Below are 131213 nucleotides of genomic sequence, written 5' to 3'. Positions count from 1 at the left end.
AATTTTCCTGACTTGTTTCCCCACAAAACATTCCTGGGAAGAGGGCTGAAACACCACCCTCCTCCTCCTCCGCTGTTAGATTTACCCCAGCTACGAGCTGAAAACGCTGCAACACTGGTGTGGGGAGACGTCAGCAGGCTGGGCTGAAGCTCATCAGCTTGGGAGACGGACAGCACACTGCCTCTGAGGTCAGGGATGCCATCCTGGATGAGATGGCAATTTGTTTATCCCCGCTGCCCCTGGGGCCAGGTTTTTTAGCTTGTTGGAGGGCTCTGGAGCTTGCCAGCCTCCAACACGTTCCATGCCTGGCCCACATGTTCAATGTAGTGGTGCAATGATTTTTAAAAACATACCCCAAATTAGCTGAGCTAAGGGTGAAAGTGCGGCACTTGGACACCCACTTTCCCAAGTCTACAGTACCTGGAGCTAGCCGCAATACACTCCAGCAAGGCCTACATCTGCCTGAAGCACCTACTGTTGTGCGAGGTCACCACACGCTCTAACCCTAGATACCGTATGTTCAGCAGGGTGTGTGAGCAGCAGAGACCTTTGATGGAGTACCAGCTACAAAACCCAAGGGTTCCTCAGAGTCAGCTCCCTCACTTTCTGCACCATGAGTTTCCATGGGTGGCAGACTTATGGCTAGAGGCACAGGCATGGATAGGGGTGATGTGTAGGGGCAAAAGCAGTGTGGATGTGGAGGCAAGCTAAGCAGCAAAAACTGGGGGTACAAGCAGCCGGTGACATCATCACTGACAAGCACAGCTGTCTGTCAGCTGACAGGCTGACTTTCACCAAAATGAACAGACAATGGATAGACTCATCATATACATGTCAGTTACATGACAAATTTAGTGCAATTTGCAAGTCCAAGATGGTTTGGAGATCTGCGGAGAGGAATCTCACCACCTCTTGCGGGTGCCATCATTTGGAAGGCAAGCCCTGGGCTGGGGTGAGAGCAAGCGCAGGATAATCGTCGTTTGGCCTGGCGGCCACTGCCTCTTCCACTGTTGACAGGGCTGGCGCTGCAGTCCAGACCAGGAGCCAGGACACCTCCACATCTGCCTCTGACACTTTGGGGAGTTCACCCTTATCCTCACCTTTTCCTGCCATTTCTCCTTTTGCCCGCGCCATCATGCGCCTCTTCCCAGCAACTCCCCATCTCCCAAGCCTTTCATTTCATGCTAAAGTACAGCGCAACCCACCCACATGCCCAAGGCTTCAACGGCCTCATCTCAAGAAATCTGGCCCAGGAGATGTTGGAATCCCGGCTGGGGGACACTCTGCCCTTTTTGGGCAGAGTGTCTACTGCGCCACCGCACTGTGCCGTCCACACCAGCACTTTCCCCCAAACATGAGGCGGTCCCTAAATTCAGCGCTTAGCCCTAAAGTTCCATGTGACCAGTTACGAATGGACAAGTGCATGCGGACAGGGACGCTACCTTTCAATTTGGGCACAGTGGTTGAATGTAGTTGAGGCGTGGACCGGGTCGCAAAATGTGGTGGCCTGACTTGTCTCCCCACACAACATTCCTGGGAGGAGGGCTGAAACACCACCCTCCTCCGCTGTTAAATTGACCCCAGCTACGAGCTGGAAACGCTGCAACACTGGTGTGGGGAGACGTCAGCGGGCCGTGCTGAAGCTCATCAGCTTGGGGGCCAGACAGCACACTGCCTACAAAGTGAGTCATGCCATCCTCGATGAGACGGCAATGTGGTTTTTGCCACTGCACCTGGGCCCAGGCATGTTGTCATGTGTGATAATGGCCGTAACCTGGGATTGGCTCTGTAGCTTGGCAGCCTGCAACATATTCCATGCCTGGGCCACGTTTTTAACTCATTGCTGCTAATCTTTTGAAAAAGGTACCCCAATGTTCCTGAGCTACTGGTGAAAGTGTGGCGCTTGTGCGGATAGTTTTTAAAGTGTATAGTTGCCGCTGCTAGCCTCTATGCACTCCTACAACGCCTGTACCTGCTGGAACAACGGCTGTTGTGCGACGTCTCCACACTGCTGGCACTAAACATATCATGTGTTGAGCAGAGTGTGTGAGCAGCACAGACCTTTGATGTAGTTCCAACTCCAAAACCCTCGGGTTCGTCAAAGTCAACTCCCTCAGTTGCTCAACCATGAGTGGCCATGGGTGGCAGACTTATGTGAAATCCCATCCCATCCATTGCACTGGACACGAAACATTAGCATGCGCTCAGCACAACTTCGGATATGGCAGATGCGTTAAGCAGGGTGCAGGGTACAACACAGACCAGGCCCGAGCACCAGGAACAGGTGTTAGAAATACTGCAGCATCTGCCATTTCCTTCCAATTTTGGGGTTTTGGACCCGCCACCGACTTGTCTGGACCTAAGTGGGGATCATGAGACACAGTTGCCATCAAGGCAAGCTGTGGTCATGTGCGGTTTGCAGTAAGGGGGCAGTGCGCAATTGGAAGAGGAGTTGGTGGATGACGAGGCCACCGACCCCACATGGACAGGGGTGATGTCTAGGGGCTAAAGCAGTGTAGATGTAGAGGGAAGCTAAATCAACAAAAAACCTGGGTAGAAGCAAAGGCATAAACTGGGGTGATGTTTAGGGGTGAAAGCAGAGTAGATGTGGAGGGAAGCTAAGCAGCAAAAACAGTGGGTAGAAGCAAAGGCATGCAAAACTCTACCCTGTTGGAAGACTTATTCCTAGGTCTGGAACACGTTAATGGCCCCCCTGGACAAATTACTGCCACTCAGGGGCCTAGTGTCACCAGGAGGGACAAGTATAGGCGCATGTTGTGGGAATACCTGGCCGACACCAGCTCTGTCCTCTCCGATCCCTCTGTGCTCTACAGCCTAAACTTATTTTCTCATCTTTTTTTGTGAACTGCACATCTCTTGCCTGCTTCCTTTGGGATCTTAGAAATGGTGGTCCACTTCCACAGATGGTAACTTCAATAGACAGTGTAACGGGAGTAGCTGAGGGATCGCTGTCTTAACCACTTTTTGGCACAAAATTAACTTCCAAAGCCAAATATGGTGCAAGTATATGATGCAAGGACACCTACACACCTATCTCTGACACATTGGGGAGTTCACCCTCATGCGCCCTTTTGGCCTGCACCATCATGCGCCTCTTCCCAGCCACTCCACATTTCCCAAGCTTTTCATTGCAGGCAGAAGTACAATACAACCCACCCCCATGCCCAAGCCTGTAACAGCCTCATCGATAAACTGCTGGCCCTGGAGATGTTGGTGTTTGTTTATGCTTCTGGAGACCCAGGCCTTCCGTCAGCAGATGGCAGCTGGGGCACCTCCCTATGCTGGGCCTAGCCGTTACTACTTCTCTTGGTGTGCTGTCTCTGCCTTGCGCCTGCATGTGTCCCATAACATCAGTCGGGCCCAGAGCTCTGCGCTTTGCTGCAAGGTCCACTTGACCACCGACACATGGACAAGCGCCTGTGGTCAGGGATGCTGCAGTGCTTATCTTTAATGACAGGCAGGGTGAATGTGGTGGAGTCTGTTCCCCGGGTGCAAACTGGGGTGGCCTATCTCCTCTCCCAGGCCATGGCAGGAGTAGACTGAAACCCTACGAAGCTGCAACCTCCACCCCAGCTACTAGCGGAAAACACTGTAACACTGGCATGGGGAGATGTCAGTAGGCCGTGCTGAAACTGATCAGCTTGGGGGACAGACAGCACAGTGCCTCCGAGGTCAGGGATGCCATCCTGGCTGAGATGGCATTTTTTTTTCCCTGCTACACCTGGGGCCTGGCATTTTTGCGCCTGTGATAATGGCTGGAACCTGGTAGCAGATCTGGAGCTTGCCAGACTCAAACACGGTCCACGCATGGCCCACGTTTTCCAACTTGTTGGTGCCATGTTTCTTTGAAACCTACACCATTGTGCCTGATATACAGGTCAAAGTGGGGCCATTTTCGTAAGTGAGAACTAGCCTCTGCTAGGCAGAAAACATTCAGAGCACACTCCTCTCATCTTCGCACCGTTGGCTGGCGGAGGAAGACGAGGGGGTTGGAGTGGCATCTGATGTCCCTATCCCACACGAGGCTAGAGGGTGCACTTCAGTGCATCCCATTGCTTCACCACAAATGGTGTGAAGGGGAGTGGAAAATGGAGGAAATGGAGAGTGACCCTTACAGTTGGGGCCAGCAAAGGCATGCCAAGTAACACACTGGCACACATGGCTGACTTCATCTTGGGTTGCTTTTCAACACATATTTCACATCATGAAGAACAAATAATACTGGATTTTTTCAAGCCTTGAACCCCGGTCTAGGTCTAATGTCTGTTCCTTTCTTATATTAGGGGAGAGGGAAAAAAAATTACTTCAGTGATACGTTTAGCGTACATAGACTGACTATTAATGTGTATCCCACTTAGTGTTGTTAGGGTTACACACCGTCACAACCTGGCTAAAGCTTCTATAGCTGTTAATAAAGTCAACATAACTTTACGGTATCCAAAAAGACAGCTGGTACCGACAGAGAGCAAGACAAATGTCACCCAAAGCTGTGAGCTCTGAACACCCACAGTGACTTTGGCGTCATCATCATTATAAGGGAGTGGGTGGTAATAAATAACTTGGCAGTGCCTAAAACCCAAAAAGCTTATACAACTATATTTACATTAAGATACACAAATGAAACTTTTCAGTAGCATGTCATGAGACAAGCTGATAAGCTCTTCCTTTGTGCAGTGCTATTTGAAAGTTAAACGCTGCCTTTATTTTAATTCTGGAGAAGGTGCAGACATTAGATTTAGAACATGTTGTCTTCATTGTCCAAATCCTCTATATAGGTAACGCGTTTTTCGGGCCGAGCTGTCTGGGAACGAGCTGGTGCAGCACTGACAACCTGGGTGAATATGGCAAGAGCCTGAGATGTAGGGTGAATGAATCCCCAAATTATTTGTGGAATTCCCAGTGAGACAATGGCACTGTATACCAGTATTAAAAATTGTGGGTGCACATAACCCCCATATATTCTTTGAATTCCCAGTCAGACAATGGCACTGTATAGCAGTATTAAAAATTGTGGGTGCACGTAACCCCCATATATTCTTTGAATTCCCAGTCAGACAATGGCACTGTATACCAGTATTAAAAATTGTGGGTGCACGTAACCCCCATATATTCTTTGAATTCCCAGTCAGACAATGGCACTGTATACCAGTAGTAAAAATTGTGGGTGCACATAACCCCCATATATTCTTTGAATTCCCAGTCAGACAATGGCACTGTATACCAGTATTAAAAATTGTGGGTGCACATAACCCCCATATATTCTTTGAATTCCCAGTCAGACAATGGCACTGTATACCAGTATTAAAAATTGTGGGTGCACGTAACCCCCATATATTCTTTGAATTCCCAGTCAGACAATGGCACTGTATACCAGTAGTAAAAATTGTGGGTGCACATAACCCCCATATATTCTTTGAATTCCCAGTCAGACAATGGCACTGTATAGCAGTATTAAAAATTGTGGGTGCACGTAACCCCCATATATTCTTTGAATTCCCAGTCAGACAATGGCACTGTATAGCAGTATTAAAAATTGTGGGTGCACGTAACCCCCATATATTCTTTGAATTCCCAGTCAGACAATGGCACTATATACCAGTATTAAAAATTGTGGGTGCACATAACCCCCATATATTCTTTGAATTCCCAGTCAGACAATGGCATTGTATACCAGTATTAAAAATTGTGGGTGCACGTAACCCCCATATATTCTTTGAATTCCCAGTCAGACAATGGCACTGTATACCAGTATTAAAAATTGTGGGTGCACATAACCCCCATATATTCTTTGAATTCCCAGTCAGACAATGGCACTGTATAGCAGTATTAAAAATTGTGGGTGCACGTAACCCCCATATATTCTTTGAATTCCCAGTCAGACAATGGCACTGTATACTAGTAGTAAAAATTGTGGGTGCACATAACCCCCATATATTCTTTGAATTCCCAGTCAGACAATGGCACTGTATACCAGTATTAAAAATTGTGGGTGCACATAACCCCCATATATTCTTTGAATTCCCAGTCAGACAATGGCACTGTATACCAGTATTAAAAATTGTGGGTGCACATAACCCCCATATATTCTTTGAATTCCCAGTCAGACAATGGCACTGTATAGCAGTATTAAAAATTGTGGGTGCACGTAACCCCCATATATTCTTTGAATTCCCAGTGAGACAAAGGAACTGTATAGCAGTATTAAAAATTGTGGGTGCACGTAACCCCCATATATTCTTTGAATTCCCAGTCAGACAATGGCACTGTATAGCAGTATTAAAAATTGTGGGTGCACGTAACCCCCATATATTCTTTGAATTCCCAGTCAGACAATGGCACTATATACCAGTATTAAAAATTGTGGGTGCACATAACCCCCATATATTCTTTGAATTCCCAGTCAGACAATGGCACTGTATACCAGTATTAAAAATTGTGGGTGCACGTAACCCCCATATATTCTTTGAATTCCCAGTCAGACAATGGCACTGTATACCAGTAGTAAAAATTGTGGGTGCACATAACCCCCATATATTCTTTGAATTCCCAGTCAGACAATGGCACTGTATACCAGTATTAAAAATTGTGGGTGCACATAACCCCCATATATTCTTTGAATTCCCAGTCAGACAATGGCACTGTATACCAGTATTAAAAATTGTGGGTGCACGTAACCCCCATATATTCTTTGAATTCCCAGTCAGACAATGGCACTGTATACCAGTAGTAAAAATTGTGGGTGCACATAACCCCCATATATTCTTTGAATTCCCAGTCAGACAATGGCACTGTATACCAGTATTAAAAATTGTGGGTGCACATAACCCCCATATATTCTTTGAATTCCCAGTCAGACAATGGCACTGTATACCAGTATTAAAAATTGTGGGTGCACGTAACCCCCATATATTCTTTGAATTCCCAGTCAGACAATGGCACTGTATACCAGTAGTAAAAATTGTGGGTGCACATAACCCCCATATATTCTTTGAATTCCCAGTCAGACAATGGCACTATATACCAGTAGTAAAAATTGTGGGTGCACATAACCCCCATATATTCTTTGAATTCCCAGTCAGACAATGGCACTGTATACCAGTATTAAAAATTGTGGGTGCACGTAACCCCCATATATTCTTTGAATTCCCAGTCAGACAATGGCACTGTATACCAGTAGTAAAAATTGTGGGTGCACATAACCCCCATATATTCTTTGAATTCCCAGTCAGACAATGGCACTGTATACCAGTATTAAAAATTGTGGGTGCACATAACCCCCATATATTCTTTGAATTCCCAGTCAGACAATGGCACTGTATACCAGTATTAAAAATTGTGGGTGCACATAACCCCCATATATTCTTTGAATTCCCAGTGAGACAAAGGAACTGTATAGCAGTATTAAAAATTGTGGGTGCACGTAACCCCCATATATTCTTTGAATTCCCAGTCAGACAATGGCACTGTATACCAGTATTAAAAATTGTGGGTGCACATAACCCCCATATATTCTTTGAATTCCCAGTGAGACAAAGGAACTGTATAGCAGTATTAAAAATTGTGGGTGCACGTAACCCCCATATATTCTTTGAATTCCCAGTCAGACAATGGCACTGTATACCAGTATTAAAAATTGTGGGTGCACGTAACCCCCATATATTCTTTGAATTCCCAGTCAGACAATGGCACTATATACCAGTATTAAAAATTGTGGGTGCACATAACCCCCATATATTCTTTGAATTCCCAGTCAGACAATGGCACTGTATAGCAGTATTAAAAATTGTGGGTGCACATAACCCCCATATATTCTTTGAATTCCCAGTGAGACAATGGCACTGTATACCAGTAGCAAAAATTGTGGGTGTATATAGCCCCAATTCTATTGCTAGGGGACTTGCAGGGTATTTCTGAGGTGAAGGTGGGGGGGCACACCGTTGGAACGGGGATTTGGGGTGTATATATGGGGTATACGGGAATACACTGTCAGTGTGTTCCATTCAGGATCCTGGGAAAGCTGGGTTGCGGCGATTGAGCCCGTCAGTGCCACGTTACACTGACAAGCTTCTCCCTGGAATTGAAGTTATATGTAAGCCCAATATATTCTTTGAATTCCCAGTGAGACAATGGCACTATATGGCAGTAGCAAAAATAGTGGGTGTATATAGCCCCAATTCTATTGCTAGGGGACTTGCAGGGTATTTCTGGGGTGAAGGTGGGGGGGCACACCGTTGGAACGGGTATCGGGGGTATATATCGGGTATACGGGAATACACTGACAGTGTATTCCATTCAGGATCCTGGGAAAGCTGGGTTGCGGCGATTGAGCCCGTCAGTGCCACGTTACACTGACAAGCTTCTCCCTGGAATTTAGCTCTTATAAGAGCTGTTGGTTGTCTTCTCCTTCCTATCCTAGCCTGTCCCTGCCTACCCAGAATCTAAGCCCTAGCTAGCTGGACGGAAACCTCCGTCCTCGGTGAATTGCAAGCTCAGAATGACGCGAAGCTGGGCGGCGCTGTTCTTTTAAATTAGAGGTCACATGTTTTCGGCAGCCAATGGGTTTTGCCTACTTTTTTCAACGTCACCGGTGTCGTAGTTCCTGTCCCACCTACCCTGCGCTGTTATTGGAGTAAAAAAGGCGCCAGGGAAGGTGGGAGGGGAATCGAGTAATGGCGCACTTTACCACGCGGTGTTCGATTCGATTCGAACATGCCGAACAGCCTAATATCCGATCGAACATGAGTTCGATAGAACACTGTTCGCTCATCTCTATTCCTAAACTAATGGGGCTATTGTAGTTTAGACCCCTTTAAACCACCGTATGTCTTATCTAGTGTTTGGCTCACCCTCTCTCTTTATATGCACAATTAAAAGTTATGTTTTAGCTCTTACACATAGTTTTTCTTTGATTTGTATTTGGAAGTAAGGGCATACCGTTATTATCTCTGAGTCTTTCTTAGGTTTCCACCAGTACTAACTCCAATCGTATCTTACCATGTAAAGGGAGAGCCCATTCTCCACAAAAATATCAGATGATTACACCCTACTGAGACCGAAAAGAAACCTACCCAACCCCAATAATTGAAATAGGAATTAGCACATAAAAATTAACTTTTATTATTACATTTAAAATCGGCACAAAAAAAAAATAAAACACACTATTCCTGCAGATAGGGAAGGACCATAGAGAAGTTATCCATTAACCCTATACTAAGTTGAATGTGGTAACGTGGATTTGGATTCCTAAGCCCCTAGATACTTCAGCTAAAAACCCTAGACTAGGTCTCTTATTAAAGAGAATACAAATCTCACAAATACACTTGGGGGATAAGTATTGACCACACCCTCAGGGGTTAAGAAACATGCAAGAGTCTGTCTCCTCTGGTCAGTAACTACTGAATAGTCCCCTATGGTAATGTATATAGGTAAGTAAACAACAGCAGTATATGTTAGCTGCTCAAAAAGTATCTCCCCTAATTCAAAATCTGCTCCTTCACTTTCGCAGGAATAAAGCGAATAACATTACTAGTTAGTAGCTTAAGACACCCCAATAGTTAATTTGCTGGGGCTCTCTACAAAAAGCCTTAGCTCACAGGTTAGGCATAGATATTGGAGTAGCTACAAAGACCCTAATAGTAAATTTGTTGGGGCGCACTACACATAGCCTTATCTCTCATCACAATATATTGAGGTTATCTTACAGAAATATGTTGTAAAACTAAAGTCCTACTTGAAAGACTCAGCCAACCTTATAACAGACATTCTACTCATCAAACGGGAATCCACCTATAGAGGGTTCATCAAAAAGGACTTAGCACTACTGTGAGTTCTTTACCTGACTATCTTGATAAGCCACTGAAGCAATGCCAGTTCATTCAGTATATCCTGGAGCATAACATGTTCTCCATTGGTTCCAACATACAGTATATTTGCAAACATGAACGACCACCATGGGTTTGTGTTCCTTCCCAGTTTCAGGATGTGTTTGTGTTTCTCGCCCAGTTTCAGGATATATGGGTCATTCTAAATCTGATTTTCTATATACTACAGAGACATGGGCCACACACACAGTGTTTTTGGGTGTTTTTTTTTTTTTTTTTTACAAGCGTTTCATTGACGATCTTGTTTATTGGAGTGGCACACCTGATTCCTTTCTTACCTTCACCGAAAGTCTCAATAGCCATGTCCAAGAATAGGGCATTTACCCTCTCAGGGACTTCTAATGAAAAACGAATCAAGTATTTTGATCTAATTCTAGAACACAATGGACCTACTACACACAAAAACACATTTTAAAAAAGTAGACTAACAGCATACTAGATTACAGTCTCCATTTCCATAAGTGGAAAAATAATGTCCCCTATGGTCAGTTCTGGAGGCTTAGAAAGAACTGTACTAAAAAGGAGGACATTATGACTGAAAGTGAAATCACGTCACAACGGTTTTATGAGAAACATCATCCCAGGTGCTTAGTACATTTAGTCCAAATGCTTGCCAGGGACCTTTCTCAACAGGACTGCCTCCAACCATCTGCTAAGGGTAGGACGATTCTTTCTGTTATAATTTCATTACTATGTACAACACCGGACATAACTGGATCATGTCCGTCCTGGCCAAACATTGGCAAATTCTGATGGATTATCCATTTCTAAAGAAAAGGTTACTAAAAACACCTGCAATCAACTACAGAGAGGCCAGGACCCGTAAAAATGATCTTGCCCCAAGTAGATTTAGAGTCCCAAAATCTCACTCCACACCCCTAATCTGGAATTCCACCTACCAGGAGGGAGAGGTAATATACCAAGATGCAAATGTTGTACAACCATCACCCATGGCAAACTTTTTACCAGCAGATCCATGGGTGAGACTTTTCTGATCCAAACAAGAATAACTTGTACATCCAGTTATGTGATACATGTCATTGAGTGTAATTGTGGTCTCCAATATGTTGAACACATCAGTACAAATCTAATAGAGAGATTAAACAAGCATAGGTCCAACATTGCCAAAGGTTTCTCCAAACACACTGTATCCAGACATGCAGCAGCTTTCCGTAACTGTAATCTAAAGGATTATTATATAACCCCTATAGACACAATCCTGGATAACAGCCGAAATAGATTAGAATTAGACCTTCTCAAAAAAAGAGAATGTTTCAGGATTTATAAATTGGATACTATGATGCCAGTAGACTTAAACAAAACATTGTAAAAAAGATTGTGTCATATACCTTTAAATACCCCCGTGTTTTGTATATATGTTAGCTGTCATTTTAATACACTTGAAAAAGGGTATTTCCCTGTCGTCCTCAACAGCGGCACAATGTGGGGTATTTCTGCCCCTGTGTGCTGGTAGGACAGGCGGATATTTAATTAGCCAATCAAATGCGTGGCAGGCCCTATAAGAGGGCACAAGAACCTCCCCTCTCCGTGTTTTTTTCTGTCCTGTGTGGACAGAGGACAGGTGGGAGGACTTGTGTCCTCTTAGAGAAGCTCAGCAGGATCACTCACCTCCTGAGCGGTTGTTTTCTTCTTGTCACCTTCTGTGCCCTGCGGGGAGAAGGTGCTTGTTAGCCATGTGTGGCTACCCCCCTCTATCCCCCCTGCCCCCCCTCTCCTCCACTTCCCCTGCTCCTTGTGACTTACCTGACATTTTGGTGAGAGTCCGGGGACTCCGCATGCCGCCTCTGGTGGCCGCGCGGACTGCCGGCGGGTGGAACCACACTGTTGTGTATCCTGTTCCCCGCCGGCCGCTGTAAGCGCGCACTTCCGGTTTCGCCGGAAGTATCATAGCGCCATGGCAACGGCCTGGCGCTGGCGGCCGCTCACTCAGGGAAGATTCAGGCCTTATTAAAGGCCGGGAAAGACGGGGAGATGTGGGGGTAAGTGCCCTTGTTAAGGGCCTCTTGGGGGGGAATGTATATCTTTGCAGACCCCTGATTACAGGGTTAGTTGTCTGGGCAGGTTGCCTCACCTGCTTTGATTGTGGCTCCGCCCACTTCCAGCCGGCCAGAATTAAGAGGCTGGCTGGCCTGGTGTCAGAGACCTTCCTGCAGTATCTGCTGAAGGCGTGCGATTGTGGTGTTCATTGATCTTGAACTCTTTTCCAGTTTGCAAACTTTATTGGGATCCGTCACCTCGCTGTCCGGTCTACAGGACCTGGTAAGATTTACCCTTTTTTTAAAAGCTGGTATGATGTCATGGTGACAGTGTTGCATGGTCTATTATCTCTCTCTGTAGGATATGTCATCCTCTACTACCCCTCCTGGGGATGGTAGGAGGAAAACCTCTTCCAAGAGGAAACATCTTTCCTGCTTCGATTGCGACACACCGCTCCCTGAAGGTAGGAAGCGGCTTGAAAGGTTGTGCCCTGCGGGGTACTACTGGTCCTATAACTTGCCTATTTTCAGGCTATGAGTGGGCCCGTTGTCGCGGGTGCAGAGGTCCTCCACCTGTGGAGCCCTCTCCCAGAGATATGATGGCATGGGTCAAGGAGATGGTGAGTTTGGGCATCGCTTGGGTAAATAGTTTTTCCCTTGCTTGTACTCTCCTTTTTGTTTTGCAGGATGATTCCCTCAAAGGGATCCATTGCACCTTGTCTCAGCTCACCAGGAGACCATGCTCTGAGCTCCGTTCCTCGTCTCTCCCCCCCCCCCTTGTAACACCTGCGGGTGGCAGAGGATGATTCCTCCGAGGACGACTCAGTTATTCCAGCAGAACTGCGTTCCATTATGAACAAACGGGCAGGCTGCTGAAGTCCATCCGGTCTACAGTGGGCCGAGATGTTGACGGGGAAGCCTCCACGTCTGCCTCTGGGGGACATATTGCCTTCCATGCGGACGCCACGCTGACCGACCTTATGGCGCAGCAGTGGAAACAGCCAGAGAAAGGACATTCGCTTTCCAGGATCTTCAAGAGTTTGTTTCCTGTTAACACTACCCAGTGGGATTCCTGGGGGCCTCCCCCGAAGGTGGATTTGGCCGTAGCAAAGCTGTCCCGCAGAACCCTGGTGCCCTTGGAAGATGGTTCAAATCTTCAGGACCCTCTGGATCGTAGGGCAGACTCCGTTCTGAAGAAGGTCTACTCAGCTTCCTCCGCGCAAGCCTCTGTGGCCATAGCCTCCTCTATGGTTGGTGACTTTTTGCGCAACCGCTTAGCCGCCTTGGAGCGGGATATAGACTTGGGCGTAGACAGAGATGAGATTCTGGCCTCTATGAAAAGAGTTCATAGGGCTGCAGATTATTTGGCGGAATCCTCCTGCCATCAATTAAAAATCTCCGCCAAATCTATGGCGTTGTCTACTGCGGCCCGTAGACCCCTTTGGCTAAAGCCTTGGCGGGCAGATTTTGCGTCTAAAGCAGCACTCTGTGCTCTCCCCTTTGAGCTGGGAAGGGTGTCTGGCCAAAGCTTAGACGCCATTATGGAGGGATTAGCTGAAGGTAGGGGAAGGTCCCTACCTCAAGCATCCAGGGGCAGACTTGCTCCCTCTAGAGGCAGAGGTTCTTCCTCTAATTATAGACGCCCTTCCCAACAACGGCGTTTTAGATATCGCCCTAGGGGAGCTGGTCGTGGCGCTTCCAAGGAGGACACCAAGAGGAAGCCTGAGTTTTGACGTGGGGCAGCTCCCTGTGGCCCCCCTTCCTGTGGGAGGACGTCTTTCCTCCTTTTCCAGAGCATGGTTCACCCATATCCAAGACCCATGGGTGTTGAAGATCATACAACACGGGTATCACATCGACTTTCATCTTCCACCTCCAGATCGGTTCGTTTCCACCCAAACTCTTCCACCTTCTCAGCAGGCCAGTCTAGAAGCCTTGGTTGCCGAATATGTTACCAAGGGCGCCCTGGAGAAGGTACCAGCCTCAGACCTCGGTCTGGGAGTCTACTCCCCCGTCTTTCTGGTCCCCAAGTTCACCGGGGGCTGGAGGATGATAATAGATCTGAGGTACCTCAATCGGTTTATCAGGAAGAGGTCATTTCGAATGGAAACCGTGGATTCCGTGGCTGTGTTTCTTCAGCCAGGAGAGGTGATGGTTACCCTCGATTTGAAGGACGCCTATCTACATGTCCCCATTGCTCATTTCCACAGGAAGTTCCTCAGGATTGCCGTCGCTATGGCCGGCCACAGGGAGCACTATCAATTCACAGCTCTGCCATTCGGCATCACATCCGCCCCACTGGTATTCACCAAGGTGATTTCTCCGGTCGCCGCGGCCCTCAGACTTCAGGGTCTTTTCATCGTCCCTTATCTAGACGACTGGCTACTGAAAGCTCAGTCTCCTGCTGCCCTCCTCCAGCAGCTCAACCTTGCCATCAACTTCCTACAGGAGTTAGGATTATCAATTGGGAGAAGTCCGAAATCGTTCCATCCACCTGAAGAAAATTCCTCGGATTTATAGTGGATTCAGAAGCGATGCAGATCTTCCTCTCCAGTCCAAGGAAGGAAAGAATCCAAGCCAGTGCACGATTCCTATTGCGCACTCGGCAGGTAACCATCCGGACCGCCATGAGAGTCCTGGGCCTGATGTCATCCTCGGCCAGGGCGGTGCCTTGGGCTTTATGGCATTTGCGTCCCCTGCAGATGGAAGTGTTGAGAACCTGGAACAGGTCTCCACGGGGATTGCACAAGAAGATCTGAATTTCTCCCGCTACCCGTCTTTCTCTCAGATGGTGGATACACCTGAAAGACGGAAGGTCCACGGTCCTGACAGTGTGGACCCTGTTGACAACAGATGCATCCCAGTGGGGATGGGGAGCCCATTGTCAAGACAAAACTGTACAAGGACGATGGAGATGTCCGGAGCTGGGGTTATCCAATCTCAAGGAACTCAGAGCAGTGTACCTGGCCCTAGTACACTTTGCCCCAGAATTGAAAGGCAAGTCTGTCAAAAACCGGTCAGACAATATGACGGTGGTAGTCTATATAAACAAACAAGGGGGCACCAGGTCACCAACCTTGCTGAGGGAGACGAATCTCATATTTGCCTAGGCGGAGAAGAATCTGGTCCAGTTATCCGCTGTTCACATAAAGGGCTCCCTGAACATAGTAGCGGATCAGCTGAGTCAGGGTATTACCGTATCAGGAGAATGGTCTCTCAATCCAGACGTATTTCAACAGATCGTCCAGAGATGGGGTCTCCCGGAGGTCGATCTTATGGCTACCCGACTCAACGCCAAGGTGGGGACCTTCTGCTCTCTGTACTAAGAGGACAATCCCTTGGCGGTGGATGCCCTGTCCATCCCATGGAGGTTCAGGCTGTTTTACATATTCCCTCCAATTCCAATCATACCGAAGGTATTGACAAAAATAAGACAGGACCAAGCCTCGGGAATAGCCATAATCCCGTTCTGGCCAAAAAGGGCTTGGTTTGCTCAGCTCATACAAATGAGTCAGGGCATATATTGGAGGCTTCCCCCACTCCCAGACCTGGTAACCCAAGGAGAGCTGAGATGCCAGGATCTGAGGAGACTCAACCTGACAGCCTGGAGGTTGACCAGTCCCTATTGAGAAATAGAGGACTGTCACAAGCCGTCTTGAAGACCCTATCCAGCGCCAGAGCAGATTCGACTAACAGGAACTACCGTCGAATAGGTAACATCTTTAATGCCTGGTGTCTGCAGCATCAAGTGGACTCCACCGATCCCCCTACGGAGGCGATCCTGGACTTCCTTCAAGACGGACTAGACAGAGGTCTTGCTGTGGCCACACTCAAGGTACACGTAGCGGCCCTGTCCGCCTATCTGGGGAGGCGTTTGTCTCAGGATCCTTTAGTGAGCACCTTTATTAAAGGGGCAACTAGGCTGAGACCGGTGGTAAACACCCCTGTCCACCAATGGGACCTTATTCCGGTCCTGAACGCCCTATGTGGCCAGCCATTTGAACCTCTGGAAGAGGTCTCCCTCAAGTCGCTAACCGGCAAAATGGCGCTGCTATTGGCAGTCACACCTGCCAAACGCGTTAGTGAACTACAAGCTTTGTCCGCTGAGGAGCCATATACCACCTTTTTCTCTGACCATGTACAGCTTAGGTTCCTCCCTGGGTTTCGTCCCAAGGTGCCATCTGCTGTAAACAGGAACCAACTGATTTCCCTTCCAGTATTTTTTCCGTTCCCTTCTTCTGCTGAAGAAGAAAGATGGCACAAGCTGGATGTGGTTAGATGCCTGCAGATCTACTTGCAGCACACTCGCCCCTTTAGGTGGACTGAAAACCTGTTGGTCAGCTACACGGGGAAAAACAAGGGCGCCAAAGCCGCCAAAGCTACAATATCCCGGTGGGTTACCGAGACTATTAGAGTCGCCTATACCGCCCAAGGGCTGTCGGCTCCATCTTTCCTTCATGCCCATTCAACCAGGGCAGTGTCCACTTCACGGGCAGAAAGAAGTGCTTTGTCTGTGGACCAAATATATGCAGCTGCCTCTTGGGCATCTGAATCCACCTTCATTCGGCATTACCGCCTGAAGGACCAAGTGGCAGATTCCACTGCCTTTGCCCAGACCAGTTTAAGTTCGGTCATGGGTTTGTCCCACCCATCTTGGGGACCTGCTTGCTATATCCCCACATTGTGCCGCTGTTGAGGACGACAGGGAACGAGTGATTATGAAGATAATCTTGTTTTCCTTAGTCCTAACAGCGGCACAAGATTTCCCACCCTGGGAATCATATCTTATGTATAAAACTGTATATAAATGTAATGGAGGTACTTTTGTATTTACACGCAGAGGGGAGGTTCTTGTGCCCTCTTATAGGGCCTGCCACGCATTTGATTGGCTAATTAAATATCCGCCTGTCCTACCAGCACACAGGGGCAGAAATACCCCACATTGTGCCGCTGTTAGGACTAAGGGAAACAAGATTATCTTCATAATCACTCGTTTGTTGCCCAAAACATGTAGTGTGCTTGATCTCAATAAAAGTACTTGAATGGACCAGCGCTGGTACCTCCATGTTTTTTGGGGGCTGTATCATCCGACAACTATTAGATCTTTGCGCCATTGGATTCATACTACATGAAGGAGGTGCCCAGATGCTCAGAGTCCAACTTCCAGTTGGAAAATATCTGATATGCCCTATAAGCAGATGTGAGCTCTTCACAACTGCACAAGGTGAGAACCGTCACATCTTATCTTCCACATTTGATTGCCCTAACAATACTACACTATTGGCACTTGGCACTGTTTTTTTTTTCCTCTTTTTGGCATTCCACCCCAAAGTATAATACTCCACAGTGGCCCCACACAGTATAATATGCTTCAATGCGCTCCCTCACAGTATAATGCTCCACAGTGGCACCCACACAGTATGATATGCTCCCAAAAGCCCACACAATTGGAACCACACAATATAAAATGCTAAAGTGCAATAACATTGAAACAGCTGTCCTTGCCTGAGAGACTACCTGGTAAAATCCCAACATCATTGCAAACAAAGGCCTCTGAAACAAACAAAGGGCGTTTTTAAAACACTATGTCTTTTTTCTGAACTTTTTTCACGTTTTTGTTTGTCCTATGTAATTTTAAAATGGCGGATTAAAAGTTAATTTTTACCAAGCCTAAGGAGTGCGGACCTGCTATTACGTGGTGGATGGTTTTCATATGAAAGGCCTCTGAGGTTGTCAGCATGATGTTAAAGGGAGCGCCCTCTATTGGATTGCTTGACTGAGGCTCTGTCTTCCTAATTACATCATGGAAGATAGACTTGCACATTCTCAGTGAGCACCCTCTATTGGTGTGCATGCCTGAGGCACTGACTTCCTAATTACAGCATGGAAGTCAGATTTGCATATTCTTCCCATGTTCCTTTGCACAGCGAAGCGCTCATGGCTTAATAAGACTCCACACACCTAAATGGTGGTTCTCTCCCTATGGAGTGATGATATCTATAGAAGTGTAAGCTATGCTGTATAGCTTGTTTGCAATGAGGTGATTACTGCAATACCACACAGATTTGGCTAGTGTTGGTTTATTAGGCTTCATGGACAGAGTGAAAGATTTCAGGATATAACGGGATTTTTTGTACTCACCATAAAATCCCTCCTTTCTTATTGTATTCACTGGGGGACACAGCACCATGGGTATAGACCTAGCCACTAGGAGGATGAAAATCTGTCAGCTCCACCTCTGGGCTATACCTTCCTCAGTTTGTAGTCATTTTGTACCACAGCAGTAGGAGAAAGACACCCAAGAGAAAAAAAAAGACCAGAAGAACTAACAAAACACCAACACGTGCACCAAAAAGGAGCAAAACAGCTTGTGCAGGAACAACAGGAAGAAAGCAAGGGTGGGATCTGTGTCCCCCAGTGACTACAATGAGAAAAGGATTTTACGGTGGGTATAAAAAATCCTGTGTTCTCGCTTATTTCACTGGGAGACACAGCACCATGGGCAGTGGCTTAACTAGGAATGGGGCCCCCCCCCACCCGACCAACACCGAAGACCTCGACCGACCCCCTCCTACGCATTCCTGCGCACTCTATTATGCCCCATAGTGGCCCCTGCACACAGTATTTTGTCCCTTACTGGCCCCTGCACACAGTATTATGTTCCTTAGGGAGGGTTCACACAGTGTAACGTGCCGCGTGATGTGGCACGTCTACGCCGTGGGACCCATTGATTTGAATGGGAGCGGGGATCGTATGCGCCGCACTAGTTTGCGGCCGTGATTTTGCGGCTGCAACATCACGGCCGCAAACTAGCGCGGCGCATTGAAATCAATGGGAGCGTGTACGGCTCGCAAAGGGTCCCGCGGCGTAGACGTGCCACATCACGCGGAACGTTACACCGTGTGAACTCTCCCTTAGTGGCCCCTGCACACACTTATGTCCCTCAGTGGCCCCTACACACAGTATTATCCCCCATAGTGGCCCCTGCACACAATATTATGTCCCTTAGTGGCCCCTGCACACACTTATGTCCCTCAGTGGCCCCTACACACAGTATTATCCCCCATAGTGGCCCCTGCACACAGTATTATGTCCCTTAGTGGCCCCTGCACACACTTAAGTCCCTCAGTGGCCACTACACACAGTATTATCCCCCATAGTGGCCCTTGCATACAGTATTATGCCCCACTGTGGACACCCATAAACAATTATTATACTCTGGGGTCTTTTCAGACCCCAGAGTATAATAATCGGAGACCCAGGGAGGAGAAAAACATTAAAAAAAACACTGTTACTCACCTATCTCCCGATTCTGCTGCAGTCCTCCGCTATCAGCCTCCGCTGTAGTCCATCTTCAACTACGTCAGACTTCACATGACCCGGGACGCAGGCCGGGGTCATGAGACGTCAGACGACTAGGCCTGAAGCCTGCCCGGATCGTGGAGAGGTAAGTAACAGTGTTTTTTTTATGGTTCTTACCTCTCCGGGGCCTCTGATCATTATACTCGGGGGTCTGAAAAGACCCCCGAGTATATTGATTGTGCTTGTGGGGCCCGTGGTGTCACTTACCGATCCCGGCCCCTGCCAGGATCGGTAAGTAAATAGGGCCCGTTACTGACTGGAGTAACTCCAGCTGGTAATGACCTATTAAAACCCACCCCCCCCCCCAAAAAAAAAAAACACAGCGGGTAGCGGCTGTCGCTGGGCCCCTAATGTCCCAGGCCCTGTGGCAGCTGCCTCTGCTGCTATAGCGGTAGTTACGCCACTGACCATAGGATCTCCTAAAACAGTCCCAGAGGGTGCAAATTACACGGCTATGCAAACAACCTAGCGAACAGCTGCCTGCAGAACCTCACAGCCCAACGTGCGTCGGCAGAGGTCACAGAATGGACCTGGAAAAACTGAGAGAAAGTGTGAATCAAGCCCAGGTAGCAGCCTGCAGACCCGGACAGCAGAAAACGGATGCAGAACATCTCAGGAGGCTTCAACATCTCTCAGAGACAACCAACACACAGAAGAGAGGAGCCCAAACCCTAAGCAGATAGGCCTCCTAGATCACAGACCGGAGCATCAGTAGATGTAAGCCTAGGAAGCAAGTAAGTCCTAGTGAGGGCTCTCAGAGATGATGAATAAAGTGTCTGAACGACGCAGAGTCAGGGAGAGCCATATAGACCCAAATAGCATCTAAGCAGGGAAGAGAAAACTAACATTGATGCTCAAGGTCGGGGCAGAAAGATCGCAAGCTATGCCCTGTAGATGAAAAAAGAGGAAACCACCTTAGGCAGAAGGACAGAGGCAGACAACCTTGTCCCTGTGGAGAACCAGAAAGGGAGGCTGCCAGCAGGACAGCCAGCATGGAGAGCCTGCAGATGGAAGTACTGGCCAACAGGAAAGCGACCTTTCAGGACAGAAGGCAAAGCGTGGAATCCCCTAAAGGTTAGAAGGGGGGCCCAAACACTTAGAGGGGAAAGAAGATCCCATTACAGATCTCCACGTAGGAAAGTCTTCACTGGCCGGAAGGCCAGAGTCTTCAGAAGAGGAACCGAGAGAGCAGAGACCTGTCTTTCAAGAGAAAGACCAAGACCGTGATCCAGGCAAGGCTGGAGAAAAAAAAAAAAAAACAAAAAAAAAACAGGAACCAGAGAAAAGAAAAAGAAAGTGGATGAAAAACAGTACTCTCACAGGAGCGGGCCTAAGACTTCCAGAAGGTAGAACCTGGCTGACTGTGGTTTACAGGTCTAATACATGGTCTGGACAACAGGTTCCGAAAACCCATGGCATTTCAGAACCTTGGCTTCACCAGCCATGCCATTAAATGCAACTGAGGCAAGGCAGTGGAAAACTGGTCCTTGACACATAAGGTTAACCTTCAGAGGAAGAGGCCAAGGAGCGCCTGCCAGCAGGAACATGATATCCACGTACCAGGCCCAGCAGGGCCAATCCGGAGGCACCAGGATGGCTGGGAACCCCTCGAACTTGAGCTCTTGAAACCCGAAGAAGAAGAGATGAATACAAGAGGGGTGGTGGCGATTGGCCCAGGGGTTTGGCCGGGAACCCTGCAACCCTGAAACCTCAGGAGAGAGAGGAAGAGGTCGATATGCCCCACCAGGAGCACAGCTGGAGGATGACTGACTAATGAAGTGACAACTCGCTCGGGAAGTTTTCCTCAGCTAGGTTGTGAGAGGCTCTGCCCACGGAAGAGAGTGGGAGGCTTCAAAAAATGCCATACAGTGCCAAGGACACCCTGGAAGGTTCAAGTAAGTGACCACGGTGGAGTTGCCAGTCTGGACTCTGACCAGATGCCCTAGGAAGAGAGAGATCCAATGAGACAGGGTTAGGAGGATGGCCAGTAAGTCCAGCTTTGGACCACAGGCCCTGAACTGTCAAGACATCGAAGACTGCTTCCCAGCCAGATGACTGGCGTCATTGACAACCTATGAAAGGAGTGAGGAAAGAAATTCCCCAGAGAGATTCCTGGAGAGGCAAGCCAACAATGAAGCTCCAGGCGAACCTGGGAAGACAGAAGAAACAGGCAAACGAGCTGACACAGACTAGACCCAGTGGCCCAGAAACATCATTGCAAGGGCTCAGGAGGAACTGAGCCAAAGGGAGACTCTCAAAGAACAAAACCATCGTGCCCAGGACTCACAGGCATGACACACTGGGACGGGGACTAGAATCTCGGACATGACCAGGAGCATGTCGAGCATCGTTCCCCAAAATTCAAGGCGCTGAGAAGGCATGAGGCAGAACCTTTACCTGCTGAAGAGCCAGTAAAATCAGTGAAGAGGACCAAGGTGATCTGCAAGCTGGTCAGAATGTCAATTCTGGAGGAGGCTTAAATCCAGAGGATATACAGGTACATAATCACAACAACTCCTCTTTCATGTAGGAAGTGACATCATGGAGAAAACTCAAGGAGGAGAGCATTGTGGAAAGTGATGAGTAACAGGAAGTTGCCAGAATCAAAGGATGCCGCCATCACTGATTGCAGGGCTACATGTGGAACCTGCAGATTCGGATAAACCTGTTGAGCCTCTTCAGGTCCCAGAAAGGAAGGAGCCATCCCTCCTGAAATGGGAAAAATAAAACCTTAGGGTGCATTCACACTACTAATACGCTGACTGATTCTGAACGTTAAAACACGTTCAGAATCAGCGCATATAAAGCAGATCCCATTCATTTCAATGGGAGCCGGCATACGAGCGCTCCCCATTGAAATGAATGGGCTGCTTTTTTCTCTACGAGCGCTCCCATTGAAGTGAATGGGAAGCGCTCACGTGTACGGCTCGCCGTGTGAAGGGGCCCGGCGCTCGGCTCAGTCCGAGCCGTACACGCGAGCGCTTCCCATTGGGAATGGGAGCGCTTGTAGACAAAAAAGGAGCCCATTCATTTCAATGGGGAGCACTCGTATGCCGGCTCCCATTGAAATGAATGGGATGTGCTTTATACGCGCTGATTCTGAACGTGTTTTAACGTTCAGAATCAGTCACCGTATCCGTAGTGTGAATGCACCCTTACTGTAGCAGAGTGGGGGTGGCCTGGAGAAAAAAACCTTCAGTTTCAAAAGGAGGAAAACCTGATGGCGTTGCCGGTATACACCACCTCTTGGACCCAGGAGAGGGAGGTGCTGGCAAGCCAGGACTCCAGGAAGTTGAACATCCGTACCCTCACATCAGAGGGATAAGATCTCAAGAAGAGAAGGGTTTGGAAGAGGAAAAAAATAGGCTTGGAACAAGATTGCCAAGAGACCTGGACTAGAATAGAGGCCTAATTGAAGCATGAGTCACAGGAAGACTGATCTCTGCAATGAGAAGGAGGAGCTGGTGCTAAGATGCTTCTGGTGGAGGAAAGAGCCACTTCCTCCTATAGGCACAGAGATGAACTAGGCAGAGCCTAAACAAAAAGCCAGCCTTGTTATTCCCAAGGGAAGGGATGGGCCACAACTACCTTCTAGAGGATACAGTATTCCTTGAACGGATCCAAAGGAACAGTGCAATGCAACAGCATAGGCGGCCACCTAGGCAGAACATCAAGGTGCTAAAAGAAAGCATCGCCCAAAAACTGGAGGCATAGAGGATTTGAAAGACAAGTAGCTGAATGTCTTTGTCAATGTCCCAGAAGGGGGCAGCACAGGAGATACCCCTATGGAGCAGCTTAGCCCAGGAAAAGTAGGTCTTGATGCCAGAAGGTACAAATGAAGGCCGCAGGGAGGAGCCAGCCGCTATGAAGGCTGCCTTAGTGGCTCCAGCGGAGGGAGAGTCCTCCCTAGGGAAAATAGGTGCACTCGCCAGACCGACCTCGCCAACTATTGCTGGAAAGCGTCACAACTGCTAATATGTTGTGCATCTCATCGGTCACCCTCAGAGGATTACAGAGAGAGGCAGAGTCCTATACCAAAGGCAGCATAGTAGCTTGGGAGGGCCCGAACTATTGCGGGGTCCACTGCAGAGGGGCATTGACCAAAGGATACATGTTTTGTCCAAATGAAGCCATTATTCCATCAAGACATGGTTGGAGGAAGCCAGAGGATGGCGGCGACCGTGGTGGAAGGAGATGTCTTCTGGAGAAGTAGGATACGGGTCCTCTGAAATCTGTAGAATCTCTCTGACCGCTTTGCAGAGCTCCTGCGTATAAATAAGTTCCTAGCTGATACTCCGAGTCGGAGTCAGAGGCATTCCCAGTAGAAACAGACCATACAGGAAGAGGCAGGGTTCCGCCTGTCTGAGTGGAATTGTGAGCTGTGGCCCTATCCGGGGAGTGTTCAGAAGAAGGGGATGAGAACTGTGGCCTGTAGGATAATTTCCTGGTCCTTATTCAAGGACAGCTCCTGGGAAAGGAACCATGAGGGTGCCCAGGGAGGGGCCTAGAAGTCGCTGACAGAGCAGCCATCAGGGAAGATAGCTGTTCCAAAGTTTCCACCTCAGACTGGTTAAGCCTGGCAAGCATGGGTGCCATGGCCCGGGTAAAGGAGGCCACCCAATCTGGGAGGGTAAAACTGCCAGAGAGGGGCCAGGAGGAAACGCTGCATGTATACATTCTGAGCAGTGGCTTGGAAATCTTCCCTGTATTGCTCCAAGTATATGTGCTGCAAAGCGAGCATTGGAAAGTAGAGAGGACCAATGGATTCAGGCTGGCTGCATAAAAACATTTGATACAGCGGGCGCACGTGTAAACGTGGCGAGACCAAAGGTGGGGCCAAGGAGTGAGATGGCTCTATATGGCAGCACATGGAGGAGGGGCCGAAAGGAAAAAAGGGTTAATAGGTTTTAAGTTAAAAAAGGGGTTAACCTACCAGACCACTGGAGGCATGTCCTATCGCATAAAAGGCCCTCCCCCGGATTTCCCACGTTGAGGAACTAAGCAGAAGAAGGAGACCACCTCCTAGCTAATAGGAAGACCTGGGTGGAGTTTGGAGGCCTGGAAAGCCTGGGGAAGGGGCGTGCTTAGTTGCGGCCTAGTACCCGGCAGAAGCCAGGGACTAAAGTAGAATCACGGCCAGTGGCGGGCACGGATGCCGGCCAAAGACTCTGGAAGGCCTGGTCAAGGCCTAAAAAAGGTACCAGGGTTCAGGAGAGGGGCCTTAATGAAACTATAAATGCACCCCCCCGAACTGGAACTGCTCGGTGAGCAGCAAGAAAAGCCCCAGGCAGATTAAAAAGGGGCTCATTCACCAAAGTGCAGCCCCATGTGAGGAAGCCCACCATGGACGTAGAAGGAGGGAGGCTGAGGGAAAGGGAGCCCAATAGGAGGCCCAGAAGAGAAGGGGGTTAAATATTGAGGAATTATCATACTCACCTATCTTCTAATAGTCACCTGTCTGGTGTCTTCAGGTGCCGCAGGGCCACCCACCCCCTCAGTAGGACTTTGAATGTGGGAGTGGGATCACCGGTAATTCGGCAGCAGGTGCAACAAGTGGGGAGCGGGGACTGGGTGTCCGGTGAGGCACTCTTTTGCAGACTAGTGTGGCGTACACGTTGAAGACCCGCCTGCACCTGAAAGAAAAATAGAAATTATGTAAGACAAAAAGAACTGAGTCAAGTCGTGTCTGCCTCCTACGGACAGTAGATTTAAACTGACTACTACTGTCTATGAAAAGGGTATAGTCCAGAGGAAGAGCCGACAGCTTTTCATTCATTAACACAAAAACTCAAATTTAAAAAAAAAAAAAAAAAAAAAAGAAGAGGTAATTTTCTGGCGATACATTCCCTTTAAGAACCCTTCTGGGAGTGATGGAAACAATAGACACAAGGCTCTGTGGCATGTGTGATGTCTTCTTATTAACCTCATGCACTGATTAGACCATGTATGCTGTGCTATGAATTCTGGGTATGGGATACAAATAAAACCTCAATGGTGAAAAAGAGGAATTTTCTCTTAGTGCCAGATATTGGAAGGGAGCTCTCTATAGATTACTACCTGGTTGTCATAGAAACCTAAATCCATAATCTGGGAATAATACACCAAGCTAATATGACTCCTCCAGAAGGAAGACATTCAGTTATTTTTCGAGGTTTGTGCTTCTCATCAGCGCAGAGTAGGGTACTGAGTGGCTGTATGAGAGGTTTCTTTGAAAATCAGGTATTAATCTATAGGGAAAATTCAAATCACCCCCCTTTCCCTAGAACAGATATAAAAGTGAAAAAATAAAGTGAAACACACATGCACACACATTAGATATCCCTATGTCTGAAAATGCTCAGCGTACAAACTTATACATTTTTCTCCCATATGGTGAACATCATAGCAGGGGAAAAAAATAATCACATCAATAATACCAAAAAATTTTTTTGTAGTTTCAAAAAATTTGAATAAAAGGCGATCAAAGCAATAGACATTCCCTAAAATGGTATAACTGAAAAGTACATCTGGCCCTGCATAACAAAGGCCCACTATGACAAAAAAAAAATAAAAAATTACAGGTGTAAAGATAGATTTATTCCAAGAAAAAAAAATATATTTTTGCTTTTGCAGTTTTAGATTATTTTTTTAGCATTGCCAAAATGATCTGAAAATTAGCTCCACAGAGTACAAGAGGAGTTATCCCAGCCACATCATCCTTATTTGAATGCCTCCTTCCTCTGAATTCAATACCCCTTTGTTGTTATCTTCTTAGTTGCATCAATAGTAGTTTCTGACATAGGCACAATCCAAATTTTGCACATGCGCTGTATGCCTGGCTCGACAAAGTGGCTGAACACACAGCGCATAAGCGAGATTTGGATTGCGCCTACGTCAGAGGCTGCTAAGATGATAACAAGGAGGTAGAGGTTTACAACTAGGGGGATTGAATTCAAAAGGCATTCAAATTAACACGATGTGGCTGTGCTTGGAGAACAGGGATGATGCCCTCGTGCTCCGTGGAGCTCAATTACATATCGGAAAATAAAGGACTTATAACAAAACCGCTTGGAGGATCATCAAACAAAAGGTATGTCTAAAATAAACTTTATAAAGGATATTTGAATTTAAGCTTATCTCAATCTTCGTTTTGGTAAGGATAGACTCCCTTTAAGGGGATAAAATGTAAATCAATTACTTAAGTTTGGTGTCCCTGGAATTGTTTCAACCCTTAGAATACAGGTGATTAGAGATGAGCGAGTAATGTTCGGATCAGCCGATCCGAACAGCACGCTCGCATAGAGATGAATGGACGTAGCCGGCATGCGGGGGGTTAAGCGGCCGGCCGCCGTCAAAGCGGAAGTACCAGGTGCATCCGAACATTACTCGCTCATCTCTACAGGTGATATGTCATTTTGGCTGCACAGTGAATGGCGTAAAAACAAAGCCAGTTAGTCACATAAATGCAGTTTTTCTCTAATTCCACCCCATTCTTAATTTTTTTCCAGCTTCCCAGTACAAAATATTAAATGGTACCACTACAAAAGTACAACTTGGAAATACTAAGCCCTTATATGGCTCTGTAAACGGAAAAATAAAGTTATGTGGTTTGGAAGGGGTTAAATAAAAAAAATGCATGTGGCGGGAATCGGTTAAACACTTCCTGTTTATTTCAGTATGCTTATTGGCAGGATTTGATCCCAGTTTACAAGACTTGGCTCTTCCCTTGATCGACTGAAATTTGCATTTCTAAAGGTTCCAGGATAAAAACTTACACTCCTTAGTACAACCAGTGGACTCTATTTCCCAATATCAGGATGGTTAAAATCCCCCACATTGTTATTTACTGCCTTTTCTATTCTTGCAGCATTTCATCCTCATCCTGTTCACTGATGTTTAATGGATTATAAGAAATTCTCATTAGTAATTTACTGTTATTTACAAGAATATTAACCTACAAAGTCTCCACAATGTCAGAGCCCTCCCCAGTGTAATAATATTGCACTAGGGTTTGGATTTTATACAAAGACAAATGCCTCCCTCATCTGTTCTTTCCTTTCTAAACATGGTGTAGCCTTTCACCTTTGTCACCCAGTCATAGATTTTATCCAGCCAGGTTTTGGTCAATAGAATCTCCAGTCCATCCATATTACTTACATCTGCCAGTAAACATTTAATATAACCAAGAAGTTTGTTTTCGGTTCACTATTCACCTCCATTGGTAACCCCAGCCCCCTTATATCACAATCAAATCCAGCCACAACTACTAGATCTATTCTCATGTTTGTAGAATCCCTCTCCTTACTCAGATTTTAGTTAGAACCTCCTTCAGCCATCTATTTTTTCTCTCTGCAATGCTGCACCTTTTCCGTTTAGGTACAGCCTATTCCTAGCATGCGGCCAGTAGACAAAAGAGAAGTCACGACAGTTCTCTATAAACCCAAACCTTTCCTTCCTGCACAATTTTCAAAGCCACTTGTTCAACTCCCTAAACTCCCATTGTGTTTCTAGTGATACCTGTGGCACTGGTAGTATTCCAGGGTAACGACTTGAGTTTCTTTCCTAGAATGCCTTTTTTATATTTCCATCCATAACAAGATAATCCTTTAATAGTCCCACAGTGGGGAAATTTCAGTATGTTACAGCAGCATAGTAATACATATACAGGATAAACAGTAATATATTACGGAAGTAGACACACATATGCTGAGAAGAGGAGATATACTAGGAGTGCGGAGTGATCTTCGCTTGGTCTGATGTAGATTATGTAGCCTGATCGCAGTTGGTTGCAAGAACTTGCAGTAGCGCTCCATCTCACACCTGGGGTGAAGCAGACGGTCACTTACAGTGCTGCCAAGTCCCATCAAGGTCTCATACATGGGGTGGGATTTGTTCTCCCGCATGGAGGTCACCACGGACAGTATCCTTCTGTTATTTACCACCTCTACTGGGTCCAGGGGGCTCCCCAGGACAGAGCTGGCCCTTCTGATCAGCCTGTCAAGTCTATTTCTGTCTCTGGTTGATATACTGCTCCCCCAGCGGACCACACCGAAAAAGATGGCTGAAACAACCACAGAGTTGAAAAGAAGTGGCCCCTGGACTCCAAAGGCCCTCAGCTTCCTGAGCAGGTAGAGTCTTCCGTGACCCTTTCTGCGCAGCGCCTCCACGTGTTCAGCCCAGTCTAGTTTATTATTGAGGCACACACTTAGGTACTTATAGGTCCTGACTATCTCAATGCATTTCCCTTGGATCTCCACCGGGGTCGGAGCACTTCTCTATTTACTAAACTCCACCACCATCTCCCTGGTCTTCCCAGCATTAATCCTGAGGTGGTTCTGCTGGCACTATTCAACAAAATTCCGGTTTAAGTCTCTGTATTCCCTATCGCCACCATCAGTGATAAGGCCGACTATAGCAGAGTCATCAGAGTTCTTCTGTAAGTAACAGCTAGATGAGTTGTGCCTAAAGTAAGCAGTGTACATTGTGAAGAGAAATGGGGCAAGAACTGTACCTTGTGGTGCCCCCATACTACAGATCACAGTGTCATACAGTCCTGCTTTCTCACATATTGAGGTCAGGTTCCCCAGTGGCCTATAAACTCCCTCTTAGCACTATCCACAGAAGCTAAGTCTCCACGATCAAGAACAGGCCACATAGTCAATTATATATTAAGTCAGTAGGCAAACAAAGCAAAAATAAGAAGCCTTTTCAGAGGATTTTATTGTGGTGGGATATTGTGATATACCACCACCAAATAGGGGCCAGGGGTGAGAAGTGCAATTCATGTCTTACCTTTTGAACTACTGCATACTGTTGAAAGTGCAATTCTCCTTTTTTGTGCGCTATTTTTTATATTACGACAGTAAACATACAAAATAATTTCATTTTAGAATTTTATTATATTGCTAAATTGGATATTGCTAGGAGGAATGGCATTTCTGTGAAGATCTCCAGTTTTAGGAATTCACATTAGTTTAGTTCTGCTGAAGGAGAAAAACCAGTCAGAATCTGAAATGTAGAAATTCATTTATGAAAGGAATATATACTTTAACAGTAATCTGCAGTATGATTTATTTCATTTCAAAAGAAGGGAAAGCTTAAAGGACAACAGTCATCAGAATAAACAGCTATTCATATCATCGTAGGTTCCTTCACCACACTCTGCTCCTATGCACTGCCTCCAAATTTAGTGGACAACTTGCTTATCAGATTCATCACTTTTGGGTTGCTCTGATATTTTGATATGTTGGCTGGATTCTGGGCTACATCTTGGAATGCAGCCATCACCTCTGGATCCTGTGGGGAGGGGGAGAAAATAGAATCACAGTTATTTTCTGTTACTATTATTGAATCAACTTCATAATATAAAGTTATGTATCAGCAGAAAATGAATAAGGTTTTAAAAGAGAAACATTGTTATTACTGTCCATGAAGAGTTAAATACTTCTCTGGCCGCCAGTGTCAAGAATCTCCCCAAACAGATTAGAGGTTTGACTGGTTCTTCCAAAATCAGTGGGCTCGACTGATCTAACCCTCATACGCATGGACAGTTTATGTCGTATGTAAAGCAGGGGCAAAACACTTAGCATAGAGAGCTCCATCTCAGGCTCCTTACTATTCCTTGATCTTTGGGGATTTGGCTTGTTACGGATGTGTAGTTTGTGTTTGTGTTTTTTTCATAAACAAGGGGGGGGGGGGAGCATTTTTTATTTTTATTTTCTAAAACAATTTTAGCACCTATGGGGTTAAAGGCATGTATGTTTACTGATTGATAACAGGGGGCGATATCTTAGACAAAAGTCCATGGTCTTCCTTCCCCTGAGGTTATCTGAAGTGATCGGGACAGTGAAATAAAATCATTCTCCTCTCCCTGGACACTGATTGATGTGACGGCTGCGACTATGTGCAGCTCCACTTTAACCAGCGAGATCTCAAAATCTAAGTGGGTTACATACATGGAATCATTTTAAAGCCAAGATTCATGTGGTCGTGGCTGTAGCCCTTGTGGCTCCGGAGTTAGAGCTGTTTGCAGAGGGAGCAGTGAATTTAGTTTTAGTGGACATATCCTGCTGGGGGGTAAACAGTAATGTACTTTGCTCAAACCCTGTCAAAGTCATCTTCATTTTCTGATATCTGAACTTAGCCTTACAAAAATCCAGAACATTGTGTTAAATACAGCACCTACCTGCATTGCAGTCAGGACTTCTGGATCAGAGAGGATTTCACTCACTCCTGGCATTCCAGCCATGCCACCGGGGAATCCTCCAGCCATACCTGGCATACCCGGCATACCACCTGGGAATCCCCCTATGAAGCAACAACAGTGAAATATAAGTGGATTGTAAGTGATTGAACAAATGACAGAAGTGAGGTTTGACAAAAAAAAGGTTTTTAGGATATGCAGAAGAGAAAAGCAAAAAACAGCTATGAAGTATGGTGGCTGCCAAGACCCTCAGCAAGGCGCAAACTGAACCCACAATGCAGGGAAGTAGAATATAGTCACATTCAAGTCAGTGTTGATGAAGACGTGAAAAGCTGAAGATCTGAAGCCAAGGAAGTCCCATTTAATAACCTATAAATTCAGTGTCGAACTGGCCTGCTCTCTCTGCTCTCACCAGAACATGGATGAGGTTTTGAAAAAAAAATAAAATAGTACATTAAACTTTACCTGCAGAAACATGTTTTTCCCATAGAATTGTATATGGTGCAGAAGTAAAAAATTTAAAACACAGTGACAAAAACGCAGTGACAAACATGAACATATTTTTGCGTTTCTTTCCTCGGCCAAACTCTTCTTTCCACTGCGGTGCCAGCAGACTCTCCATCAGTCACTGATTCCGGCATTTCAGCAATGATGTAACCGACTATCTCCTGTGATTGATGAGACCAGTGATTGGCTGCCATGGCCACATAAAGGGTCACTGATGGGGTGCCAAGCTAAAGATCTATGAAGGGGGAAGGGGGCCCCCTTCTGGAATAGCAGAGACAGGAATAGAGAAGTTAGAGCTTAATCACATGACAGAGTTTCTCAGTCATGTGACGTCCGTGATCCATGAAAATATGGAACACAGTCTAGGTTTTTAAGAATTGATCGCTTGGATCAGTGATTTGATAATTGATGTGAATGGGTCAATGAAAAAACTAGACCATACACAGATCTGTGAAAAACCAGTCCAAGAATCAGATCGGTCACATAAATCTAATATATTTTGGCATTCATGGCCAAACTTTTTTTTTCATTATTTAGCTATCTCAGAAATGAGGGCTTGTATTTTGTTGGATAACAGCGTGTCATTCTCACCATTTCAGGGTACATATAACTTCTAGACTAACAATTTATTGGGGGTGGAGTCATGGTGGAGAAACGAAGCAGTTTCAACCTTGTTTTCTGTATTACAAATTTTGATCTAAAAACTGTCAAGTACCCATATCATGCAAACTGGATACTGTTGCCAGAACGATTACAGTGATCCAAATATAGAACTTTTTCTGTTTTACTTGTACAAGAGAAAGTTAAAAGATTTGCTTTTCTTTTTGCCATATTCTGAAAATCATGTGTATAATTTGCCAACAGTTTCATTGGTATAAATATGAGGTATATAAAACTTTTATTCCGGTTGACACCAAGTAGATGTACTTTTTTGTATCTTCTCAAGACATTAATAGCAAAAAATGTTTTAGTTTTTTATTTTTAAATATTTTACCTCTTTTCATTACTCTTTTATTTCACATTTGATTCAAATCAACAAGGGTAATTCACCCCTGGGGACTTGTTCACTAGTAAAATACATGGCTGTACATACACTATGTATTGTAGTGAATAGTTTGCCTAGCCATGTCCACAGCAATAATAACGTTATATGGTCCGATAAAGATGGCAGCTAGGGGGAACCACTGTCAGACCCAGAAGTATAATCTATTATGCTCGCTTATTGACTCTCACGCAGTGTAATGGTGACGATATAACCTGCAAAAGTTGGTGGGGGTTCATTTAATCACCAGAAACATCCTGGCTATAGAACCAGTGCACCATAAATTAACAATTTCTTGCGTTTGTTTTCTGAGCACTAACCATACAATCACAACAGTGAGACATAAATAAATCTATATAGACTCAATGATTTTAAACACTGTTTATATGGCAACATACACTATAGAACTATAAATAGAACTTGACCAGTCACATTAAGCCCTATAGTCACAACTGAAAAGGACTGCGAGCTTATACTTTGCACAGTATCTCTCTTTATATACACACACGCATTTATACATCTCCCGAAATACCAAATGTATTTTATGCACCTCTTCTTCTCACTTCCTGTATTTCTCCCCCTCCCTTTCAGCTTGCTGAACTACACTATAAAGTATCACAATACTTATGCAGATCAGATAATATGAACATGCTTCGAGAGATGGACTCAGTGTTATTTGTGTGTTTACAAAGATGGCTAACAGACTTTATCAGCAAACTGCAATTAGCTGAACTGATTGTCCTGCACAGTGATGTCATGGTTATGGTAATGCTGTGCGAACAGATGTGTGAATAATGGAAAGAATAAGTTCACACAGCAGGGAAACAAAGCAGCATTTCTAAAGCAATACATTTAGGAAAAGACTTCACTTTACATATGCTACCAGTATAGATAGGATCCTTGAAATGGGACAATCCCTTTAAAGACAAACTTAACAAACCTGGGAAACCGCCAAACTGTGCTCCAGCTTGACGCCTGGCTTCTTCTTCCTATTTTCAAATAAAGGAGGAGAAATGTATTTTTAGATTTTTAAACATGATAAGACAGGGTTTTTACTTCGTAAGTGCCCTTTTAACAGTTCAGCTGAGGTTGCTCTTGTGTTCTGATCCAGTCTACAGTTTCAGAGATTTCCTTCACAGCAATCATATGGACTTAAGAAACCTAAGTCAGAAGATGATTGAGACTAAGGCCCCACACAGCGAATTGCTTCCAAAAAATGCTGTGCAAAAGACCGGAGCGGAAACACATCGCAGTCTTTTCTGCAATGTTTTTCACAGAAACTCTACAGAGATTTTCTTTGGACTTTCTAATTCTATTATACCTATACAAAAAATACCAGCATTTCTTTAGGTATAGATTTTTTCTACAATGTGTGGCCAAAATGTTGCACTTTCACAACATGAGGCCCCTGGCCTAAGGACAGAGATGTAATGGACAAATTCACAGTTACATACACTAAGTGTGGTGGATAGAAATCAATCCCCATCCACACCTTACGCAAAGTGAAAAGTTGTGCACTGCAGGTTTTGATCAGTTTATTGCTAAGAGTTTGGTCACAGTTTATAGCCTTTGCAATTCTAAGGCGCTGTACCTGCGGCATGACTTTTGGGTCTCAGCTGCGACCTGGGACTAGCTGCCGGAGTCAGAAAATAGACAGCTTAACCCCTCAGATTCCAATCAGTGATCACAGCTTTTGGGTGCTTAAGAGGAAAGATGGAGCTGGAAACATGAAAAAAGTCACCCAAACTACCCTGTGTTGATAGGGTATGTTCACAGAGGGTTTTTTTGCAGGCTGATTTTGAGGCAGAATCCTCCTCAAAGCCAACTAAAAGAACGCCTCCCATTCATTTAAATGGGAGTCAGTAGCAGTTTTTTTTCCCTCTAACTGATTTATGCAGCTAGAGGGAAAAAAAAGTGACATAACCAATCATCGGGCGGATTCCACCTTCAAGAACTCATTGAAATTAATGGGAGGCGGAAAACCTCATCAAAAACCGCCAGCACTTTTTTGTAAAGGCAAGTTTCCAGGTCTATACAGTCTGCTGGAGCAAAAAAATGGGGCAAAAACTGCAAGAAAAAAAAACGGATCGCATCAAAAAATTGTTTCCTAATTCCTGAACCAGTTTTTTTCATCCTGCAAAAACATCTGTGTGAACATACTCATAAAGGGTTAAAATACACTATAGCAGTACACATTGAAACCATCATATCATCACTTACCCTCTGTGCCCGTTCATGTTCTTCTTTGGCTTTTCTCACTCGCTCCTTACGTTCATTAATTTCTTTTTCCTGTCGTTTACGTTCATATTTTCGTTTGTGTTCTATGATTTTCTGAGCCTAAGTGAACATTTTTTCCATTACTTTTGCATAAACACATTAGCATTTCACACAATATATGGTTTAATATGGACATTGAAATAAGAGATTTATCTGCAGACCATTGATAGATCTAAAAGGGCAATTTCACTTGCCAAAATCCACCTCAAAAACCGCCTCCCAACTCTCCCATTCATTTCAATGACAGTCAGAGAGAAGCACAATGACCTATCTTTAAGTGGATTCCACAACCATAGAAGGAAGGGGAAAAAATAAAAAACATTTTATATATATTGTAAACCGATGGCTGGTCAGGTAATGGAGGGGGTGTACATCTCACCCAGACTATTCAGGTGGGTGAGGTGAGAATGTTTGTTCTCAGCAGACAACTTTCATTTGCTGAGCATTTTGGTAAATCCTCAGTACTGGGCTGGATTTATAGGAATGATAGGTAGGTTGGTAGTGGGATCTGTCATTCCACCCCCCTCCAGTCCACACTTTGGGGATGATCCGGCAACGACTCAGCTGCAGAGAGTCACCTCGTCAAGGAGACTTAAGAAGTTGCTCCAGCAGCAACACTTTGGCAGAGTTTGGCTGGAGAGCAAACAGAGAGGACATATTTATGGAGCTGTGTCTTGAATGACTCAACTAGCTTTTGGATTTCTGTTATTCTAGGTGATGTAACCTATTCTATGTTTAGTTAGAGCCTAGCCGGGCAGGTATTTATTTTTGTATTGTTTCCTTTTGTTGCTGCACTATATTTTTGAGTGAAAATAAACTCTATCTTTGTTTTGGATTAAAAGAAACTGGACTTGTGTGTCTATGCCACCCCACCTAGCAACTCCAGAACCTGACAATATATATATAAAATCTGTTGCTGCCTCCCAGTGAAAAGAATGGGAGAGTTTGGAGGCCTCACAATCTGCAAAAACTGGGTGTCACAATCTGCAAAAACTGGGTGATATACCCTTAAGGTGCCCATACACAATCCAGACATGTAAGGGTATGTTCACACGACGGAAAACTTTTCCACCATGTGAATTCTCCATGCAGCTAGCCGCAACAGGATGCCGATGCAGAGCATTGGCATCCCACTCCTGATTAGGTCCAAATGAATGGGCCTAATTGTGAGTGCGTCTCGCGCCGCAGCTGTCTCAGCCGTGGAATCTGCAGGGAGAAAGGACATTAGCTTCTTGGCATATGAAGGCATAGTAAATCTGGATCTTTGTGTGTTAAAGGGGTTCCCCCATCTAAGCCGGTCAGCAAGGCTGCATGCAGTGTCTGCTTCTCACTTCCTGTATTTTTCTCCCGCCCCTCCCTCCTGCTAAATGGGACACATAACACTTCTGCAGATCAGATAATCTGCAGATTCTTGTATAGAACAAACAAAGTGTTATCTGTGTGTTTACATTGAGAGACTGGATTAATCAGATAACTGCAATTATCTGAACGGATTGCTGGCAAGAGCAGTGAGTGAGTGACGTCACTTGTCCTATAAGTCTGTGGTTATAGCAACGCTGTGTAAACAATGGGGGGAATAAATTCACATACCAGGCAAACAAAGCAGAATTTCTAAAGCAATATATTTAGGAAAAGACTTCAATTTACATAAGCTACTAGTATAGATAGGATCCTTGAGATGAGACAACCCCTTTAAAGAGGACCTTTCACCACTTTTGGGCACATGCAGTGTTATACACTGCCAGAAAGCCGACAGTGCAATGAATTCAGCGCACTGTCGGCTTTCCCAATCTGTACCCGGTGTAAAGAGCTTACAGTGCCGGTACCGTAGTGCTCTATGGTCAGAAGGGCGTTTCTGACAGTCAGTCAGAGACGTCCTTCTGCCTCGCGGCGCCTATCGCGCTGTGCTGTGGAGCGGGGAGGAACGCTCACACAGCTCGTCCATAGACGAGTATTATCAGGAGCGGGAGGGGGCGTTCCTCCCTGCTCCACAGCACAGCGCGATAGGCGCCGCGAGGCAGAAGGACGTCTCTGACTGAGTGTCAGAAACGCCCTTCTGACCATAGAGCACTACGGTACCGGCACCGTAAGCTCTTTACACCGGGCACAGATTGGGAAAGCCGACAGTGTGCTGAATTCAGCGCACTGTTGGCTTTCTGCATGTGCCCAAAAGTGGTGAAAGGTCCTCTTTAAATTGTTACTGTTATTTCACCTAACTTGTTCTCATGTGTTGGCCAATGTGAACACCATCAAGTTTACAGGTTACCTTTAAATAAGATGACCTTTTTGTACTGAAAAATTTCTATATCATTTTCCCTCTGACTTTCTATCCACTGCCTGTTGTGATGTGAAGTCTGTCACTAGAAGCAGAGACACCAACAAGGAATACAAGAACTGGGGAAGGGGAGGGGGGAGCGATGGCTTTGGTTTAATAGTCACAAGCACTACTAATCTTCTATGTGAATCCTCCCTCTTCAGACTGCACAGTATTGCCTCTGATATCGACACTTTCCTGTCCTTTATCCACAGCCAGCTATAGCATGCCAGCTCCATCCGCAGTCATTACTACTGTTCAGTGTATCCTAGACATTTCTATTGTGTAGTATAGCATGACATTTAGGGATAAGGTAAACTAAGCACAGCTAGGCTATATTGTCTCACAATCCTCACTGATGACAAGGGACAGGAAGTCTAGCACCTCCACTGACAGCAAATGCCTCACACTGAATAAAGAGGACAGCTAGAAGTAGAACAACAAGATTAGGACACTGTGTGTGTGTGTGGGGGGGAGAGAGGTAAGCGCAAATAGATGACTAGGAATGCAATAAGTAGTTTATATTGCTTTAGGGCACCATTCAGACCATCCTAAATGAAAAAAAAAAAAAAAAACAGATTCACTTCTGTCGAAGTAAACAGAATGCGTCTGCTTTTTTGCATCCAAAAAGACGAATAGAGCCTTAAACTTGTTGATCTCATAAAGCATTTTACTTACACGTGGTTGCACTTCCTTAAGCATAGCACTTGCGTCTTCATCATAATCCAATTTGCAAGCCATTGCCAAGTCATGTGCAGATTCTTCCCAGTGACCCAGAAGCCTACAGAATGATGCAAAGTTGCACTAAATCCATTTTATTCAGTGATACAATTTAGTAATATCACTGCAGTTCTTACTGACCAACCAATTACAGCAAAAAGAGAAGGTTTTGTTCAGCAGCCCCTAATGTAATGGCTTTAGTTTACATTCTAGAATTACAAAACTCAGCAACCTATGGTTTCTCTAGAACATAGTACCCCCTTTTCAATGTCACATGATATGTACTAAATGCAAGAAACTATTACCTGTGTGCTTTTCCTCTCCACTTGTATGGCTGAGCTGAATCTGGGTTGATGGCAATAGCTTTATCACAGTCACGGATTGCGGCATTTGGCTTTTGTAGTTTTACATAAACACTGTAAGAAAAAAACAAAACAAAACATATGATACCTATCTATATACATCTATGTACACAAACCACACTAAATACATTATATATATATATATATATATATATATATATATATATATATATATATATATATATATTTTTTTACTTATTTATTACACACACAGCAGATATCCTCCACTTATCAGACAGGATTACATTTCAAAGGAGGAGGCTGACAAGATATATAAATATCTGCAGCTACTAAACCATCTGCTTGCACTGTGGGTCAGGGAGCTCTTTTAGGCTAAGGCCCCACTAGGCATCCCGCAGCAAGACAAACGCTGTGGGAAAAAACGCAGTGGCAAGGCAACGCGGTTCTTCCAGCAGCACTTTAGACAGAAAGTTCACAGAGGTTTCCTATTACAATTATACCTATGGGAAAACTGATGGTGTTTCTGTAGATAAAATTGACATGCTGCAATTTCCAAAACTGCGCTATTTTCGAAATCGCAGTGTGTCCACAACACAGTTTTTACCACAAGGTGGGCATGGAATTCATTAGAATCCCATCCACTTTGCCCTGACTGTAAAAAGCAGCGATTTTTCCCATGGCGGAACTTGGGGCCCTGGCCTTGCACAACTATTTTTCAGGCTGCTGCTGACTCAGCTTCCTGTTTGCACACACACATAGGAAATAATAAAAGAAACGAGCGCTGCTGGGAACTTCCTGTGCTGGCTGGAGGCTCATTAGCATATGAATAAAAACGGTCTTATTCAGAAACCACTGAGGCAATTTACATACTAAAGGTAGGTGTAGAATCGCATTTCTAAAGCCTATGCAAGTATGTGATTAGTTAAATATGACTTTTCTCAATGATAGTCCCTTTAAATATAACTGCCGTGCACCTGCATGACTGCTCTTCCACTGATATGGGTGCAAGGCAACCTGTTTTTGTGATCTAAGGAGGTCCGAGTGACTGTATGCCAACTGCAAGCTTTCTCCTATTCTGTGAATAGAGTGTGTAACTATGTATAAATTGGCACTTGCACTATACAGTGTACACTGGATGCACATTGATGCAACAAGGCTGAGCTTGCTCCAACAGCCAACACTTTCACCCTATAAGATGAACCTGACTATATGACATATCTGGATAAAACTTCTTCAGTGGTGGGTTAATGTCTCTATCATTGATATACTAAGGTAGTGGCTTCTTTGGAGTTTTAGGGTAGCAGAAGAGGAGTTGACAATTGATTGCACAGTTTTTAGTGCAAATGCATTTTTGTGGTCTATAAGGGTTAATATAGTATTTACTGGTGTGTAAAGAGTTATTGTTTGAAATGACAGAACTAGCTATAAACAGCCCTCTCAAACCGATCAGGGAAAGTCTGGTGCTTTTTCGTGATAAAATACACACAAACAACCCCCCCCCTCCTCCCACACATGCACACCATGCACACAAAATGCAAAGAATATAAGCATACATAAAATAAACACATCTTTCTTCTCTCACCTTGCTCTTTTTGCATACAAAATAGCAATCCGTGGACTAAGCTTAATAGCGTCTGTGAATAAATCAATGGCCTGCTGAAGTTCACCTGGAGACCAAAATCAAATAAAAAATGAAAAGTCAAATTTTATTTCCAAAACAAACCTAGATCAAGTGAGCCATTGTGTTCTGAGGAGGGCCCCAAAGATGTCTAAGGGAGCGTTCACACTACCGTCGGTGTCCGACATGTAGTGTCCGCTCCTAGTGTCCGCTCAAAATCTGTCACGGACACTAGGAGCGGACACTAGATGTGTCCGTGACACCTGTCATTCACTTGGGTGAATGACAGTCATGCAGGGTTCCTCTGTCCGCTTGAGAAGTCGGACATCTTCTCTTGCGGACAGGGAAGGACGGGCACGGAGTGCAAAAGAACGCACCCGATGCCCATTCAAGTGAATGACAGGTGTCACGGACACATCTAGTGTCCGCTCCTAGTGTCCGTGACAGATTTTGAGCGGACACTAGGAGCGGACACTACATGTCGGACACCGACGGTAGTGTGAACGCTCCCTAACTTCATATTACCGCACTACCATGGGTTAAATAAGTACACAAGAATTAGGTGACCAGACGTTAACTAAACTTTCGGACAACTTCTGATTTCCTAGCACTATTTGTGTCATTAATACATTTTGTAATTCACTTTGCCTTAAGGCAATCCGGTCCGACGAAGGCTCCATAGTGAGCCGAAAAACGTTTCACACCGTATGTGGATTGCTTATTTCAAAATATCACCTTCAAGAAATAACGAATTTCACAAGAATACAGGAGTGCCTGAAATGCTTTCCTATCTGGGCTCAGTGGGATACCTACTGTATATTGGTAAATTTATGTTCGTTAACCCCCCCCCTTGTTTCTTCCTCTTGTGCCTGCCTTTAGTCTGGAAGCCTTATTGCTGTTCTCTTGTTATCTATTGATTGCTATATGCACTTGGAAGGAAAATGAGAAGATGTTTTATACAATAAATCCTAATTTTTGTTAATGCTGAAAGGTCTTCAATAAATACTACAGTTAAAAAAAAATTGTTCAGTAATGGTTTGCTGAACACGGCAAAGTTCAAAGTGCACCTGGCCTCCATATTCCCTAAATTGACCATCTATATTACATGCTGAAAAAACCCATATGCAATCTACAGAGGCCCCACTTTCCAAAACACAGGGTTGTGAAGTGTACGTAACCTTTCATCAAACCTTTCATATAGCAACAGTACAGTGTCTGCTGTCTTCTAGATATAGTGATGCACCTTTAGTACAGTTTGCGTCACAAAAAAATATAAAAATTTACCATCTCCCAGTGCTTTAATCGCCTCCACCTTCTTTTCATTTGCCTCATTCATCATTTCTTCTGTAACCTTAAGACAAAAAAATTAAAAAAACAACTAAATATATAAACATACACCAGCCGTGATCGACTTTTACACTTCCTATACTTGCTAAAAATACAATTAATAATATTGTCACCTCCAAGTCGTCGTTTCCCATTTCCTGAGGGGCTTCATTATCTGGAGGAATTACTCCTTCATTATCAATTTCTAGAACAGAAATCATTATAAAATCAATGAAAAATTAATTATCATTACCAACACCATCATTTTCACATCATATAGAACTGTTTAAAAATTTTGTATATAGTTTATTTACGTAGTCATTGGGCCCATAATGGCATTTGCGTATGGTCTGTGATTTTCACAGACCCATGGAATTTAATGGAGCTCAGTGGACCGCAAAATGCACCAAAATAGAGAAATTTTTGGCTTTTTCCCCCCATTAGCCCCATAAAAAAAACAACTAAAAAAACTAAAAAAAAAAACACAACCCACAAAGAACAAAGACCTCGATGTGCCCATTAAAAGAAATGGATTCATGTGCAGTTTGTGATCATGGACCTTATATGACCACAAAAATCATGACATATGAACAAAACCTCAAAGTGATAATACTCAAAGTATTATTAGTTCTACACTTGTATTTCCATGAAATGACAGAATTGACGAATTTATTTAAATATCAATGTTCCTATTGAAAGAATAAAACTCATGCTGAAAATCATGAACTGATAGCAAAAGTATTTTGTAAAACATCTATTAATTTTTCACAAACTTTTGTTGTTTAAAAAAACTACACACACACACACACACACACACACACACACACACACACACACACACACACACACACAGCGGCTTTAAACCTTTCACAGCCAGAAGTTTCTGGACATTTTGCATTTCTCACAGCCAGAATAATTTTCATACTTTTGATATGTACAAATGAAAAATTTAAATACATGAAGCATGTTAACACCGCACATATCCATGTATTTTCTGAAAAGCGTGTGCTACCAACACGTCCTAACAGCTAAATATGAAAGGCCAAGATGGAGGGCAATTTGTGGAAAGGACCGTTCTGCTACTGTCAGAAGATGCATCCCTTTTCAGAGACTTTCAAGTGGGTAAAATGTGGGTAAAAAAAGTGGGTTTGTCTAGCAGTCAGTGATCTCTCACCAAAAGGTACAGTGAAGGAAAGAATTATTTGATCCCTTGCTGATTTTGTACGTTTTCCCACTGACAAAGACATGAACAGTCTATAATTTTAAGGGTAGGATAATTTTAACAGTGAGAGATAGAATATCAAAAATAAAATCCAGAAAATCACATTGTATACATTTTATAAATGTATTTGCATTTTGCATGGAGAAATAAGTATTTGATCCTTCTGGCAAACGAGACTTAATACTTGGTGTCAAAACCCTTGGTGGCGTGCACAGCAGTCAGACGGTTTTGTAGTTGATGATGAGGTTTGCGCACATCAGGGGGAATTTTGGTCCCCTCCTCTTTGCAGATCATCTCTAAATCATTAAAGGGATTCTACCACTAAAGCAACATTTTTTTCTAATTACCACGTCGGAATAGCCTTAAGAAAGGCTATTCGTCTCTTACCTTTAGACGTGGTCTCCGTGGCGATGTTCTTTAGAAATACCGGTTTTAACCGGTATGCAAATGAGTTCTCCGCAGCAATGAGGGCGGGCCCCAGCGCTCAAATGGCGATGGGGGCGTCCGCACTGCTGCCCAAGAGCTCATTCCAGCGCCACCTCCATCTTCAGCTGCAACCCCGCCTCTTCTGTCTTCCGTCTTGGTCCAACTTCCGACGCCTGCGCAGTACGCTCCTGTACTGAACTACAAGAGCAAGAGCGGCCTCCCAAAAATGGTTAAATCCGGTATTTCTAAGGAACGGCGCCACGGATACCACATCTAAAGGTAAGAGAAGAATAGCCCTTCTTAAGGCTATTCCAACGTGGTAATTAGAAAAAAATGTTGTTTTAGTGGTAGAATCCCTTTAAGACTTTGAGTTTGCAGCTTGGCAATTTGCTCAAAAAGTTTTCTACGGGATTAAGGTCTGGAGACTGTCCAGGCCACTCCATGACCTTAATGTGCTTCTTTTTGAGCCTCTCCTTTGTTGCCTTGGCTGTATGTTTTGGGTCATTGCCCTGCTGGAAGACCCAACCATGACCCATTTTCATGTCCCAGTGGAAGGAAGGAGGACTTTACGGTACGTGGCTCCATCCATTCTCACACCCAAAACATAATGTTTCCACTCCATGCTTGACAGTGGGGACGGTGTTCTTTGGGTCATAGGAAACATTTCCCTTCCTCCAAACACGGCGAGTTGAGTTAATACCAAAGAGCTCAATTTTTGTCTCATCTGACCATAGCATCTTCTGCCAATCACTATCAGAATCATCCAGTTGTTCATTGGCAAATCCAGATGGGCCTGCACAAGTGCGTTCTTGAGCAGGGAGATCTTACGTGCACTGCAGGATTTTAATCCATTATGGTGTGATGTGTTACCAATGGTTTTCTTGGTGACTGTGGTCCCAGCTGCCTTGAGATCATTTACAAGTTCCCATGTATAGTTTTAGGCTAATCTCTCACCTTCCTCATAATCAAGGATACCCCACAAGGTGAGATTTTGCATGGAGCCCCAGATCGATGTCGATTGACAGTCATTTTGTATTTCTTCCATTTTCTTACTATTGCACCAACAGTTGTCTCCTTCTCACCCAGCGTCTTACTTATTATTTTGTAGCCCATTCCAGCCTTGTGCAGGTCTATGATATTGTCCCTGACATCCTTATAAAGCTCTTTGGTCTTGCCCATGTGGTAGAGGTTAGAGTCTGACTGATTCCTTGAGTCTGTGGACTCTGTGGTCTTTTATACAGGTGACAATTTAAGACAGTTGCTTAAGAGCATCTAATTGGTCTACAGGATCTAGAACTCTTAATGGTTGGCAGGGGATCAAATACTTATTTCTCTATGCAAAATGCAAATACATTTTTACAATGTGATTTTCTGATTTTATTTTTGATATTCTATATCTCACTGTTAAAATTATCCTACCCTTAAAATTATAGACTGTTCATGTCTTTGTCAGTGGGCAAACTAACAAAATCAGCAAGGGATCAAATAATTATTTCCTTCACTGTATGTGCACCTAAGTATGTACAGACATAGAGTTGATCTGAACTTCTGCAATTCATCATCTCCTGCAGTGCCATACCTTATCATAGAATACAACAAAATTCAATAAAAACTCATTGGAAATTTTTTTTTTTTTCTAAAAGACTTATTACATTCAGTTGTTTTCTGTGATAAGATATCGCACTTTAGCAGGTTAAAGAGGACCTTTCACCATATCTGGGCACAGGCAGTGTTATATACTGCCAGAAAGCTCACAGTGCGCTGAATTCAGCGCACTGTCGGCTTTCCCGATCCGTGCCCGGTGTAAAGCGCTATCGGTCCCGATACCGTAGCGCTTTACAGTCAGAAGGGCGTTTCTGACCATTAGCCAGAGACGTCCTTCTGCCTCGCGGCGCCAATCGCGCTGTGCTGTGGAGCCGGGAGGAACGCCCCCTCCCTCTCCTGATAATGCTAGTCTACGGACAAGCTGTGTGAGCAGAGGGAGGGGGGAGTTCCTCCCGGCTCCACAGCACAGCGCGATTGGCGCCGCGAGGCAGAAGGACGTTCCTGGCTAATGGTCAGAAACGGCCTTCTGACCATAGAAGAGCTACGGTACCGGGCCGAAAGCTCTTCACACCGGGCACAGATCGGGAAAGCCGACAGTGCGCTAAATTCAGCGCACTGTCAGCTTTCTGGCAGTATACAGTCCTATGAAAAAGTTTGGGCACCCCTATTAATCTTAATCATTTTTAGTTCTAAATATTTTGGTATTTGCAACAGCCATTTCAGTTTGATATATCTAATAACTGATGGACACAGTAATATTTCAGGATTGAAATGAGGTTTATTGTACTAACAGAAAATGTGCAATATGCATTAAACCAAAATTTGACCGGTGCAAAAGTATGGGCACCTCAACAGAAAAGTGACATTAATATTTAGTAGATCCTCCGTTTGCAAAGATAACAGCCTCTAGTCGCTTCCTGTAGCTTTTAATCAGTTCCTGGATCCTGGATAAAGGTATTTTGGACAAACAATTCAAGTTCAGTTAAGTTAGATGGTCGCCGAGCATGGACAGCCCGCTTCAAATCATCCCACAGATGTTCAATGATATTCAGGTCTGGGGACTGGGATGGCCATTCCAGAACATTGTAATTGTTCCTCTGCATGAATGCCTGAGGATTTGGAGCGGTGTTTTGGATCATTGTCTTGCTGAAATATCCATCCCCGGCGTAACTTCAACTTCGTCACTGATTCTTGAACATTATTCTCAAGAATCTGCTGATACTGAGTGGAATCCATGCGACTCTCAACTTTAACAAGATTCCCGATGCCGGCATTGGCCACACAGCCCCAAAGCATGATGGAACCTCCACCAAATTTTCCAGTGGGTAGCATGTGTTTTTCTTGGAATGCTGTTTCTTTTTGGACGCCATGCATAACGCCTTTTTTTTATAACCAAACAACTCAATTTTTGTTTCCAAAATGAAGCTGCCTTGTCCAAATGTGCTTTTTCATACCTCAGGCAACTCTATTTGTGGCGTACGTGCAGAAACGGCTTCTTTCTCATCACTCTCCCATACAGCTTCTATTTGTGCAAAGTGCGCTGTATAGCTGACCGATGCACAGTGACACCATCTGCAGCAAGATGATGCTGCAGCTCTTTGGAGGTGGTCTGTGGATTGTCCTTGACTGTTCTCACCATTCTTCTTCTCTGCCTTTCTGATATTTTTCTTGGCCTGCCACTTCTGGGCTTAACAAGAACTGTCCCTGTGGTCTTCCATTTCCTTACTATGTTCCTCACAGTGGAAACTGACAGGTTAAATCTCTGAGACAACTTTTTGTATCCTTCCCCTGAACAACTATGTTGAACAATCTTTGTTTTCAGATCATTTGAGAGTTGTTTTGAGTAGCCCATGATGCCACTCTTCAGATGAGATTCAAATAGGAGATCAACTTGCAATTGGCCACCTTAAATACCTTTTCTTATGATTGGATACATCTGGCTATGAAGTTCAAAGCTCACTGAGGTTACAAAACCAATTTTGTGCTTCAGTAAGTCAGTAAAAAGTAGTTAGGGGAATTCAAATCAATAAAATGATAAGGGTGCCCATACTTTTGCACCGGTCAAATTTTGGTTTAATGCATATTGCACATTTTCTGTTAGTACAATAAACCTCATTTCAATCCTGAAATATTACTGTGTCCATCAGTTATTAGATATATCAAACTGAAATGGCTGTTGCAAACACCAAAATATTTAGAACAAAAAATGATTAAGATTAATAGGGGTGCCCAAACTTTTTCATAGGACTGTATAGAACTGCATGTGCCCGGATATGGTGAAAGGTCCTCTTTAAGTGCAGAAGTTCGGTTAACTCTGGTACATCCATCTATCTATCTATTGTGAGAAGGTGACAAGCAGAGTGCCGGTATATCTCCCCCAGATTTCTGACGTGTGTAGTCTAGTGCGAATCTTGAATAACCTTCAGCCCAGGTGTGGGTCATAGGCTGGTTACTAGGCCATAAAAGGCTGCGGAGTCTGCACTTCAGGGCAGATCTTGGGAGGAGAGGAAATGGCTGGGTCTATCCCTGACACTGAGAGCCTTGTGTTACGGTACAGTATTGCTTTGGTTGATTTGTGTGGCTGGTAGTAAGCCACACATACAGTTAGTATTTTCTATTTAGTTAGCACTCAGACGAGCAGGTTTTGTTTTGCATTTTTGCCTGAAGTTAAGGCTGTATTTTACTTTGCTTATCCTGTGGCTGATGTAAAGGTTTAGTTATTTATTTATTTATTTTTTTTAGTCTGGAGCACTGCATGGTTTCAAAATACTACAGGGTTGGCTCAGTTTTGGAAGGAAAAAAAAAAAAAAAAAAGCATTCACCTTCACGGCAGAATACAATTTTTGCCATGTTTTCAGACGGACACAAATTTTGGTTCTCACGAAGTTTGCAACATCAGTGTTTTTAGATCTTTTCGTCAGATGTTTCTATGATATTCTGAAGTATAGTTAAAGGGGCTCTATCATTGGGAAAAGTCATTTTTAACTAATCACATACTTACATGGCCTTTAGAAAGGCTATTCCACACCTACCTTTAATATGTAGATTGCCTCAGTGGTTTCTGAATAAGTCAGTTTTTATTCATATGCTAATTAGACTAGATCTAGACTGCACCCTCTTTGCTATTGTTTCCTATGCATGTATACAGCACAGGACGCTGCTCCTGATGACTCAGCTTCCTGTTTGCACACACACACAGGAGATAATAGCATAGACGAGTGCTGCTGGGAACTACCTGTGCTGGCTGGAAGCTAATTAGCATATGATAAAAAACAAACTTATTCAGAAACCACTGAGGCAATTTACATACTAAAGGTAGGTGTGGGATAGCATTTTTAAAGGCTATGCAGGTATGTGATTAGTTAAAAATGACTTTTCCCAATAATAGAGCCCCTTTAAATATTTTATAAGTTTTTGAACTATTAAACAATTTATGCAAATACTTTGGGACAGATATACTAGAAGAGTCTAGGGTTAGTGTTTGATACATCTGTCTTATTGTTAGACCTCCTCCTTCCTAATCCAATTGCTGCTGTGCCAGACTAATATGTTTACTTCCTCACAGGCCACACATACTCACACAGTATGAAACCAGAAGTTTTACATACACTATATAAAGACACATATGCATGTTTTTCTCACTATGACATGAAATCTGAATAAATCTTTTCCATTTTAGGAAAATTAGGATTATCAAAATAATTTACATTTGCCATATGCTAGACTAATCAGTGAGAGAGAGAATTTTTTAAAGTAATTATTACTTTTTACAAAGTCAAAAGTTTACATACACCAAGATTACTATGCCTTTAATCAATTTGGATATCAATAAGATAATGTCATATCTTTGGAGTTAAAGGGATTCTATTATTCAAAACCCTTTTTTAACTAATACCATTTAGGAACAGCCTTAAGAAAGGTTATTCCTCCCCTACCTTTAGAATTCCTCTTTGCTCTGCTATGCCATAGACATCCCATTTTTTTCTCGGTATGCTAAAGAGTCTCCAGACAGCACAGGGGGTGTTACCCCACGCTCAAACAGCACTGGGAACGTCCCCTGTGCTGCTTGAAAACTCTCCAGCGCCGCCTTCATTTCTACAGCCGCATCCTATGTGTTGTCTTCTTCCGATGATCCTGTCTTCAGGATGCAAGTCTGGCACATGCACAGTCGACATTGCTATTGGTCTTTGGGCAGAGCCGAATGCAAAAGTCTCTTCGGCCATTTTACTGTGGCCACTTACAGGAACAGTAAAATGGCAGAACAAACTATATTAAGTTTGACTTCTGTGGTGGGTAAGAGATTTAAGGGCTTTCTAAGAGATGCTATCCTGGAGTATCTCAATGTAAATAATCTTATAACACCCAATCAGCATGGGCTTATGAGGAATCGGTCCTGTCAGACTAATCTGATTAGCTTCTATGAGGAGGTCAGTTCAAGACTGGACATGGGTAATGCAGTGGACGTGGTGTATTCTGGACGGTTCAAAGGCTTTTGATTCAGGACAACATACAAGGTTGGTATGCAAAAAGAGAATGTTGGGACTGGGGGAAAACATATGCATTTGGGTTTGCAACTGGCTCACTGATAGGAAACAGAGGGCACTTGTTAGTGGTAAATATTCAGACTGAAAGGCCATTCTGCCAGGAAGAAGCCATTACTCCCAAAAAAAAAAAAAAAAAAAAAGCCAGATACATGTTTGCAAATGCACACAGGGACAACGAACTTAGTTTTTAGAGACATGTCCTGTAACCTAACAAAACTAAAATTGAGCTGTTTGGCTATAACAACCATCGTTACGTTTGGAGGAGGAAGCTTGGGTGCAAATGGGTCTTCCAAATGGACAATGACCCGAAGCATACTGTCAAACTGGTTACAAAGTGGCTTAAGTGTAACAAAGTCAGTGTTTCAGAGTGGCCATCACAAAGCCCTGATCTCAATCCCACTGAAAATGTATAAGCAAAACTGAAAAAGCAGGTTCGAGCAAGGTGGCCTACAAACATGGCTCAGTTACACCAGTTCTGTCAGGAGGACGGGCCCAAATTTTGTGAGAAGCATGCGGAAAGATATCCAAAACATTTGTCCCAAGTCAATCAGTTTATAAACTTTTGACCTTGCAGAAAGTAATAAAAATGCCTTTAACCCCCCCCCCCCTGCATAAATAAATAACGCTCTCATTATACAGTACTTGCATTTGGCGAATATAAATAATTTTGGTAATCCTAACTGACCTAAAATGGGAAAGATTTATTCAGATTTCATTCATGTCAGATAGTGAGAAAAACATGCATATGGGTCTTCTTATATAGTGTATATAAACTTCTGGTTTGAACTAGTATCTAGCGGTAAAAAATATATTTAAAAGTTCAACAAAACCACAAAATCTTAACATTAAAAAGTTTTATTATGGATATTTCATTACAATTAGTATTTTGTCTTGTCACCCTTACATTCTATCACCAACTGCAGTTATTTAGGCATGGATTCAGCAAGTCTGGCGAGGTATAAGGAGTCTATGGTTACCCAGAATGTCTTCAGATAATTGATGTTGCTGGATCGGTCTCTTCTACCTTGTTTTTCATTACATTCCAGGCATTTTCTATGGGGGTTAAGGTCATGGGAATTACCTGGCCACTCTAAAATGTTAATGTTATTGGAAACTTTGTACTGGCCTCGGCTTTGTGGGCAGGGGCTCCATTATGCATAAAGTAATCACACTGATGAGTGACCCAAAAATTAAGTACGTTCTACCAAAAAATGTATATAATTGCTTGGTTTCATACTTACATTCTTAGGCCTCGTTCATACGGCGGAAAGTGAAGATCTTCACTTTCCGCTGCCTTTTTATCGGTATTCTGACACAGCATCCCACTACTAATTAGGTCCGGATGAATGGGCCTAATCAGGAGGGAGTCTAGAGCAACAGCTGACTCCGCCATGGAATCCTCATGAATATGGGTGATGTCACTTTTTTTTTCCCTGCTAGCTGAAGAAAAAAAAAATAAATAAATAAATAAATCGCTAGCGGGAAAAACAAACAAACAAACAAAAAAAAACATTCAGAGTGACTCCCATTGAAATGAACAGGAATTGGTTTTTGCAAAAAGAAAAAACAAAACAAAAAACAACTCAGTTTGAATTTACCCTTAGTGTGAGGAAGTATAATCTTGCGCTGCCCATTTTTCCACTGAATGCACCCTTCACCATCACACTGTCAGGGTGTTAATCAGTCTTAACGGAATATTCCAGGTCATACCGTAATTCCGTACTCGTGCAATGCACAATCTTTGAGCTTCCCCTGACCAACCTGAAAGTGCTCTCATCAATAAACACCTTCTTCCACTTTTCAGATGTCGAATTGTGATATTTCTTACATTGCTGCAGTGAGACGAGGCTTCTTTGCAACATGGTAGATCCAGGTCCTTCTGTAGGCAGTGAAGAAATGTCCTAGTTGCGACGTTCTGGCAGAGCATATAGTACTATAATAGTATTTACTATAGCATATAGTACTGTATAGTATTTTACACATCTACTGTGTACACTGCTACAGTAGCACAGCGTGCAACTGTAGATGGAACTGAGTGACATGTCAGGTCACATGATCCTCCACTCTCTGAAATCGATACATGCAGGTCACAGACAAAAGGGGTGCAGAGATAAAAGCACAGAAGCTAGGGGGGGGGGGGGGACTTTACCCCCCTCCCCTCCAAAAAGATATCTCTCTCTCTCCTTATTTGGCTTCCAAATAGTATAAACCCCACTTTTCTTGGCCCTACACACGATACATGATTCCTTTTATGGTTCCCACAGTATATGAGCCCCCCCCCCCCCTTTTTTTTTTTACCCCCAAACACCATATGATTCCCCCTTTTTATGGCCACGCACAGTATGTGACCCCATTTTTCTCTCCACCCCCCCCCACTATATATTAGGCCACAACCTATTGTATTATTACAATAGATAGTGGCCGATAGTTTCTACTCACCTGTCCATGCTTCTGTCCAGGAGGTCCTCCACTGCCACCTCCAGAGCAGACTGTAGCTGCATCAGAACCAGACTGTGCATGGAGGAGAGCTAGGGATAGGGGAGTATTTTTTTTTCACCTCCCCCAAACTAATAATACTAAAAAAAAATTATATTATATTATATATATATATATATATATATATATATATATATATATATATATATATATATATATTTTTTATATCCTGGACAACCCAGGATAATGCTTCAGAATACTATGTTATTAAAGGGGTTGTCCAGGATAAACTAAAAATTAACCCCTAAACTAAAACCCCTCCCCCCACCTAACTTGTACCGTATTTTCCGGACTATAAGGCGCACATAAAAACCTACGATTTCCTCAGAAATCGTAAGTGCGGCTTATAGTCCGGTGAGCCTTATATATGGATGGAAGCGGCGGCAAAGTCTGCGTGCCGCTTCCATACATACATAAAAGGCACCGTAAGGGTGCATTCACACTACGGAACGCCGGCGTGTATCACAGTCCATTCATTTCTATGGGGAGCGCTCGCATGCCGGCTCCCATAGAAATGAATGGGAAGTGTCCGGCAGCCCTGCTGTCACGCCGGCCTGAAACAGAACGTGAGACTTACCGAGCGGTGCAGGGCGGGCGGGCGGGCATTCAGGCCTCCTCTTCCTCCGATGTCCTGACCACTTCCTCCGGCGCTCGCGAACTAATGGCCTGGGCGCATGCGCAATATCATAATGCTTCTACTACTGCGCATGCGCCCAGGCCATTATCAGCGAGCGGCGGAGGAGGAGGGCGGAACATCGGAGGAAGAGGAGGCCTGAATGCCCGCCCACCCTGCACCGCTCGGTAAGTTTCACATTCTGTTTCAGGCTTTTATTTTAAAACAGGGGGGGTAGTTTAATCTAACTTTTACGGTTGGGCTCTATCAGCATGATTTTGCTGATAGAGCCCCTCCTTGCCTGCCGAGCGCTTCCAATAGAAGCGGCTGGCACGCGGGGGGTTAAGCGGCCGCTGGCAAAGTCTGCCTGCCGCCGCTTTCAATAACATATAATGCGCACCGGACTGCGGCTTATAGTCCGGTGCGCCTTATATATGAACCGAGACGGACTATAAGGCGCTCATGGGCAATGCGGCTTATAGTCCAGTGCGCCTTATAGTCCGTAAAATACGGTAATTTATTTCTATTAAAATGAATAAAAATCTACCACTACTAGTGGGTGAGAGGGGCTGGTAATGGGCGAGATCGCTAGGGGCTGAGTGAGAGGGAGTTAGTGTAGCATCTACACAGGAAGCTGCACAGCACGAAGTAAACAGCACAAACAAACGCAGAGAATGCTAACAGCAACCAGAGATACACAGAAATCACTCCAAACACTGTTAAAGGTATATAGGTGTACTTGTTAACCCATTACTAGCACTAACACTCATTTAAAAAAAAAAAAAAAAAAATCCCATTCCCTGCCGAGGACGGCAGCTCTACGTCCTCCCAGGGTGGCACTTCAGTAGCGGAGGACGTAGCTAATACGTCCTCCATACTAATGCGGATATCTCTGGACTGCCTGAACATATCTTGATGCTTCATGATAGAATGTATAGTTTTGGAGCGATTCACTGTTGAAAACGCTATTTGGCATGGAGATCCACCTGCAGATCTCAATTCCCGACTGCATTTCAACAGTGAATCGCTCCAAAACTAAGTTCAAGATATGTTAATGCAGTCCAGAGATAAAGAGCTTTAAATTGTCCCCCCCTCCTGTCTCTAAAAAACATTAGTGAACTGTACCAGAAGGGGAGGGGGAATTAGCAGCCCTGCAGCCTGCACAGTGATAATGAATGATCATCATGATCTGTGCTAACCTGTATGTGACACCAGGAGGGGGGTGGCAGGGACTCTTCTGTCCCCATTAACCTTTCTCCTGCCAATCAAAGCACACACTATACTTTCACCCTCTGATTGTCACATACAGGTATAATTTGACTGAGACTGTCTTCCTAATTACATCATGGAAGATAGACTTGCACATTCTCAGTGAGCGCCCTCTATTGGTGTACATACTTGAGGCACTGGCATCCTAATTACATCATGGAAGTCAGATTTGCATATTCTTCCCATACAGGTATAATGTAATTTCCCCGAGCTTTACTACTGGGGTATTCTTATGTTATACCCTCTAAACATAACCAGAAAGTTTATTGGTGCTGTGACCCAAATGTTTACCATTGTCCAGGTTGAAGCGCAAAAAAAAAAAAAAAAAAAAAAAAAGTCGTACCAAACACTTACACAACATATACACAAAGTTGTGAATAACTCAATCCCTGTCCTATCTACAACTGAGCTTTCTAGAGTAAAATACACCTCTAGCGATACCCGTTACACGCTAAAATAATAGTAATAATGATTATCACTAAAGATGAATGTATAGCTTGCTAAAATTTTTATAGGCGGATGGAAAATAATATTTTTATGTAAAGTTCTATTTAATTTGCATGCACATAATGGGATGGCGCATTTCTGCGATTTTGGCGTTTCTTTAACGCCCGCCTCTGTAAATATATACATGTGTGGTATGTATGAGCTCTTCACATCTTGCAGTTTTTTGGAAAGTACATTTTGTTTGCAGAAAGGGATTGCTTTAGTCGCACTTTAGTGGCAAATTTGAATTTTCGTGTAATTTTTGCTTGCAATCTCTGTTTGCTGCAAAGTTGCATGAAGGTAGTTGTATATATGAATTATTAATTTGTGTTTTTATATACGGTATGCTGTGTACTCTGAAAAAAGTTAGATTTTGGGATCACAGTCACAGTTTGCTAGGTGCAGTATAGATTTTAAACAGTGAATAAAGGCAAAATCCTGCTTGTCTTCTGTATTAGTGTTTTTGGAAGTCTGAGCTCTTGTTGTAGTTGATGTTTGCGGTACATATAGCATATATACACATTGCCTACACCTTAAGCTATTATTGTAAATGTGTTTTGTATATGAATCTAAGACTTCAACATGAGTTTTAGGTGCAAATATGTGTTTTAGTGCATTTTTTCAAAAAATTTATTGTGTTTGTCACAAAGTTGCACGAAGGTGGGTGTGGCTATCGATGACCCATTAAGACATTTGTAAACTTCAGGTTGTCTACTTTCAAAAAATATATAGGGTTTAGGGATTCACTTACTTTTCATGGTGTGTAATCCCTACATTTTATAGGATTATACTTTTTTAACATTTCCAGCTTCAAAGCATATTTTTGTTCCTTCTGGTTCTGGTGATTTTCTGAAGATGCATGCGGATGTAGGCCATAGTGATATGAATGAACTCTGCACACGTTGAAGACTTATTTTTAGGAGGTTTTGTGCATATAATTTTTTGTTTGGTTTCCGCTTTTAGCAACTAACATACATTTATTTGTATTTTTTCATAAAACATTCATTTTAAATCAAAATTGCATGAAGGTGCCTTTTTGTATACAGTACCAAGTGGCATTCTGACAATGCTGCAGGTGTTTACTTTAAGAAAATATATAGGTATGGGGGGGGGGGTTGGATGCTTTTGTAATGTTGCAATTTAGGTTTGATTTGTCGGTCTCAAAACTGTGAAAATTGCTCTGGCTACTGGAGGTGCAAAATTTCCCAGAGATCCTTGGCAGTGAAAAGGTTAAAGTTTTTAAGAAAGTTTCCATGGGAAATAAATAAGATATAGCTTACAGAATGCAATAATGAAAAATGATTAATTAACGAAATCGTGCTGAACATACACACCCCCACACGGAAAAAAAAACAAACTTAAAGCTTACCCAAGTCACTTTCCTCGCTCTCAGCTTCTTGAGGTGGGGCATGGTCTTCTTTCTCATCTTTTTGATCTTCCTGAAAAACGTAAATATATACAAGTCAGTGAAGTAAATGCAAAGGGTAGAAGAAACCCTCAGCTGCTGCGATCTTGTTCCCGGAACGCCCGGACACTGTGATCGTTACTGATCACAACATCCAGGAAGTTAATCCGATTCCAACGGCTGGACACAGACCCCGGCTGTTACTGCACTGAGCGTAACATAATAGTATGTCGCATACAAGAAAGGGTTAATCAAAGGCCCCAATATAAAACGGATAGAGAGACCATGTCTTTCAAAGCCTTGTTCTTTTACATTAGCTAGTTGTTAATAGCTTCTTTCTTTACAGATCTGATTTTGTCTGGTGTCTTCAGAAGGTCTACGCGAATGCATAAATACTGAAGTGTGACCATACTCTAAGGTTAATTTCACGTGGCAGAAGTGTTTTGGTCTGTATTTTGCATCAGTATTTGAAAACCAGACTCAGAAATTAAATCTACAAAGAAAAAGGATAATGGAAAAAAATGCATCTAATTTTTGGACCCATTCCTTGTTTTGACTTAAAGAGGGCCTTTCACCATTTTTCACACAGGCAGTTCTATATACTGCCGGAAAGCTGACAGTGCGCTGAGTTCAGCACACTGTCGGCTTTCCCGATCTGAGCCCGGTGTGAAGAGCTTACGGTCCCGGTACCGTAGCTCTTCTATGGTCAGAAGGGCGTTTCTGACAGTCAGTCAGAGACGTCCTTCACAGCACAGCCAATCGCGCTGTGTTGTGAGAGCCGGGAGGAACTCCCCCCTCCCCCTCCCTGATAATGCTCGTCTATGGACGAGCACTGTGAGCAGAGGGAGGGGGCGTTCCTCCCCGCTCCACAGCACAGCGCGATTGGCGCCGCGAGGCAGAAGGACGTTCCTGGCTAACAGTCAGAAACGCCCTTCTGACCATAGAAGAGCTACGGTACCGACACCGTAAGCTCTTCACACCGGGCACAGATCGGGAAAGCCGACAGTGTGCTGAACTCAGCGCACTGTCAGCTTTCCGGCAGTATATAGAACTGCCTGTGTGAAAAATGGTGAAAGGTCCTCTTTAACCACTTCAGTACCGGGCCAATTTGTGGTCCAGGACCAGACACATTTTAGGTTTATTATGTATGTGCGGTTTTGAGGTCTGTAAAATTTTTCTCGTATGTCTTAGTCAACTAATTTTTGCGTCTTTTTTCGGGGACACATAGGGCTTTATTTTTATGTTATTTATATTTTCAAATGTGTTTTAATTTTTTTTATATCCAGGAAAATATAAACAAAATAGGAGGGAAATTGTGTCTGGTTTTCAATTTATAATTTTTTTTTAATTTAATAACACAAAGTGTCACTGAAAAACTTTATAAAATAGTTTTTCCTTTCCGTTACGGTAATTTTTATTTTGCATGGTGTCGTCGGGGGCGGGGCTATAACCTTTAATAACGGCGTTTTATTAGCGTATTATTTATTATTTTATTTACATTTTTTTAAAAACTTTATTATATTTTTATTTTATTTTTTTTCCAGATTGTGTCCCCATAAAGTCATAAGAGACCTTTGGGGACATCTGATCACTTTTTTTTTTTTGTACTTGAGGCTGATTTCTCCTATAACTGGGGCTGCTACATTTAACCTCAGTTACAGGAGGAATACAGACTCCTGCACACTGTTGTTAGGATCACATATTCCATCTTGTATTCTGTCAGCCATTTTGTAACCTTTTTCTTATATAAGCTTCATAAGGATGTCTGTTTAGAGTCTAAGAGATCCCTTTAGGGGATACGGCGTGTGGAATGTTGATGGTTGGGTTATAACTCCTTATCTGTTTGTGCTAAGACTATTCATCTTTGAGGGTGGGTGTAGAAACCGGTTCAAATAACCTGTTGGTCGTTAGCCCCAAGGCCGGAGCGGACCAGCATGTGATCATTATCTCTCTTGCTGTGATATACATCTAGAACTAGTGTAAGATGTTGGCTTACACATAAATATCTTAGATTCTTCTTCATGTCATGAGAAAGGTCATCCCAGGTTGGAGTGTAATAATGAGATGCAGACCTTATCCAATAGTCATGTGCCACAGCTTATGTCATTAGAATAGTCCAACCTGCTTTTGTCTGTATAAATATTGACTCTGTAATAATAAATCAGAACTCTTTTGATACACTACCATCTTGTGTCTTAATCAGTTCTCCAGGCCTAAAAAGAAGATGGCTGTAGTCCATCTAGGCCTGTTAATTATTTAATTTGGAGCCCTGCAACATATTGAGGACCATTTGACGCCCCCAACACTGTATACACAGTATGCAGAGCTGATCTGAGTCCTGTAGGACCCAGCAGCTCTGGCAGGACACTGAGCCCGGCGGATCACGTGTCTGCCGGGTCAGAGGGCAGCTGATTTATGGCTGCGTCCATAGCCGTGTATACAGCGCTCATTGAGCGCACAACAATCGAGAAGGCAGGGGAGGTAATAAATCTGCCCTGTCTTCTCTCTAGGAGCTCCGGCTGAAGTTACAGCCGGCTCCTAGTGAAAGCAGCTACACGATCTCCGTGCAGTTGCTGTGTTCTGGTGGACGTACAGGTACGTCCTGGCAGAACTAGACAACCACTTACCGGACGTATATAGTCTATGGGCGGTCCGGAAGTGGTTAAAGTGGATCCATCATGTCCTCATGCAAATGCGGTATTATATACTGCTAGAAAGCTGACAAGGCTGTTCCAGTATGTGCACCGGGGCTGGAAATTTTGGTACCGATCTCTTTCCACTGTCAGAAGGGGGTTCCAGACAGTCTAGAGTCATCACTGGGCTGTGAGGAATGCCGCCACCCCACCCCCCCAGGACTCTAACATAAGACTTGTACCATCAAAGCTCTGTAACAGACCACCGGAAAATGGCGGCCTGGGCAGTGCAGACTGTGCTCAAACCGCCATTTTCCAGTGGTTTGTTATAGTGCTGTGTCCAATGCCTGCGAAAGGCAGAAGATACGGAGAAGAGGTAGAAGTAGAAAAAAACACAATGAGCTAAGGGGCGGTGGAAAGTTATGACGTGGAGGTTGCTCAAAGCACAGTAGGAACGCCCCTGATACTCTGTAATTAGCATAACAGAAGAAATGTTTTGGGGTTTTTTTTATCCGAAACGACGGGGAGAAGAAAAGAATGGAAGGTATGAGTAGAATAGACTTTTTAAAGGCTATTCCAATGGACCATTAAAAAGGTGTTTTTCTAACGATTAGACTCCCTTTAACTGTAAAATGCAGGCAAACACCCTTCTCCCTGGTTTCTGTCTACACATATATATATATATATATATATATATATATATATATATAAAAAAAAAAATAAATGGAAACTTTCTTCCATCATATTTCTTCACCTCCCCCCCCCCCAAAACAGAAACAGATATAGATGGGGGCAACAGACATAAGAAACTGTAGTGTGAACGTTCCCCATCCATTGCAAGGAGTCTAGGCCATGATGCAGCAAAACAACCCCAAACTGTGATATTACCTCCACCATACACTGCACTAGTAGTCAATTCCAAACAGGACTTTACATGACTTGGCACTAGACAAATAAAAGCATTTTACCAGTGATCTTTACCTGAGTTGGTTTTGTAGGAGATTCTTTGGGTTGTGGAGATGGGATAGATGCCCCCATGCTGCAGAAATACAAACAAACAGGTTTAAAAGCCTTTAATTTATAAATGAGAGCAAAGTATCATTTAAGGGCTTGTCCAGGTTCAGACAAGCATTGAGAAACCAATGTTATTGTTCGTATAATGAAAATTTATCTAGAAAGTTTTGTAGCTCTTTCTCCTTGCTACCATTCATTTTGTTTACTTCCAGTGGACAGAAATTTGTCTTTCAATATTGGTTTGAAACTGGACAACCCCCAATTATGGCACACATGGGACTCCAAGCAGGTCCTGCATATGAAGTTACGTAAGGCGTGATGTGATGATGAGAGCCCAGTTATGTATTTCCAGGCATATGTTTTTCTGTGGTGTATTATCATATGTTCATATTAACCCTTTTGGCTTCAGGAATGTGGTATTTCTGGTTCATAATCAAACCCCAGAAAGACAATTACACAGGCCTTTGTAAATGCTAAACTCGTTATCACAGCAGGGAGACCTCCTGGAGTTGTGTATTGGGAAAGACCTCTCCGTACACAAACACCAAACATTGTGGCTGTAGCCAAAACTACAAAGGAAATTTGGTTTTCTGACAATACTTCCGAGGAGAACCTCCCACAGTTGCACAGTTAAATTCCTCCAAAGCACAAGGCAGAGCCAAACGCTCCATGTTACTGTTGAGCGCAGAGAAAAGCTGCAGAAATGGGAATCATTACCCAAAGGATTCTGTGGGGAGATTCATGGTGTCTACCCAATGGGGGGCCCGCCACAAACCCCACCATACCGCTTGCCTGACCTAATTCATCTGGCAAGGAATTATGATTGTTCATAGTTATTTGGTTTCAAGATGGAGGGCGAAACTTCTCACTAATCATCACTCAGAGGAGACAAGGGTAGTATTTGGTCTCACCTGGGAGGGAGGGGGGAGGCCAAGTGGCTTGGTAAGGCGAGATCCTTCACACCGCAACATGTAACTAACAGATGTTTAGTAGTGGAAATATGCGAATTTCTGGACTGGTGAGTGGGGTTTCCTTTTATGCATAGTAGTAAAGGCTGATAATAAGGATTTTTTCTGTGTTATTACCTCTAACTGCTTGATCCTGAGGAGCTGGAACTGCTTATCATCAAACACATTTGGATGTGAATATTAGGACAAGGACGCTTTTGTGAGGAACAGAGTCTCTGGGACTACCCTTGTAAGAGCAGGAGTTATTATGGGGTGTGAGGGGACATTGTAAGGATGACAATAGGGCCTGTGATATCTACTGATAAATGAAGTGATGCTTTAACTAAGACACCACAAACACACACACACACGGTATGGTACATTATGTTCCTTAACCCCTGACAAGTTGTGTAAACTGTAAAATCCAATTACTGTATTAACATGATATAAAACATGGTGGCCATAGTGATTCATAGATGAGTCTTGGTTGCTTATTCCACTCACTATGTATTAATATATGTGGGTATGGGGGCACTCGTCCACATTAGGGAGAGTGTTCGCCTACATAGGCAGTACGGAGACTTACAAGTCATTCCTGCTCCGCTAGGGATTATGGGTAAAAAATATGCAAATCTAGTCTCCTGGATGGAATTAGGAGAACAGACCTCATTTGCCCGGACCTGAAGGACCTTTACGAGGAGATGGTGGTGGAGGGTACTATGCCGCCGTCGCTGAGGGAAGGTCTGGTCACGATCCTGTACAAGCGGAAGGGGGACAGGTGCGAGCTGAAGAATTGGCGACCCATCTCTCTCCTCAACGTGGACTACAAGATCCTGGCAAAGGTGTTGGCGACGAGACTGAAGGCTGTCATCGACAGGATCATCCACCCCGACCAAACCTGCGGCATTCCGGGCCGTAGGATTGCGGATAGCCTGGCCATGGTGAGAGACACATTGCACTACATCGGAGACCGCCGTGCACACGCGGCCCTGGTCAGTCTTGATCAGGAGAAGGCCTTCGATCGTGTCTCTCACGCCTTCATGGCTAAGGCTCTCCGCAGACTCGGTCTGGGTGCGGGGTTCTGTAAGTATGTCAGCCTAATGTACTTTGACATCCACAGCTCGGTGTTGGTGAACGGCTGGAAGACTGACCCCTTTCCTATCCTTTCGGGGGTCAGACAAGGCTGTCCTCTTTCACCCCTTCTTTTTGTTTGTGTTATAGAACTCTTCGCGGAGTCTATCCGGCAGAATGCAGGGATTAGAGGGATCACCGCACCGGGACCTGGAAACCACGTGGTCAAGTGCTCGCTGTACATGGACGACGTCACCGTCTTCTGTTCCGACAGATCATCGGTCTCAGCGCTCGTCCAGACCTGCGAGAAGTTCGGCCGGGCTTCGGGAGCAAAAGTCAACTGCGCGAAGTCAGAGGTCATGCTCTTCGGAGACTGGCGTCTGGCTTCCTCCTCTCCCCTTCCTTTCACAGTGCAACCGGACTTCATCAAGATCCTGGGAGTCTGGTTCGGAAAGGAGGGAGCGGCTCTGAAGTCCTGGAACGAGCGTTTGGCAAAGTGCAACCAGAGGATTGGATTGTGGAGCCTCAGACAGCTTTCGCTGGAAGGGAAAACGCGCAGGCCTGGCCACCTCTCAACACCGTGGTCAAAGCCATCTACAGGATCGTCTTCCACTTCATCTGGGGCTCCAAGATGGACAGGGTGAAACGGGCCGTCATGTACAAGGATCCGTCCAAAGGAGGTAAGGGTGTCCCCGACATCCCCACTCTGTTGAGACTAACCTTTGTTTGTGATTGTGTCCGCAGAACCCTGATGACTGGAAAGGAGTCGGCAGGCCGAGCCATGTCCCGTTTGTTCCTGTTACCCCTGTGGCGTCGCCTAGGATGGGACAAGTGGAACAGCTCCGTCCCTTACAACTGGACCGTCCCTTGGCACTACCAAGACGTCACCTGGTTCGTGAGGGAGCACCAGCTGGAGGGGCTCAAGCCTGACCTTTGGAAACCCAAGACCGTCCATAAGCTCATCCGAGCTAAGGACACCATGGAGGAGATCCCAGGGCTGCCGGCTGGAACCGCGGAGGTCGTTTGGAAGAACATCTCTTCGGCCCAGCTGACCAACGGACACAAGGATATGTCGTGGATGGCCGTGCAGGGAGGTTTGGCGGTGAGGTCGTTCATGCATTCCCGCAACCTGAGCAAGACCTGCCCCAGATGTCCCTTCAAGGAGACGACCACCCACCATCTTTTCTGGGCCTGCCCGTTTGCTCAGGGCCTGTTGGATGCCCTGGAGGACGACTTGCAGGACTCGGCCCCCCGGAACCAGCTTTCTTACCATTCTGTTTTTTATGGACTCTTCCCGGGGACCCATCGAGAGACAGACTGCGAGAAGGCCTGGAGGATCCTCAACTGCTACAAAGACGCTATCTGGTTCGCCAGAAACCGGCTTGTTCTCAGGAGGGAACAAGTCACCTTTCAGGACTGCTGCAGGCTCATCCACAGCTTGCTGCGGGACTACACCATCCTGGACAGCCTGAGAGGCGAAGACGAAGAAGAAGACTGAGAAGCCTTTTTCTTCGATAGTTTCCTCCATTTTGGGACTTTGTGTTTTCTGACCTAGTATTTGGTATGGTTGCATTGTCAGAGCTCTGAGCCAGTCTTCCCTCTCTCTCCCCCCCTCCCTTCCCTCCCCCAAGCTGTCTAGGGTGCTCAGGCAGTGCTATTGTTTTCAGTTAGAATAGATATTGTGTTGCTCCCTCGTGTTTGTGTGTTCTTCAATAAAGCTTTGGGCACTGTGTTTACTCCCCTCCCCCCCATGTCAGATAGCTAGTTGTTGAATGCATGCATGCTGTGGGGCTAGGAAGTACTGGTATGAGGTAGGACAAGTTGGAGCACTCAGGAGATTTCTTCTGGGTCTCTGCCTCGCCCTGCCCCATGAGGTATGGGAAAAGTATTGTTATTTATTTATTTATTATGCAAGTATTGTAAGTGGTGTATGATATGCGCTGCGATGCAGTACTTTGTAAATACTTTTGCTTGATGACTGATTGTGAATAAACGCATTTTCAATCAAAAAAATAGGCCGAAACAGCGCTGTCCATAGTTGGGAATCTGTTCCTTTTGGGACAGAAATACTGATTTAGCAATTAAATCCACATTATGATTAAAAGACTTTATAACTGAGTCGTTCATGATGTTAAGGATGCTGCCCTCTATAGGGTGGTGTACAGAGTGCACTCTGTTCTCCTAATTCCATCCAGGAGACTAGATTTGCATATTTATTAATATATGTGGTAAGACTTTGCAGACAATTTTACTTATAGTATTAAAAGTTAAGTTCTACTTTTTTTTTCCCCTGGGCACCGATGCTAATCCTCATTCTCTTAAAGCCTCCTGAATTATGTCAGAGACCTGTGATGGGATCGCAGAGATCACACATTGTTGTGACTGGAGTCTATATGTCACAATGCCTTATGACTGCTGAAGACCAATCACAGGCCTGTGTACGATCCTTACAAAACTGCAGGTAAAAGCTTGCGAATACTATATAAACGGAGCCAAACTAAAATGTAATTTTGTGCACATTTGGATTGGAGGGTGGTTTTAGTTATTTTTCTATCAATTGCCCAGCCCTACTCTACACAGTACCGGGATTAGGCTTATAAAGAATTTACTGCTTACAGACTGCCTTTAACACTCTACGACAAACGATTGCAATGAAAATAGAGGCACAAGCGTGAACATAGCGTAAAGTCTTGTGTACACTCACCGGCCACTTTATTAGGTACACCATGCTAGTAACGGGTTGGACCTCCTTTTGCCTTCAGAACTGCCTCAATTCTTCGTGGCATAGATTCAACAAGGTGCTGGAGGCATTCCTCAGAGATTTTGGTCCATATTGACATCACACAGTTGCCGCAGATTTGTCGGCTGCACATCCATGATGCGAATCTCCCGTTCCACCACATCCCAAAGATGCTCTATTGGATTGAGATCTGGTGACTGTGGAGGCCATTGGAGTACAGTGAACTCATTGTCATGTTCAAGAAACCAGTCTGAGATGATTCCAGCTTTATGACATGGCGCATTATCCTGCTGAAAGTAGCCATCAGATGTTGGGTACATTGTGGTCATAAAGGGATGGACATGGTCAGCAACAATACTCAGGTAGGCTTTGGCGTTGCAACGATGCTCAATTGGTACCAAGGGGCCCAAAGAGTGCCAAGAAAATATTCCCCACACCATGACACCACCACCACCAGCCTGAACCGTTGATACAAGGCAGGATGGATCCATGCTTTCATGTTGTTGACGCCAAATTCTGACCCTACCATCCGAATGTCGCAGCAGAAATCGAGACTCATCAGACCAGGCAACGTTTTTCCAATCTTCAATTGTCCAATTTCGATGAGCTTGTGCAAATTGTAGCCTCAGTTTCCTGTTCTTAGCTGAAAGGAGTGGCACCCGGTGTGGTCTTCTGCTGCTGTAGCCCATCTGTAGCCTCAAAGTTGGACGTACTATGCGTTCAGAGATGCTCTTCTGGCTACCTTGGTTGTAACGGGTGGCTATTTGAGTCACTGTTGCCTTTCTTTCTATCAGCTCGAACCAGTCTGGCCATTCTCCTCTGACCTCTGGCATCAACAACGCATTTCCGCCCACAGAACTGCCGCTCACTGGATGTTTTTTCTTTTTCGGACCATTCTCTGTAAACCCTAGAGATGGTTGTGCGTGAAAATCCCAGTAGATCAGCAGTTTCTGAAATACTCAGACCAGCCCTTCTGGCACCAACAACCATGCCACGTTCAAAGGCACTCAAATCACCTTTCTTCCCCATACTGATGCTCGGTTTGAACTGCAGGAGATTGTCTTGACCATGTCTACATGCACTGAGTTGCCGCCATGTGATTGGCTGATTAGAAATTAAGTGTTAACGAGCAGTTGGACAGGTGTACCTAATAAAGTGGCTGGTGAGTGTATATGGCCAGCTTTAGGCTTGATCTAAACAGAGTTTTGTAGCACTACTATCACCTAAGCACAAAGTTTTCCCAAAATAGGGCAAAAGAAAATTGCAAAAAGCGCTGTTGTCAAAAAAAAAAAAAAAGTTATAGCTTTTAAAATGAGACATCGGAAAAATCAAAAAGGACCTTAAAGAGGACCAGCTACACTGATTTTGGCACAATTGGAATTTTTTCTGTAGCCCCCCTCCATTCCTGAGCAATCAATGTTGTTAGATTTGGTGCCCAACATGCTATATATATATATTATATATATATATATTTTTTTTTTTTAGAAAAGCGAGATCAAGGCAGGCCATGATAGGTACACCTCAGCCCAATAATTGTCCATGTATAAACTCACCTGCAAGAGCAAAGGATGAAATTCACATTATTTATTTCGGAGCATGACACCCTATACAATGTATAATTTGAAGTCCCCTCCAAAAGTTTTCCAGGGCCTGGCAAAGTCCAATATGGAAGATCTATCCACACAGTAGGTCATTGGTATCAGATTGCGGGGTCTGGGTGTGAGACCTCAACCAACGATCAGTTGTTTGGGCTGCCATAAGCTATAGACCATGAAAATGGCTGGAACCAGCTCTGCACCCATTCAAGGGGTCTGGATGTCAGACCACAGCCCATCTGATACTGTTGACCCTGTGGTTAGGCCACCAGGATGTAACTTTGCTACATCCTGGACAATCCCTTTCAGTTGTTTTGATACTTTTTCTTTACCAAACTTTGAACTATAATAAATAGGTCAGCACATGCACCTACATTGCAGCTTCACCCCAATAACACGTGACTGGTGCGCTCACCTCTGCAGCCATTCTGTGAAGAAGCTCAGCTCCGCGCTATGCAGGACGGTCGGATTACTCTGACACAAACGCACAAACTCCCGCAGCTCCTTTACCTTCAGAGGATCCATTGTTCACACTCACACTCAGTGCGGCTCCAGCATAAATAGGAAAGCTTGCTGGAAAGAACTAGAAGCAGGAAGACGCTGAGGGCGTGGCTAATCCACCGCCGCCCCACCCCTAAAGTCGCACATATACAGGCAATACGAGCGTAGGAAGTGCGCCATGACACTACACTACACGGGTCTACTAGGGCACGCCCACATGTATAAAGAGATCTCTGACTATGTTCACACCTACCCCGCTATCACAGTATGAAAGTATAGTATGCGCTATAGCCGCATTATGGCCGTACTTCGCCACCTTCCTGACTGGAGCCTTTCCTCAGGTCTAGCTCCCTGCCGGCAGCCGCCCATTTCCAGGCTCTCCTCCATGTCCCCGGCTGAACCTAATGTCATAGACAATCCAGTAGGAGCCCCGCAGACTCCTTTCATTCTTCCCCTCATACAGGCAGCGTTTAGCCTCCTGTGCTGACGTCATCACTGCGCTGCTCAGCTCTCCTAGGCCCCCACATAGTAGTGCCGGAGGTGGAGAAGACTCGTGCTGTTATCCTGAGTGTACAAAGGTGTCTGTAGGACTTGCGGCTATGTGGTGGCCGGCTGCTCATAAGTCTGTGTTAGGCCGCCTATCAGGTCAGGCAGCTTTCCTCCATCACTTGTGAATGTAATATGTGTTTTCTCGCTGCTCAGACATCCTCCAGACACATGGCGGAATTAGCAAAGTTGGTGCAGCAACAGCAGCACTTCTGTTACTATAGCAACCAGTGAGTTTTCTTTTAAGACTGCCATTTAGAAGCTGTAGGTTACACCAGCCCTTTACACCAGCCTTCATACATTGTGACCTTTCTCACAAGTTGTAACCTTTAGGCATGTGCAGATTTAAAGGTGGTTTCTAGGCTTATAAGGCCTGGTCCACATCTGCGTGCGGTATTTCATTCGGAGAGTCCACTTGGGGACCCCTACAAAGGAATTCCGAACACATGAAAATGGAAATAGCTACGAAACCATGTGGACCCCAAAGACTATAATGGGGTCCATGTGTTTTCCATGCAGTATCCGCCTGAATCATGCAGAGAGAAAAATTCAGCACACTGTTGGCTTTTCCCTTATGTGCCCCGGGGGAAGAGATATTGGTGCTACGTGAATTATATGGGTGAGAATGCACCTTGCTACGTTGACTCCGCCCATTCTCCCTCCCAGTATAATGCCCCTACAGTTACCCTAACATTATATGCTACCACATTATAATGCACCCCTTCAACTGCCTCACAGTATGAAGTCCTCTTTGTACCCCTGTTTAAACTGGGAACAACTGGATGGGGACATTAAACTGGGGCATCTGGAAGGAGAAATTAAATTGGGTCACCTAGAGCGGGACATTAAACTGTTAGGGTAGCTGGCTCAGGGGACATTAAACTGGGGGTAACTGGAGACAGACATGTCCCCCTCCAGCTACCCCCACGATTTCATGTCCTTATCCCCCAGTTTAACATCACCCTCCATCTGTTGCCAGTTAAATGTCCCCCCACTCATCCATCCCCAGTTTAACCCTTAAGTACTATCATGGTGTCTATCATACACCACTATCATCCACATATCATTATGATAGACACCATGATAGTACGTAAAGGGGATGGCCACTTTCAGACCGATATTGACAAATGTACAATAAAAAGATATACAATTTTCCAATATACTTTCTGTATCAATTCCTCACGGTTTTCTAGATCTCTGCTTGCTGTCATTCATTCTGTTACTTCTAGAGCAGGGGTAGGGAACGTACGGCTCTCCAGCTGTTGCAAAACTACAACTCCCAGGATGCATACTCGCTCTGCTGTTCTTGGAACTCCCATAGAAGTGAATGGAGCATGATGGGAGTTGTAGTTTCACAGCAGCTGGAGAGCCGAAGGATCCCTACCCCAGTTCTAGAGGATAAAACGCTGACCATGGTCATGTGATTTACGGTCCATGGTCATGTGATGAGCACACAGGTGCTGCTCATTATAGTCACAGCACATTAATCGGACAACTGCCTGGTAATCAGCTGTGCACCTGTGTCCTCATCACATAATGGGAAACCCGACAGTATGCTGAATTCAGCGCACTGTAGGCTTACTACAGTAGCAGTATATAAAACCGCATGTGCCTGAGGGCATGAATGGTCCTCTTTAAGACAATGTAATGAGTAAAAAAAAGTCCCTTTGACTGATTTGGACAGCCTGTTGACTGTATACGTCCAGGTGCTCCTCTCATAACCACATGAGGACCGCCGTACGTAAATTTACGGCCTCATGTGCTGGTACCTAAAGACCGGACTATTGCCGAAATACGTCTGGCCTTTAGGTACCTTTCTGGCGGGGGGAGGGGTGCGGAGGGGGCAGGGGTTAGGTGTTACTAACACCTAACCCCTTCCTCCATAACGTCCAGTCGGAACTGAGTCCGACTGGACGTGTTAACCCTTTCGATCGCGCCGTCAAACATCACGGCGCGATCGAAAGGGATCCGCCGACAGGTTAACCCGATCGGCACCCCCCGCGGCGAGATCGGGGGGTGCCGATGTCAGTAGAAGGTAGTCTGGGGTCTGGCCAGTGACCCCAGACTACCGGAGCCCCCACATACCTGGTGATCCTGCCAGGCGATGGAGGAAGTGAGCAATGTGTCTCACTTCCTCTGCAGCTTGCAGGACACGAGCAGGCTTGTGTCCTGCTCGTGTCCTGTCTGCTATTGTGTAGAATCAGCTGATGCTTTCATCAAAGCATCAACTGATTCAAGTGTCCTAAAGGGACACATGAAAAAGTAAAAAAAAAGTTTAAAAAAAATAAATAAAGTGTATGAAAAAAGTAATAAAGTTCTAAAGTCCAAAAATCCCTTTTTTCTATACAAAATGAATTATATAAAAAAAAGCACTAAAAATTAAAAAAAGCAATGCATATTTGGTATCGCCGCGTCCGTAACAACCTGTACAATAAAACTGAAATAATATTTAATGTACACGGTGAACGTCGGAAAAAAACCCCGGAAAAAACTCGCCGGAAATAATGATTTTTTGCCATCTCATCCTACAAAATATGCTATAAAAAGTGATCAAAAAGTCATATGCACCCCACAACAGTGCCAATAAAAAGCGCACATTTTCCCGCAAAAAATAAGCCCTCAACCAACACTGTCAACCGAAAAATAAAAATGTTACGCCTCTCAGAAGATGGCGATGCAAAAAACATTGATTTATGTCCCCATATGTGTTTTTGTTCTGCAGACTTAGTATCGCATAAAAAAAATAACATAAATGAGGTATCGCCGTAACCGTAGCAGAATAAAGGACACATGTTACTTATGCTGTACGCTGCTTGGTGAAAAATTTAAAATGTAAAACTCAATGCAGGATTGATTTTTTTTTTTTTTTTTTTTTATCCAGCAAGAAAGAGTTAATAAAACGTAATCAGTAAGTTGTAGGCACCCAAAGATGGTGTCATTACAAAATACATCACATCCCGCAAACAACAAGCCCTTATACGGCCGCGTCACCAGAAAAATAAAGAAAATATAGCATCTAGCAATGTCAAGGCAAACCCCCCCAAAAATCGCCAAATTATTAGAACACAACTGGCTGCGGCAGGAAGGGAATATATAAGCTGTGCGAGCGGATATCAGGGGACACCCCAGATTTACAGCTTATGAGGGAACAGACACCAGAAGTGACCCCCAGAGTGACTCCCCCAATCATAGGAGCTACTGGGACATAGTAGGGAATTTGGTGTCTGCAATGTTCTCCGCACTGCTTATATATTCCCTCTTCGCCATCCGCCGTGCAGTCACGTCCGGATACTAATACTCACTATACCCCCTCATAAATTCTTTGAGGGGTGCAGTTTTCAAAATGGGGTCACTCCTTTGGGGAATCCGCTTTTCTGGTACCTTACAGGCTCTACAAACATGACATGGCGTTCAAATACCAAACATCCAAATCTGTGCTCCAAAAGCCGCATAGCGCTCCTTCGCTTCTGCGCCCTGCTGTGCGCCCAAACTGCAGTTTATGACACATGTATGACACATGTATGACACCGGTGTACCCGTTATATCGGACGTACTGTCATATGTGGTATAAACTGATATTAGGGCACAGCTGGACGCAAAAGGGAAGAAGGGTTATTGGGTTTTTGGAGTACAGACGGTTTGGTTTTTGGATGCCATGACAATTTTGCAGAGCTGAAACGCCAGTAAAGTGGAATCTCCTGATATGTGACCTTATTTTGGAAACTACACCCCTGAAGGATTTCTCCAGGGGTACAGACAGCATTTTTAACCCCCAAGTGTTGCTATAACTTATTATCCATAAATGAATACAAAGCTGTTTGTGAGAGGTGAAAATGACCATTTTTCCAGGAATACGTCATTTCTGTGCGTAATATGTTATGCCCGCCTTGTATCAGAGATGAACGCTCTGAAAGCTGTTGTGCCCGGGATACCCGCTTACCAGTTTTTGGAGTGTCTCTGCTGACATAAGTTGGGCACAACATATCGGGCACTAAAATGGCGAATCCCTGAAAAAATTTCATTTTTAACTTCTCATTATCAGCTGTGATTTCATTTCTGGAAACTAAATAAATGCAACACTCAAGGGTGAAAAATGCTCGCTACGCCACTTGATAAATCCCATGAGTGGGCTAGTGTCCAAAATGGGGTAACATGTCTGCAGATTCCACTTTATTGGCAATTCAGGGGCTTTGCAAAAGTGGCATGACTTCCAAAAACCAAACTGTGCTCCAAAAACCAAAATAGCGCTCCTTCCCTTCTGTGCCCGGCTGTACCAAACAGCCATTTATACCCACATATGGCATTAAGTACGTTATCTGGGGTACACCAGTGTCATACATGTGGGCATACACTGCTATTTGGGTACCCAGCAGGGCGCAGATGTGAAGAAGCGATATGTGCTTTTGGAGTGCAGATTTAGATTCTTTGTTTTTGGACACCACGTCACATTTGCAGAGGCCCTAAAATTGTCCCTACAAAATGGGGTCACTTCTTGGTGAATTCCAGTTTACTGTCACCTGTGTAGTTTCTAAAATGGGGTCACAATGGGGGGTTTCCATTGTATTGATACTTTAGGGGCTCAGCTAATTCGACATGGCACCTGAGAACTATTCCAGCCACATCTGCTTTCTAAAAGCCAAATAGCGCTCTTTCCATTCTGAGCCTCACCATGTACCCATACAGAAGATTATGGCCACATATGGGGTATTGCCGTGTTAAGAAGAAATTGTGTAACAAACTCTGGGGGGCTTTTAATTCTTCAGCTACTTGCAAAATTAAAAATATGGCGCTAAATGGACGATTAATTGGAAAAAAAAGTAATTTTTCATTTTTACGTCCCATTGTTAATAAAATCTGTGAATCAGCTGTGAGGCCAAAATGCTCACCAAACCCCTAGATAAATTCTATGAGGGGTGTAGTTTCCAAAATGGGGTCACTTTTAGGGGTTTTCCACTTTATTGGTACACTAGGGGCTCTGCAAATGCGACATGGCACCTGAAAAATATTCCAGCAAAATCTGCCCTTCAAAAGGCGAACAGCGCTCTTTCCATTCTGAGCCCCGCCATGTTCCCATACAGTAGATTATGGCCACATATGGGGCATTTCTGTGTTCAGGAGAAATTGTGTAACGAACTTTAGGGAGCTTTTTTTCCTTTATCCTCTTGTGAAAATGAAAAATTTGGGGCTAAATTGACAGTTTGTTGGAAAAAAAGTAAATTTTCATTTTCATGTCCCAATGTTAATAAAATCTGTGAAACAGCTGTAGGGTCAAAATGCTCACTCTACCCTTTGATATGTTCTGTGGGGGGTGTAGTTTCCAAAATGGAGTCACTTTTAGGGGGTTTCCACTGTATTGGTTCTCTAGGGGCTCTGCTAATGCGACATGGCACCTAAAAATTATTCCAGCAAAATCTGCCATCCAAAAGCAAAATAGCGCTCCTTCCATTCTGAGCCCCACCATGTTCCCATACAGCAGAATATGGCCACACATGGGGTATTGCTGTGTTCAGGAGAAATTGTTTAACAAACTTTGGGGGGCTTTTACTCCTTTAACCCCTTGTGAAAATGAAAACTTTGGGGATAAAGTGACATTTTAGTAATTTTTCTTTTACACATTCCAATGTTAGTAAAATCTGTGAAACAACTGTAGGGTCTAAATACTGACTATACCCCTTGATGAATTCCGTGAGGGGTGTAGATTCTAAAATGGGGTCACTTTTGGGGGGTTTCCATTGTTTTGGTACGCTAAGGGCTCTGCAAATGCGACATGGTGCCTGAAAATTATTCCAGCAAAATATGCTGTTCAAACACCCAGTGTCGCTCCTTCCCTTTCGTGCACTGCCGTGTGCCCAAAAATCAGTTTACACCCACATGTGGGGTATTTCTGTGCACGGGAGAAATTGCATAACAAAATGTGAGATGCATTTTCTCCTTTAACCCTTTGTAAATGTGTTAATTTTAGGTCTAAATGAATGTATTAGTGAAAAAAAATGAAATGTCTAAATTTGACCTCCATATTATTTTTATTCTTATGAAATGCTTAAAGGGTTAACAAACATCCCAAATGCTGTTTTGAATAATTTGAGGGGTGTAGTTTTGAAAATGGGGTGATTTATGGGGGTTTCTATTATATAGGCCTTTATAATTCCTTTCAGAACTGAAGTGTTCCCTAAAAAATTAGTTTGAGGAATTTTCTTGTAAATCTGGAAAATCGCTGTTACACTTGTAAGCCAAAATGAATTAAAAGACAATCAAAAGATGATGCCGATATAAAGCAGAGATATGGGACTTAATATTTATTCATGTATTTGGATGGTATGACTATCTGCCTGAAAAGCAGAGAATTTCACATTTTGAAAATTGCAATTTTTTCCAAATTTCCATCAAATTTGCTAGTTTTTTTATAAATAAATACAAAAATTTTGATTAGTGTTTACCACTAACATGAAGTATAATGTGTTACGAAAAAACAATCTCAAAATCACTTGTGTAAGTTAAAGCGTCTCAAAGTTATTGCCATTTAAAGCGACACATGTCAGTTTTGAAAAAAGAGGCCCGGTCCTTAATGTACTTCTGGGCCTGGTCCTTAACCGGTTAACCTTGCAAGTACATACCCATATGTCCTCCTAGTGTTGAACAACTGCATGAAATTGTGCAGAACTGAGGAGGCGGCTGTTACTACAACTGGATCTCTCATAGGGAAAGCAGGGCTGACTTACTACTGTTCCTGCCATCCCAATCATTGTGTACCCACCTATGAGTACCACCATGATATAGCTCCCCTTTGACCCGGTGGTCATGTGATCTGTCAGGGAAACTGGAGATTATAGAAGACCCAACTCAAGTCTACAGTTCAGATCTTTCTAGTAAATGGGGCTAAGAGTATCAGTCCCAGGTAAAGCAGAAATCATCCCAAAGAAAGAAAAAATAATGTTAAAATGTCCCCTAAAGATCTAATGAGGGGGAGGGAAGGAGGGGGAGCACAATGTAAAAAAAAAAAAAATATATATATATATATATATATATATATATATATATATATATATATATAATAAAACGGTTTTGAATTAATTTCCCATGAAATATTGAAAGCCTTATATAATTTGTAACGGTATAGAAGGGAGTCTGCAACTAAGACTGAGCATATGGATATTCAGTATGTTGTTTTCTCTCTTGTAGCTTGTGCCTATTGTATGATGCAAAGATTTTCTACAAGAACACCTCTTTTATTGAATTTGCCAAAAAGGTATCTTGGACAACCTAGTCCTTATACCCATGCTCATCTCTTAAAACAAGGTAAGTTCCTCAGTTAACGTATGAATTTGCAACCTGAATATATGCAGAAAAATGTTTCCTATGTTATGGCTGATGGAATATACAGTATATAACAAAGTTATGGTAAAAGACCTAACGGCAACACTGACCGTCATTTCATTATATCTGTCCAGTGACTTTCAATGTACAAAAAAATGTCATGCAGCTGTGACAACAATATGAGCTGCCTAGTAAAGTGGACCATAAAGCATGAAGGAGGAGCTTTATTAAAAAGTAACTGTTGTTTCATTTTTTTTTTGTAAGTAAATCGCTCAGGTGAATATAAGAAATGCTGTAATATTGAAAATGCTTCTGCTCCTATCCTACTATCTTATTTTATGAGCCCTCTACTGTTTGCTAAGCTGCTCAGTTTACTGCTCAGAACCACCTTTCCTGAAGGTTGGGATATAGTGAACTGAGAAGTTTAGCAGACAGGAGAGGGCTGAAAAAAGAAGATAGCAGTATTTTTATCACATGCTATGTCAGATATATTACAATGTCTCTTACATTCTCTTGAACTTTTAATTTGAAACAATGGTTACTCTTTAAAGAGTTTTCTGTCTGGTTTCACAGCTTGTTTTTTATGTCTGTTGATCTGACCCATTAAAATATGTTTCAATTTGACAGCCCCCCCACCACTCAAACCTTAAAAACCTAAATCCCCAACAATCCCTTTTAAATGAGTAATTTCTGTCAGGCAGGGGCTGGTTAGTCATTCCTGACAATCCAGCTCCATTATGAAAGAGGGCAGACACTCTACAGTGTGGATGTCTCTCTGCTCTGCCTTCTATTCTTCCTTCCCTTTCCATAGGGGTCTATTATACAGATTTGTCAGTGGAGGAAGGAGGCAACTCAGTGAAGAAACTGTCCATTTTCTTAAAAAAAAAGTATATTACACCTTCATGTGTCCCATATGGATTTATGGAAAAATAAATACAAGTACCATATACTTACATTTTAAATAAACAACTCCCTTTCTCACTTTTTTCACTTTGGGACACAGCACCACGAGTATACACCTGGCCACTAGGAGACAGACACTAGGCAAAAGAAAAGCTGTTGGCTCCACCTCCAGGCTATACCCTGCCACAGCATTGAGCATGAATCAGTTTTAAGCCTAGTGTCATTGGAGGCAGACACCACCACCTGACTCAGGTCTTTCTGTCTTGCATTGTTTTTATTCTTCTTTCAGGTACAGGGGGGGGGGGGGGGGCTTCAGCATGTACGCCACACTAGTTGTACAATTCCGCCTGTGGGAGCAGTGCTCTTCTGAGCTGCTCACCGGTCAACCAGTACCCACTCACCGCTTGCCGCATCTGCATCTGGATATTCCGGTGACCCCACTCACATATGCAAGGTCAACCGAGGGTGTGACCCTGTTGCGCCTGAAGATGCCAGTCAGGTGAGTATGAGAAGAAAAGAAGACAGGTTAGTATGAAAGTTACCTCAGCCTTTCTCCTCCTCCACCTCAAGCCCTACTCAGTGCTCGCAGGGAGAAAAAAAAAACATGGCTCCTGTTTAGGGTGACATCACTGGAATCCCCAGAGCTGGGCCTTAAATTTTTGGATAATAAGTCCCCTTTTTCTGGGGAGCTTTTGAGCTTTTCTGGTCGCTGGTCGTAGGTACCAGGTTTTCCCCCCTTTGGAGTGAGGACCCCCTACTCTGGCCCCTTAGTATATTTTCCAGGCCTCCGTTGAGCCTCCGGAGTTCCCAGCCGGACATACCCACCAAGGGTGCCTTGTGGCCGGCTTCATTTTCATGCAAGTTCCATTTCTCGCCAGGGACTAGGCCACAACTAGGCCCGCCCCTTTCCCGGCCTTTTCTGGCCTCCAGACCCCACCTGAGGCCTTCCATTGGCCGGGAGGCTGTCCTGGCGACCAATAGCCTCTGAGTGTAGAAATTATCAAGAGGATGGCTTTTGCTCTCCTCAAAAGGACTTTTTATTTATTTTTTGCTTTTTTGGCTTGCTGGAAAAGCTCCTCAGAGCTTCTTGGGAAACATTGCATCTGCGGAGCCATCTCTGTGCAGCCATTTCTGCAGCAGTCAGCAAGCGGCCATCTCCTGCGATCTGGTAGGCTAACCCTCTGGGTTATATCATGGGTAAAAAGGAATCCAGCATGGCCGTTTGCAGGGAAATTAAAACTCCTTCTTTATTAGTACATCAGCGTAAAAACACTTACACACGCATCTTATTTCTTTGACATCCCTGCGTCAATCCCCTGGGTTACCCCTAATTTCCCTGGGCTCCTTCCTCTTTGTCCTTCTGTGAAGAGTCATCTTGCCCTCTGGTTCCACCACATCTTCTACGTTGCCTGCTGTAATAAAAAAAAAAAAATTGCCGTCCAGACAGCCTGAGCATCTGCCCTCTCTGCTTTCCGCCTCAGCCAGTTCAGGAACGTTCTGGCTCCTTTCCGGTTCATCCATCCCTGGATTGGGTGACCTCCCTCTCCTGGTCCATGTTCTTACTGGATTTAATCAGTCAGTGGTGTAAACTTGGAATGGCTGCCTTCCCAGTTCTCCACTAAATCGGTGACTTCTGTGGATCTCATTGGACTCCCTCAAAGTTTCTGTTCCAGCTCCATGAGCCTTCCACACATAAAGATCTGGAAGCCTTGCTATAGGTCATGATCCTCCTCCCGGTCCTCTGGGCAATTCCCAGATAGGGCCTCAACTTGTAGCTCCACTCCAACAGGAGAATCCCTGTCTCCCCCTGCTCGGTCTGCTTCTCCTGGGGACGCCTTTGACTCCAACCTGGACCATCAGCTAGGCTCATCTATATCTCCTGCTAAGTGTGTTATGTCAGTCCAGGTAGCTGCAACGGGGCTAAGGGATAGCAGTAGGGAATCTCGCCCTGCACTACTCCCACTAGCTATCCCGGTCCCTGCCTCACGGGTGTGGGTCGGCTGTACTCAGGCTAAGCCTGACCCCGACAGCTCCTCTCTCACTGATTCCGTAGGCCTAGAGGGAAGTGGGAGAAGGAATGCCCTATAAGACCTCTAGGGACTGGAGACTAAAGGGGGTCACCCCTAACGAACAAGTGAAGCTGCTACTGACAGGGACTGACAAGGGTGTGCGCTGACTAACAACACAAGCAGCACACAGGAAAAATGTGGGAAAGGATTCCCCCAAACCAATATGGGAAGGAACCTTACACTAGGAAACAAACACAGGGAAACTGAGTAGAAATCAAAGGATAAGGCAATTCACTCACACAGTCAATTATACACAGAGGGAGGATTGGTGAACACAGAAGGGAAAACACACAAACCAACTCGTTCACCCAAACCTCCCAAAAATCAACCACGGAACTTCCTCTATCCCAGAACACCACCTACTCCTCCTGCTAAGGCCTAGCTCTGTAAAAGCAACACTCAGCACAGAACCATGGGAGGCATGGGTTTAAATACAGAGTAGAGACCACTCCTCCCAGGTGCAAATGGGAGGACAGACTAATCAACCAGGAGATAAAGCTGCCTACCAGCAGTGCGCGCATGCAAGTCAGAAGGTGTGCACCAATACTCACGACAGGACAACCCCGCAGCGCCAGGATGCCACCCCAGACACTGCGCAGCCAAAAACTCCCCAGGTAAGAAAAATAGAAATTAAAGAACCTAAATACTCCTAACAGGATCCTCCCCTCAAGGAGAAGACTCCGGATTCTCTAGGAGCATCCTTCTTCGGGAACTCCTTGTGGAATTTCTCCACGAGTCTGGGAGCTGACACATCCGACTCCAGGACCCAAGAATTATCCTCAGGACCGTATCCCTTCCATGCCACCAGATACCATAGCTTCCCCCGAACACATTTGCTATCCAGAACTCGGGATATCTCATACTCCCCGGACTCAGAAACTGGTGGAACCTTAACTGGAGACGTTCCCTTCTTGACCTTCTTTAACAAGGAGACATGGAAGACCCGGTTTATCTTCCACCTTTTAGGTAGTTGCAGCTGCGCCGCCACTTCATTTACCATCTTGATGATCTTAAAAGGACCCACAAATCTGGGACCCAGCTTCTTGCTAGGAACCTTCAACCTGATATTCTTGGTGGACAACCAAACCATCTCACCAGGGAAGAACTGCAACTCTCCTCTCTTCCGATCCGCCTGGACCTTAGCCTGGTGCGACGCCCGCACCAGATTCTCTCGGATACGGGACCATACCCCTTGCAGCTTTTTAGAAAATAGCTCCTCCTCCGGAACTGGGGAAGAAATGGAAGAAAATACTCCGAAAACAGGATGTCTACCACCGGAGCAAAAAAAAGGTGTGGTACCTGTGGCATTGGAATCATGGTTGTTTAGGGAAAATTCTGCCAGGGGGAGAAAGGCAGCCCAATTATTCTGGTTCTCTCGAACAAAACACCTCAAAAACTGTTCCACATCCTGATTCTTCCTCTCTGTCCGTTAGACTCTGGGTGAAACCCGGAGGAAAACGACAGTGTAACTCCCAACCTGCTGCAAAAAGCCCGCCAGAATTTAGCCACAAATTGCGGTCCCCTGTCCGAAACGATCTCTTCAGGAAGACCATGCAACCTTACAATCTCTTTAATAAACGCCTCAGATAGTGTCTTGGCACATGGCAGCCTGGAAAACGGGATCAAATGGCACATTTTCGTGAAGCGGTCAACGACTACCCAAATGACCGTGAAACCCTTAGACACCGGAAGGCCCGTGATGAAATCCATAGACAGATGAGTCCAAGGTGCCTTAGGAGGTTCCAATGGATGTAGAAGACCGTGGGGACGGGTATGCGACGCCTTGGCTCTTGCACAGACCGAACAATTTTGAACAAACTGCAAGACCTCCTTACTCCACCCTGGCCACCAAAAATTCCTAGACACCAATCTCATGGTCTCTGAAACCCCCGGGTGACCAGCAAGAACCGACTCATGACACTCCCTCAGGAGACTTTGTCGGAGAGTAGTTGGGACAAAAAGCTTGTTTCTAGGTATCTTGGAAGGTGCAGCGTGTCACCACTCCATCCCCAAGAATAGTGGCAGGCGCCTCTCGTTCCTCCTCAGTCGACATATACCGGGATAAAGCATCAGCCTTAACACTCTTTGAACCCGGCACATAAGTCACGTTAAAATGGAACCGCGCAAAAAATAGAGCCCATCTGGCCTGCCGTGCATTTAATCTCTTCGCCGACCCAAGATAAATCAAATTCTTGTGGTCAGTAAATACCTGAACTGGCCTTCTGGCCCCCTCCAGGAAATGACGCCAATGTTCGAACGCTAGTTTTATTGCTAGTAGTTCCCTATCTCCGATGTCATAATTCCGTTCAGAGGCAGAGAATTTCTTAGAAAAGAAGGCACAGGGATGCGTACCCTCCTCGAACTCCTGAGAAAGTACTGCTCCCACCCCCACCGAGGAGGCATCCACCTCCACTCGGAAGGCCAACCTCTCATCCGGCTGTCTCAAAATGGGAGCGGATGAGAATCGCTTCTTCAGTTCTTCAAACGCAGCTAGCGCCTCTGGCGACCACTTAGCACAGTCAGCCCCCTTCTTAGTCAAGTCCGAGATAGGTTTCACAACCTCAGAAAATCCCTTGATAAACTGGCGATAATAGTTGGAGAACCCCAAGAACCGTTGGACCGCCTTTAGGTTCTCGGGTCGCGGCCACTCCAAGACTGCCCTGACCTTCTCAGGGTCCATCTCAAACCCCTTGTCCGATAGGATATAGCCAAGGAAACATAATTTATTGACCGCGAACACACATTTCTCCAGCTTAGCACTTAATTGGTTAACCCTCAGGAGATCTAAAACCTCTCTCACTCTCTCCCAATGAGTCTCCAAATCCGGGGTGTAAATGAGTATATCGTCCAGATAGACCACAACCCCCCTCCCTATGACGGCACTTAGTACATCATTAATAAAATTCTGAAAAAACGCAGGCGCATTGGTTAGACCGAAAGGCATCACAAGATTCTCAAAGTGTCCTAGGGGTGTGTTAAACGCTGTTTTCCACTCATCCCCCTTCTTGATTCTCAGCAAGTTATACGCCCCACGTAAATCTATTTTACTAAACCAGCGGGCTCCCGTAATCTGGCTGAATAGATCCGAGATCAACGGAATGGGATAGGGATTCCGCACCGTGATTTTGTTAATCTCCCTAAAATCCAAACAAGGGCGCAACCCTCCATCTTTCTTCTTTACAAAGAAAAACCCCACTGCTACTGGGGACTTAGATGGGCGAATATGCCCCACCTCTAGACTCCCCTCAATATACTCTTTGAGCGCCTCCCTCTCCGGAATAGTGAGATTGTACAACCTTGTCTTGGGTAACACTGCATTAGGTATAAATTTAATCGAGCAATCATAGGTGCGATGTGGTGGTAATGTCTTGGCTGCCCTTTCCTCAAAGACCTCCCTGAACTCACATATTTCTTGAGGCAAATTGTCTATAGACAAAGACATAACGGATATGGGCAGACATCGACCATTACACCCCTGCCCCCAAGAAACTACTGACTCGGTCTCCCAGTTGATAATAGGGTTATGCTGCTTCAGCCAGGGCCACCCCAAAACTACTTGTGCTGGTAACTTAGACAACAAGAACAAGTCAATCTCTTCCCTGTGGCCACCCACAATAAACTCCAAACCCTCCACCTGTTTGGAGATGACAGCTTGCTGTAGAGGGGTCTTATCAATAGCCCACACCGGTATCTGAGACTTCAAGACCAAAGGACTCACCCTTAATTGCTCACAAAACTCTGAGTCAATAAGGTTGACTGCCGAACCACAATCAACCAAAATCCGGCACTTCTGCCCATTTACCCATCCTTCAAGGGTCAACCCGGCAGTCTGAGTACAGGAAATATGCACACCTCCCTCCTTAGTAGGTTTTCTCCCTTTACCCTCAATAGACCTGGGGTTATTACTCTCCTTGGCGAACCATTCTCTGGAGGGACATACCCTTGCTACATGTCCCATCCCTCCACACACAAAACAGCGTACTGTGCGGGACCCTTCACTCTTGGGTCTTGCACTTCGCACAGTGGCCCCAATCTGCATGGGTTGGTCCCCCGGGTCCTCTCTAAAAACAGAGAATTGAGGAGGGCTAAGCCCCCCAGGACTCTTGTCTCCACGCTCCCGGAGGCGCCGTCCAACTCTAATTGCCAGCTGCATGGCCTCATCTAGATCTCCCGGAACAGGGTGAGAAACTAGATGGTCTTTAACCTGGTCCGAGAGCCCTGTCTCAAACTGACTAAGTAGAGCGGGGTCATTCCAATATACTTCTGCTGCCCACCTACGAAACTCTGTGCAATATTTCTCTATAGCGTGATCCCCTTGCACCAAACGTCGTAGGTTATACTCAGCCGTGCGTACCCTGTCTGGGTCGTCATACAGTAACCCCATTGTGGAGAAAAACGCCTCTACAGTTAGTAAGCAAGCTGAGTCGGCTGGTAACGAATGTGCCCAGATGAGGGGATCATCTCTCAATAAAGTAATAATAATCCCAACTCTCTGTACCTCAGAACCGGAGGAAAACGGCCGTAGCCGGAAATACAAAAGACAGTCCTTTTGAAATCGGAAAAAATCTGACCTCTTACCTCGGAAGGGTTCAGGTAAGCTGACTTTTGGCTCCAGAGGCCGACCCACAGGGGCGCTACTCACCTGCCTCTGTATGCCCTCCACCTGAGAGGCTGTGTATTGAGCCAACTGCTGTACTTGAGATACGCCAGAAGCTTGGATGGCATCCATTCGTAGCTTGATCCCCTCCATCTCAGTGGAAATCTGCTGCACCGCCTGGTACAACTGTTTCAGGTCCGTCATAATGCAAATGAACCTTTTTTTTTTTTTTACCGGCTGAGTGTACTGTTATGTCAGTCCAGGTAGCTGCAACGGGGCTAAGGGATAGCAGTAGGGAATCTCGCCCTGCACTACTCCCACTAGCTATCCCGGTCCCTGCCTCACGGGTGTGGGTCGGCTGTACTCAGGCTAAGCCTGACCCCGACAGCTCCTCTCTCACTGATTCCGTAGGCCTAGAGGGAAGTGGGAGAAGGAATGCCCTATAAGACCTCTAGGGACTGGAGACTAAAGGGGGTCACCCCTAACGAACAAGTGAAGCTGCTACTGACAGGGACTGACAACACAAGCAGCACACAGGAAAAATGTGGGAAAGGATTCCCCCAAACCAATATGGGAAGGAACCTTACACTAGGAAACAAACACAGGGAAACTGAGTAGAAATCAAAGGATAAGGCAATTCACTCACACAGTCAATTATACACAGAGGGAGGATTGGTGAACACAGAAGGGAAAACACACAGACCAACTCGTTCACCCAAACCTCCCAAAAATCAACCACGGAACTTCCTCTATCCCAGAACACCACCTACTCCTCCTGCTAAGGCCTAGCTCTGTAAAAGCGACACTCAGCACAGAACCATGGGAGGCATGGGTTTAAATACAGAGTAGAGACCACTCCTCCCAGGTGCAAATGGGAGGACAGACTAATCAACCAGGAGATAAAGCTGCCTACCAGCAGTGCGCGCATGCAAGTCAGAAGGTGTGCACCAATACTCACGACAGGACAACCCCGCAGCGCCAGGATGCCACCCCAGACACTGCGCAGCCAAAAACTCCCCAGGTAAGAAAAATAGAAATTAAAGAACCTAAATACTCCTAACAAAGTGGACTTGAAAGAGGAAAAACGGAGAGTTGCGCTCCAACTGCTGGATTATTCGCTCACATGAATAAGCCCCGGAATCGCCTCCAAAGATAAGGGGGGAATTCGCTTATCCCAAATGGGATGCTATATCCAGAATATGGGATGCTGTATCCAGAATATGGGATGCTGTATTCAGAATATGTGGAGTGCCTTTAGGCAAGGGCTGCATACATCAGGGAGGCCTGGTCGTTGCGTAGACTGACTGTGTGAAGCAAGAACCAATTTGGAGTGTATAGCTCCTATGTCCCGGGTAGTGTGCTCCTCTTTAGAAACTTGATATGACATGCCTTGAAGTAGTTTCAACAGGCTATACGCTCCAAATTGGTTCTTGCTGTTAAGTGGGAGCTCATCTGTACGGTCAGAGATACCGTACAGATCTCTGAGGACCCAGATCTGTCCTCTCAAGTGGACACTTGCTTCCGCTACAGTTGTCAGAATGGACTCAACAAACAGAGTCTGTGGTTTAGCCAGTAAGGTAACAGCCTTGAATGCCTGCCTTTCCTATCCACTGGACGTCTGATCAGAGGGAACAGTGGCATCACCCGGACTGTCTTCTGCTAGGAAGTCGAATGTCTCTTCCCTTTCCTTGACCTGTATGTCTCAAAGGGAAGGTGAGCTTAGGGGCAGTGATGCCAGGTTAAGATGTATCACATATCTCTAGCTTGGATAATCATCATGTCCAGCCAGGAGGAGCTCAAGGAAGCACACAGTGCATCAAGTTAACCGAAGCTGAGCTCTCTTGTTAGCCAGTTACCCCATGTGTCCCTTCCTATCCTTTAGTGCCTCCCACGTTGGTTCCTGTGATAGCTAGGCTCTCCAAGGCTTCTATTTTGCCTTCAGTGAACTCCACCTCCCTCAGTGATCGCTCGGATAAGAAAGTGGATTCCCTCTCCAGGGTGAGCTGCATAGCAGCTATATTTAGTTATTTATTTTCTTCCTGTGGCCTTCCTTTGCTGCCTCTTGGATCAGCTAGGCCTGCATTTCCTGTGCCAAAAGCTCCAGACAAACCTCTCTGATGAAGCTTCCCTCCAGGACAGCCAGCTGCTCATTTGGCCTTGTGTTGCCTCCCAGATCTGCTAAGGTGACTGCCAACGCAGTGACTATACTGTTAGAATTCGTTTGTGGAACGTTGAGGCCACCTCCAAGAAGGCAGTTGTGGCCCTTCTCCTTTTCTGGGATGAACAGGGCCAGCTTTTTGGCAAAGGCCTAGAGACGCTTATCTCTGAGGCCACAAGGGGAATAGGTTTTTCTTCCCCCAGAAGCGTCCTAAGCAGCAGCCATCCTCTGCCAGCTGTTTTCAGCGTTTTCACTCCTTTTGTGGCTCAATCTCTTGCTTGGAAGACAGCCCAGGTCTCCTGTTCCAAGAAATCTTCTTTCAAGCCTAAACCTGCTTGGTGGTCCTGCACCAAGTCATCCAGGCTTTCCTCTTCTAAGCCCTCCTTGGCATGAGGGCCTTCCCCACTTGGGGTCTCTTGGGTAGGGGGACAATTGGGTCCTGGGTCCAAGGAATGGTGTCATCCGGCTACTCCAGCTTTTTCCAGAGTCTCTTTGCCTTCTCTACATCGGAAAATCCAGACTGTCTCCACTCTCCAGCTACAGGGAGTCAGCATCCCCATTCCCACCTCAGAGCATTTTTCAGGGTTCTCCATTCTCTGTTTTTTTTTGTTGTTTGTTTGTTTTTTGTTTTTTTTTTTATAAAAAAGGATGGCTCCCCTCATCCCATCCTGGACCTGAATGGGCTCAACAGGTTTGTTTGTTTATGCAGGTTCCAACAGAGTCTGTACAGTCTGAGGGGGCATTGACAACTGCAACACCTATCTTCACATCCCCATTGTGATGTGCCCTCAGCGGTTTCTTCATTTTGCGGCAGATTTGCAAATTTTACAGTTTGTTGCTATCCCTTTCGGGCTGGTCTCTGCCCTCGGGGTATTTCCCAAGATGATGGTATCTCTAATGGCCATTCTCCACTTCAGAGATGTCTCTGTTATTTCTTACTTGGAGGACCTCCTGGTAAAGACCACTCAAATTTGGACAATCTGACCAACTTGCAGATCACCTTGGTCCTTCATCACTAGTTCATCTGTCTCATCAATCAGGAAAGGTCTTGCCTCATGCCGTCTAAACGCATGGAATCTAGGACATGATCCTCGACGCATCAGGGCATGATTTTCCTCTCGGAGGCCAACATCCTAAAGTCCGATGTGTCCCTCCTTCGGAGGAACTCTCCTTGCTCGCTTTTGTTCTGCATACAGGTCCTATGCACAATGTTCTCAACCATCAAGGCTGTCTTTTTCGCTCAGTTACACTCTTGTCCTCCGCACTTGGCGATTCTGATCTGCTGTTATAAATCTCCAGCCAGCCTTTACCCCCTGATCCTCCTTTCTCGTCAGGCTTTCCGAGAGCTTCCTTGGTGGATCTCCTCCCCAGGAATACTCAGGGGAAGTGTTTCCTGTTGCCAGTCTCTCTGGCTGGGGAGTGGTCTTTGGTGCCTTGACCATTCAGGCTTTGTGGTCCTGGGCTGAGTCTTCCCTCTGATTCAACCTGGTATCTTCTTTCTCCTCTAACGACGTCCGGTCACAGTCCATACCGACAACTCCACTGTGGTCGCCTACTTGAACCCTCAGCAGGGAACCAGGAGCCGTACGGCCTTACTAGAAGCCTCCTGATCTCTTCCTTGGGTGGAGCGCCTCATTCCATGCCTTTCAGTGTTCCACATTCTAGGCATGGACAGCAGACTATTTAAGTCAAGAATATATAGCCCAGGACGAGTGGTCACTTCATCAGCAAATCTTCTTTCTGCTGTGTTCCCGCCGGGGCATGCTAAATGTCGACCTCTTCGCCTCCCTTCTGAACTACAAGTTCCCAGCTACATGGCCAGGTCTCTGGGTCCTCGAGTCATTTCTGCTGACGCTTTCGTGATATCAGACTTTCGTTTCTTCTTCTCCCTCGGGTCCTCAAGAATCTCAGACTGAGGGAGTACCCTCTATCCTGGTGGCTCCGGATTGGCCCCGCTGTGCCTGATACGTAGATCTTATGTTCCTGCTGACGGACACTTCTTGGCCCTTTCCTCTGCAGGTCGACCTTCTGTCTCTAGGACCGCTGTTCCACCCTAGCTTACTTCAGCTGTGTTCAATGGCGCGTCTTTTGAATCTGAGGTTGGAGACATCGTAGGTGTTCAGAGCCTGTTTTCCAGACTATACTCAAGGCTAGGAAATCCCAGTCAGTTAATATCTACCATCGCACGTGGAACGCTTACGTCTGCTATTGTGAGAATAAAGTTTTTCTTCTAATCTTCTCCAGTCCAGTCTGGATCAGGTCTTAGTCTTCTACTCTTAAAGGACTTCCTATGGTAGTGGCGCACTCTGTTTCTCCCCATTCCTCCCATCCCAACGACCACCCTTGGAAATGTGGAATCTTAACCTTGTCCTTGAGGTGCTTCAGGTTCCCCCCTTCAAGCATTTGATGGATTCTGGTCCTCCACAAGGATAAGGTTGTTCTCCAGCTTACCACTGTCTTTTCTTCCTAAGGTGTTTTCCTCCTTCCACATCAAGGACTTCATCTTACCTGCTCTCTGCCTGGACCCCAAGCATCCATGTGAGCGTTCTTTTCCCTGCAGGAATGTTGTCCAGGCAATTCGGGTCTATTGGTCCCTCACTGATCCTTTCTGTTGTTCGGACACTTTTTTCGTTCTCCCTGAGGGCCCACGTAAGTGCCTTCCTGCTTCCAAGGTTTCCATCTCTCGATGACTTCGGTCTGGGATTGAGGAGGCTTATCGGTTTAAGGGTAGGGCTCTGCCCTTCCGTGTGACTGCTCTTACATCTAGAGCTGTTGGAGCTCCCTGGGGCGTTCAGCATCAGGTTTCTGCCTCCTAGGTCTGTAAGGCTCCCATTTGGGCCTCCATCCACTTTTGCTAAGTTTCACCAGATCCATACTGTGGCCTTTGCTGATGACAGTTTGGGTTCTACGTTTCTCAAGTGGCTGAGCGCTAAGGGTTTGTATGGCAGGGTTATTCCCACCCTCTGGGACTGCTTTAGGACATCCCATGGTGCTCTGTCCCCCAGTGAAATAAGCGAGAAAATGGGATTTTTGTACTCACCGTAAAATCCTTTTCTCGTTGTATTCACTGGGGGACACAAATCTCACCCTTGTTTTTTATTGTGTTTCCTCCCTAAGCTGTGTTGGTTCCTTTTCGGGCTCAGGACATGTTGGTAGTTATTGGTTCTATGTTCCTATATGTCTCTTTTCTACTGCTTACAGTACAAACTGAATTCATGCACAGTGCCGTGGCAGGGTATAGCCTGGAGGTGGAGCCTACAGCTTTTCTTTTCCCTAGTGTCTGCCTCCTAGTGGCCAGGTTTACACCTGTGGTGCTGTCCCCCCCAGTTAATACAATGGGAAAAGGCTTTCACGTTATTTGCCCTTGGTGAAGAGCTATCAGTGCTCTTCATTGTCAGCAGGGCGTTTCTGACAGTCTTTGAGGAACGCCCCTCCTGACAGTAGAGTCCATAGCGCTTTACTGTCAGAGAGGGTGTTCCTTACCGCCCAGCCATGATGCTCCTGACAGTACCGCCTAGCCCTCCTCACAGCTCAGCGACATGGCTGAGCAATAAGGAACACCCCCTCTCACAGACTATCAAAAACGCCCTTCTGACAGTGAAGAACTACAGTAATGGCACCGATAGCTCTTCACCAGGAGCATATAACAGGAAAGCCGATTTCAGCACATTGAAATTCAGCACACTGTCGGCTTTCTAGCGGTATATTAAACCGCATGTGCCCGAGGACATGAAAGGTTCTCTTTAGGTGTTACCCTTGTGTAAATTATTCCAATTACTGTAATGCGACCATCAGTAACAGCTGAACTCCTCAGAGAGAAAGCTTCCTGATCGCTAAGCATTTTCAAACTCTTTGGCAAGCACCGTATATCATGTACCTATACCTGCCTTCTGATGTCACACTCCACCGCTAAGTGCCACACCACTCGCCTCAGAACAACAAGAAGCAAGTAGTGCTATGCTTCCGGGTGTAGTGTGATGTCAGCGGACATGCACATTACATGCTACAGTGCTGACTGAAGCCCAAACTGCAGATTACATGCAGCTAAAGCCCTTTTCCGTTAATTTGTATATTTTTAAAACAAATGGAGCTGCAGGCTGAAATGACAACGGCAGATTTGAAATCAGTACAAGCCCTACAAGTTCCTTTCTTTAGTTTAAAGGGGTAAATACAAGGAGGTCGAGATGGTATCCACCATAAAAACTGCATCCCAAATCTCCATTTCACTTTATCAGAAGCGCCGGAGACAGCTAAAGTTAAAGGTGTTGTCCAGGATAAATGTTTTTTATTTATGTGAGCCTGGGGAAGGTGAAAAAAAACATACTCTCCTGTCCCCAGTGCTACAGTGTCTCCCAGCATAGTCCGATTCTCCTTCTCCAGTGTCTTGTTTTGACAGAAATCCCCGCCTCACATTACCATTGAGTCACATGCGTTGGGGACTTTGATGGAAGAAGGCACTAGAACAGCAGGACCAGACCATGCTGGGAGACACTGGAGCATATATATAAATGTTTACATCGGACAACCCCTTTAAGCACTCAACTATCCCCAAGCGCTTCCATTGAAGTGAATGGGAGCACCGTCCACCACTTGTCACGCCCACATTGAGCCTAGCTGCAGTCAGACAAGAGTTTTTTCAGGGATCTATAAACTCGGTCCAAGAAATGGCAGGCTCTATTTTTTCTTGGATCTTTCACACGGACCATTTAAAACAAGAGTCATGTGAATAGATCGATTAAAGTCTATGGGTTTTGTGCTGGCCATTAGTACAACGGCTACCACATGGCTGATGAACCCTGTTGTGTGAATGAGCCCTTATTGTTCAGCCCTGCCACAGGCTTCAAAAGATTCCCAACTTCCATGACAACTCCTGTCTCTATTCACAAGCACTGATGCATTGTCTCTATTGTGTAAAAAAGCTGACATCTGGTGGCTATGGCATTGTTAAAAGTATATTGTGTATTTTTCTTTTTAGGGGAGGTCACCCCAGGATTGACTCAGACAGAGTATGCTCTTCGTCGTCACAAGCTGATGTCTAATATCCATAAAGAATCTCAAGCTCTGGGCCTGGAAACAGATCATGCTGCAGTTTTTTTATCTAGTGCAATAATGTTTATGTCAAATGACATTCCATTTCCTTTCCATCAGAACAATGACTTTCTGTACCTTTGTGGCTTCTTAGAGCCTGATAGCATCCTTCTTTTACAAAGCAGACCTGGGTATTCTATGCCAGCTCACACAGCAACGCTCTTTGTACCACGCAGAGACTCTGGACGAGAATTATGGGATGGACCCCGCTCTGGCACTGATGGAGCTGTTGCATTGACTGGGGTAGACCAAGCATACCCTTTAGAGGAGTTTAAGCATGTAGTACCCCGGCTACTTGGTATGTGACTTTCTAATTTTAAATTGATATACAAATGACTGAATTTTAATAGTAATGTTATTGTTCTTTAAACATCTTCCTCTCTCAGCAACTTGCCTGTTCTCTCTTCTTCTCACTTCCTGTATTCTTCTACAAGTTAGCAGGCAGGCTTTGACTGTTTGATGTACAGGTACAACCTCAGTAGATGTAGACATAGCCTTTACCATGAGAGATTATGTATTTTGATTGCTAGAAATCTAATACACTGTCTTCCAATAAGTATACTTTCTACCAGTAAGTATTTGGACAGCCATGCAAATGAAGATATTTGTGGTTGTGATGTACGTCATGCCTTGGTCCCAGTGCGTGGTAAATTCAATGCCAACGCCTATTGCACTATTTTAGATAACAGTGTGCTTCCTACATTATTGCGGTTCTTTGATTTGGACCAATGTTACTTCCAGGATGACAACGCCAGCTGTCATGTAGCGAGGTCTAACATGGCTTGGTACAGTGACAATCAGGTTAACCAACTGGACTGGCCTGCCCAGAGCCCAGACTTGAACCCTATCGATATAAGACAAAGATGACAACAAGGAAACAAAAAAATCATACAGCATACCATGTTCCCTCTGTATGGGTCACATAATGACAAGTGTATTCCTATACAGGATCAACTAGAGAAAACTTAAGAACTGAAGGAATACTAAACATAAATAGAAAATGTACTTTATTAATTAATAACATATAAAAACAGGGAAGGAAAATAGCCAACAGACAAAAAGGGTCACCTAAACATTGGAAACCGGTAACCAGGTATGTGTAAAATGACATACAAAATCATGAAATAAATAGATGACTAGATAAATAACTGACAGCATAAATACCAGGATATAGTAGTAAATAGCCGGCTGATTGGAGCAACCATAAGTTCCAAATGGAACAGGACAAGTGTACCAATATATACTAAAAGTACAAAAATATTGTGACAGTCTAAGTATATAATACAAATACAAAAGTTGATGTTGATATAACAGTGGAAAAATCAGTACACATGATAAGTACAATGGCCCAAAATAAGGGTTAAGTCAACATGGTAGCAAGTGAACAGCCAGCTAATAAGGGTTAAATCAGCATAGTAGCAACAGCCAGCTAATAAGGGTTAAATCAGCATAATAGCAACAGCCAGCTAATAGGGGTTAAATCAGAATGGTAGCATATGAACAGCCAGCTAACAATATCAGGATGAAAAAAAGGGGGGGCTGCATACAGTAAGCAGTAACAGTGAGTAATGGTATGTGTAAACGGGTTTTATTAGAGATTTTTCAAAATTAAAACATATAAACAGAAAGGAACAAACGGAGCAACGTCACTAATCAAAATGGACAAGGAAAAAAGGGGCGGCTCAGGAGGAAACCACAAACCGCTAAATTATCGCAGTACCTGCTCAACATAATACAAAAGAAAAAGAAGAAGAGGGAACAAAAACAAGACAGAAATACGAAGAAAACGGAAAGAGAGAAAAAAAAAAGGAAAAGGAAATAGTCAGGACAAACGTCGGGAAACACACAGGGAAGGGAGAGAAGAGGACAACAGGAGAAAGAGAATATAGAAGGCCACACCACACTCAAGCAAAAGAAGCAGAAAAGTCAGACGATTCCCGGAACAAGATCCAAGGCCGCCAGAGGCGTTCAAACCTGGAGTAATCAGGAGAGTCCTCCGCCACCAAAGCCTCCATCCTCTGAATAACAAGGAACTCCTGGAGGAACTCAAGCAAAGAGGGGGGGTGGGGCTACGCCAATGCCTCGGAATGACCGCCCTGGCGGCCGTAAGGAAATGCCCCAAGAGATCCTTCTTAATCGCAGACAATTTGCCCGGAATGACAGACAGGAGCGCCAACTGCGGTGATGCAGGGACAGAGCGCCCACTCACCTTGGAGTATAAAGAAAACACCGCGTCCCAGAAAGGCCGCAGAACGTCACAGTGCCACCAGATGTGAATCATAGTGCCCCTAGAGGTGCCACAACGCCAACACTGATCGGAAACAGCCGGAAAAATACGATGGAGAAGCACTGGACATCTATACTACCTAGCCAGGACCTTAAAATTCCTTTCTTGCGCACTACACGGGAGGGCCAGCTTGTGGGACAGCAGGAAGGATTTATCCCAGTCAGCAGACGACAGACTCACGGAGAGGTCAGAATGCCACGCAGCCACGTAGGGAGGGGGCTCCGCCGAGACGTCAGCGAGGAGGATGTCATACAACATCGACAGCGCGCGGGAAGGAGGGGACCGGGTACCAAGAGCTGACTCAAGGGCTAGAGCCGGCGGTGAGAGTTGAGAGGAAAGTGAGAACCGCTGCAAGAAAGAAGAAAGCTGGGCGTGCTCCAACCAAGAAAGATGCAGGTCAGGATGAGAGGCGCAAAACTGGGCAAAGGGAAGAAGCGGAGAATCACCCGCCACCTCCCGAAGACGAACGTCACTGTCTCTATTCCAGCAGAGGAACCGATCAACCAAGCGCCCTGGGGGAAACATAGGATTATCAAAAAGGGGAGTCAGAGGGCCCGGAACACGCGCCAAGCGGCCACCAGAGCACACCAGATCCCAAACCCTAAAAAAGTGCAAAGGGAGAATGTAGAGGCCAGGTGACTTGGGGCGGAAGTGCGGAGGGATCCATGGCCAAGAGGAAAGCGAAGGCGAGTACAAATCGAACTCAATGGACACCCACTGCTTGTCGCCGCGCTGGAACTGCTAATCAAACAAGCGCAGCAGAACCGAAGCACGATAATAAAGGCGCACATCCGGGAGGCCAGCACCTCCCTTGGACTTGCGCCTAGTGAGGACGCTATACCTCAATCTGCTCCGCGCAGCGCCCCACACGAACCTCCCAAACAGCGATTGAACCCGCGTCAGGAAAGAGCGTGGCAAAGGGATGGGGAGAGCCTGGAACAAGTATAGAAACCAGGGGAGGACATCCATTTTGAGTGAGTAATGGTATATAGACTTACTGGGTAAATAGCAGTATATAAAGTGAAACAAAGCCACAGGCTGAGGTATAAATTAAGGTTTTAAAGTGAGGCCAGTAAGGTAGAGCTGGGTAACAAACAATTACACATACCGATGGACGACATAATCAGAGACCAGTGAGGGGAGACCCTACCCCAACGAATGTTTCGGCGATGCCTTCGGTGACCCTTTTTGTCTGTTGGCTACTTTCCTTCCCTGTTTTTACATGTTATTAATAAAGTAAATTTTCTATTTATGTTTAGTATTCCTTCCGTTCTTTAGTTTTCTCTAGTTGAACCGACCACGGCCTCAAATTACATACCGGAGAGGGCGAAATATCAGGGATCGAGTTGTTAATAGTCATTTTGTAGGTCCGGTTGCCACTTTGAATTGGTTATCAGTCCAGACAAAGGGCTGTTATAGATGTAGTGGATGTGTGGCCTGTCCATTCATCGCTTGTGGCAAATCCTTTGTAAGTCAGGTGACAGGTGTAAGCTACACTATCCGACACTTTATCAATTGTCGTTCTAAAGGCGTGATCTATCGTGCCATTTGCCAATGTGGCATTGAATATGTCGGTAAGACAGTTAGGGAGTTTCGGAGACGGGTGGGCGAGCATTTGGGCGACATCCGGCATGCACGTGATACTCCAATTGCACGACACATTCGCGATGTGCATGCAGGAGATTTCACGCAATTGAGGTTTATGGGTATCGATTTGGTTAAATTCCCAGCACGCAAGGGTGATTGGGATAGATTGGTCACACAAACAGAGACCAAGTGGATTTTTAGGCTACAAACGGTCCACCCGGGGGGCCTTAATGAACAACTTAGTTTTGCCCCATTTATTTGATGTGTATTCTGGCATTTTGTTTCTTTTTTGACCACTGGGCATGTTTTGAGTATTTTTCCTGTACCTGGGATATCTGACCAGTTTGAATACCCCCTTTTTTGTCTACCTTGTCTGGTTTACTGTAATACAGATCTAGTGGACAGTATAAAACATACAGCATATGGGTACTATCCCACTATGCCTTCAGGCTTGTTCTCTGCTCCTGCTATTGGGGCGAGAGTATGTTCCTGTTTAATCCTATGGTTAGCAGAGATTGATTAGATGCTGCCTGTTTTAGAGGATACTTACTTTTTATTTCCTCTGTTGTTTATCTGGGACGCGAGCGCGTATAGGGTATATCGCGCATGCGCCCGCTATAGCTCCGATCTCAGTGTAATTTACGCATGCGCGGGTGTTCGGTCACTCGCGCATGCGCACTGTGGCTGTCTTTTTAAAAGGTGCGCATTTGGCGCGTCTCTCGTGAGGGGAACATAGGACGCGCACTGTCCGGCACTCCGGAGTGTGGGAGGGGAATGTTTTTCAATTAGTGCATTCTCTGCTACATAGTTTGTCCTTTATTTAGCCACTCTACACCAGGGTTGGTTTGCATGCTACTTTTTAGACATACTAAAGTAGATTGTTCCCCCATGGTGAGCATGTGTGTGTGAATCTGTACTTGTATTCTCACGTGTTTCTATTGGCATTGACTACTACCCCTGATGAGTGGGTGCTTTGGGCACCACGAAACATGCATGTCGGGTTTGTTAAAGTAATTTATGTCTATCTGGGCATGCTGAGATTGTATGCCTAATTGTGTAATTTCATTTCTACGCACACTTCTTTTTTCTTATTCACATATTACTCTAGGAGGGTCGCATTAGGGACAGATCCCAGTAATAGGGTGAGGTTCCTGACGGGGCGCCGGCCAGTTAGGGAGGCGACCCCGTGTTTAGGTATTAGGGCTTATTAGTCCCCTCCCTGTTGATATGTAACAGTTCAGGGATAGTATACCTTGCCTCTTTACAACTTTGCTAGTTATTAGCACGTTTTATGCTGACCCCCTGGATTTGATACACGTCTCCACGTCTCCATGTCAACCATACCCAGTGGGTAAGTTATTACTGGTTTCTTTTCCTGACGTGGGACCGCCGTGTCCATTAATTAATTATATTGTAGTGACTTGTCTTTTTGTGGCTATTTACCACATTGTGGAGATGTTTATCAGCTATTTTGGCTAAATGCTACACCTTTTATACCTGTGTTTGATATTTTAAATGACTTTATTAAAGGTTATGTTTTAGATATTTTTTCTTTCCCCATTTTGCTCCTTTTTGGAATTCTTTTTTTCAAGTCCCCAAGCGAACTCGTATAATGGAAACCTGAATGCCAATGTGAACCTAGTGTTAGCAGGCAATCAAAGCAGCATTGCTAAAGAAATTTATTTAGGAAAACTCTTGAATTTACATAAGCTAGCAGTATACATAGGATCCTTGAGATGGGAATTCCCCTTTAACCCTGGTCCAGGGCATTCTATAGTGTAGTGAGCAATTCATTCGCTCAACAGACCCATTGTTTACTTCATTCAGCTGCAGAATGGGTTCCCCTGCTGGTCATATGAACAGCAGACTAACCTGCTCATTCACGCACCAGTTGGAAGTAACTTTTTGTATATGAGAGTCTGGATGTTATTCCCTCATAGTCCTCATTAATGGCCTCATTATCTTTAAATTGCTCTTAAAGGGAGTCTGTCAGCAAAGTGAAGTATATTAAACCAGCAACACGGTTAGATAGGTCTCACCCGATTGTAATTTGTTTTTCCCCATGAAAATTCATGTCTCAGTTGCAGAGATGTTCATTTATTCAAAATGTGCAAATAAGCAGTCTGGAACACCAAGGGCAACCCTGTTACTCCAAACTGATATGCCTCACACTGCCCAGGAATCCCCCCTTCGCCCCTCCCTTGTTTGAGTGACAGGGCCAGGTCTTGTTCCGAGGAACAGTGCTCTCACCAAACATGGTAGTGCAACTGCCAACTCTGATTGCAGGCATTATCGACAATGCCTGCATGCCTACAGTGGAGACCTAGTGGCTATGATGGCTACTCAGCTCCTGAGCAGCTGCCATGTTTAAAGACCTGACATCCATCATATTAGTATGGTGGGAAAGGGTTAAAGAAAATATGTAAAGCATGTTCATTGATTTAACGCTTATAGGATGCAGCCATTTTTTACTTTTTTGTTTTTTTTACTCCTTGCCTTCCAGAAGCCAAGATTTATAAGTTAAAGGGATTCTATCACTAGAATACCCTTTTTACAACAAATACGCGTAAGAATAGCCGTAAGAAAGGCTATTCTTCTCTTTTATTATTCCTGAGGAGTTTCTTCTTTCTTCCTTATGCAAATGAATTTTCTCGCAGCACTGGGGGCGGCCCCCAGCGTTCAAACAGCACAGAGGCCGTCCCCAATGCTGCAGGAGAACTCTCCAGCGATGTCCTCTGTCTTCTTCACCACCTCCACCTTTTCTTACACGCTCCTCTTCTCTTGGTCTAAAAGCACCAACTGCGCATGTCCATCGGCCATTTTCCTGTATTTATCGTAAAAAGGGTATTCTAGAATCCCATTAACATAGTTGTATGAGGAATTGTTTTTTGTGAGACAAATTATACTTCAAAATGGTGCCTTTTAATGTTCTGTACAGTGTACTAGGAAGATGGAAAAAAAATCGGTATGGAGTGAAACTGGAAAAAAATTCAATGCTGCCATTTTCTTACAGATTTTGTTTGTATGACTTCCACTGTGCAGTAAAACACACGTTAGTTTTCTCCAGGTTGGTAAAGATACAGTGATAGCAGATTTGTAGAGGAGCTGAGCAGATTGATGTATAGTTGCATTGGAAAAGATTTATTCTAACCTGTAGTTTATTCATTTATATCATTGCTTTTTTATGCTTAAAAGCAGTCATGGGGTGGTCCTATAAGTGAATGACAGCTATATCTGTATGCCTAGTCATACCGTATCATGTGAGTACGATACAGTAGCATCATCACTATGTTGCTGTGAGTTCAGCTTAGAGATGCCAAAAAATTACAATAAAGTTACAGGAAAAAGTGAACCTTTTGTAATACTTTGCATTGATTATTTATAACACATGGTAAGATGTTATCTACATCATATTTATAGACTAACACAATCTGACTAAGCTAATATTCATACACTGATACTGTTTGTATAAAAAATTCACCACACTGAGTAAATATTCACAGTACAGGGAGGAAAAGTAAATGAACCCTTGAATTTAATAACTCTTAATGACACCTTGCTATCATTGAGAGAACACTGAATTATAAGGTTTGTCAAAACATTATACGGGAGAATGTAAGGAAACGGCTGAGACAAATACAAATAACTTGACTGGGGCTTTGGAACAAAATGCAAAAAAACAAAAAGATCTAATGTCCAGTGTACTGCCAAGAAGGCTGGGGCGTTAGCTTGAGGCATGGCTAGGAGATGCAAACCATTAAAGGGGTATTCCCATGACGCTTGTTCACTAACCTGCAGGCTGTTGTGCTCTCTTCACTTCCTGCTTTTCTCGGCACATAAGTGGGCGGGGTTTCACTTGCACGGGATTGGTTGTAAATGAATTACCACAGTGTGAAGCTGATGTAGCAGAGCTGGATTTGAGTCAGTTTGCATTACATACAGAGGTAACGGACTTACTATCTCAGCCCTTATCAGCCAAATTCAATTAAACTGACTGATAAGAGCTCAGAAATCCTGGAGCTCTCTGAGAAGCTCCACTACTTAAAAGACACAAACAGCTCAGAGCTGCTCCCAGCCTCTCCCCCCTGAGAGCAGGCAGCTACATCTCTAGACAAATGATGTGTATGATGTGATGTGTATGATATATGAAAGGCCAGGACATCCGGCTGAAAGTTTTTTTCTGCGTCAAGGCTGAGAAGCATGGAGGAGGGGCAGTTTTTATCAGTGGGACAGAGCTTTTTCTTCGTGGATCTTTTTGAGTGTTGGTTTGTTATAAAGCCTTGTTGGGAGTCTGCAGGGATGGAAGGGAGTATCAACTGAAGTCTTATCACCAAGATAAGCCATGGTCAGTCAGAAGCCATAAAAATTCTCCAACTCCTTAAAAAGCCCTGGCTGCCCAGGGCTGCCCATTATTACTGGTTTAGATAATAACTGTGCATGTAAAACAAATGTATCATGTGTTACCATGCATTTCACCTATATCTGAATGAGCATACAGGTAAGGCTTACAGACTCGTTCACATCTGTGCCCGGTCTCTGTTCTGCAGGTTTCCGTTTCCTGCACAAAACTGAGCAGGAGACACAAACCTGCAGGACTCTTTCAAACCCATTCATTTGAATGGGTTTGAAAGCTGTCTGGCCGTGAACGGCGGTGAGCTTTTTATGCTCTCCGCCGCGAAACAGTTTTTTTATTAAATCGGACATGCAGTAGTCTGTGTCCAATTTAAAAAAAAACGGTTTTGCGGCGGAGAGCATAAAACGCTCACCACCACTCACGGCCGGAACCGATCTGACAGCTTGCCGTCTTCTGTATGCAGAAGACGGAAACCACAGAATGGACTGCCGAATGCTAGTGTGAACCTAGCGTAAAATGCATAGTAACTTCTGCTAGGCAATAGAGCAGTTAAAAAGTACATTTTTTTCTGTGTAAACCCAACCCCTCCTTGGGTCAAAAAAAACCAAAACACAGTTTAATAAAAATTCTTTTAAATCTTTTCCAGGTATATTTTACAGTTGTTTTTTTTTTTTTTTTTTTTTTTATTTCAGATGAAAAGGTGACCTTATGGTATGACCACTTGAAACCAGCTCATAATTTTTTACACTCTAACTACATACAACCTCTTCTGGAGACAAATTCCAAGCTCAGGAATAGGATCAAGTCTACGCAGCTCCTCACACAGAAGCTTCGCTTAGTAAAGTCTCAAGCTGAAATTAATCTTATGAAAAAAGCAGGACATATCTCTTCTCATGTATGGAACTTTAGACAATCTTTTAAACACAGTGGGGAACTTTTCTAGAACAAGCATGCCATTTTCCTGGCACAAAAGTGGAGGTTTGCCCCAAAAATGTGCCACTTTTTTCATTTTCTGATTTACTTGCTACTTTTTGTGCCTGGATGGGGATGCCTGATGGACTTACACTAACTCATGCCAGAAAAATGGCGTAAGTTATACCTGAAATCTATGCCGTAGATTTCGATCTTGGCAAATAGGGCCACTCAAGATGCTCCAGAATTATTAAGAGGTTGGGGCTTCATAATAATTTAGGCGCACCTTGTGCGAGTTGGGGAGAGGATTAAAACAGGCATAGCAAAAAATGGTTATTCATAATACTATAGTATTAATAAGTTCTATAGAGTACAATAAATTGTTTATCTTATTTTATAACCTATGTGTACATTTACTTTTTTTTGTTGTTTAAAAGGTGCAATTGCCTCTTTTTAATGCTGTCGGACATGGCAACCTGTTTTTTTTTTGGGGGGGGGGTTTCTCTGCCCATGTACTAGAGAACATTTGTGCCTTTTTTGCTCCTTTTTAAAAAGGCGCATGTCATAAATACAGTGTGATCTCCATTTAGGCCAAGGACACTTTTCCAGACAAAAAGCAAAAGTGGCAAGGGTAGCATAACATCTAGAAATGCTGCCCTCAAACAATTGTTTCAGATATTAAGTGCTGTGCAGAAAAATAACACAATAAAAAATATAAAAGGGGAAACACCAAGCGGCAATATGGTGTAGTAATTTAAAACACTAGGGCGAAGTACCGTATTTTTCGGACTATAAGACGCACTGGACTATAAGACGCACCCAGGTTTTAGAGGAGAAAAATAGGGAAAAAAAAATTTCAGCCAAAAAATGGTAAAATATTTAATATATGGGAGTTGTAGTTTTGGAACAGCTGCAAGACCACATTGACAGGTGACCCTGCAGCTGTACGGGGATGTATAGGGCGTTTTTTTTGTTTGGCCAGGTGTACTTTTTAGATATACCATTTTGGGAAATGTTTATTGCTTAGATCACCTTTTATTTAATTCAGAGGCAAAACAGAGAGAAAAACCCGGCAGTTTAGCACTTTTGATTTTGACGTTCACTGTACATAAAACTATTAGTAGACCGGGCATTTTCAGACACAGGGATACCTAATGTGTATGTTTCACAGTAATGTTATACTTTTATATGTATTCTAGGGAAAGGAGGTGAACTTTTATTTATTTTATTTTTTATTATATTTTTTTTAAGTGTTTTTTGTTTTTTTTTTTTACTATTTTATTATCCCCCGCCTAGGGGGCTTGAACCTGCAATCATTTGATTGCAAGTCCCATAGACGGCAATACAAGTGTATTGCCGTCTATGGGAGATTCTATACATTACTATCGCGGAGGGTCATAGACCAGCCGCAATAGTAATATATATCTATGACAGGCCTCGGAGCCTTCATTAGGCTCCCGGCTGTCATCGGAACAGGTCGGCTCCTGCGGCCTCGCCGTGCAGGAGCCGGCCTGCATCACTAAAGGTATGGGGCCGGTGGGGACCGGTCCCGGGGCTAACTTTAAACTGCCGGGACCTGCGGAGGAGGAGCGGATTTGCAGCATGGCCGCGCTACTGCCACCGCTGGTGTTCTTCAGCGGCAGGAGCGTGACAATCTGCAGGCCCCGGCAGCTAAGACAGTCCCCAGCATCTGCTGTAATAGACCGGCGGATGCCGGGGAGTGTCTTAGCTGCCGGGGCCTGCAGATTGTCACGTTACTGCCGCTGAAGAAAACCAGCGGTGGCAGTAGCGCGGCCATGCTGCAAACCCACTGCTCCTCCACCCACATTCAGACTATAAGACGCACCCTCATTTTCCTCCGAAATTTTGGGGAAAAAAAGTGCGTCTTATAGTCCGAAAAATACGGTAAGTATTGATGAAATTTGTGTTGTGATAGGTCACAACACCACAACAGCATATAATAATCCAAAGCAGAGGTGGCAGCAGCTTCCCCTTGACGCTAACCGTAGGTTGCGTAATCGAAAATGCAAAAAGCCCTCAGGGTATTGCACCGATCAGGTGGGGAGGATCCCGGGTGAAGCGTGCACAAATTCGACAAGAGTCTTTCTCATCGCAGAGACTACCAGCCGGTTTTTAATTGCACTTGAGAAAGGGCCCAGCCCGAAACGCGTAGTGCCTCTTACAAAATCTTGTATTGATTGAAGAATCTCTGAGAAAGACTCTTGTTGAATTTGTGCGCACTTCACCTGGAATCCTCCTCACCTGATTGGTCCAGTATCCTGAGGGCTTTTTGCATTTTGAAATAACACAATAGGTTGCAATTTACACTAAAAAAAGGCGCAAGTAGCTTAATAAACGTTCCCCATTAATTTGTTTTTTACTCCTCTTGGCATAGACCTTATATGGCAAAACACAGTTTAAAAAGAACATAGACAGTAGATGAGGTTAGAGGCTGTTCAGAGATGTATGAAGGGGACAGGTTGTGGATGGCTTTGTATGTCAGCATTAACATTTTAAACTCTATCCACTAGGTTTTGGGTAACCAGCGAAGGGATTGGCAGAGGGGCGTGGCTGATGAAAAATGGGGGGAGCGGCAGAGTTTAAGGTGGACTGGAGGAGGGGGGAGAGAGCATTTGCTGGGAGGCCATAGAGTGTTACAATAGTCTAAACCAGAGATTATGAGGGCATGATCGTTTTTTGATGACACACTTTATAAATGGGAAGTGACACATATACTAGTGCAATAACAGAATAGGACAAAAGATGCCCAATTCCACAAGAGAGATACATGCACTTGAGCCATATTAAAGTGTTTCGAGATCTACATGTGATTTATGAGCCAGTACTGGGAAATTTGAGCTCTAGGGCTTTCTAATAAGTAAAGGAAATTTCCTGAGTTTGTCATATTTTAGTGTGTGATAATAATGCCAGTCCATTTTGTATGTGCATGCTTTGATACATCTTTGGGATTATTATTCTAACATTCCTTGAATTATCATTTAGGCTTTCATAGAGACTATGCACTCAAGTAAAGCTCCTGTGGATGAAGCTTTAATATATGCCAAGGTAAGTCCTGTACCCTAAAGTTGTATTGCATTTCTTATGTGATTTTTTTTTTCCAATGAGAACAGTCTTTTTATATCCCTTTTTTCCTATTATTTATATTCCTCACAAGGACATCTAAGTATTATATTTATTTGATTAAAGTAAACACTCGCTATATTTTCAACAAACTTTGCATAAAGTGACTATAACAAACTTTGTAATTATTTTATATACGTCTTTACCAATATTTTTCTTGAACTTTGAGACCAATGCTCACAGAGGTATTAGATTACATAGAAGTCTATGGGGAATTAAGTGACCAGAAGCTGAATGAGAGACAGAAGCGCAGAGGCTCAAACACAGGCTATTGTAGCCAAAGTGAAAGTTTCTATCCTACCCCAGGTCTACATGTGCAGCTCCTATTTATTAGTTTTGATGTGTTTTTTTTAGCACAGTTTTGAAATTACGGCTGGAAAATGAATTTGTTTTTCTTGGAAATTTAGAAAACCTCACCAACAACATCAAAACTTCCTGCATTTTTCCATTGCAGTTTTGATGCAATTGTTTACAACTGCACCATGTGAATGCATCCTCAAAGCTACACCATCCTATACTTTCCACCCAGCAAATACAGAAATGAACCTTTTACTATCACCAAGCTCCTTTAGTGGCCCCACATAGTATTATGCTCCCCAGTGGTACAGTACAACTCTCTGGTATCCCCCAGACACCAAATAATTCTCCCCAGTGGCCCCCAGAATATAATAAGGCTCCCCAGTGGCCCACAGACACCTAATAATGCTCCCCCATGGTCTTCAGACAAGTAGTAATGTTCTCCATTAGCTCCCAGGCAAGTTATAATGTCTCCCTATGGCCTCCAGGGACTAATAATGCTACACACAGACCCCCAGACACCTAATAATGCTCCCAAGAGGCCACAGACACCTAATAATACTTTGTAGTTGTGCCTAGACACCAAATAATGCGTGCCACTGGTCCCCAGGCAAGTAGTCATACTCCCTAGTGGCCCCAGGCAAGTAGTAATGTTTTCCAATAGCCCCCTTCAGAAAAGTTATAATGTCCCCAGTGGCCCCCATACAAGTAATAATGTGCCCCAGTGTCCTTCATTCAAGTAATAATGTCCCCTAGTAGCCTTCCAGATAAGTAATGTCCCCTCAGTGGCCCCCAGACAAGTAATACTGCCCCCTCCAGTGGCCCCCAGGAGCCCCCCAGACAACTAATAATGTTCCCCAGGGGCCCTCCAGACAAATAATAATGTCCCCCATGACCCCCCCATCGGTTTCTGACAAGTATCAGACCACAGAAAGTTCCTGAATTCATGGTTGTATCCATTGGCAACCAATCAAGACTGTCACCACTAAAATTATTAGGGAAAATCTTTAAAACTCTGCAAAATGTTTAATTTATTATGTTTACAAAAATGTTTTAACTGTTCATTGTCTATGAATTTCTATTTACATGGTAATACCTTTTTGTTGCTTTTACTTCTTTTCTGCAGGTACATATAGAGCAGCAATTGTCAGTGAAATTAATCCATTCTGATTATTATTCCAAATTACATTGTTATTATTTCATTCCTTGACAGTTTGATTTTGAGTGCCGAAGACGAGGTGCTGAAATTCTTGCTTACCCTCCAGTGGTCGCAGGAGGAGATAGAGCTAATACATTGCATTATGTGAAAAATAACCAAATAGTCAAGGTTTGTATTACACTTGTTCAGTACTGTATGACTAAAGGGCCTTTAAAGTGGACCAGAATGATAGATTATGTGGAATTTCCCAGTCATTGCCCAGAGTAGTCATGTGCAAATAGAACATGATCATTTGTCTTTTATTGAATCTTTTACTGTTTATCAGCAGTAAATATACCATGTAAACAGGCATATGTAGTCATTACTGCGGTAATATAAACCACATGAGAGAAGGAAAGACAAGCAGGCTCATAAGCAAATACATGTATGAAGTATCAAGTTCAATAGTTGCATTTGTTATAGATTTGCTATATAATGAATTAGTGCACATTTTTCCCAATTTAACTGTGTAAAAGGACCACAATTTTTTATTTTTATTTTTTTGCTTTATTTCATATCATGTCATGCAGAGCAGTTTCAGACTGGGATGTCTAGGGCCCACCAATGGAATTCATTCTAAGGGCCCACCCTACTGCTACTTGTTTAAAAGCCATAAAATAAAGTCCCAACACTTTCCTGGTCCCATCAAATTTATCATCATCTACACCAGTTTTCTGTCATAAATTATGTCAGAATTCTACCCCAGCAAGGGGCTGATATGGAGTTCTGTTTAGTCTTATGGACCTTGGAGAATATGCCTAAAGTATGAGAATGTGTGCATTTCATTAGAAATATAAAGGTGCAAACTTCAGCAGCTGGAAAACATTGGTCTTGATAAATCAGCCTTTATATTTTCTATATTACTCAGTATAAACATACTCTATATTGACTGCGGCATCTGAGGGGTTATTTGACCGAGATTATTGTCTCACCCATTAGAGCAAGTATAATGATACAGTGGTTGGTAAGAATAAAACTACAACTTTCAGCAAGTCCCGAGGATGCTAGGGATTGTATTTTTCAGATGGTCAGGGCTTGATCAGATGTGGAAAATGAAGATGAATTGAGACAGACTTCTGCCCCAGATTCCTCTTTATTTTCCATCCCTCCAGCTTACCACAACAGAAAGTTAAAGTAGAGCTTCACCCACTGATCACCCCCCTTTACTGGCGCCCACATGGTATAATGCTTCCTTTCTGGCTCCCACGTGATATATAACCTCCCCTTTCCTAGACCCCACACAGTATAACGGCACCTTTCCTAGCACCCACATGGTATAAACTATGGAGGCAGAAAAGGGTAAATAACATATGGAATAGCGTTACATTTTGAAGTCGAAAGGGTTACACAGAAGCGGAGACCATGACAGCAAAGCTCCAGTCTTTTTGCTAGTGATGAGCTTCAGTGGCCAGCAAGCTGGGTGAGGAGATGCCTACTGGCCATCACTTTGATACAATTTCTCATCACAACATTTAGGGAAATAAAGTGAGTTGCATGTTAGATGGAGATTACATTGGCTATCATCTGTGCACAAGTTAATTAAAATGACAGTGACTATTTAATACTTGATATTCATTGCAGCAAACAGTAAGGGTTGACTCACAGATTTATGAAGTCCCTACATTATTGTTGCCACTATAGACCACGGTTAGCTGAAAGTGATCTCTCAAGAACACTAACTGACAGCTTATTATGAGGCTCAGTGACCATGGAAAATTGAGACACCAACAACACCATTTTATAAAAAATATGTTTAACATAAAAAATGTAATTCAAACAGTAGGTCATTTTTTTCCAGTACATTCGCTTTAAAGGGGGTATCACAGTGTCTGCAGTTTGGATAGATATTCTTTTGGATGGATGGATGGATGGATGGATATTAAAATTCTGTGCCAATTTCCGTTTTCATGATTTGACTGCAGTCGTTCTTTTTTTTTTTTTTTTTAACTGTAATTTTTATTGAAAATGTTTGTGGGCAAGGAAACCTTCAAGGATCCAAACTGAGAAAAAAAAAAATCTACAATCTACTGGTAGTGCAGCCATTCAGACGCAGGTAAACGTAGCTCGGAAGTGAAATAGTCAAAGGGCCTAAGCTCCAAGGACAGAGGATCAACCAGATCCGCGATATGGAAAAGACCAAGCTTACTCCAGGGCTTCACCATAGACGCAGTCAGACCAGCAGGGAGGAGCGGATTATAGAGGAAGGAGATCTGAGACGAACACGCGGAGGCTAGGGGGAAAAGTTTTGCACAGGTCAACCAGACGGCTCTTGTGAAGCGAATAGGCCCTAGGAGAGGAACAGAGGGAGGAGGACTGCAGTTAGGGAATTAAATATGTGCAAGTGGCCTAATGTACTGTACATACAAGTATTCACAGGTGCTAGCTGCAAGACCTAACTGTAGTGTGTTAAAATCCTAAATGAGAGGTCTTATTGAATGACCACCAGAGATCTTGAAAGTCCTAAGGAATGGATAAATACAGCATCTTGGAAAATGATATAACTTTTCATATTACAAGTCCCAGCTGTGACAAGGCACCCTAAGGATTCATATTTAATGCCTTCGTTTTTTTATAGCCTACAGAATGTTGAGTAACCAGTCTGAAAAGGAAGACCCCTCTGTACAACCTCAACCTAATAATTCAGAATCCTTGCCACGGCTGCAGCCGGTGCTCTCACTATGTGAAAGCAGTAACTGATTACTAGCCTTCTCTTATCACTGGCCACATGGTTTTACAGGTTACTGTGTGACCAGTAATAAGTTAAAACTGGTAGTTGGTTAGCCCTTTCACTTACTTAAGGGTTACTCTTGGTGTATGCACCTCCGTAATACTAGTTGTTTATTAATGAGAAGTCCATCCTGATTGGTTACCATGACCCAGAAAAGACCATTGTGTGTTGGAAATATTGTAACATGAAGCTGTTGCAACTTGACCGACCACTGTACAGTAGTGCAAAGAATGACGAAAACTTCCTAGAGCTGTAATGTGCATGGCCTTGTCAAACACTGCCTTTATTTCACCTACAGTTCTTCATAGCCTCTCAGAGGCAATATTGTAATGTATTTATATTGCAGAATGTGAACTATTACTCAAGGTAATCACCCCTCAGCTTTGTTAGTTTATATGTATAATGAGTATTGTAGGAGTAATTCATTTACTGTATTACTGATTTGCAATGTGAAAAAATACATCTTATTTATTTGTAGCCTGGAGAGATGATTCTGTTGGATGGTGGCTGTGAAGCATCCTGTTATGTTAGTGACATTACACGTACGTGGCCGATAAATGGCAAGTAAGTAAGTGTATATTATTTCTTTATCTTTCAGTTCAGTAGGAAAGGATACAAAATCAGGAAACATGATCAAATAACAACCTATTGCTCAGTTGACTGCTGCAGCCATCAATATCTTATTATTACTTTGTAGCAATGAAACTGGGTCCCCCTCATTTATAGACGCAGGGATGCATAATTTGTATGTTTTTAGAATCTAGGGAAAGTGGGTTGATTTGAATTTTTTTTTTTTTAGCCTCCCTAGAGGGTTTGAACCCAGATCTTTAGATACAATCCAAGTCTATTGGCTATCATAGAGGTAGGACTGCTCCCGCAATCTTGCCGTGCAGGAGTCTCCTACAAAGTGAAAGTGAAAGGCATTGGACAGGCAGCACCAGATAACAAAGAATGAGGCCAAGGTAGCTATTAACAAAGATTAATGTTTGCGGTCAGACTGTGATTGCAGGCATTAGCACTGGGTCCGCAGTGTATGAATCATTTCTAGCACCTGCTCTGAGTGAGTGCCATATTTAATCCCTTTGACTTCCACCGTAATAGGACGGCGGATGTTGGGTATTTGAATAAGGCGGCTACTCAGACACTGAACAGGTGCTATAACTGCTGGGACTTTTCTGTATCATGCAGTATAAACCCATCTCTAATGCCCACAATCAGTGCCCACACTGATCGCAGGCATTCAGGCCCCCGAAGCCTCAGTCAAAGCTGAGGATGCTGCCATTTCGGGTCCGGTGGCAAGATCCGGGGCCGACGACCCGTGGCCATGACAGCCAGGAGCCTATTAATGAATCCCTGGCTTGTCTGGCATTCATTTGTATGACGGACTGCTTTATGCCGATGCATTGCAATGCATTATCATTGTAACGCATTGCATTATTGATCAGACCTTGTGGGGTTCAGATCGAAGAGGTTAAAGATCTGACATCAGCCATGTCATAAAACCAAAAAAACTTTTACCCAAAATATAAGAACAAATTATGGTCCCGGAAACCAATATCAATACATAAACAGAAAACACAGAACCAAAAAAAAAAAATTCATAAAAATTACAAAAATATATTTATTAAATATTCAACAAATAAAAAACATGCAAGACAATGGAGGACAACAAAAGAGGATCCACCTAGATGTTTGGCGGACAAATACCGCAACCCTCCCACTAATGGCTAGCTGGAAGTAACCCCTGAATATATAAAATATGCATATAAACCCAAATGGTAAAGATTAGAGATGAGTGAACACTAAAATGTTCGAGGTTCGAAATTCGATTCGAACAGCCGCTCAATGTTCGTGTGTTCGAACGGGTTTCGAACCCCATTATAGTCTATGGGGAACAGATACTCGTTAAGGGGGAAACCCAAATCCGTGTCTGGAGGGTCACCAAGTCCACTATGACACCCCAGGAAATGATGCCAACACCTCTGGAATGACACTGGGACAGCAGGGGAAGCATGTCTGGGGGCATCTAACACACCAAAGACCCTCTATTACCCCAACATCACAGCCTAACAACTACACACTTTACACACTCAAAAAAACCTCTATCAAAGTGGGAAAATACCTGGAAACCTTCTTTACTCCCAAAATGGATGGACACAAACCCCAATTTAAGCTCAACAAACAGTAACAACCACCCCTTTAAATCACGTTCCCCATGACAACCACAAATGGAATAGGCAATGGGAATTCCAAAAGCCCTCACCCTTAACTGTCATTTTGAGTGTGTGTGTGTGTGTGTGTGTGTGTGATGTGGTAAGACCTTCCAAAATTCACTTTTCTAGCACTTAACATGAGCCCTTCCAAACAAAGTTACAGGACCTTAAGCTGAGCTACCAGCAGAGATTGAGGCCCTTGGCATGAGTAGAGCCTTGCACCAGCAGTGTTTTTGGCACTTAGGGTGAGTTGAGCCTTGTACCAGCATGTGTCCCTTAACATCAGGCGAGCCCTAAGTTCTGCACTTTGCACAAAAGTTCAACATTAACCTTAGTAGCCTTAGTAGGCCCGAGAACCAGGAACAGGTCTTGCAATGGCTGTCGGATAACGCTTAAAGCACATTGTCCACCAGCCAGTCAGCCTCTACCTCCTCTTACCCAACAGTCTTGTCCTCCTTCCACCCAAAATTCCCAATCTTCCCAGAACAATAACCCCAACTGTCCCTGCTCCCCAGAGCTGTTCTCCCTTCCTTTGACTGTACCGCAACCTGCCCCTCCATTTCGCGATTCCACGGACCTAACAGACGAGTATCTGTGTCCAGATGCTCAAACACTAGAGTCTCCTCCATTCCATCTCCGGTCGATTTGGTGGCGGATGACCAGCAACCCACCCTCATCGACGACGATGAGACGCAGTTGCTGTCAGGGCAGCCAGTTGACATGCGCATTGTGCAGGAGGAGGAGGCGAGACAGGAGTTGGAAGAGGAGGTGGTGGACGACGAGGACACCGACCCCACCTGGACAAGGCGGATGTCAAGCTGGGAAAGTAGTGTGGATGTTGAGGCAGGTGCAGCACCAAAAAGGGTAGCTAGAGGCAGAGACATGTCCAGAGGCAGAGGTCAGCTGCTTTGCCGAAGCCAGGCCAGACCCGGAATGTCCGAAGATGTTCCCTTTTGTACCCAGCCCAGAAAAACTCCCCCATCGAGGGCACGTTTCTTGAAGGTGTAGAGTTTTTTCAAGGAATGCGCCGAGGACAGATATAGTGTCGTCTACACAATTTGCCTCTCGAAATCAAGTAGGGGCCCTGAGAAGAGCAACCTGTCCACCACTTCAATGCACCGTCATTTGGAATCCAAGCAATGGAATCAGTGGCAGGCAGCAACGGCAGGACAAACGTCGCCCGCCGTTCATGCCACTGCCTCTGCTCACAGTGCTGGCGATGCACTCCAGAGGACGAGCCAGGACATCACTTCATCTGCCTCCGCCACTTTGTTCACTTCTCCCTCATCCTCCCCTGTTTCTGTCTTATCTCCTTCTCCTGCACCATCAAAGGCACCATCAGGCGCTTCTTTACAACAACCCACCATCTCTCAGACATTGGAGCGCCGGCAGAAATACACCGCTAACCACCCACCCACGCAAGCCTAGAACGCCAACATCGCTAAACTGCTGGCCCAGGAGAGGTTGGCGTTCCGGCTTGTTGAAACTCCCGCCTTCCCGGACCTGATGGCAACTGTGGCACCTCACTATGCCGTCCCTAGCCGTCACAACTTCTCCCGGCCCTGGCGTCCCCGCCTTGCACCAGCACGTGTCACTCAACATCAGGTGGGCCCTTAGTTCCGCGCTTTGCTGCAAGGTCCACTTGACCACCGACACCTGGACAAGCGCCTGTGGTCAGGGATGCTGCTTATCTTTAAGGACAGGCAGGGTGAATGTGGTGGAGTCTGGTCCCGAGGTGCAAACTGAGGTACCCTATCTCCTCTCCCAGGCCAAAATTCATGGCAGGAGTAGACTGAAACCCTACGACGCTGCAACCTCCACCCCAGCTACTAGCGGCAAACGCTAAAACACTGGTGTGGGGAGACGTCAGCAGGCGGTGCTGAAGCTCATCAGCTTGGGGGACAGACAGCACAGTGCCTCCGAGGTCAGGGATGCCATCCTGGCTGAGATGGCATTTTTTTTTCCCTGCTACACCTGGGGCCTGGCATTTTTACACCTGTGATAATGGCTGGAACCTGGTAGCGGCTCTGGAGCTTGCCAGCCTCCAACACGTTCCATGTTTGGCCCACGTCTAACCTAGTGGTGCAAAGTTTTTTGAAAACATACCCAAATGTACCGAAGCTACTGTTGAAAATGCGGCGCTTGTGCGCCCACTTTTGCAAGTGCACAGGAGTCGCTGCTAGCCTAAAAACACTCTAGCAAGGCCTACATCTGTCCAAACACAGGCTGTTGTCCGTCATTCACACACGCTGAAACCCTACAATACCATATCTTGAGCAGGGTGTGTGAGCTGCACAGACCTTTGATGGAGTTCCATCTACAAAACCCAAGGGTTCCTCAAAGTCAGCTCCCAAAGTTTCTGCACCATGAGTTTCCAGGGGTGGCAGAGTTATGGCTAGGGGCAGAGGCATGGATAGGGATGATGTCTAGGGGCAAAAGCAGTGTGGATGTGGAGGCAAGCTAAGCAGGGAAAAAGGTGGCTAGAGGCAAAGGGATGTCCAGAGGCAGAAGACAGCTGCATGACAGAAGCTAGACCTGAGCCAGCAAGGCCCAAGATGCCCTCTTTTTTAGCTTCCTTAGAAAAATTCCCCCATCGAGGCCACGTTCCTCACTGGGGGAGATCATTTCTAAATGTATAGGTCGAGGACAAACTGAGTGTGGTTTACACACTTTGCAATGCGACTCCCCATCTCCCAGGCCTTTCATTCCAGGCTAAAGTACAGCACAACCCACCCACATACCCAAGGCTTCAACGGCCTCATCTCAAAAATTCTGGCCCAGGAGATGTTGGGGTCCCAGCTTGTGGACACTCTGCCCTTTTTGAGCCTGCTGGCTACTGCGCCACCTCACTGTGCTGTCCACACCAGCACTTTTCCCCAAACATGAGGCGGTCCCTAAGTTCAGCGATTTGCCCAAAAGATCCACGTGACCAGCTACGAATGGACAAGTGCATGCGGACAGGGACGCTACCTTTCAATCTTGGCACAGTGGTTGAATGTACTTGAGGCATGGACCGGGTCGCAAAATGTGGTGGACTGACTTGTCTCCCCACACAACATTCCTGGGAGGAGGGCTGAAACACCACCCTCCTCCGCTGTTAAATTGACGCCAGCTACGAGCTGGAAACGCTGCAACACTGGTGTGGGGAGACGTCAGCGGGCCGTGCTGAAGCTCATCAGCTTGGGGGCCAGACAGCACACTGCCTACAAAGTGAGTCATGCCATCCTCGATGAGACGGCAATGTGGTTTTTGCCACTGCACCTGGGCCCAGGCATGTTGTCATGTGTGATAATGGCCGTAAAATGGGATCGGCTCTGTAGCTTGGCAGCCTGCAACATATTCCATGCCTGGGCCACGTTTTTAACTCATTGCTGCTAATCTTTTGAAAAAGGTACCCCAATGTTCCTGAGCTACTGGTGAAAGTGTGGCGCTTGTGCGGATAGTTTTTAAAGTCTATAGTTGCCGCTGCTAGCCTCTATGCACTCCTACAACGCCTGTACCTGCTGGAACAACGGCTGTTGTGCGACGTCTCCACACTGCTGGCACTAAACATATCATGTGTTGAGCAGAGTGTGTGAGCAGCACAGACCTTTGATGTAGTTCCAACTCCAAAACCCTCGGGTTCGTCAAAGTCAACTCCCTGAGTTGCTCAACCATGAGTGGCCATGGGTGGCAGACTTATGTGAAATCCCATCCCATCCATTGCACTGGACACGAAACATTAGCATGCGCTCAGCACAACTTCGGATATGGCAGCTGTGTTAAGCAGGGTGCAGGGTACAACACAGACCAGGCCCGAGCACCAGGAACAGGTGTTAGAAATACTGCAGCATCCGCCATTTCCTTCCAATTTTGGGGTTTTGGACCCGCCACCGACTTGTCTGGACCTAAGTGGGGATCATGAGACACAGTTGCCATCAGGGCAAGCTGTGGTCATGTGCGGTTTGCAGTAAGGGGGCAGTGCGCAATTGGAAGAGGAGTTGGTGGATGACGAGGCCACCGACCCCACATGGACAGGGGTGATGTCTAGGGGCTAAAGCAGTGTAGATGTAGAGGGAAGCTAAATCAACAAAAAACCTGGGTAGAAGCAAAGGCATAAACTGGGGTGATGTTTAGGGGCTAAAGCAGTGTAGATGTGGAGGGAAGCTAATTCAACAAAAAAAAAAACAGGGTAGAAGCAAAGGCATAAACTGGGGTGATGTTTAGGGGCTAAAGCAGTGTAGATGTGGAGGGAAGCTAATTCAACAAAAAAAAAACAGGGTAGAAGCAAAGGCATAAACTGGGGTGATGTTTAGGGGCTAAAGCAGTGTAGATGTGGAGGGAAGCTAATTCAACAAAAAAAACAGGGTAGAAGCAAAGGCATAAACTGGGGTGATGTTTAGGGGTGAAAGCAGTGTAGATGTGGAGGGAAGCTAAGCAGCAAAAACAGTGGGTAGAAGCAAAGGCATGCAAAACTCTACCCTGTTGGAAGACTTATTCCTAGGTCTGGAACACGTTAATGGCCCCCCTGGACAAATTACTGCCACTCAGGGGCCTAGTGTCACCAGGAGGGACAAGTATAGGCGCATGTTGTGGGAATACCTGGCCGACACCAGCTCTGTCCTCTCCGATCCCTCTGTGCTCTACAGCCTACACTTATTTTCTAATCTTTTTTTCTGCACTGCACATCTCTTGCCTGCTTCCTTTGGGATCTTACAAGTGGTGGTCCACTTCCAAGGATGGTAATTTCACTAGACAGTGTAACAGGAGTAGCTGAGGGATCGCTGTCTTAACCACTTTTTGGCACAAAATTAACTTCCAAAGCCAAATATGGTGCAAGTATATGATGCAAGGACACCTACACACCTATCTCTGACACATTGGGGAGTTCACCCTCATGCGCCCTTTTGGCCTGCACCATCATGCGCCTCTTCCCAGCCACTCCACATTTCCCAAGCTTTTCATTGCAGGCAGAAGTACAACACAACCCACCCCCATGCCCAAGCCTTTAACAGCCTCATCGATAAACTGCTGGCCCAGGAGATGTTGGTGTTTGTTTATGCTTCTGGAGACCCAGGCCTTCCGTCAGCAGATGGCAGCTGGGGCACCTCCCTATGCTGGGCTTAGCCGTTACTACTTCTCTTGGTGTGCTGTCCCTGCCTTGCGCCTGCATGTGTCCCATAACATCAGTTGGGCCCAGAGCTCTGCGCTTTGCTGCATGGTCCACTTGACCACCGACACATGGACAAGCGCCTGTGGTCAGGGATGCTGCAGTGCTTATCTTTAATGACAGGCAGGGTGAATGTGGTGAAGTCTGGTCCCCGGTGCAAACTGGGGTGGCCTATCTCCTCTCCCAGGCCAAAATTCATGGCAGGAGTAGACTGAAACCCTACGATGCTGCAACCTCCACCCCAGCTACTAGCGGAAAACACTGTAACACTGGCGTGGGGAGATGTCAGCAGGCCGTGCTGAAACTGATCAGCTTGGGGGACAGACAGCACAGTGCCTCCGAGGTCAGGGATGCCATCCTGGCTGAGATGGCATTTTTTTTTCCCTGCTACACCTGGGGCCTGGCATTTTTGCGCCTGTGATAATGGCTGGAACCTGGTAGCAGATCTGGAGCTTGCCAGACTCAAACACGGTCCACGCATGGCCCACGTTTTCCAACTTGTTGGTGCCATGTTTCTTTGAAACCTACACCATTGTGCCTGATATACAGGTCAAAGTGGGGCCATTTTCGTAAGTGAGAACTAGCCTCTGCTAGGCAGAAAACATTCAGAGCACACTCCTCTCATCTTCGCACCGTTGGCTGGCGGAGGAAGACGAGGGGGTTGGAGTGGCATCTGATGTCCCTATCCCACACGAGGCTAGAGGGTGCACTTCAGTGCATCCCATTGCTTCACCACAAATGGTGTGAAGGGGAGTGGAAAATGGAGGAAATAGAGAGTGACCCTTACAGTTGGGGCCAGCAAAGGCATGCCAAGTAACACACTGGCACACATGGCTGACTTCATCTTGGGTTGCTTTTCAACACATATGTCACATCATGAAGAACAAATAATACTGGATTTTTACAAGCCTCGAACCCCGGTCTAGGTCTAATGTCTGTTCCTTTCTTATATTAGGGGAGAGGGAAAAAAAATTACTTCAGTGATACGTTTAGCGTACATAGACTGACTATTAATGTGTATCCCACTTAGTGTTGTTAGGGTTACACACCGTCAAAACCTGGCTAAAGCTTCTATAGCTGTTAATAAAGTCAACATAACTTTACGGTATCCAAAAAGACAGCTGGTACCGACAGAGAGCAAGACAAATGTCAACCAAAGCTGTGAGCTCTGAACACCCACAGTGACTTTGGCGTCATCATCATTATAAGGGAGCGGGTGGTAATAAATAACTTAGCAGTGCCTAAAACCCAAAAAGCTTATACAACTATATTTACATTAACATACACAAATGACACTTTTCAGTAGCATGTCATGAGACAAGCTGATAAGATTTTCCTTTGTGCAGTGCTATTTGAAAGTTAAACGCTGCCTTTATTTTAATTCTGGAGAAGGTGCAGACATTAGATTTAGAACATGTTGTCTTCATTGTCCAAACCCTCTATATAGGTAACGTGTTTTTCGGGCCGAGCTGTCTGGGAACGAGCTGGTGCAACACTGACAACCTGGGTAAATATGGCAAGAGCCTGAGATGTAGGGTGAATGAATCCCCAAATTATTTGGGGAATTTCCACTCAGAAACTGGCACTATATACCAGTAGCAAAAATTGTGGGTGCACATAACCCCCATATATTCTTTGAATTCCCAGTCAGACAATAGCACTATATACCAGTAGCAAAAATTGTGGGTGCACGTAACCCCAATATATTCTTTGAATTCCCAGTCAGAAACTGGCACTATATAGCAGTAGCAAAAATTGTGGGTGCACATAACCCCAATATATTCTTTGAATTCCCAGTCAGACAATGGCACTATATACCAGTAGCAAAAATTGTGGGTGCACGTAACCCCAATATATTCTTTGAATTCCCAGTCAGAAACTGGCACTATATACCAGTAGCAAAAATTGTGGGTGTACATAACCCCAATATATTCTTTGAATTCCCAGTGAGACAATGGCACTATATAGCAGTAGCAAAAATTGTGGATGCACGTAACCCCCATATATTCTTTGAATTCCCAGTGAGACAATGGCACTATATACCAGTAGCAAAAATTGTGGGTGCACGTAACCCCAATATATTCTTTGAATTCCCAGTCAGACAATGGCACTATATAGCAGTAGCAAAAATTGTGGGTGCACGTAACCCCAATATATTCTTTGAATTCCCAGTCAGAAACTGGCACTATATACCAGTAGCAAAAATTGTGGGTGCACGTAACCCCTATATATTCTTTGAATTCCCAGTGAGACAATGGCACTATATACCAGTAGCAAAAATTGTGGGTGCACGTAACCCCAATATATTCTTTGAATTCCCAGTCAGACAATGGCACTATATAGCAGTAGCAAAAATTGTGGGTGCACGTAACCCCAATATATTCTTTGAATTCCCAGTCAGAAACTGGCACTATATACCAGTAGCAAAAATTGTGGGTGCACGTAACCCCTATATATTCTTTGAATTCCCAGTGAGACAATGGCACTATATACCAGTAGCAAAAATTGTGGGTGCACGTAACCCCAATATATTCTTTGAATTCCCAGTCAGACAATGGCACTATATACCAGTAGCAAAAATTGTGGGTGCACATAACCCCAATATATTCTTTGAATTCCCAGTGAGACAATGGCACTATATACCAGTAGCAAAAATTGTGGGTGCACATAACCCCAATATATTCTTTGAATTCCCAGTCAGACAATGGCACTATATAGCAGTAGCAAGAATTGTGGGTGCACGTAACCCCAATATATTCTTTGAATTCCCAGTCAGAAACTGGCACTATATACCAGTAGCAAAAATTGTGGGTGCACGTAACCCTATATATTCTTTGAATTCCCAGTGAGACAATGGCACTATATACCAGTAGCAAAAATTGTGGGTGCACGTAACCCCAATATATTCTTTGAATTCCCAGTCAGACAATGGCACTATATAGCAGTAGCAAAAATTGTGGGTGCACGTAACCCCAATATATTCTTTGAATTCCCAGTCAGAAACTGGCACTATATACCAGTAGCAAAAATTGTGGGTGCACGGAACCCCTATATATTCTTTGAATTCCCAGTGAGACAATGGCACTATATACCAGTAGCAAAAATTGTGGGTGCATGTAACCCCAATATATTCTTTGAATTCCCAGTCAGACAATGGCACTATATACCAGTAGCAAAAATTGTGGGTGCACGTAACCCCAATATATTCTTTGAATTCCCAGTGAGACAATGGCACTATATACCAGTAGCAAAAATTGTGGGTGCACGTAACCCCAATATATTCTTTGAATTACCAGTCAGAAACTGGCACTATATAGCAGTAGCAAAAATTGTGGGTGCACATAACCCCAATATATTCTTTGAATTCCCAGTCAGACAATGGCACTATATACCAGTAGCAAAAATTGTGGGTGCACGTAACCCCCATATATTCTTTGAATTCCCAGTGAGACAATGGCACTATATACCAGTAGCAAAAATTGTGGGTGCACGTAACCCCAATATATTCTTTGAATTACCAGTCAGAAACTGGCACTATATAGCAGTAGCAAAAATTGTGGGTGCACATAACCCCAATATATTCTTTGAATTACCAGTCAGAAACTGGCACTATATAGCAGTAGCAAAAATTGTGGGTGCACATAACCCCAATATATTCTTTGAATTCCCAGTCAGACAATGGCACTATATACCAGTAGCAAAAATTGTGGGTGCACGTAACCCCCATATATTCTTTGAATTCCCAGTCAGACAATGGCACTATATAGCAGTAGCAAAAATTGTGGGTGCACGTAACCCCAATATATTCTTTGAATTCCCAGTCAGAAACTGGCACTATATACCAGTAGCAAAAATTGTGGGTGCACGTAACCCCTATATATTCTTTGAATTCCCAGTGAGACAATGGCACTATATACCAGTAGCAAAAATTGTGGGTGCACGTAACCCCAATATATTCTTTGAATTCCCAGTCAGACAATGGCACTATATAGCAGTAGCAAAAATTGTGGGTGCACGTAACCCCATTATATTCTTTGAATTCCCAGTCAGAAACTGGCACTATATACCAGTAGCAAAAATTGTGGGTGCACGTAACCCCTATATATTCTTTGAATTCCCAGTGAGACAATGGCACTATATACCAGTAGCAAAAATTGTGGGTGCACGTAACCCCAATATATTCTTTGAATTCCCAGTGAGACAATGGCACTATATACCAGTAGCAAAAATTGTGGGTGCACGTAACCCCAATATATTCTTTGAATTACCAGTCAGAAACTGGCACTATATAGCAGTAGCAAAAATTGTGGGTGCACATAACCCCAATATATTCTTTGAATTCCCAGTCAGACAATGGCACTATATACCAGTAGCAAAAATTGTGGGTGCACGTAACCCCAATATATTCTTTGAATTCCCAGTCAGACAATGGCACTATATAGCAGTAGCAAAAATTGTGGGTGCACGTAACCCCATTATATTCTTTGAATTCCCAGTCAGAAACTGGCACTATATACCAGTAGCAAAAATTGTGGGTGCACGTAACCCCTATATATTCTTTGAATTACCAGTCAGAAACTGGCACTATATAGCAGTAGCAAAAATTGTGGGTGCACATAACCCCAATATATTCTTTGAATTACCAGTCAGAAACTGGCACTATATAGCAGTAGCAAAAATTGTGGGTGCACATAACCCCAATATATTCTTTGAATTCCCAGTCAGACAATGGCACTATATACCAGTAGCAAAAATTGTGGGTGCACGTAACCCCAATATATTCTTTGAATTCCCAGTGAGACAATGGCACTATATACCAGTAGCAAAAATTGTGGGTGCACGTAACCCCAATATATTCTTTGAATTACCAGTCAGAAACTGGCACTATATAGCAGTAGCAAAAATTGTGGGTGCACATAACCCCAATATATTCTTTGAATTCCCAGTCAGACAATGGCACTATATACCAGTAGCAAAAATTGTGGGTGCACGTAACCCCCATATATTCTTTGAATTCCCAGTCAGACAATGGCACTATATACCAGTAGCAAAAATTGTGGGTGCACATAACCCCAATATATTCTTTGAATTCCCAGTGAGACAATGGCACTATATACCAGTAGCAAAAATTGTGGGTGCACGTAACCCCAATATATTCTTTGAATTACCAGTCAGAAACTGGCACTATATAGCAGTAGCAAAAATTGTGGGTGCACATAACCCCAATATATTCTTTGAATTCCCAGTAAGACAATGGCACTATATACCAGTAGCAAAAATTGTGGGTGCACGTAACCCCAATATATTCTTTGAATTACCAGTCAGAAACTGGAACTATATAGCAGTAGCAAAAATTGTGGGTGCACATAACCCCCATATATTCTTTGAATTCCCAGTGAGACAATGGCACTATATACCAGTAGCAAAAATTGTGGGTGCACGTAACCCCAATATATTCTTTGAATTACCAGTCAGAAACTGGCACTATATACCAGTAGCAAAAATTGTGGGTGCACATAACCCCAATATATTCTTTGAATTCCCAGTGAGACAATGGCACTATATACCAGTAGCAAAAATTGTGGGTGCACGTAACCCCAATATATTCTTTGAATTCCCAGTGAGACAATGGCACTATATACCAGTAGCAAAAATTGTGGGTGCACGTAACCCCAATATATTCTTTGAATTACCAGTCAGAAACTGGCACTATATAGCAGTAGCAAAAATTGTGGGTGCACATAACCCCAATATATTCTTTGAATTCCCAGTCAGACAATGGCACTATATACCAGTAGCAAAAATTGTGGGTGCACGTAACCCCCATATATTCTTTGAATTCCCAGTCAGACAATGGCACTATATACCAGTAGCAAAAATTGTGGGTGCACATAACCCCAATATATTCTTTGAATTCCCAGTGAGACAATGGCACTATATACCAGTAGCAAAAATTGTGGGTGCACGTAACCCCAATATATTCTTTGAATTACCAGTCAGAAACTGGAACTATATAGCAGTAGCAAAAATTGTGGGTGCACATAACACCAATATATTCTTTGAATTCCCAGTGAGACAATGGCACTATATACCAGTAGCAAAAATTGTGGGTGCACATAACCCCAATATATTCTTTGAATTACCAGTCAGAAACTGGCACTATATAGCAGTAGCAAAAATTGTGGGTGCACATAACCCCAATATATTCTTTGAATTCCCAGTGAGACAATGGCACTATAAACCAGTAGCAAAAATTGTGGGTGCACGTAATCCCAATATATTCTTTGAATTCCCAGTGAGACAATGGCACTATATACCAGTAGCAAAAATTGTGGGTGCACGTAACCCCAATATATTCTTTGAATTACCAGTCAGAAACTGGAACTATATAGCAGTAGCAAAAATTGTGGGTGCACATAACCCCCATATATTCTTTGAATTCCCAGTGAGACAATGGCACTATATACCAGTAGCAAAAATTGTGGGTGCACGTAACCCCAATATATTCTTTGAATTCCCAGTCAGACAATGGCACTACATACCAGTAGCAAAAATTGTGGGTGTATATAGCCCCAATTCTATTGCTAGGGGACTTGCAGGGTATTTCTGAGGTGAAGGTGGGGGGGCACACCGTTGGAACGGGGATTTGGGGTGTATATATGGGGTATACGGGAATACACTGTCAGTGTGTTCCATTCAGGATCCTGGGAAAGCTGGGTTGCGGCGATTGAGCCCGTCAGTGCCACGTTACACTGACAAGCTTCTCCCTGGAATTGAAGTGATATGTAACCCCAATATATTCTTTGAATTCCCAGTGAGACAATGGCACTATATGGCAGTAGCAAAAATAGTGGGTGTATATAGCCCCAATTCTATTGCTAGGGGACTTGCAGGGTATTTCTGGGGTGAAGGTGGGGGGGCACACCGTTGGAACGGGTATCGGGGGTATATATCGGGTATACGGGAATACACTGTCAGTGTATTCCATTCAGGATCCGCGGAAAGCTGGGTTGCGGCGATTGAGCCCGTCAGTGCCACGTTACACTGACAAGCTTCTCCCTGGAATTTAGCTCTTATACAGTCCTGTGAAAAAGTTTGGGCACCCCTATTAATCTTAATCATTTTTAGTTCTAAATATTTTGGTGTTTGCAGCAGCCATTTCAGTTTGATATATCTAATAACTGATGGACACAGTAATATTTCAGGATTAATATGAGGTTTATTGTACTAACAGAAAATGTGCAAAATGCATTAAACCAAAATTTGACGGGTGCAAAAGTATGGGCACCTCAACAGAAAAGTGACATTAATATTTAGTAGATCCTCCTTTTGCAAAGATAACAGCCTCTAGTCGCTTCCTGTAGCTTTTAATCAGTTCCTGGATCCTGGATAAAGGTATTTTGGACAAACAATTCAAGTTCAGTTAAGTTAGATGGTCGCCGAGCATGGACAGCCCGCTTCAAATCATCCCACAGATGTTCAATGATATTCAGGTCTGGGGACTGGGATGGCCATTCCAGAACATTGTAATTGTTCCTCTGCATGAATGCCTGAGGATTTGGAGCGGTGTTTTGGATCATTGTCTTGCTGAAATATCCATCCCCGGCGTAACTTCAACTTCGTCACTGATTCTTGAACATTATTCTCAAGAATCTGCTGATACTGAGTGGAATCCATGCGACTCTCAACTTTAACAAGATTCCCGATGCCGGCATTGGCCACACAGCCCCAAAGCATGATGGAACCTCCACCAAATTTTCCAGTGGGTAGCATGTGTTTTTCTTGGAATGCTGTTTCTTTTTGGACGCCATGCATAACGCCTTTTTTTATAACCAAACAACTCAATTTTTGTTTCCAAAATGAAGCTGCCTTGTCCAAATGTGCTTTTTCATACCTCAGGCAACTCTATTTGTGGCGTACGTGCAGAAACGGCTTCTTTCTCATCACTCTCCCATACAGCTTCTATTTGTGCAAAGTGCGCTGTATAGTTGACCGATGCACAGTGACACCATCTGCAGCAAGATGATGCTGCAGCTCTTTGGAGGTGGTCTGTGGATTGTCCTTGACTGTTCTCACCATTCTTCTTCTCTGCCTTTCTGATATTTTTCTTGGCCTGCCACTTCTGGGCTTAACAAGAACTGTCCCTGTGCTCTTCCATTTCCTTACTATGTTCCTCACAGTGGAAACTGACAGGTTAAATCTCTGAGACAACTTTTTGTATCCTTCCCCTGAACAACTATGTTGAACAATCTTTGTTTTCAGATCATTTGAGAGTTGTTTTGAGTAGCCCATGATGCCACTCTTCAGAGGAGATTCAAATAGGAGATCAACTTGCAATTGGCCACCTTAAATACCTTTTCTTATGATTGGATACATCTGGCTATGAAGTTCAAAGCTCACTGAGGTTACAAAACCAATTTTCTGCTTCAGTAAGTCAGTAAAAAGTAGTTAGGGGAATTCAAATCAATAAAATGATAAGGGTGCGCATACTTTTGCACCGGTCAAATTTTGGTTTAATGCATATTGCACATTTTCTGTTAGTACAATAAACCTCATTTCAATCCTGAAATATTACTGTGTCCATCAGTTATTAGATATATCAAACTGAAATGGCTGTTGCAAACACCAAAATATTTAGAACAAAAAATGATTAAGATTAATAGGGGTGTCCAAACTTTTTCATAGGACTGTAAGAGCTGTTGGTTGTCTTCTCCTTCCTATCCTAGCCTGTCCCTGCCTACCCAGAATCTAAGCCCTAGCTAACTGGACGGAAACCTCCGTCCCCGGTGAATTGCAAGCTCAGAATGACGCGAAGCTGGGCGTCGCTGTTCTTTTAAATTAGAGGTCACATGTTTTCGGCAGCCAATGGGTTTTGCCTACTTTTTTCAACGTCACCGGTGTCGTAGTTCCTGTCCCACCTACCCTGCGCTGTTATTGGAGCAAAAAAGGCGCCAGGGAAGGTGGGAGGGGAATCGAGTAATGGCGCACTTTACCACGCGGTGTTCGATTCGATTCGAACATGCTGAACAGCCTAATATCCGATCGAACATGAGTTCGATAGAACACTGTTCGCTCATCTCTAGTAAAGATGGAAATATAGAAATTAATGTACACTGTCTAGTAAAGAACAATGTCCAAATGGTAACATACATACATTATGCAATATAGTGGCTGATTCAAGTAATAAACAATAGTTATCTAGGCATTATGCCAACACCAAAGGTCAGGCATTTGCAGCACATATCAGGTGTTTTCAACACAGGGATAAACCACAATCAATGTTAATACATACCAATTGACATACTGACAGTGTAACACTATACAGGGGACAACTCCCAGGATGCCACTTGTGGGGCAAAGAAAAAATGCCCGACGCGCGTTTCGCCTTAGTGTGGCTTCAAAGGTCACGTAACACAGTTCACTTTGGTATAGATAATTTAGCACAATTGAAGGTATTTCTGAAAGTGTTTGTATGTTTGTTTTTTCTTTGTTATGAGACAATGGTTAGTTTGAGATTTACTGATATGTTAATTCCAGATACTTCTTCAAATACCAATTATGTAATTAAGACTATACATTTATAAAATGTCATCTTGTTAATCAAATTGACTTTTTTTTTCTAAAGGTTTACTGTTGCACAAACAGAACTGTATGAGTCTGTCCTGGAGGTGCAGAAGTCTTGCCTAAATCTTTGCCTCCCAGGCATAAGTCTGGAGAACCTATATAGTCATATGTTGATTCAACTGGGAAATAAACTCAGAGACCTTGGCATTGTGAAGGAAAGATGCAATGACAGTCAACTTTACAAAGTAAGTTAGTTTTCTGTTAAATATCAGTACCTGGCTCGATACTGTTAAATATCTTGTATTTGCCGGTGAGACTTGTGTCCACTGTTAAATATCCTTGAAATTGTGGGATAGACTTGTGTCACGTGTTGTAGGCCTTATCCACGATAGGAAGAAGTCAGCTTGTTATAAATCAGTGTAGAGGTTTATTAATATCTTGAAGGAAAACACAGGAACAGGGAAAATGTCCAAATAACACAAATATCAGTCAATTGTCAATAGCTTACATCTTCAGAGAAGTTAAATCATCTGGATATCTTGTAGTTACAGCTTGGTTCATGCTTGTCATCTGGTTGGTGGACTTGGGCTGGTTACGACGTCCATGGATGTCCATCTGCCTGGACCACCCACCCTGGTGTTCCCAAAGAGAGACCCAGACATGTGTATTTCTTACTCATTTATATTCATGAGAGGGGGTGTTACCTTCCATCTTGTAGCTATGTAAGGAGATTTCTACTATGGTGTACTCTAACCGCACCCATGTACCCAGAATATAACAGATATGATGTCAGTAGAGTGTTAACCCCATGTCTGCTAGAGAATATTGTAAATATATAAGATTTAACATTTTCTCTAGCTAAAGTAATATTTTTGAATAGAAACTGCTTAAGATTCACATAATTGAAAAATACTTCATGGGCACATGAAGATGTGATGTCCCAAGCCTGCTTTCACACATGCAAAATTACATTGTCCCATTGTATTGCATTTGACTCCAAATTGCCAATTTTTTCGCTGCTGGTTTTTTTTTTTTTTCAAAACACACCTTCTACAGGTGGACAATTTAAGGTGTAATCAAGTTTTATTAATCTTTTTTAAATACAAAACAATGATAAACCGCATCATAAATGAGGAGTCAGACAAGGCCGCAAGTGGGCCATTGCATAAGCTGACAGGCAAATCACTAAAAGAACTGGCGAACCAAAAACAAGGGAAAGGGCAGAACCAACGAACTCAGAACGACCAGAGGAAACAGGAACAGGGGGAAACGTGGGGAACAGGTGGACAAGTTAAAAGTCAGACAGGTGACTATGTATGTAATTTGAAATGCTGATGCATTTAGCTCACAGATGAATTGTCTAGACCAGTAGTTTTCAAGGCGCGGTACATGTACCCAATGGGGGCTATCCCCAGGGGTACACATTGAGTGAGAGAGACATTCCCCCCTCCCCCCGCCTCAACACTAATTGAACTACTACTATACTCAGAGTATAATTAACAGTGGTGCAGGGGAGGTGAATAAACATAACAAACAGTGTTACTCACCTCACATGGGCTCTGGCACTGCTCTCCGTTCTCTTCCCGCTTCCAGAGCAGATGTTAGGGACCGCTGAAGCCAGTTCTACACATCGTACAGCGAGTGAGCAGCATGGTTTCTGACATACAAACTTTATAGTGAGCCGCACAATCCTGGAACTGCTGATCTCTGGAGGTCCCAGCAGTTGGACCTCTGCGGATCTAATATTGATGGCCTAAGGCATGAATGACCCATGAATATATACCAGATATATAATGAATAAAATTATTAATCCATTGATGTGTGGAATGCTTTGAAGAATTCCTTTATGCAGAGGCCAGTTTTTGGGACATGAATTATGCCATTTTGTATCCTCTTTTTGGAACACACTGCATCATTTTTGGACCTTTCCTTACAGTTTGGGAGGCCTCTCTTCCAAAATTATTGTAGCCTTCCTCTTCCTGGTGGATCACCATCTCTTGAAAATGAAGGAATTATCCTGGCCTACACATTGGAATAGCACTCTACAATGTGCACGGCCAGCTTTTTGTACCACACCTTTGTTTTACAGCTACAGCACTTGATCTGACAGGTGAACCCGTCCCATGTACATGTTGTAAATATGGTTGCAGTCTGGCTTGGAGACAGTAGTAGTAGTAGTGGGACCACTGACGGGTGGGGGCGCTGCTGACAATGCAAGGACATCCCTTTTTTCATCATACTTGACTGTTTGCAGAGAGCCTTATGAAGGGATCTCCCAGGTTGACATGTCTGCTATAATTTTCGCTGACATCCCATTATAACAGCATGGACGTACTGGAAGAGTATTAGTTCTCTCCTCTTATACTCTTTTATTGTGTGAAATCAAAGGACATTAAACCAACCTGGACATGATGGGAGTTGTAGTTCTCTCTTCTTATACTATTGTTTGTGTTTATCCTCCTATCACTATTATAATGTGCTGCAGCACCTGAAGTGCATATTAGGCTCTGTTCACATCTTCACTAGTGATTTCTGTTATCCTGTTTCATCAAAGAAGCAGAACAAAGAGAATCACAGAAATGCCAGATATTGCACCAGTGGTGCCTGATAGATCCTATTACGTATAATAAGATCAGCACACAAAATTGCACACATAGATGTGAACAGAGCCTTCTGATATTCTGTAGTAACAGGTGTGTACTATGATGTCAGTAGCATAACAGGTATGTATAATAATGAACTTATTATATAATAAGTTATTTCAGATAAATTCATAGTTGAACTGAATGTGTTCTTCTGGTTGCAGGCTGCACGTAGGTACTGCCCACACCATGTTGGACATTATCTAGGCATGGATGTACACGACACTCCTCTTATATCCCGATCTTTGCCTCTACAGCCAGGCATGGTTATAACTATAGAACCAGGTAGGACCAACTTTTTTAGGTCTGACTTTGTTGACTTTTCGCTTTAATGAAAAAGAAAAGAAAGAAAATCAGAAATGTTTATCATTATACATGTTGTATAAGAGTACAATGAACACAAAATTAACTCTCTGCTATGTCCATCTTGAGACGGACTGTAGGTAACATGACTTGGATTACTCATGTCTTAGAAGTCATTGGTGAGGAGATGGGGGAGAAGTGAGCAGAAGGTGCAGGAGATAAAGAGAGGAAAGATAGGTTTATATCACTATCATAGTGCTTTATTCAGATCAGTGCAGGCCAGGCCAAATGTCTATTTATGTCCTGCATGATCCTGTTCTTGGGGCTGGTTCTGAGTACAAGGGATGGTTATAGAGCAGATTTAGCCATAGTTACTATGTGCAGTGTATGGCAACTAATATCCACCCACCAACTCAGTGAGACCTGAGGACTTTTATGAGGCGTGACATAGCTTTAGGATCAGCGAACAGTATCCGATCTGTGGGGAATCCAACTCCCAATAACTGCCAATGAGCTGATTGACGCCACTGCAGCTCTTGAAGTAGTAATGCATCTTCTGTATTGGTATTCTGGAATGGTAGTGCAGCTCTTATCAGTCACTTTAATTGTTAAGATTTGTATTACCACTCTGTTGAAAACAAAGTGAACGTTGTTGCTACTTCCTGTGTGAGAATTGGGTCCCCACCTTTCTATAGACAATCAGTATAAAGGGTCATCTATATAAAAGTCCTTGAATATGAAATTCCTAGAAAACATCTAGATTTTCTGTTGCTAAATTGCTTGTGGGAATAGCTGTACCATTCAGTACCAGCAAAATAAGTTTTTACTAAATCTCATCCACACACTCCAGAAAAAAATCCAGCAGAATGACCTGTAGTGCGGATTTGCAATTTTTGTTGCAAATTATCACTGCAAATTTCCCACATAGCAGTGCAATAAGTGACTTCTAAGTCACTGATCATGTGGTGCTTTTTTGTTGCACAAATGCTGCAGACTTCCCACAGATTAAAATCTACTCTGGGGTTCACAGCATAAACTGAGATTTATTATTTATCTATCTATACTGGTTACTTATAAAGCATCATCATATTTCTCAGCACTTTACAGATATAGTCAACACTGTCCTATACAAGGCTCACAATCTACATTCCCTGGGGGCCACACAGTGGCTCAGTGGTTAGCACCGCAGCCTTGCAGCGCTGGAGTCCCGGTGTTCAAATCCCACCAAGGGCAAAAAAACATCTGCAAGGAGTTTGTATGTTTTCCCTGTGTTTGCATGGATTTCCATCCCATATTTCAAAAAGACATACTGATAGGGAAAAATGTACAGGGTGGCCATAATATAACCTCAGGTGTTTGGAGTCGTGTGCAGGCTGACCCAATGGACGGAATTGCCTGAAAATTTGTATTTGTGCTAATCAAGGCATGGGGAAACGGCACAAAACCCTTCTGTCGATACTTGGGGATGTCCCATTTAAACCACCGACTAGCATGACTGTTCAATGTGGCCGCCATCATGCATGGTGAGCATGGTCATCCCATGCAGAACGTGCTCGACGCTTGCGTGTAACGTCTCTGGTTAGATGCTGCGCACTTCCAAAGTGATGCGGTCTTTGAGGTCAGGCAGGGTTTCAACGTTCCCCCAATAAACACGCTCCTTCAAGTGTCCCCACAACCAGAAATTACAAGGAGTGAGATCCGGAGAGTGTGGTGGCCAAAATCCTGTCATTGGGAAAATGTGCACGAAGAGCGTTCTTCACAGGATTTGCGATGTGAGGAAGGGACTCCATCCTGCATGAAGGTGATTGTCTGCAGACACTGCCGCTGTTGGAGTTGGGGAACAACCACTGTTACCAGCATTGTTCGGTACCTCGCTGCTGTGACAGAACAGTTGGCAACCCCATTTGGGCCCAAATCTTTGAAAAAGAACGGTCCAATCATGAATGATGAGGTGAATCCACACCAAATGGTCACCTTGGGCGAATGCAGTGGAACCCCCTTGAGCGCACATGGGTTTTCGGTGGCCCATATGCGACAGTTCTGTGTGTTGACTGTTCCATTCAGGTAAAAATGCGCTTCGTCGCTCCACAGGATATTCCATGGCCAATTGGTATCCACTTCCACTCTGGCCAGAAACATTAATGCAAATGTCATGCGGGTGTCTTTGTCACGAGGAAGCAGTTGGTGATGATTTTTAGGGTTATTTTTTTATTTATTTTCTTTCATGCCGTCCGTTTCCCCATGCCTTGACTAGCACACATACAAATTTTCAGGCAATTCCATCCATTGGGTCAGCCTGCACACGACTCCAAACAGCTGAGGTTATATTATGGCCACCCTGTACATTGTGGGCTCACAATCTACATTAAAAAAAATGTATAAAAATCTACATTCCCTATCAGTATGTCTTTGGAGTACCCGGAGGTATCCCACGCAAACATTGGGAGGGCACACAAACTCCTTCCAGATGTTGTACTTGGCTAGATTTGAACCCAGGACTCCTGTGCTACAAGGCTACAGTGCTAACCACTGAGCCTGGGGCCCAAGCCTTACGTGTTTGGTTGCATTTGCTGCAGAGGCCATGTTATCTGTCCTTTTGTGCAGTTTTTTGAGCTAAACACAAGTGGGTTAACAAATTATAGGAAATATAAAAGAAGGATTTCTACTTTATTTTTCAGTAGTAGCTTGCAGCCTAGCCGTTGCCAAGGATTGTTTCTGTTCCGGGTCCTGTCATTAGTCTGCTTGGATCTTAACTTGAACTAGGGCCCTGTAAGCTGGGGATATGTGCCCACACAGCAGCAGGCCACAGGCAGCGGCAAGATGTGATTGGGACCCCTGCAATGTGATTGAGAAGATGGGCCTCAGGGAGGAAGGCTACTGGTTGGCCTGACTGTGTACTTAGAAGCCATCTCAGCCACCCAGTGTGTCTAAAGTACATAAAAATAAACTGGGTAGCTTCTTAAGTAATCTACCCAGTATATTAGACTTTACTATTACTGTATATTATAGCCTGGTTGAGATGTTGTACAATGAGTGTCCATGTGCCGTGCCAGGCTCAGCTGGAAGCCCATCCGGCTCTGGGGGCCAGTCTGTACCTGCATACTGTAGCTTGTTTTTATGATGTATTCTTTTTATTATGGGCAGTTAGATAGATAAGGCTTCTTTACATATTACTACATCAGTATGGAATTAATAATAATACTTATTTTTATATTAGGTATTTATATTCCTAAGAATGACACTGAAGCTCCCGAAAAATACAGAGGCATTGGAATCCGCATTGAAGACGATGTTGTGATCACAGAACATTCCCCCTTGATTCTTTCATCTGAATGTCCCAAAGAAATAGATGAGATACAGCAAGTGTGTTTGCAAGGTCTCTGATGTAGTGTAAACAATATGAGGTGTCTACATTTCGGCATACTAGTAAATAGTACATTGTACAAGACCTGGCCTATCCAATGACACTTCATTCTTAAATGTATACCAAAAACAATAAAAAAAAATATTTGCTTGGAATCAGAGAACGTCATTTAATGAACATTTTGTATCATTTGTTTTTGTCATTTATATTTGAAGCATGTTGGGAATTATTGGCTTAGGCCACTTTACCATTGTCAGTGTTTGGTCAATGTCTTGTAACAATATTTGTAAACCCAAACCAGGATTAGAAGCACTAGAAGAACTATCATAGGATGAGTTGTGCCTCTTACCATGTTGTTGATCCACTGTTTTGGCTTACAAATACTGATGCAATATACTGACCATGTGATCATTGCCTTACTCAAAGTTCAGTCTGTGAAGTACAAACTGTGTATCAGACATATTTTCTGGACAGAAGACTGAACAAGAACCTGGACTCCAACCATTATCTATTATACCAAGAGTATTATATCAGTAGTCCCTGCAGGACTATTGTCTATTACTATGATCATGTTTGCAATATGGAATAATAGTCCCATGGCAGGGACTTCAAGCATTGTACAATAGTCATCTATGGTGCTAGAAGTACAGGTACCTGTTCAGAATGGGGAAAAACAGGCAACGTACAGACCAAATCCACGTGTGTAGAAGTTGGTCTTATTCCAGGCAGAATGCACCTGGCCTTCAGAATTCCTTGGTGACTGCTAATATTCTTCTAATTTATTTAGGGAATCGTATACTTTGCTCTGGACATTATGGTATCTGTACTATGTAAGAGGATAATATTACATAACCGCTCATGTATGACTGTGGAAAGTATACCAGTTGACATATCAGTACAAATTTAATACAAAGATAACAGCATTCTTAAAAAGTGTGATATATAAGAACTTTATTCTTTTAAAGTTTTGTATGACAGGGAAGCCTGTTCAATTCTTTATTGTAATATGTTTATTCAGAAATAAAACTTTATTAAAGAACTTTTCTCATTTTTTTACTACTTATCTACAAATACAATACATATCTCTATAGACACCTCTTTTATATCTTTGAGAATTTGTTATTATGATTTAAAGTATAATGGAAATTATCTGAAAAAAAAACCCCTGAAAAACAATGTCAGATGAAAGTTTATTTAGTAAGGTTACAACAAAAAAAAATTTGTTATTATGATTTAAAGTATAATGGAAATTATCTGAAAAAAAAAACCCCTGAAAAACAATGTCAGATGAAAGTTTATTTAGTAAGGTTACAACTAGAGATGAGCGAACAGTGTTCTATCGAACACACGTTCGATCGGATATCAGGCTGTTCGATGTGTTCGATTCGAATCGAACATCACGTGGCAAACTCCAAAAAAATTTGATTCCCCTCCCACCTTCCCTGGCGCTTTTTTTGCACCAATAACAGCGCAGGGGAGGTGGGACAGGAACTACGACACCAGAGGCATCGAAAAAAATCGGAAAAAGTCATTGGCTGCCGAAATCAGGTGACCTCCATTTTAGACGAATAGTGGATTTCAAATCCGGGTCATATGAGAATGTGAACTTTGTGACTAAGAGACAGGGATTGCTGTACAGGCAGGGATAGCTAGGGATAACCTTTATTTAGGTAGGAATGTTATTAAAAATAACTTTTTGGGGCTCTATCGGGTGTGTAATTGTGATTTTTTGTGACATAAACTTTTTCCAATAGGAATGCATTGGACAGCGCTGATTGGCCAGAGTACGGAACTCGACCAATCAGCGCTGGCTCTGCTGGAGGAGGTGGAGTCTAAGATCGCTCCACACCAGTCTCCATTCAGGTCCGACCTTAGACTCCGCCTCCTCCGGCAGAGCCAGCGCTGATTGGTCGAATTCCGTACTCTGGCCAATCAGCGCTGGCCAATGCATTCCTATGGATTCCTATATTCGCACTCGGCTCTGCTACATCACACACTCGGCTCTGCTATATCAGATGGGCTGACCGGCACATCAGATGTAGCAGAGCCGAGTGTGCACACTCGGCTCTGCTACATCACGCACTCGGCTCTGCTATATCAGATGGGCTGACCGGCACATCAGATGTAGCAGAGCCGAGTGTGCACACTCGGCTCTGCTACATCACACACTCGGCTTTGCTATATCAGATGGGCTGACCGGCACATCAGATGTAGCAGAGCCGAGTTTGCACACTCGGCTCTGCTACATCACACACTCGGCTCTGCTATATCAGATGGGCTGACCGGCACATCAGATGTAGCAGAGCCGAGTGTGCACACTCGGCTCTGCTACATTACACACTCAGCTCTGCTATATCAGATGGGCTGACCGGCACATCAGATGTAGCAGAGCCGAGTGTGCACACTCGGCTCTGCTACATCACACACTCGGCACTGCTATATCAGATGGGCTGACCGGCACATCAGATGTAGCAGAGCCGAGTGTGCACACTCGGCTCTGCTACATCACACACTCGGCTCTGCTATATCAGATGGGCTGACCGGCACATCAGATGTAGCAGAGCCGAGTGTGCACACTCGGCTCTGCTACATCACACACTCGGCTCTGCTATATCAGATGGGCTGACCGGCACATCAGATGTAGCAGAGCCGAGTGTGCACACTCGGCTCTGCTACATCACACACTCAGCTCTGCTATATCAGATGGGCTGACCGGCACATCAGATGTAGCAGAGCCGAGTGTGCACACTCGGCTCTGCTACATCACACACTCGGCTCTGCTATATCAGATGGGCTGACCGGCACATCAGATGTAGCAGAGCCGAGTGTGCACACTCGGCTCTGCTACATCACACACTCGGCTCTGCTATATCAGATGGGCTGACCGGCACATCAGATGTAGCAGAGCTGAGTGTGCAAACTCGGCTCTGCTACATCTGATGTGCCGGTCAGCCCATCTGATATAGCAGAGCCGAGTGTGTGATGTAGCAGAGCCGAGTGTGCACACTCGGCTCTGCTACATCTGATGTGCCGGTCAGTCCATCTGATATAGCAGAGCCAAGTGTGCGATGTAGCAGAGCCGAGTGTGAATATAGGAATCCATAGGAATGCATTGGCCAGCGCTGATTGGCCAGAGTACGGAATTCGACCAACCAGTGCTGGCTCTGCCGGAGGAGGCGGAGTCTATGGTCGGACCTGAATGGAGACTGGTGTGGAGCGATCTTAGACTCCGCCTCCTCCAGCAGAGCCAGTGCTGATTGGTCGAATTCCGTACTCTGGCCAATCAGCGCTGGCCAATGCATTTCTATGGGGAAAAGTTAGCTTGCGAAAATCGCAAGCTGACAGGGATTTCCATGAAATAAAGTGACTTTTATGCCCCCAGACATGCTTCCCCTGCTGTCCCAGTGTCATTCCAGGGTGTTGGTATCATTTCCTGGGGTGTCATAGTGGACTTGGTGACCCTCCAGACACGGATTTGGGTTTCCCCCTTAACGAGTATATGTTCCCCATAGACTATAATGGGGTTCGAAACCCGTTCGAACACTCGAACAGTGAGCGGCTGTTCGAATCGAATTTCGAACCTCGAACATTTTAGTGTTCGCTCATCTCTAGTTACAACAAAAAAAAGGTTTTTTAAAAAAATTAAACAGAAAAACATGGCCACGGAAAAGAGCAGTTCTTAAAGGGTTATCTGTTTTTAACCCTTTTGCTGCCAGGGATTT

General features: G+C 44.4%; 2 protein-coding genes across 2 annotated transcripts; one reads left to right on the top strand and one right to left on the bottom strand.

Moving 5' to 3' along the window:
* Positions 1-29116: 29116 nt before the first annotated feature.
* On the bottom strand, positions 29117-65262 carry ST13 (ST13 Hsp70 interacting protein). The gene is made up of 12 exons (XM_075286357.1): positions 64992-65262; positions 58191-58248; positions 54541-54610; positions 40705-40775; positions 40529-40595; positions 39209-39293; positions 37609-37719; positions 37262-37364; positions 34213-34329; positions 32933-32981; positions 30426-30547; positions 29117-29536 (listed from the first exon to the last, which is right to left on the bottom strand). The coding sequence occupies exons 1-12, from the start codon at positions 65099-65101 to the stop codon at positions 29408-29410; spliced, it is 1092 nt and encodes a 363-aa protein (XP_075142458.1). The 5' UTR covers positions 65102-65262; the 3' UTR covers positions 29117-29407.
* Positions 65263-65547: 285 nt separating this feature from the next.
* On the top strand, positions 65548-128380 carry XPNPEP3 (X-prolyl aminopeptidase 3). Its single transcript, XM_075286339.1, has 10 exons — positions 65548-65722; positions 72803-72919; positions 87640-88050; positions 96673-96875; positions 99896-99958; positions 101544-101657; positions 104735-104820; positions 121244-121427; positions 123989-124109; positions 127345-128380. Exons 1-10 carry the CDS (start codon positions 65677-65679, stop codon positions 127509-127511), a joined length of 1512 nt encoding a protein of 503 aa, XP_075142440.1. The 5' UTR covers positions 65548-65676; the 3' UTR covers positions 127512-128380.
* Positions 128381-131213: the final 2833 nt, after the last annotated feature.

Source organism: Leptodactylus fuscus, chromosome 9 (genome assembly GCF_031893055.1).
Source record: "Leptodactylus fuscus isolate aLepFus1 chromosome 9, aLepFus1.hap2, whole genome shotgun sequence".
Taxonomy (NCBI): domain Eukaryota; kingdom Metazoa; phylum Chordata; class Amphibia; order Anura; family Leptodactylidae; genus Leptodactylus; species Leptodactylus fuscus.
The sequence above is the reverse complement of the archived record's forward strand: the minus strand, read 5'-3'. Positions and strand labels throughout refer to the sequence as shown.

Coding starts and splice junctions, on each gene's coding strand:
- ST13 (XM_075286357.1), bottom strand. CDS start 65,101: ATGGATCCTCTGAAGGTAAAGGAGCTGCGGGAGTTTGTGCGTTTGTGT. Junction 37,720..39,208: donor TTGTATGCAAAAAGAGCAAG/GTGAGAGAAGAA, acceptor TTTTTCTTACAG/TGTTTATGTAAAACTACAAA. Junction 34,330..37,261: donor TTAAGGAAGTGCAACCACGT/GTAAGTAAAATG, acceptor ATGTTCACTTAG/GCTCAGAAAATCATAGAACA.
- XPNPEP3 (XM_075286339.1), top strand. CDS start 65,677: ATGTGGTGGCCGGCTGCTCATAAGTCTGTGTTAGGCCGCCTATCAG. Junction 65,723..72,802: donor TGTGTTAGGCCGCCTATCAG/GTCAGGCAGCTT, acceptor TCTCTCTTGTAG/CTTGTGCCTATTGTATGATG. Junction 104,821..121,243: donor ACGTGGCCGATAAATGGCAA/GTAAGTAAGTGT, acceptor TTTTTTCTAAAG/GTTTACTGTTGCACAAACAG.